Raw genomic sequence first — 131,785 nt, 5'->3', positions numbered from 1 at the left:
CTAAGCGCTGGGCGGAGGGAATCAGGGTCCCAGCGCCCCTGGCTGGGGGAGGCAGCACCACAGCCAGAGGGATCCTCCGTTTGTGCCCAGCAAGCGCCTGCCAGACTGGGCTTCCCTGGAGCTCTCCCCCAGCGTAGAGTCGTGTGGATGTGGTTTGGGGCCTTCCCCGGTGCGTTTGGGCTAGGGAGAGCACAGCCCCAGCGCAGGGGAACCAGTCCCTGAGCAGAGAGCTCCGGGCAAGTGCTCTGTGCCCAGGCCTGGAAGCCCGGTTCCCAGCACGCCGGAGAGAAGAGAGGGGTTGCGGGCCTGTTACTGGGAAGGACCGAGCGAGCTGCCAGAGCGGCGGAGCTCCAGCTCTGCGCCCAGGCGCGATAGCGCAGAGCCCCGGCCGAGAGGCTGCTCTGGCCTGGGCGAGCCTCGCCCAGCGCTTCCCAGCTTCTAGCCTTCTCGCCCGGGAAGGAGCAGGCTGCGGGAGTGTGGGGGACGTGCCTGGCGCCTGGCTGGCCTCAGCTCCGCTCTCGCCTTCCCTTTGGACCTAGGAGCCAGGCCTCTTTGCAGAAGGCTCAGGGGCCGGGGGTGTGCAAACTGCCAAAGCCTCCCGCAAGCAGAGCTCTTTGTCAGGCAAAGAGAGCGCCCAGGGCTGCATTCCCAAGCGGTTGCTTGGCCGCCCAGACTAAGCGCTGGGCGGAGGGAATCAGGGTCCCAGCGCCCCTGGCTGGGGGAGGCAGCACCACAGCCAGAGGGATCCTCCGTTTGTGCCCAGCAAGCGCCTGCCAGACTGGGCTTCCCTGGAGCTCTCCCCCAGCGTAGAGTCGTGTGGATGTGGTTTGGGGCCTTCCCCGGTGCGTTTGGGCTAGGGAGAGCACAGCCCCAGCGCAGGGGAACCGGTCCCTGAGCAGAGAGCTCCGGGCAAGTGCTCTGTGCCCAGGCCTGGAAGCCCGGTTCCCAGCACGCCCGAGAGAAGAGAGGGGTTGCGGGCCTGTTACTGGGAAGGACCGAGCGAGCTGCCAGAGCGGCGGAGCTCCAGCTCTGCGCCCAGGCGCGATAGCGCAGAGCCCCGGCCGAGAGGCTGCTCTGGCCTGGGCGAGCCTCGCCCAGCGCTTCCCAGCTTCTAGCGTTCTCGCCCGGGAAGGAGCAGGCTGCGGGAGTGTGGGGGACGTGCCTGGCGCCTGGCTGGCCTCAGCTCCGCTCTCGCCTTCCCTTTGGACCTAGGAGCCAGGCCTCTTTGCAGAAGGCTCAGGGGCCGGGGGTGTGCAAACTGCCAAAGCCTCCCGCAAGCAGAGCTCTTTGTCAGGCAAAGAGAGCGCCCAGGGCTGCATTCCCAAGCGGTTGCTTGGCCGCCCAGACTAAGCGCTGGGCGGAGGAAATCAGGGTCCCAGCGCCCCTGGCTGGGGGAGGCAGCACCACAGCCAGAGGGATCCTCCGTTTGTGCCCAGCAAGCGCCTGCCAGACTGGGCTTCCCTGGAGCTCTCCCCCAGCGTAGAGTCGTGTGGATGTGGTTTGGGGCCTTCCCCGGTGCGTTTGGGCTAGGGAGAGCACAGCCCCAGCGCAGGGGAACCAGTCCCTGAGCAGAGAGCTCCGGGCAAGTGCTCTGTGCCCAGGCCTGGAAGCCCGGTTCCCAGCACGCCCGAGAGAAGAGAGGGGTTGCGGGCCTGTTACTGGGAAGGACCGAGCGAGCTGCCAGAGCGGCGGAGCTCCAGCTCTGCGCCCAGGCGCGATAGCGCAGAGCCCCGGCCGAGAGGCTGCTCTGGCCTGGGCGAGCCTCGCCCAGCGCTTCCCAGCTTCTAGCGTTCTCGCCCGGGAAGGAGCAGGCTGCGGGAGTGTGGGGGACGTGCCTGGCGCCTGGCTGGCCTCAGCTCCGCTCTCGCCTTCCCTTTGGACCTAGGAGCCAGGCCTCTTTGCAGAAGGCTCAGGGGCCGGGGGTGTGCAAACTGCCAAAGCCTCCCGCAAGCAGAGCTCTTTGTCAGGCAAAGAGAGCGCCCAGGGCTGCATTCCCAAGCGGTTGCTTGGCCGCCCAGACTAAGCGCTGGGCGGAGGGAATCAGGGTCCCAGCGCCCCTGGCTGGGGGAGGCAGCACCACAGCCAGAGGGATCCTCCGTTTGTGCCCAGCAAGCGCCTGCCAGACTGGGCTTCCCTGGAGCTCTCCCCCAGCGTAGAGTCGTGTGGATGTGGTTTGGGGCCTTCCCCGGTGCGTTTGGGCTAGGGAGAGCACAGCCCCAGCGCAGGGGAACCAGTCCCTGAGCAGAGAGCTCCGGGCAAGTGCTCTGTGCCCAGGCCTGGAAGCCCGGTTCCCAGCACGCCCGAGAGAAGAGAGGGGTTGCGGGCCTGTTACTGGGAAGGACCGAGCGAGCTGCCAGAGCGGCGGAGCTCCAGCTCTGCGCCCAGGCGCGATAGTGCAGAGCCCCGGCCGAGAGGCTGCTCTGGCCTGGGCGAGCCTCGCCCAGCGCTTCCCAGCTTCTAGCCTTCTCGCCCGGGAAGGAGCAGGCTGCGGGAGTGTGGGGGACGTGCCTGGCGCCTGGCTGGCCTCAGCTCCGCTCTCGCCTTCCCTTTGGACCTAGGAGCCAGGCCTCTTTGCAGAAGGCTCAGGGGCCGGGGGTGTGCAAACTGCCAAAGCCTCCCGCAAGCAGAGCTCTTTGTCAGGCAAAGAGAGCGCCCAGGGCTGCATTCCCAAGCGGTTGCTTGGCCGCCCAGACTAAGCGCTGGGCGGAGGGAATCAGGGTCCCAGCGCCCCTGGCTGGGGGAGGCAGCACCGCAGCCAGAGGGATCCTCCGTTTGTGCCCAGCAAGCGCCTGCCAGACTGGGCTTCCCTGGAGCTCTCCCCCAGCGTAGAGTCGTGTGGATGTGGTTTGGGGCCTTCCCCGGTGCGTTTGGGCTAGGGAGAGCACAGCCCCAGCGCAGGGGAACCGGTCCCTGAGCAGAGAGCTCCGGGCAAGTGCTCTGTGCCCAGGCCTGGAAGCACGGTTCCCAGCACGCCCGAGAGAAGAGAGGGGTTGCGGGCCTGTTACTGGGAAGGACCGAGCGAGCTGCCAGAGCGGCCGAGCTCCAGCTCTGCGCCCAGGCGCGATAGCGCAGAGCCCCGGCCGAGAGGCTGCTCTGGCCTGGGCGAGCCTCGCCCAGCGCTTCCCAGCTTCTAGCGTTCTCGCCCGGGAAGGAGCAGGCTGCGGGAGTGTGGGGGACGTGCCTGGCGCCTGGCTGGCCTCAGCTCCGCTCTCGCCTTCCCTTTGGACCTAGGAGCCAGGCCTCTTTGCAGAAGGCTCAGGGGCCGGGGGTGTGCAAACTGCCAAAGCCTCCCGCAAGCAGAGCTCTTTGTCAGGCAAAGAGAGCGCCCAGGGCTGCATTCCCAAGCGGTTGCTTGGCCGCCCAGACTAAGCGCTGGGCGGAGGGAATCAGGGTCCCAGCGCCCCTGGCTGGGGGAGGCAGCACCACAGCCAGAGGGATCCTCCGTTTGTGCCCAGCAAGCGCCTGCCAGACTGGGCTTCCCTGGAGCTCTCCCCCAGCGTAGAGTCGTGTGGATGTGGTTTGGGGCCTTCCCCGGTGCGTTTGGGCTAGGGAGAGCACAGCCCCAGCGCAGGGGAACCGGTCCCTGAGCAGAGAGCTCCGGGCAAGTGCTCTGTGCCCAGGCCTGGAAGCCCGGTTCCCAGCACGCCCGAGAGAAGAGAGGGGTTGCGGGCCTGTTACTGGGAAGGACCGAGCGAGCTGCCAGAGCGGCGGAGCTCCAGCTCTGCGCCCAGGCGCGATAGCGCAGGGCCCCGGCCGAGAGGCTGCTCTGGCCTGGGCGAGCCTCGCCCAGCGCTTCCCAGCTTCTAGCGTTCTCGCCCGGGAAGGAGCAGGCTGCGGGAGTGTGGGGGACGTGCCTGGCGCCTGGCTGGCCTCAGCTCCGCTCTCGCCTTCCCTTTGGACCTAGGAGCCAGGCCTCTTTGCAGAAGGCTCAGGGGCCGGGGGTGTGCAAACTGCCAAAGCCTCCCGCAAGCAGAGCTCTTTGTCAGGCAAAGAGAGTGCCCAGGGCTGCATTCCCAAGCGGTTGCTTGGCCGCCCAGACTAAGCGCTGGGCGGAGGGAATCAGGGTCCCAGCGCCCCTGGCTGGGGGAGGCAGCACCACAGCCAGAGGGATCCTCCGTTTGTGCCCAGCAAGCGCCTGCCAGACTGGGCTTCCCTGGAGCTCTCCCCCAGCGTAGAGTCGTGTGGATGTGGTTTGGGGCCTTCCCCGGTGCGTTTGGGCTAGGGAGAGCACAGCCCCAGCGCAGGGGAACCAGTCCCTGAGCAGAGAGCTCCGGGCAAGTGCTCTGTGCCCAGGCCTGGAAGCCCGGTTCCCAGCACGCACGAGAGAAGAGAGGGGTTGCGGGCCTGTTACTGGGAAGGACCGAGCGAGCTGCCAGAGCGGCGGAGCTCCAGCTCTGCGCCCAGGCGCGGTAGCGCAGAGCCCCGGCCGAGAGGCTGCTCTGGCCTGGGCGAGCCTCGCCCAGCGCTTCCCAGCTTCTAGCGTTCTCGCCCGGGCAGGAGCAGGCTGCGGGAGTGTGGGAGACGTGACTGGCGCCTGGCTGGCCTCAGGTCCGCTCTCGCCTTTGGACCTAGGAGCCAGGCCTCTTTGCAGAAGGCTCAGAGGCCGGGGGTGTGCAAACTGCCAAAGCCTCCCGCAAGCAGAGCTCTTTGTCAGGCAAAGAGAGCGCCCAGGGCTGCATTCCCAAGCGGTTGCTTGGCCGCCCAGACTAAGCGCTGGGCGGAGGGAATCAGGGTCCCAGCGCCCCTGGCTGGGGGAGGCAGCACCACAGCCAGAGGGATCCTCCGTTTGTGCCCAGCAAGCGCCTGCCAGACTGGGCTTCCCTGGAGCTCTCCCCCAGCGTAGAGTCGTGTGGATGTGGTTTGGGGCCTTCCCCGGTGCGTTTGGGCTAGGGAGAGCACAGCCCCAGCGCAGGGGAACCGGTCCCTGAGCAGAGAGCTCCGGGCAAGTGCTCTGTGCCCAGGCCTGGAAGCCCGGTTCCCAGCACGCCCGAGAGAAGAGAGGGGTTGCGGGCCTGTTACTGGGAAGGACCGAGCGAGCTGCCAGAGCGGCGGAGCTCCAGCTCTGCGCCCAGGCGCGATAGCGCAGAGCCCCGGCCGAGAGGCTGCTCTGGCCTGGGCGAGCCTCGCCCAGCGCTTCCCAGCTTGTAGCGTTCTCGCCCGGGCAGGAGCAGGCTGCGGGAGTGTGGGAGACGTGAGTGGCGCCTGGCTGGCCTCAGCTCCGCTCTCGCCTTCCCTTTGGACCTAGGGGCCAGGCCTCTTTACAGAAGGCTCAGGGGCCGGGGGTGTGCAAACTGCCAAAGCCTCCCGCAAGCAGAGCTCTTTGTCAGGCAAAGAGAGCGCCCAGGGCTGCCTTCCCAAGCGCTTGCTTGGCCACCCAGACGAAGCGCTGGGCGGAGGGAATCAGGGTCCCAGCGCCCCTGGCTGGGCGAGGCAGCACCACAGCCAGAGGGATCCTCCGTTTGTGCCCTGCAAGCGCCTGCCAGACTGGGCTTCCCTGGAGCTCTCCCCCAGCGTAGAGTCGTGTGGATGTGGTTTGGGGCCTTCCCCGGTGCGTTTGGGCTAGGGAGAGCACAGCCCCAGCGCAGGGGAACCAGTCCCTGAGCAGAGAGCTCCGGGCAAGTGCTCTGTGCCCAGGCCTGGAAGCCCAGTTCCCAGCACGCCGGAGAGAAGAGAGGGGTTGCGGGCCTGTTACTGGGAAGGACCGAGCCAGCTGCCAGAGCGGCGGAGCTCCAGCTCTGCGCCCAGGCGCGGTAGCGCAGAGCCCCGGCCGAGAGGCTGCTCTGGCCAGGGCGAGCCTCGCCCAGCGCTTCCCAGCTTCTAGCGTTCTCGCCCAGGCAGGAGCAGGCTGCGGGAGTGTGGGAGACGTGACTGTCGCCTGGCTGGCCTCAGCTCCGCTCTCGCCTTCCCTTTGGACCTAGGAGCCAGGCCTCTTTGCAGAAGGCTCAGGGGCCGGGGGTGTGCAAACTGCCAAAGCCTCCCGCAAGAAGAGCTCTTTGTCAGGCAAAGAGAGCGCCCTGGGCTGCCTTCCCAAGCGCTTGCTTGGCCGCCCAGACTAAGCGCTGGGCGGAGGGAATCAGGGTCCCAGCGCCCCTGGCTGGGCGAGGCAGCACCACAGCCAGAGGGATCCTCCGTTTGTGCCCAGCAAGCGCCTGCCAGACTGGGCTTCCCTGGAGCTCTCCCCCAGCGTAGAGTCGTGTGGATGTGGTTTGGGGCCTTCCCCGGTGCGTTTGGGCGAGGGAGAGCACAGCCCCAGCGCAGGGGAACCAGTCCCTGAGCAGAGAGCTCCGGGCAAGTGCTCTGTGCCCAGGCCTGGAAGCCCAGTTCCCAGCACGCCGGAGAGAAGAGAGGGGTTGCGGGCCTGTTACTGGGAAGGACCGAGCGAGCTGCAAGAGCGGCGGATCTGCAGCTCTGCGCCCAGGCGCGATAGCGCAGAGCCCCGGCCGAGAGGCTGCTCTGGCCTGGGCGAGCCTCGCCCAGCGCTTCCCAGCTTGTAGCGTTCTCACCCGGGCAGGAGCAGGCTGCGGGAGTGTGGGAGACGTGAGTGGCGCCTGGCTGGCCTCAGCTCCGCTCTCGCCTTCCCTTTGGACCTAGGGGCCAGGCCTCTTTACAGAAGGCTCAGAGGCCGGGGGTGTGCAAACTGCCAAAGCCTCCCGCAAGCAGAGCTCTTTGTCAGGCAAAGAGAGCGCCCCGGGCTGCCTTCCCAAGCGCTTGCTTGGCCGCCCAGACGAAGCGCTGGGCGGAGGGAATCAGGGTCCCAGCGCCCCTGGCTGGGCGAGGCAGCACCACAGCCAGAGGGATCCTCCGTTTGCGCCCAGCAAGCGCCTGCCAGACTGGGCTTCCCTGGAGCTCTCCCCCAGCGTAGAGTCGTGTGGATGTGGTTTGGGGCCTTCCCCGGTGCGTTTGGGCGAGGGAGAGCACAGCCCCAGCGCAGGGGAACCAGTCCCTGAGCAGAGAGCTCCGGGCAAGTGCTCTGTGCCCAGGCCTGGAAGCCCAGTTCCCAGCACGCCGGAGAGAAGAGAGGGGTTGCGGGCCTGTTACTGGGAAGGACCGAGCGAGCTGCCAGAGCGGCGGAGCTCCAGCTCTGCGCCCAGGCGCGGTAGCGCAGAGCCCCGGCCGAGAGGCTGCTCTGGCCTGGGCGAGCCTCGCCCAGCGCTTCCCAGCTGCTAGCGTTCTCGCCCGGGCAGGAGCAGGCTGCGGGAGTGTGGGAGACGTGACTGGCGCCTGGCTGGCCTCAGCTCCGCTCTCGCCTTCCCTTTGGACCTAGGAGCCAGGCCTCTTTGCAGAAGGCTCAGGGGCCGGGGGTGTGCAAACTGCCAAAGCCTCCCGCAAGCAGAGCTCTTTGTCAGGCAAAGAGAGCGCCCAGGGCTGCATTCCCAAGCCCTTGCTTGGCCGCCCAGACTAAGCGCTGGGCGGAGGGAATCAGGGTCCCAGTGCCCCTGGCTGGGCGAGGCAGCACCACAGCCAGAGGGATCCTCCGTTTGTGCCCAGCAAGCGCCTGCCAGACTGGGCTTCCCTGGAGCTCTCCCCCAGCGTAGAGTCGTGTGGATGTGGTTTGGGGCCTTCCCCGGTGCGTTTGGGCTAGGGAGAGCACAGCCCCAGCGCAGGGGAACCAGTCCCTGAGCAGAGAGCTCCGGGCAAGTGCTCTGTGCCCAGGCCTGGAAGCCCGGTTCCCAGCACGCCGGAGAGAAGAGAGGGGTTGCGGGCCTGTTACTGGGAAGGACCGAGCGAGCTGCCAGAGCTGCGGAGCTCCAGCTGTGCGCCCAGGCGCGGTAGCGCAGAGCCCCGGCCGAGAGGCTGCTCTGGCCTGGGCGAGCCTCGCCCAGCGCTTCCCAGCTTCTAGCGTTCTCGCCCGGGCAGGAGCAGGCTGCGGGAGTGTGGGAGACGTGACTGGCGCCTGGCTGGCCTCAGCTCCGCTCTCGCCTTCCCTTTGGACCTAGGAGCCAGGCCTCTTTGCAGAAGGCTCAGGGGCCGGGGGTGTGCAAACTGCCAAAGCCTCCCGCAAGCAGAGCTCTTTGTCAGGCAAAGAGAGGGCCCAGGGCTGCATTCCCCAGCAGTTGCTTGGCCGCCCAGACGAAGCGCTGGGCGGAGGGAATCAGGGTCCCAGCGCCCCTGGCTGGGCGAGGCAGCACCACAGCCAGAGGGATCCTCCGTTTGTGCCCAGCAAGCGCCTGCCAGACTGGGCTTCCCTGGAGCTCTCCCCCAGCGTAGAGTCGTGTGGATGTGGTTTGGGGCCTTCCCCGGTGCGTTTGGGCTAGGGAGAGCACAGCCCCAGCGCAGGGGAACCAGTCCCTGAGCAGAGAGCTCCGGGCAAGTGCTCTGTGCCCAGGCCTGGAAGCCCAGTTCCCAGCACGCCGGAGAGAAGAGAGGGGTTGCGGGCCTGTTACTGGGAAGGACCGAGCCAGCTGCCAGAGCGGCGGAGCTCCAGCTCTGCGCCCAGGCGCGGTAGCGCAGAGCCCCGGCCGAGAGGCTGCTCTGGCCTGGGCGAGCCTCGCCCAGCGCTTCCCAGCTTCTAGGGTTCTCGCCCGGGAAGGAGCAGGCTGCGGGAGTGTGGGAGACGTGACTGGCGCCTGGTTGGCCTCAGCTCCGCTCTCGCCTTCCCTTTGGACCTAGGAGCCAGGCCTCTTTGCAGAAGGCTCAGGGGCCGGGGGTGTGCAAACTGCCAAAGCCTCCCGCAAGCAGAGCTCTTTGTCAGGCAAAGAGAGCGCTCAGGGCTGCATTCCCAAGCCCTTGCTTGGCCGCCCAGACGAAGCGCTGGGCGGAGGGAATCAGGGTCCCAGCGCCCCTGGCTGGGCGAGGCAGCACCACAGCCAGAGGGATCCTCCGTTTGTGCCCAGCAAGCGCCTGCCAGACTGGGCTTCCCTGGAGCTCTCCCCCAGCGTAGAGTCGTGTGGATGTGGTTTGGGGCCTTCCCCGGTGCGTTTGGGCTAGGGAGAGCACAGCCCCAGCGCAGGGGAACCAGTCCCTGAGCAGAGAGCTCCGGGCAAGTGCTCTGTGCCCAGGCCTGGAAGCCCGGTTCCCAGCACGCCGGAGAGAAGAGAGGGGTTGCGGGCCTGTTACTGGGAAGGACCGAGCGAGCTGCCAGAGCGGCGGAGCTCCAGCTCTGCGCCCAGGCGCGATAGCGCAGGGCCCCGGCCGAGAGGCTGCTCTGGCCTGGGCGAGCCTCGCCCAGCGCTTCCCAGCTTCTAGCGTTCTCGCCCGGGAAGGAGCAGGCTGCGGGAGTGTGGGGGACGTGCCTGGCGCCTGGCTGGCCTCAGCTCCGCTCTCGCCTTCCCTTTGGACCTAGGAGCCAGGCCTCTTTGCAGAAGGCTCAGGGGCCGGGGGTGTGCAAACTGCCAAAGCCTCCCGCAAGCAGAGCTCTTTGTCAGGCAAAGAGAGTGCCCAGGGCTGCATTCCCAAGCGGTTGCTTGGCCGCCCAGACTAAGCGCTGGGCGGAGGGAATCAGGGTCCCAGCGCCCCTGGCTGGGGGAGGCAGCACCACAGCCAGAGGGATCCTCCGTTTGTGCCCAGCAAGCGCCTGCCAGACTGGGCTTCCCTGGAGCTCTCCCCCAGCGTAGAGTCGTGTGGATGTGGTTTGGGGCCTTCCCCGGTGCGTTTGGGCTAGGGAGAGCACAGCCCCAGCGCAGGGGAACCAGTCCCTGAGCAGAGAGCTCCGGGCAAGTGCTCTGTGCCCAGGCCTGGAAGCCCGGTTCCCAGCACGCACGAGAGAAGAGAGGGGTTGCGGGCCTGTTACTGGGAAGGACCGAGCGAGCTGCCAGAGCGGCGGAGCTCCAGCTCTGCGCCCAGGCGCGGTAGCGCAGAGCCCCGGCCGAGAGGCTGCTCTGGCCTGGGCGAGCCTCGCCCAGCGCTTCCCAGCTTCTAGCGTTCTCGCCCGGGCAGGAGCAGGCTGCGGGAGTGTGGGAGACGTGACTGGCGCCTGGCTGGCCTCAGGTCCGCTCTCGCCTTTGGACCTAGGAGCCAGGCCTCTTTGCAGAAGGCTCAGAGGCCGGGGGTGTGCAAACTGCCAAAGCCTCCCGCAAGCAGAGCTCTTTGTCAGGCAAAGAGAGCGCCCAGGGCTGCATTCCCAAGCGGTTGCTTGGCCGCCCAGACTAAGCGCTGGGCGGAGGGAATCAGGGTCCCAGCGCCCCTGGCTGGGGGAGGCAGCACCACAGCCAGAGGGATCCTCCGTTTGTGCCCAGCAAGCGCCTGCCAGACTGGGCTTCCCTGGAGCTCTCCCCCAGCGTAGAGTCGTGTGGATGTGGTTTGGGGCCTTCCCCGGTGCGTTTGGGCTAGGGAGAGCACAGCCCCAGCGCAGGGGAACCGGTCCCTGAGCAGAGAGCTCCGGGCAAGTGCTCTGTGCCCAGGCCTGGAAGCCCGGTTCCCAGCACGCCCGAGAGAAGAGAGGGGTTGCGGGCCTGTTACTGGGAAGGACCGAGCGAGCTGCCAGAGCGGCGGAGCTCCAGCTCTGCGCCCAGGCGCGATAGCGCAGAGCCCCGGCCGAGAGGCTGCTCTGGCCTGGGCGAGCCTCGCCCAGCGCTTCCCAGCTTGTAGCGTTCTCGCCCGGGCAGGAGCAGGCTGCGGGAGTGTGGGAGACGTGAGTGGCGCCTGGCTGGCCTCAGCTCCGCTCTCGCCTTCCCTTTGGACCTAGGGGCCAGGCCTCTTTACAGAAGGCTCAGGGGCCGGGGGTGTGCAAACTGCCAAAGCCTCCCGCAAGCAGAGCTCTTTGTCAGGCAAAGAGAGCGCCCAGGGCTGCCTTCCCAAGCGCTTGCTTGGCCACCCAGACGAAGCGCTGGGCGGAGGGAATCAGGGTCCCAGCGCCCCTGGCTGGGCGAGGCAGCACCACAGCCAGAGGGATCCTCCGTTTGTGCCCTGCAAGCGCCTGCCAGACTGGGCTTCCCTGGAGCTCTCCCCCAGCGTAGAGTCGTGTGGATGTGGTTTGGGGCCTTCCCCGGTGCGTTTGGGCTAGGGAGAGCACAGCCCCAGCGCAGGGGAACCAGTCCCTGAGCAGAGAGCTCCGGGCAAGTGCTCTGTGCCCAGGCCTGGAAGCCCAGTTCCCAGCACGCCGGAGAGAAGAGAGGGGTTGCGGGCCTGTTACTGGGAAGGACCGAGCCAGCTGCCAGAGCGGCGGAGCTCCAGCTCTGCGCCCAGGCGCGGTAGCGCAGAGCCCCGGCCGAGAGGCTGCTCTGGCCAGGGCGAGCCTCGCCCAGCGCTTCCCAGCTTCTAGCGTTCTCGCCCAGGCAGGAGCAGGCTGCGGGAGTGTGGGAGACGTGACTGTCGCCTGGCTGGCCTCAGCTCCGCTCTCGCCTTCCCTTTGGACCTAGGAGCCAGGCCTCTTTGCAGAAGGCTCAGGGGCCGGGGGTGTGCAAACTGCCAAAGCCTCCCGCAAGAAGAGCTCTTTGTCAGGCAAAGAGAGCGCCCTGGGCTGCCTTCCCAAGCGCTTGCTTGGCCGCCCAGACTAAGCGCTGGGCGGAGGGAATCAGGGTCCCAGCGCCCCTGGCTGGGCGAGGCAGCACCACAGCCAGAGGGATCCTCCGTTTGTGCCCAGCAAGCGCCTGCCAGACTGGGCTTCCCTGGAGCTCTCCCCCAGCGTAGAGTCGTGTGGATGTGGTTTGGGGCCTTCCCCGGTGCGTTTGGGCGAGGGAGAGCACAGCCCCAGCGCAGGGGAACCAGTCCCTGAGCAGAGAGCTCCGGGCAAGTGCTCTGTGCCCAGGCCTGGAAGCCCAGTTCCCAGCACGCCGGAGAGAAGAGAGGGGTTGCGGGCCTGTTACTGGGAAGGACCGAGCGAGCTGCAAGAGCGGCGGATCTGCAGCTCTGCGCCCAGGCGCGATAGCGCAGAGCCCCGGCCGAGAGGCTGCTCTGGCCTGGGCGAGCCTCGCCCAGCGCTTCCCAGCTTGTAGCGTTCTCACCCGGGCAGGAGCAGGCTGCGGGAGTGTGGGAGACGTGAGTGGCGCCTGGCTGGCCTCAGCTCCGCTCTCGCCTTCCCTTTGGACCTAGGGGCCAGGCCTCTTTACAGAAGGCTCAGAGGCCGGGGGTGTGCAAACTGCCAAAGCCTCCCGCAAGCAGAGCTCTTTGTCAGGCAAAGAGAGCGCCCCGGGCTGCCTTCCCAAGCGCTTGCTTGGCCGCCCAGACGAAGCGCTGGGCGGAGGGAATCAGGGTCCCAGCGCCCCTGGCTGGGCGAGGCAGCACCACAGCCAGAGGGATCCTCCGTTTGCGCCCAGCAAGCGCCTGCCAGACTGGGCTTCCCTGGAGCTCTCCCCCAGCGTAGAGTCGTGTGGATGTGGTTTGGGGCCTTCCCCGGTGCGTTTGGGCGAGGGAGAGCACAGCCCCAGCGCAGGGGAACCAGTCCCTGAGCAGAGAGCTCCGGGCAAGTGCTCTGTGCCCAGGCCTGGAAGCCCAGTTCCCAGCACGCCGGAGAGAAGAGAGGGGTTGCGGGCCTGTTACTGGGAAGGACCGAGCGAGCTGCCAGAGCGGCGGAGCTCCAGCTCTGCGCCCAGGCGCGGTAGCGCAGAGCCCCGGCCGAGAGGCTGCTCTGGCCTGGGCGAGCCTCGCCCAGCGCTTCCCAGCTGCTAGCGTTCTCGCCCGGGCAGGAGCAGGCTGCGGGAGTGTGGGAGACGTGACTGGCGCCTGGCTGGCCTCAGCTCCGCTCTCGCCTTCCCTTTGGACCTAGGAGCCAGGCCTCTTTGCAGAAGGCTCAGGGGCCGGGGGTGTGCAAACTGCCAAAGCCTCCCGCAAGCAGAGCTCTTTGTCAGGCAAAGAGAGCGCCCAGGGCTGCATTCCCAAGCCCTTGCTTGGCCGCCCAGACTAAGCGCTGGGCGGAGGGAATCAGGGTCCCAGTGCCCCTGGCTGGGCGAGGCAGCACCACAGCCAGAGGGATCCTCCGTTTGTGCCCAGCAAGCGCCTGCCAGACTGGGCTTCCCTGGAGCTCTCCCCCAGCGTAGAGTCGTGTGGATGTGGTTTGGGGCCTTCCCCGGTGCGTTTGGGCTAGGGAGAGCACAGCCCCAGCGCAGGGGAACCAGTCCCTGAGCAGAGAGCTCCGGGCAAGTGCTCTGTGCCCAGGCCTGGAAGCCCGGTTCCCAGCACGCCGGAGAGAAGAGAGGGGTTGCGGGCCTGTTACTGGGAAGGACCGAGCGAGCTGCCAGAGCTGCGGAGCTCCAGCTGTGCGCCCAGGCGCGGTAGCGCAGAGCCCCGGCCGAGAGGCTGCTCTGGCCTGGGCGAGCCTCGCCCAGCGCTTCCCAGCTTCTAGCGTTCTCGCCCGGGCAGGAGCAGGCTGCGGGAGTGTGGGAGACGTGACTGGCGCCTGGCTGGCCTCAGCTCCGCTCTCGCCTTCCCTTTGGACCTAGGAGCCAGGCCTCTTTGCAGAAGGCTCAGGGGCCGGGGGTGTGCAAACTGCCAAAGCCTCCCGCAAGCAGAGCTCTTTGTCAGGCAAAGAGAGGGCCCAGGGCTGCATTCCCCAGCAGTTGCTTGGCCGCCCAGACGAAGCGCTGGGCGGAGGGAATCAGGGTCCCAGCGCCCCTGGCTGGGCGAGGCAGCACCACAGCCAGAGGGATCCTCCGTTTGTGCCCAGCAAGCGCCTGCCAGACTGGGCTTCCCTGGAGCTCTCCCCCAGCGTAGAGTCGTGTGGATGTGGTTTGGGGCCTTCCCCGGTGCGTTTGGGCTAGGGAGAGCACAGCCCCAGCGCAGGGGAACCAGTCCCTGAGCAGAGAGCTCCGGGCAAGTGCTCTGTGCCCAGGCCTGGAAGCCCAGTTCCCAGCACGCCGGAGAGAAGAGAGGGGTTGCGGGCCTGTTACTGGGAAGGACCGAGCCAGCTGCCAGAGCGGCGGAGCTCCAGCTCTGCGCCCAGGCGCGGTAGCGCAGAGCCCCGGCCGAGAGGCTGCTCTGGCCTGGGCGAGCCTCGCCCAGCGCTTCCCAGCTTCTAGGGTTCTCGCCCGGGAAGGAGCAGGCTGCGGGAGTGTGGGAGACGTGACTGGCGCCTGGTTGGCCTCAGCTCCGCTCTCGCCTTCCCTTTGGACCTAGGAGCCAGGCCTCTTTGCAGAAGGCTCAGGGGCCGGGGGTGTGCAAACTGCCAAAGCCTCCCGCAAGCAGAGCTCTTTGTCAGGCAAAGAGAGCGCTCAGGGCTGCATTCCCAAGCCCTTGCTTGGCCGCCCAGACGAAGCGCTGGGCGGAGGGAATCAGGGTCCCAGCGCCCCTGGCTGGGCGAGGCAGCACCACAGCCAGAGGGATCCTCCGTTTGTGCCCAGCAAGCGCCTGCCAGACTGGGCTTCCCTGGAGCTCTCCCCCAGCGTAGAGTCGTGTGGATGTGGTTTGGGGCCTTCCCCGGTGCGTTTGGGCTAGGGAGAGCACAGCCCCAGCGCAGGGGAACCAGTCCCTGAGCAGAGAGCTCCGGGCAAGTGCTCTGTGCCCAGGCCTGGAAGCCCGGTTCCCAGCACGCCGGGGAGAAGAGAGGGGTTGCGGGCCTGTTACTGGGAAGGACCGAGCGAGCTGCCAGAGCGGCGGAGCTCCAGCTGTGCGCCCAGGCGCGGTAGCGCAGAGCCCCGGCCGAGAGGCTGCTCTGGCCTGGGCGAGCCTCGCCCAGCGCTTCCCAGCTTCTAGCGTTCTCGCCCGGGCAGGAGCAGGCTGCGGGAGTGTGGGAGACGTGACTGGCGCCTGGCTGGCCTCAGCTCCGCTCTCGCCTTCCCTTTGGACCTAGGAGCCAGGCCTCTTTGCAGAAGGCTCAGGGGCCGGGGGTGTGCAAACTGCCAAAGCCTCCCGCAAGCAGAGCTCTTTGTCAGGCAAAGAGAGCGCCCAGGGCTGCATTCCCAAGCGCTTGCTTGGCCGCCCAGACGAAGCGCTGGGCGGAGGGAATCAGGGTCCCAGCGCCCCTGGCTGGGCGAGGCAGCACCACAGCCAGAGGGATCCTCCGTTTGTGCCCAGCAAGCGCCTGCCAGACTGGGCTTCCCTGGAGCTCTCCCCCAGTGTAGAGTCGTGTGGATGTGGTTTGGGGCCTTCCCCGGTGCGTTTGGGCTAGGGAGAGCACAGCCCCAGCGCAGGGGAACCAGTCCCTGAGCAGAGAGCTCTGGGCAAGTGCTCTGTGCCCAGGCCTGGAAGCCCGGTTCCCAGCACGCCGGAGAGAAGAGAGGGGTTGCGGGCCTGTTACTGGGAAGGACCGAGCGAGCTGCCAGAGCTGCGGAGCTCCAGCTGTGCGCCCAGGCGCGGTAGCGCAGAGCCCCGGCCGAGAGGTTGCTCTGGCCTGGGCGAGCCTCGCCCAGCGCTTCCCAGCTTCTAGCGTTCTCGCCCGGGCAGGAGCAGGCTGCGGGAGTGTGGGAGACGTGACTGGCGCCTGGCTGGCCTCAGCTCCGCTCTCGCCTTCCCTTTGGACCTAGGAGCCAGGCCTCTTTGCAGAAGGCTCAGGGGCCGGGGGTGTGCAAACTGCCAAAGCCTCCCGCAAGCAGAGCTCTTTGTCAGGCAAAGAGAGCGCCCAGGGCTGCCTTCCCAAGCGCTTGCTTGGCCGCCCAGACTAAGCGCTGGGCGGAGGGAATCAGGGTCCCAGCGCCCCTGGCTGGGCGAGGCAGCACCACAGCCAGAGGGATCCTCCGTTTGTGCCCAGCAAGCGCCTGCCAGACTGGGCTTCCCTGGAGCTCTCCCCCAGCGTAGAGTCGTGTGGATGTGGTTTGGGGCCTTCCCCGGTGCGTTTGGGCTAGGGAGAGCACAGCCCCAGCGCAGGGGAACCAGTCCCTGAGCAGAGAGCTCCGGGCAAGTGCTCTGTGCCCAGGCCTGGAAGCCCAGTTCCCAGCACGCCGGAGAGAAGAGAGGGGTTGCGGGCCTGTTACTGGGAAGGACCGAGCGAGCTGCCAGAGCGGCGGAGCTCCAGCTCTGCGCCCAGGCGCGGTAGCGCAGAGCCCCGGCCGAGAGGCTGCTCTGGCCTGGGCGAGCCTCGCCCAGCGCTTCCCAGCTTCGAGCGTTCTCGCCCGGGCAGGAGCAGGCTGCGGGAGTGTGGGAGACGTGACTGGCGCCTGGCTGGCCTCAGCTCCGCTCTCGCCTTCCCTTTGGACCTAGGAGCCAGGCCTCTTTGCAGAAGGCTCAGGGGCCGGGGGTGTGCAAACTGCCAAAGCCTCCCGCAAGCAGAGATCTTTGTCAGGCAAAGAGAGCGCCCAGGGCTGCATTCCCAAGGGCTTGCTTGGCCGCCCAGACTAAGCGCTGGGCGGAGGGAATCAGGGTCCCCGCGCCCCTGGCTGGGCGAGGCAGCACCACAGCCAGAGGGATCCTCCGTTTGCGCCCAGCAAGCGCCTGCCAGACTGGGCTTCCCTGGAGCTCTCCCCCAGCGTAGAGTCGTGTGGATGTGGTTTGGGGCCTTCCCCGGTGCGTTTGGGCGAGGGAGAGCACAGCTCCAGCGCAGGGGAACCAGTCCCTGAGCAGAGAGCTCCGGGCAAGTGCTCTGTGCCCAGGCCTGGAAGCCCAGTTCCCAGCACGCCGGAGAGAAGAGAGGGGTTGCGGGCCTGTTACTGGGAAGGACCGAGCGAGCTGCAAGAGTGGCGGATCTGCAGCTCTGCGCCCAGGCGCGATAGCGCAGAGCCCCGGCCGAGAGGCTGCTCTGGCCTGGGCGAGCCTCGCCCAGCGCTTCCCAGCTTGTAGCGTTCTCGCCCGGGCAGGAGCAGGCTGCGGGAGTGTGGGAGACGTGAGTGGCGCCTGGCTGGCCTCAGCTCCGCTCTCGCCTTCCCTTTGGACCTAGGGGCCAGGCCTCTTTACAGAAGGCTCAGGGGCCGGGGGTGTGCAAACTGCCAAAGCCTCCCGCAAGCAGAGCTCTTTGTCAGGCAAAGAGAGGGCCCAGGGCTGCCTTCCCAAGCGCTTGCTTGGCCGCCCAGACGAAGCGCTGGGCGGAGGGAATCAGGGTCCCAGCGCCCCTGGCTGGGCGAGGCAGCACCACAGCCAGAGGGATTCTCCGTTTGTGCCCAGCAAGCGCCTGCCAGACTGGGCTTCCCTGGAGCTCTCCCCCAGCGTAGAGTCGTGTGGATGTGGTTTGGGGCCTTCCCCGGTGCGTTTGGGCGAGGGAGAGCACAGCCCCAGCGCAGGGGAACCAGTCCCTGAGCAGAGAGCTCCGGGCAAGTGCTCTGTGCCCAGGCCTGGAAGCCCAGTTCCCAGCACGCCGGAGAGAAGAGAGGGGTTGCGGGCCTGTTACTGGGAAGGACCGAGCGAGCTGCCAGAGCGGCGGAGCTCCAGCTGTGCGCCCAGGCGCGGTAGCGCAGAGCCCCGGCCGAGAGGCTGCTCTGGCCTGGGCGAGCCTCGCCCAGCGCTTCCCAGCTTCTAGCGTTCTCGCCCGGGCAGGAGCAGGCTGCGGGAGTGTGGGAGACGTGACTGGCGCCTGGCTGGCCTCAGGTCCGCTCTCGCCTTCCCTTTGGACCTAGGAGCCAGGCCTCTTTGCAGAAGGCTCAGAGGCCGGGGATGTGCAAACTGCCAAAGCCTCCCGCAAGCAGAGCTCTTTGTCAGGCAAAGAGAGCGCCCCGGGCTGCCTTCCCAAACGCTTGCTTGGCCGCCCAGACGAAGCGCTGGGCGGAGGGAATCAGGGTCCCAGCGCCCCTGGCTGGGCGAGGCAGCACCACAGCCAGAGGGATCCTCCGTTTGTGCCCAGCAAGCGCCTGCCAGACTGGGCTTCCCTGGAGCTCTCCCCCAGCGTAGAGTCGTGTGGATGTGGTTTGGGGCCTTCCCCGGTGCGTTTGGGCTAGGGAGAGCACAGCCCCAGCGCAGGGGAACCAGCCCCTGAGCAGAGAGCTCCGGGCAAGTGCTCTGTGCCCAGGCCTGGAAGCCCAGTTCCCAGCACGCCGGAGAGAAGAGAGGGGTTGCGGGCCTGTTACTGGGAAGGACCGAGCCAGCTGCCAGAGCGGCGGAGCTCCAGCTCTGCGCCCAGGCGCGGTAGCGCAGAGCCCCGGCCGAGATTCTGCTCTGGCCTGGGCGAGCCTCGCCCAGCGCTTCCCAGCTTCTAGCGTTCTCGCCCGGGAAGGAGCAGGCTGCGGGAGTGTGGGAGACGTGCCTGGCGCCTGGCTGGCCTCAGCTCCGCTCTCGCCTTCCCTTTGGACCTAGGAGCCAGGCCTCTTTGCAGAAGGCTCAGGGGCCGGGGGTGTGCAAACTGCCAAAGCCTCCCGCAAGCAGAGCTCTTTGTCAGGCAAAGAGAGCGCCCTGGGCTGCCTTCCCAAGCGCTTGCTTGGCCGCCCAGACTAAGCGCTGGGCGGAGGGAATCAGGGTCCCAGCGCCCCTGGCTGGGCGAGGCAGCACCACAGCCAGAGGGATCCTCCGTTTGTGCCCAGCAAGCGCCTGCCAGACTGGGCTTCCCTGGAGCTCTCCCCCAGCGTAGAGTCGTGTGGATGTGGTTTGGGGCCTTCCCCGGTGCGTTTGGGCGAGGGAGAGCACAGCCCCAGCGCAGGGGAACCAGTCCCTGAGCAGAGAGCTCCGGGCAAGTGCTCTGTGCCCAGGCCTGGAAGCCCAGTTCCCAGCACGCCGGAGAGAAGAGAGGGGTTGCGGGCCTGTTACTGGGAAGGACCGAGCGAGCTGCCAGAGCGGCGGAGCTCCAGCTCTGCGCCCAGGCGCGGTAGCGCAGAGCCCTGGCCGAGAGGCTGCTCTGGCCTGGGCGAGCCTCGCCCAGCGCTTCCCAGCTTCTAGCGTTCTCGCCCGGCAGGAGCAGGCTGCGGGAGTGTGGGAGACGTGACTGGCGCCTGGCTGGCCTCAGCTCCGCTCTCGCCTTCCATTTGGACCTAGGAGCCAGGCCTCTTTGCAGAAGGCTCAGGGGCCGGGGGTGTGCAAACTGCCAAAGCCTCCCGCAAGCAGAGCTCTTTGTCAGGCAAAGAGAGCGCCCCGGGCTGCCTTCCCAAGCGCTTGCTTGGCCGCCCAGACTAAGCGCTGGGCGGAGGGAATCAGGGTCCCAGCGCCCCTGGCTGGGCGAGGCAGCACCACAGCCAGAGGGATCCTCCGTTTGTGCCCAGCAAGCGCCTGCCAGACTGGGCTTCCCTGGAGCTCTCCGCCAGCGTAGAGTCGTGTGGATGTGGTTTGGGGCCTTCCCCGGTGCGTTTGGGCGAGGGAGAGCACAGCCCCAGCGCAGGGGAACCAGTCCCTGAGCAGAGAGCTCCGGGCAAGTGCTCTGTGCCCAGGCCTGGAAGCCCAGTTCCCAGCACGACGGAGATAAGAGAGGGGTTGCGGGCCTGTTACTGGGAAGGACCGAGCGAGCTGCCAGAGCGGCGGAGCTCCAGCTGTGCGCCCAGGCGCGGTAGCGCAGAGCCCCGGCCGAGAGGCTGCTCTGGCCTGGGCGAGCCTCGCCCAGCGCTTCCCAGCTTCTAGCGTTCTCGCCCGGGCAGGAGCAGGCTGCGGGAGTGTGGGAGACGTGACTGGCGCCTGGCTGGCCTCAGCTCCGCTCTCGCCTTCCCTTTGGACCTAGGAGCCAGGCCTCTTTGCAGAAGGCTCAGGGGCCGGGGGCGTGCAAACTGCCAAAGCCTCCCGCAAGCAGAGCTCTTTGTCAGGCAAAGAGAGCGCCCAGGGCTGCCTTCCCAAGCGCTTGCTTGGACTCCCAGACGAAGCGCTGGGCGGAGGGAATCAGGGTCCCAGCGCCCCTGGCTGGGCGAGGCAGCACCACAGCCAGAGGGATCCTCCGTTTGTGCCCAGCAAGCGCCTGCCAGACTGGGCTTCCCTGGAGCTCTCCCCCAGCGTAGAGTCGTGTGGATGTGGTTTGGGGCCTTCCCCGGTGCGTTTGGGCTAGGGAGAGCACAGCCCCAGCGCAGGGGAACCAGTCCCTGAGCAGAGAGCTCCGGGCAAGTGCTCTGTGCCCAGGCCTGGAAGCCCAGTTCCCAGCACGCCGGAGAGAAGAGAGGGGTTGCGGGCCTGTTACTGGGAAGGACCGAGCGAGCTGCCAGAGCGGCGGAGCTCCAGCTCTGCGCCCAGGCGCGGTAGCGCAGAGCCCCGGCCGAGAGGCTGCTCTGGCCTGGGCGAGCCTCGCCCAGCGCTTCCCAGCTTCTAGCGTTCTCGCCCGGGCAGGAGCAGGCTGCCGGAGTGTGGGAGACGTGACTGGCGCCTGGCTGGCCTCAGGTCCGCTCTCGCCTTTGGACCTAGGAGCCAGGCCTCTTTGCAGAAGGCTCAGAGGCCGGGGGTGTGCAAACTGCCAAAGCCTCCCGCAAGCAGAGCTCTTTGTCAGGCAAAGAGAGCGCCCAGGGCTGCATTCCCAAGCGGTTGCTTGGCCGCCCAGACTAAGCGCTGGGCGGAGGGAATCAGGGTCCCAGCGCCCCTGGCTGGGGGAGGCAGCACCACAGCCAGAGGGATCCTCCGTTTGTGCCCAGCAAGCGCCTGCCAGACTGGGCTTCCCTGGAGCTCTCCCCCAGCGTAGAGTCGTGTGGATGTGGTTTGGGGCCTTCCCCGGTGCGTTTGGGCTAGGGAGAGCACAGCCCCAGCGCAGGGGAACCGGTCCCTGAGCAGAGAGCTCCGGGCAAGTGCTCTGTGCCCAGGCCTGGAAGCCCGGTTCCCAGCACGCCCGAGAGAAGAGAGGGGTTGCGGGCCTGTTACTGGGAAGGACCGAGCGAGCTGCCAGAGCGGCGGAGCTCCAGCTCTGCGCCCAGGCGCGATAGCGCAGAGCCCCGGCCGAGAGGCTGCTCTGGCCTGGGCGAGCCTCGCCCAGCGCTTCCCAGCTTCTAGCGTTCTCGCCCGGGAAGGAGCAGGCTGCGGGAGTGTGGGGGACGTGCCTGGCGCCTGGCTGGCCTCAGCTCCGCTCTCGCCTTCCCTTTGGACCTAGGAGCCAGGCCTCTTTGCAGAAGGCTCAGGGGCCGGGGGTGTGCAAACTGCCAAAGCCTCCCGCAAGCAGAGCTCTTTGTCAGGCAAAGAGAGCGCCCAGGGCTGCATTCCCAAGCGGTTGCTTGGCCGCCCAGACTAAGCGCTGGGCGGAGGAAATCAGGGTCCCAGCGCCCCTGGCTGGGGGAGGCAGCACCACAGCCAGAGGGATCCTCCGTTTGTGCCCAGCAAGCGCCTGCCAGACTGGGCTTCCCTGGAGCTCTCCCCCAGCGTAGAGTCGTGTGGATGTGGTTTGGGGCCTTCCCCGGTGCGTTTGGGCTAGGGAGAGCACAGCCCCAGCGCAGGGGAACCAGTCCCTGAGCAGAGAGCTCCGGGCAAGTGCTCTGTGCCCAGGCCTGGAAGCCCGGTTCCCAGCACGCCCGAGAGAAGAGAGGGGTTGCGGGCCTGTTACTGGGAAGGACCGAGCGAGCTGCCAGAGCGGCGGAGCTCCAGCTCTGCGCCCAGGCGCGATAGCGCAGAGCCCCGGCCGAGAGGCTGCTCTGGCCTGGGCGAGCCTCGCCCAGCGCTTCCCAGCTTCTAGCGTTCTCGCCCGGGAAGGAGCAGGCTGCGGGAGTGTGGGGGACGTGCCTGGCGCCTGGCTGGCCTCAGCTCCGCTCTCGCCTTCCCTTTGGACCTAGGAGCCAGGCCTCTTTGCAGAAGGCTCAGGGGCCGGGGGTGTGCAAACTGCCAAAGCCTCCCGCAAGCAGAGCTCTTTGTCAGGCAAAGAGAGCGCCCAGGGCTGCATTCCCAAGCGGTTGCTTGGCCGCCCAGACTAAGCGCTGGGCGGAGGGAATCAGGGTCCCAGCGCCCCTGGCTGGGGGAGGCAGCACCACAGCCAGAGGGATCCTCCGTTTGTGCCCAGCAAGCGCCTGCCAGACTGGGCTTCCCTGGAGCTCTCCCCCAGCGTAGAGTCGTGTGGATGTGGTTTGGGGCCTTCCCCGGTGCGTTTGGGCTAGGGAGAGCACAGCCCCAGCGCAGGGGAACCAGTCCCTGAGCAGAGAGCTCCGGGCAAGTGCTCTGTGCCCAGGCCTGGAAGCCCGGTTCCCAGCACGCCCGAGAGAAGAGAGGGGTTGCGGGCCTGTTACTGGGAAGGACCGAGCGAGCTGCCAGAGCGGCGGAGCTCCAGCTCTGCGCCCAGGCGCGATAGTGCAGAGCCCCGGCCGAGAGGCTGCTCTGGCCTGGGCGAGCCTCGCCCAGCGCTTCCCAGCTTCTAGCCTTCTCGCCCGGGAAGGAGCAGGCTGCGGGAGTGTGGGGGACGTGCCTGGCGCCTGGCTGGCCTCAGCTCCGCTCTCGCCTTCCCTTTGGACCTAGGAGCCAGGCCTCTTTGCAGAAGGCTCAGGGGCCGGGGGTGTGCAAACTGCCAAAGCCTCCCGCAAGCAGAGCTCTTTGTCAGGCAAAGAGAGCGCCCAGGGCTGCATTCCCAAGCGGTTGCTTGGCCGCCCAGACTAAGCGCTGGGCGGAGGGAATCAGGGTCCCAGCGCCCCTGGCTGGGGGAGGCAGCACCGCAGCCAGAGGGATCCTCCGTTTGTGCCCAGCAAGCGCCTGCCAGACTGGGCTTCCCTGGAGCTCTCCCCCAGCGTAGAGTCGTGTGGATGTGGTTTGGGGCCTTCCCCGGTGCGTTTGGGCTAGGGAGAGCACAGCCCCAGCGCAGGGGAACCGGTCCCTGAGCAGAGAGCTCCGGGCAAGTGCTCTGTGCCCAGGCCTGGAAGCCCGGTTCCCAGCACGCCCGAGAGAAGAGAGGGGTTGCGGGCCTGTTACTGGGAAGGACCGAGCGAGCTGCCAGAGCGGCGGAGCTCCAGCTCTGCGCCCAGGCGCGATAGCGCAGAGCCCCGGCCGAGAGGCTGCTCTGGCCTGGGCGAGCCTCGCCCAGCGCTTCCCAGCTTCTAGCGTTCTCGCCCGGGAAGGAGCAGGCTGCGGGAGTGTGGGGGACGTGCCTGGCGCCTGGCTGGCCTCAGCTCCGCTCTCGCCTTCCCTTTGGACCTAGGAGCCAGGCCTCTTTGCAGAAGGCTCAGGGGCCGGGGGTGTGCAAACTGCCAAAGCCTCCCGCAAGCAGAGCTCTTTGTCAGGCAAAGAGAGCGCCCAGGGCTGCATTCCCAAGCGGTTGCTTGGCCGCCCAGACTAAGCGCTGGGCGGAGGGAATCAGGGTCCCAGCGCCCCTGGCTGGGGGAGGCAGCACCACAGCCAGAGGGATCCTCCGTTTGTGCCCAGCAAGCGCCTGCCAGACTGGGCTTCCCTGGAGCTCTCCCCCAGCGTAGAGTCGTGTGGATGTGGTTTGGGGCCTTCCCCGGTGCGTTTGGGCTAGGGAGAGCACAGCCCCAGCGCAGGGGAACCGGTCCCTGAGCAGAGAGCTCCGGGCAAGGGCTCTGTGCCCAGGCCTGGAAGCCCGGTTCCCAGCACGCCCGAGAGAAGAGAGGGGTTGCGGGCCTGTTACTGGGAAGGACCGAGCGAGCTGCCAGAGCGGCGGAGCTCCAGCTCTGCGCCCAGGCGCGATAGCGCAGGGCCCCGGCCGAGAGGCTGCTCTGGCCTGGGCGAGCCTCGCCCAGCGCTTCCCAGCTTCTAGCGTTCTCGCCCGGGAAGGAGCAGGCTGCGGGAGTGTGGGGGACGTGCCTGGCGCCTGGCTGGCCTCAGCTCCGCTCTCGCCTTCCCTTTGGACCTAGGAGCCAGGCCTCTTTGCAGAAGGCTCAGGGGCCGGGGGTGTGCAAACTGCCAAAGCCTCCCGCAAGCAGAGCTCTTTGTCAGGCAAAGAGAGCGCCCAGGGCTGCATTCCCAAGCGGTTGCTTGGCCGCCCAGACTAAGCTGGGCGGAGGGAATCAGGGTCCCAGCGCCCCTGGCTGGGGGAGGCAGCACCACAGCCAGAGGGATCCTCCGTTTGTGCCCAGCAAGCGCCTGCCAGACTGGGCTTCCCTGGAGCTCTCCCCCAGCGTAGAGTCGTGTGGATGTGGTTTGGGGCCTTCCCCGGTGCGTTTGGGCTAGGGAGAGCACAGCCCCAGCGCAGGGGAACCAGTCCCTGAGCAGAGAGCTCCGGGCAAGTGCTCTGTGCCCAGGCCTGGAAGCCCGGTTCCCAGCACGCCCGAGAGAAGAGAGGGGTTGCGGGCCTGTTACTGGGAAGGACCGAGCGAGCTGCCAGAGCGGCGGAGCTCCAGCTCTGCGCCCAGGCGCGATAGCGCAGAGCCCCGGCCGAGAGGCTGCTCTGGCCTGGGCGAGCCTCGCCCAGCGCTTCCCAGCTTCTAGCGTTCTCGCCCGGGAAGGAGCAGGCTGCGGGAGTGTGGGGGACGTGCCTGGCGCCTGGCTGGCCTCAGCTCCGCTCTCGCCTTCCCTTTGGACCTAGGAGCCAGGCCTCTTTGCAGAAGGCTCAGGGGCCGGGGGTGTGCAAACTGCCAAAGCCTCCCGCAAGCAGAGCTCTTTGTCAGGCAAAGAGAGCGCCCAGGGCTGCATTCCCAAGCGGTTGCTTGGCCGCCCAGACTAAGCGCTGGGCGGAGGGAATCAGGGTCCCAGCGCCCCTGGCTGGGGGAGGCAGCACCACAGCCAGAGGGATCCTCCGTTTGTGCCCAGCAAGCGCCTGCCAGACTGGGCTTCCCTGGAGCTCTCCCCCAGCGTAGAGTCGTGTGGATGTGGTTTGGGGCCTTCCCCGGTGCGTTTGGGCTAGGGAGAGCACAGCCCCAGCGCAGGGGAACCGGTCCCTGAGCAGAGAGCTCCGGGCAAGTGCTCTGTGCCCAGGCCTGGAAGCCCGGTTCCCAGCACGCCCGAGAGAAGAGAGGGGTTGCGGGCCTGTTACTGGGATGGACCGAGCGAGCTGCCAGAGCGGCGGAGCTCCAGCTCTGCGCCCAGGCGCGATAGCGCAGAGCCCCGGCCGAGAGGCTGCTCTGGCCTGGGCGAGCCTCGCCCAGCGCTTCCCAGCTTCTAGCGTTCTCGCCCGGGAAGGAGCAGGCTGCGGGAGTGTGGGGGACGTGCCTGGCGCCTGGCTGGCCTCAGCTCCGCTCTCGCCTTCCCTTTGGACCTAGGAGCCAGGCCTCTTTGCAGAAGGCTCAGGGGCCGGGGGTGTGCAAACTGCCAAAGCCTCCCGCAAGCAGAGCTCTTTGTCAGGCAAAGAGAGCGCCCAGGGCTGCATTCCCAAGCGGTTGCTTGGCCGCCCAGAATAAGCGCTGGGCGGAGGGAATCAGGGTCCCAGCGCCCCTGGCTGGGGGAGGCACCACCGCAGCCAGAGGGATCCTCCGTTTGTGCCCAGCAAGCGCCTGCCAGACTGGGCTTCCCTGGAGCTCTCCCCCAGCGTAGAGTCGTGTGGATGTGGTTTGGGGCCTTCCCCGGTGCGTTTGGGCTAGGGAGAGCACAGCCCCAGCGCAGGGGAACCAGTCCCTGAGCAGAGAGCTCCGGGCAAGTGCTCTGTGCCCAGGCCTGGAAGCCCGGTTCCCAGCACGCCCGAGAGAAGAGAGGGGTTGCGGGCCTGTTACTGGGAAGGACCGAGCGAGCTGCCAGAGCGGCGGAGCTCCAGCTCTGCGCCCAGGCGCGATAGCGCAGAGCCCCGGCCGAGAGGCTGCTCTGGCCTGGGCGAGCCTCGCCCAGCGCTTCCCAGCTTCTAGCGTTCTCGCCCGGGAAGGAGCAGGCTGCGGGAGTGTGGGGGACGTGCCTGGCGCCTGGCTGGCCTCAGCTCTGCTCTGGCCTTCCCTTTGGACCTAGGAGCCAGGCCTCTTTGCAGAAGGCTCAGGGGCCGGGGGTGTGCAAACTGCCAAAGCCTCCCGCAAGCAGAGCTCTTTGTCAGGCAAAGAGAGCGCCCAGGGCTGCATTCCCAAGCGGTTGCTTGGCCGCCCAGACTAAGCGCTGGGCGGAGGGAATCAGGGTCCCAGCGCCCCTGGCTGGGGGAGGCAGCACCACAGCCAGAGGGATCCTCCGTTTGTGCCCAGCAAGCGCCTGCCAGACTGGGCTTCCCTGGAGCTCTCCCCCAGCGTAGAGTCGTGTGGATGTGGTTTGGGGCCTTCCCCGGTGCGTTTGGGCTAGGGAGAGCACAGCCCCAGCGCAGGGGAACCAGTCCCTGAGCAGAGAGCTCCGGGCAAGTGCTCTGTGCCCAGGCCTGGAAGCCCGGTTCCCAGCACGCCGGAGAGAAGAGAGGGGTTGCGGGCCTGTTACTGGGAAGGACCGAGCGAGCTGCCAGAGCGGCGGAGCTCCAGCTCTGCGCCCAGGCGCGATAGCGCAGAGCCCCGGCCGAGAGGCTGCTCTGGCCTGGGCGAGCCTCGCCCAGCGCTTCCCAGCTTCTAGCCTTCTCGCCCGGGAAGGAGCAGGCTGCGGGAGTGTGGGGGACGTGCCTGGCGCCTGGCTGGCCTCAGCTCCGCTCTCGCCTTCCCTTTGGACCTAGGAGCCAGGCCTCTTTGCAGAAGGCTCAGGGGCCGGGGGTGTGCAAACTGCCAAAGCCTCCCGCAAGCAGAGCTCTTTGTCAGGCAAAGAGAGCGCCCAGGGCTGCATTCCCAAGCGGTTGCTTGGCCGCCCAGACTAAGCGCTGGGCGGAGGGAATCAGGGTCCCAGCGCCCCTGGCTGGGGGAGGCAGCACCACAGCCAGAGGGATCCTCCGTTTGTGCCCAGCAAGCGCCTGCCAGACTGGGCTTCCCTGGAGCTCTCCCCCAGCGTAGAGTCGTGTGGATGTGGTTTGGGGCCTTCCCCGGTGCGTTTGGGCTAGGGAGAGCACAGCCCCAGCGCAGGGGAACCAGTCCCTGAGCAGAGAGCTCCGGGCAAGTGCTCTGTGCCCAGGCCTGGAAGCCCGGTTCCCAGCACGCCCGAGAGAAGAGAGGGGTTGCGGGCCTGTTACTGGGAAGGACCGAGCGAGCTGCCAGAGCGGCGGAGCTCCAGCTCTGCGCCCAGGCGCGATAGCGCAGAGCCCCGGCCGAGAGGCTGCTCTGGCCTGGGCGAGCCTCGCCCAGCGCTTCCCAGCTTCTAGCGTTCTCGCCCGGGAAGGAGCAGGCTGCGGGAGTGTGGGGGACGTGCCTGGCGCCTGGCTGGCCTCAGCTCCGCTCTCGCCTTCCCTTTGGACCTAGGAGCCAGGCCTCTTTGCAGAAGGCTCAGGGGCCGGGGGTGTGCAAACTGCCAAAGCCTCCCGCAAGCAGAGCTCTTTGTCAGGCAAAGAGAGCGCCCAGGGCTGCCTTCCCAAGCGGTTGCTTGGCCGCCCAGACTAAGCGCTGGGCGGAGGGAATCAGGGTCCCAGCGCCCCTGGCTGGGGGAGGCAGCACCACAGCCAGAGGGATCCTCCGTTTGTGCCCAGCAAGCGCCTGCCAGACTGGGCTTCCCTGGAGCTCTCCCCCAGCGTAGAGTCGTGTGGATGTGGTTTGGGGCCTTCGCCGGTGCGTTTGGGCTAGGGAGAGCACAGCCCCAGCGCAGGGGAACCAGTCCCTGAGCAGAGAGCTCCGGGCAAGTGCTCTGTGCCCAGGCCTGGAAGCCCGGTTCCCAGCACGCCCGAGAGAAGAGAGGGGTTGCGGGCCTGTTACTGGGAAGGACCGAGCGAGCTGCCAGAGCGGCGGAGCTCCAGCTCTGCGCCCAGGCGCGATAGCGCAGAGCCCCGGCCGAGAGGCTGCTCTGGCCTGGGCGAGCCTCGCCCAGCGCTTCCCAGCTTCTAGCGTTCTCGCCCGGGAAGGAGCAGGCTGCGGGAGTGTGGGGGACGTGCCTGGCGCCTGGCTGGCCTCAGCTCCGCTCTCGCCTTCCCTTTGGACCTAGGAGCCAGGCCTCTTTGCAGAAGGCTCAGGGGCCGGGGGTGTGCAAACTGCCAAAGCCTCCCGCAAGCAGAGCTCTTTGTCAGGCAAAGAGAGCGCCCAGGGCTGCATTCCCAAGCGGTTGCTTGGCCGCCCAGACTAAGCGCTGGGCGGAGGGAATCAGGGTCCCAGCGCCCCTGGCTGGGGGAGGCAGCACCACAGCCAGAGGGAAACTCCGTTTGTGCCCAGCAAGCGCCTGCCAGACTGGGCTTCCCTGGAGCTCTCCCCCAGCGTAGAGTCGTGTGGATGTGGTTTGGGGCCTTCCCCGGTGCGTTTGGCCTAGGGAGAGCACAGCCCCAGCGCAGGGGAACCGGTCCCTGAGCAGAGAGCTCCGGGCAAGTGCTCTGTGCCCAGGCCTGGAAGCCCGGTTCCCAGCACGCCCGAGAGAAGAGAGGGGTTGCGGGCCTGTTACTGGGAAGAACCGAGCGAGCTGCCAGAGCGGCGGAGCTCCAGCTCTGCGCCCAGGCGCGATAGTGCAGAGCCCCGGCCGAGAGGCTGCTCTGGCCTGGGCGAGCCTCGCCCAGCGCTTCCCAGCTTCTAGCGTTCTCGCCCGGGAAGGAGCAGGCTGCGGGAGTGTGGGGGCCGTGCCTGGCGCCTGGCTGGCCTCAGCTCCGCTCTCGCCTTCCCTTTGGACCTAGGAGCCAGGCCTCTTTGCAGAAGGCTCAGGGGCCGGGGGTGTGCAAACTGCCAAAGCCTCCCGCAAGCAGAGCTCTTTGTCAGGCAAAGAGAGCGCCCAGGGCTGCATTCCCAAGCGGTTGCTTGGCCGCCCAGACTAAGCGCTGGGCGGAGGGAATCAGGGTCCCAGCGCCCCTGGCTGGGGGAGGCAGCACCGCAGCCAGAGGGATCCTCCGTTTGTGCCCAGCAAGCGCCTGCCAGACTGGGCTTCCCTGGAGCTCTCCCCCAGCGTAGAGTCGTGTGGATGTGGTTTGGGGCCTTCCCCGGTGCGTTTGGGCTAGGGAGAGCACAGCCCCAGCGCAGGGGAACCGGTCCCTGAGCAGAGAGCTCCGGGCAAGTGCTCTGTGCCCAGGCCTGGAAGCCCGGTTCCCAGCACGCCCGAGAGAAGAGAGGGGTTGCGGGCCTGTTACTGGGAAGGACCGAGCGAGCTGCCAGAGCGGCGGAGCTCCAGCTCTGCGCCCAGGCGCGATAGCGCAGAGCCCCGGCCGAGAGGCTGCTCTGGCCTGGGCGAGCCTCGCCCAGCGCTTCCCAGCTTCTAGCGTTCTCGCCCGGGAAGGAGCAGGCTGCGGGAGTGTGGGGGACGTGCCTGGCGCCTGGCTGGCCTCAGCTCCGCTCTCGCCTTCCCTTTGGACCTAGGAGCCAGGCCACTTTGCAGAAGGCTCAGGGGCCGGGGGTGTGCAAACTGCCAAAGCCTCCCGCAAGCAGAGCTCTTTGTCAGGCAAAGAGAGCGCCCAGGGCTGCATTCCCAAGCGGTTGCTTGGCCGCCCAGACTAAGCGCTGGGCGGAGGGAATCAGGGTCCCAGCGCCCCTGGCTGGGGGAGGCAGCACCACAGCCAGAGGGATCCTCCGTTTGTGCCCAGCAAGCGCCTGCCAGACTGGGCTTCCCTGGAGCTCTCCCCCAGCGTAGAGTCGTGTGGATGTGGTTTGGGGCCTTCCCCGGTGCGTTTGGGCTAGGGAGAGCACAGCCCCAGCGCAGGGGAACCGGTCCCTGAGCAGAGAGCTCCGGGCAAGTGCTCTGTGCCCAGGCCTGGAAGCCCGGTTCCCAGCACGCCCGAGAGAAGAGAGGGGTTGCGGGCCTGTTACTGGGAAGGACCGAGCGAGCTGCCAGAGCGGCGGAGCTCCAGCTCTGCGCCCAGGCGCGATAGTGCAGAGCCCCGGCCGAGAGGCTGCTCTGGCCTGGGCGAGCCTCGCCCAGCGCTTCCCAGCTTCTAGCGTTCTCGCCCGGGCAGGAGCAGGCTGCGGGAGTGTGGGGGACGTGCCTGGCGCCTGGCTGGCCTCAGCTCCGCTCTCGCCTTCCCTTTGGACCTAGGAGCCAGGCCTCTTTGCAGAAGGCTCAGGGGCCGGGGGTGTGCAAACTGCCAAAGCCTCCCGCAAGCAGAGCTCTTTGTCAGGCAAAGAGAGCGCCCAGGGCTGCATTCCCAAGCGGTTGCTTGGCCGCCCAGACTAAGCGCTGGGCGGAGGGAATCAGGGTCCCAGCGCCCCTGGCTGGGGGAGGCAGCACCGCAGCCAGAGGGATCCTCCGTTTGTTCCCAGCAAGCGCCTGCCAGACTGGGCTTCCCTGGAGCTCTCCCCCAGCGTAGAGTCGTGTGGATGTGGTTTGGGGCCTTCCCCGGTGCGTTTGGGCTAGGGAGAGCACAGCCCCAGCGCAGGGGAACCGGTCCCTGAGCAGAGAGCTCCGGGCAAGTGCTCTGTGCCCAGGCCTGGAAGCCCGGTTCCCAGCACGCCCGAGAGAAGAGAGGGGTTGCGGGCCTGTTACTGGGAAGGACCGAGCGAGCTGCCAGAGCGGCGGAGCTCCAGCTCTGCGCCCAGGCGCGATAGCGCAGAGCCCCGGCCGAGAGGCTGCTCTGGCCTGGGCGAGCCTCGCCCAGCGCTTCCCAGCTTCTAGCGTTCTCGCCCGGGAAGGAGCAGGCTGCGGGAGTGTGGGGGACGTGCCTGGCGCCTGGCTGGCCTCAGCTCCGCTCTCGCCTTCCCTTTGGACCTAGGAGCCAGGCCTCTTTGCAGAAGGCTCAGGGGCCGGGGGTGTGCAAACTGCCAAGGCCTCCCGCAAGCAGAGCTCTTTGTCAGGCAAAGAGAGCGCCCAGGGCTGCATTCCCAAGCGGTTGCTTGGCCGCCCAGACTAAGCGCTGGGCGGAGGGAATCAGGGTCCCAGCGCCCCTGGCTGGGGGAGGCAGCACCACAGCCAGAGGGATCCTCCGTTTGTGCCCAGCAAGCGCCTGCCAGACTGGGCTTCCCTGGAGCTCTCCCCCAGCGTAGAGTCGTGTGGATGTGGTTTGGGGCCTTCCCCGGTGCGTTTGGGCTAGGGAGAGCACAGCCCCAGCGCAGGGGAACCGGTCCCTGAGCAGAGAGCTCCGGGCAAGTGCTCTGTGCCCAGGCCTGGAAGCCCGGTTCCCAGCACGCCCGAGAGAAGAGAGGGGTTGCGGGCCTGTTACTGGGAAGGACCGAGCGAGCTGCCAGAGCGGCGGAGCTCCAGCTCTGCGCCCAGGCGCGATAGCGCAGAGCCCCGGCCGAGAGGCTGCTCTGGCCTGGGCGAGCCTCGCCCAGCGCTTCCCAGCTTCTAGCGTTCTCGCCCGGGAAGGAGCAGGCTGCGGGAGTGTGGGGGACCTGCCTGGCGCCTGGCTGGCCTCAGCTCCGCTCTCGCCTTCCCTTTGGACCTAGGAGCCAGGCCTCTTTGCAGAAGGCTCAGGGGCCGGGGGTGTGCAAACTGCCAAAGCCTCCCGCAAGCAGAGCTCTTTGTCAGGCAAAGAGAGCGCCCAGGGCTGCATTCCCAAGCGGTTGCTTGGCCGCCCAGACTAAGCGCTGGGCGGAGGGAATCAGGGTCCCAGCGCCCCTGGCTGGGGGAGGCAGCACCACAGCCAGAGGGATCCTCCGTTTGTGCCCAGCAAGCGCCTGCCAGACTGGGCTTCCCTGGAGCTCTCCCCCAGCGTAGAGTCGTGTGGATGTGGTTTGGGGCCTTCCCCGGTGCGTTTGGGCTAGGGAGAGCACAGCCCCAGCGCAGGGGAACCAGTCCCTGAGCAGAGAGCTCCGGGCAAGTGCTCTGTGCCCAGGCCTGGAAGCCCGGTTCCCAGCACGCCCGAGAGAAGAGAGGGGTTGCGGGCCTGTTACTGGGAAGGACCGAGCGAGCTGCCAGAGCGGCGGAGCTCCAGCTCTGCGCCCAGGCGCGATAGCGCAGAGCCCCGGCCGAGAGGCTGCTCTGGCCTGGGCGAGCCTCGCCCAGCGCTTCCCAGCTTCTAGCGTTCTCGCCCGGGAAGGAGCAGGCTGCGGGAGTGTGGGGGACGTGCCTGGCGCCTGGCTGGCCTCAGCTCCGCTCTCGCCTTCCCTTTGGACCTAGGAGCCAGGCCTCTTTGCAGAAGGCTCAGGGGCCGGGGGTGTGCAAACTGCCAAAGCCTCCCGCAAGCAGAGCTCTTTGTCAGGCAAAGAGAGCGCCCAGGGCTGCATTCCCAAGCGGTTGCTTGGCCGCCCAGACTAAGCGCTGGGCGGAGGGAATCAGGGTCCCAGCGCCCCTGGCTGGGGGAGGCAGCACCACAGCCAGAGGGATCCTCCGTTTGTGCCCAGCAAGCGCCTGCCAGACTGGGCTTCCCTGGAGCTCTCCCCCAGCGTAGAGTCGTGTGGATGTGGTTTGGGGCCTTCCCCGGTGCGTTTGGGCTAGGGAGAGCACAGCCCCAGCGCAGGGGAACCGGTCCCTGAGCAGAGAGCTCCGGGCAAGTGCTCTGTGCCCAGGCCTGGAAGCCCGGTTCCCAGCACGCCCGAGAGAAGAGAGGGGTTGCGGGCCTGTTACTGGGAAGGACCGAGCGAGCTGCCAGAGCGGCGGAGCTCCAGCTCTGCGCCCAGGCGCGATAGCGCAGAGCCCCGGCCGAGAGGCTGCTCTGGCCTGGGCGAGCCTCGCCCAGCGCTTCCCAGCTTCTAGCGTTCTCGCCCGGGAAGGAGCAGGCTGCGGGAGTGTGGGGGACGTGCCTGGCGCCTGGCTGGCCTCAGCTCCGCTCTCGCCTTCCCTTTGGACCTAGGAGCCAGGCCTCTTTGCAGAAGGCTCAGGGGCCGGGGGTGTGCAAACTGCCAAAGCCTCCCGCAAGCAGAGCTCTTTGTCAGGCAAAGAGAGCGCCCAGGGCTGCATTCCCAAGCGGTTGCTTGGCCGCCCAGACTAAGCGCTGGGCGGAGGGAATCAGGGTCCCAGCGCCCCTGGCTGGGGGAGGCAGCACCACAGCCAGAGGGATCCTCCGTTTGTGCCCAGCAAGCGCCTGCCAGACTGGGCTTCCCTGGAGCTCTCCCCCAGCGTAGAGTCGTGTGGATGTGGTTTGGGGCCTTCCCCGGTGCGTTTGGGCTAGGGAGAGCACAGCCCCAGCGCAGGGGAACCAGTCCCTGAGCAGAGAGCTCCGGGCAAGTGCTCTGTGCCCAGGCCTGGAAGCCCGGTTCCCAGCACGCCCGAGAGAAGAGAGGGGTTGCGGGCCTGTTACTGGGAAGGACCGAGCGAGCTGCCAGAGCGGCGGAGCTCCAGCTCTGCGCCCAGGCGCGATAGTGCAGAGCCCCGGCCGAGAGGCTGCTCTGGCCTGGGCGAGCCTCGCCCAGCGCTTCCCAGCTTCTAGCCTTCTCGCCCGGGAAGGAGCAGGCTGCGGGAGTGTGGGGGACGTGCCTGGCGCCTGGCTGGCCTCAGCTCCGCTCTCGCCTTCCCTTTGGACCTAGGAGCCAGGCCTCTTTGCAGAAGGCTCAGGGGCCGGGGGTGTGCAAACTGCCAAAGCCTCCCGCAAGCAGAGCTCTTTGTCAGGCAAAGAGAGCGCCCAGGGCTGCATTCCCAAGCGGTTGCTTGGCCGCCCAGACTAAGCGCTGGGCGGAGGGAATCAGGGTCCCAGCGCCCCTGGCTGGGGGAGGCAGCACCGCAGCCAGAGGGATCCTCCGTTTGTGCCCAGCAAGCGCCTGCCAGACTGGGCTTCCCTGGAGCTCTCCCCCAGCGTAGAGTCGTGTGGATGTGGTTTGGGGCCTTCCCCGGTGCGTTTGGGCTAGGGAGAGCACAGCCCCAGCGCAGGGGAACCGGTCCCTGAGCAGAGAGCTCCGGGCAAGTGCTCTGTGCCCAGGCCTGGAAGCCCGGTTCCCAGCACGCCCGAGAGAAGAGAGGGGTTGCGGGCCTGTTACTGGGAAGGACCGAGCGAGCTGCCAGAGCGGCGGAGCTCCAGCTCTGCGCCCAGGCGCGATAGCGCAGAGCCCCGGCCGAGAGGCTGCTCTGGCCTGGGCGAGCCTCGCCCAGCGCTTCCCAGCTTCTAGCGTTCTCGCCCGGGAAGGAGCAGGCTGCGGGAGTGTGGGGGACGTGCCTGGCGCCTGGCTGGCCTCAGCTCCGCTCTCGCCTTCCCTTTGGACCTAGGAGCCAGGCCTCTTTGCAGAAGGCTCAGGGGCCGGGGGTGTGCAAACTGCCAAAGCCTCCCGCAAGCAGAGCTCTTTGTCAGGCAAAGAGAGCGCCCAGGGCTGCATTCCCAAGCGGTTGCTTGGCCGCCCAGACTAAGCGCTGGGCGGAGGGAATCAGGGTCCCAGCGCCCCTGGCTGGGGGAGGCAGCACCACAGCCAGAGGGATCCTCCGTTTGTGCCAGGCAAGCGCCTGCCAGACTGGGCTTCCCTGGAGCTCTCCCCCAGCGTAGAGTCGTGTGGATGTGGTTTGGGGCCTTCCCCGGTGCGTTTGGGCTAGGGAGAGCACAGCCCCAGCGCAGGGGAACCGGTCCCTGAGCAGAGAGCTCCGGGCAAGTGCTCTGTGCCCAGGCCTGGAAGCCCGGTTCCCAGCACGCCCGAGAGAAGAGAGGGGTTGCGGGCCTGTTACTGGGAAGGACCGAGCGAGCTGCCAGAGCGGCGGAGCTCCAGCTCTGCGCCCAGGCGCGATAGCGCAGGGCCCCGGCCGAGAGGCTGCTCTGGCCTGGGCGAGCCTCGCCCAGTGCTTCCCAGCTTCTAGCGTTCTCGCCCGGGAAGGAGCAGGCTGCGGGAGTGTGGGGGACGTGCCTGGCGCCTGGCTGGCCTCAGCTCCGCTCTGGCCTTCCCTTTGGACCTAGGAGCCAGGCCTCTTTGCAGAAGGCTCAGGGGCCGGGGGTGTGCAAACTGCCAAAGCCTCCCGCAAGCAGAGCTCTTTGTCAGGCAAAGAGAGCGCCCAGGGCTGCATTCCCAAGCGGTTGCTTGGCCGCCCAGACTAAGCGCTGGGCGGAGGGAATCAGGGTCCCAGCGCCCCTGGCTGGGGGAGGCAGCACCACAGCCAGAGGGATCCTCCGTTTGTGCCCAGCAAGCGCCTGCCAGACTGGGCTTCCCTGGAGCTCTCCCCCAGCGTAGAGTCGTGTGGATGTGGTTTGGGGCCTTCCCCGGTGCGTTTGGGCTAGGGAGAGCACAGCCCCAGCGCAGGGGAACCAGTCCCTGAGCAGAGAGCTCCGGGCAAGTGCTCTGTGCCCAGGCATGGAAGCCCGGTTCCCAGCACGCCCGAGAGAAGAGAGGGGTTGCGGGCCTGTTACTGGGAAGGACCGAGCGAGCTGCCAGAGCGGCGGAGCTCCAGCTCTGCGCCCAGGCGCGATAGCGCAGAGCCCCGGCCGAGAGGCTGCTCTGGCCTGGGCGAGCCTCGCCCAGCGCTTCCCAGCTTCTAGCGTTCTCGCCCGGGAAGGAGCAGGCTGCGGGAGTGTGGGGGACGTGCCTGGCGCCTGGCTGGCCTCAGCTCCGCTCTCGCCTTCCCTTTGGACCTAGGAGCCAGGCCTCTTTGCAGAAGGCTCAGGGGCCGGGGGTGTGCAAACTGCCAAAGCCTCCCGCAAGCAGAGCTCTTTGTCAGGCAAAGAGAGCGCCCAGGGCTGCATTCCCAAGCGGTTGCTTGGCCGCCCAGACTAAGCGCTGGGCGGAGGGAATCAGGGTCCCAGCGCCCCTGGCTGGGGGAGGCAGCACCACAGCCAGAGGGATCCTCCGTTTGTGCCCAGCAAGCGCCTGCCAGACTGGGCTTCCCTGGAGCTCTCCCCCAGCGTAGAGTCGTGTGGATGTGGTTTGGGGCCTTCCCCGGTGCGTTTGGGCTAGGGAGAGCACAGCCCCAGCGCAGGGGAACCGGTCCCTGAGCAGAGAGCTCCGGGCAAGTGCTCTGTGCCCAGGCCTGGAAGCCCGGTTCCCAGCACGCCCGAGAGAAGAGAGGGGTTGCGGGCCTGTTACTGGGATGGACCGAGCGAGCTGCCAGAGCGGCGGAGCTCCAGCTCTGCGCCCAGGCGCGATAGCGCAGAGCCCCGGCCGAGAGGCTGCTCTGGCCTGGGCGAGCCTCGCCCAGCGCTTCCCAGCTTCTAGCCTTCTCGCCCGGGAAGGAGCAGGCTGCGGGAGTGTGGGGGACGTGCCTGGCGCCTGGCTGGCCTCAGCTCCGCTCTCGCCTTCCCTTTGGACCTAGGAGCCAGGCCTCTTTGCAGAAGGCTCAGGGGCCGGGGGTGTGCAAACTGCCAAAGCCTCCCGCAAGCAGAGCTCTTTGTCAGGCAAAGAGAGCGCCCAGGGCTGCATTCCCAAGCGGTTGCTTGGCCGCCCAGAATAAGCGCTGGGCGGAGGGAATCAGGGTCCCAGCGCCCCTGGCTGGGAGAGGCACCACCGCAGCCAGAGGGATCCTCCGTTTGTGCCCAGCAAGCGCCTGCCAGACTGGGCTTCCCTGGAGCTCTCCCCCAGCGTAGAGTCGTGTGGATGTGGTTTGGGGCCTTCCCCGGTGCGTTTGGGCTAGGGAGAGCACAGCCCCAGCGCAGGGGAACCGGTCCCTGAGCAGAGAGCTCCGGGCAAGTGCTCTGTGCCCAGGCCTGGAAGCCCGGTTCCCAGCACGCCCGAGAGAAGAGAGGGGTTGCGGGCCTGTTACTGGGAAGGACCGAGCGAGCTGCCAGAGCGGCGGAGCTCCAGCTCTGCGCCCAGGCGCGATAGCGCAGAGCCCCGGCCGAGAGGCTGCTCTGGCCTGGGCGAGCCTCGCCCAGCGCTTCCCAGCTTCTAGCGTTCTCGCCCGGGAAGGAGCAGGCTGCGGGAGTGTGGGGGACGTGCCTGGCGCCTGGCTGGCCTCAGCTCTGCTCTCGCCTTCCCTTTGGACCTAGGAGCCAGGCCTCTTTGCAGAAGGCTCAGGGGCCGGGGGTGTGCAAACTGCCAAAGCCTCCCGCAAGCAGAGCTCTTTGTCAGGCAAAGAGAGCGCCCAGGGCTGCATTCCCAAGCGGTTGCTTGGCCGCCCAGACTAAGCGCTGGGCGGAGGGAATCAGGGTCCCAGCGCCCCTGGCTGGGCGAGGCAGCACCACAGCCAGAGGGATCCTCCGTTTGTGCCCAGCAAGCGCCTGCCAGACTGGGCTTCCCTGGAGCTCTCCCCCAGCGTAGAGTCGTGTGGATGTGGTTTGGGGCCTTCCCCGGTGCGTTTGGGCTAGGGAGAGCACAGCCCCAGCGCAGGGGAACCAGTCCCTGAGCAGAGAGCTCCGGGAAAGTGCTCTGTGCCCAGGCCTGGAAGCCCGGTTCCCAGCACGCCGGAGAGAAGAGAGGGGTTGCGGGCCTGTTACTGGGAAGGACCGAGCGAGCTGCCAGAGCGGCGGAGCTCCAGCTCTGCGCCCAGGCGCGGTAGCGCAGAGCCCCGGCCGAGAGGCTGCTCTGGCCTGGGCGAGCCTCGCCCAGCGCTTCCCAGCTTCTAGCCTTCTCGCCCGGGAAGGAGCAGGCTGCGGGAGTGTGGGGGACGTGCCTGGCGCCTGGCTGGCCTCAGCTCCGCTCTCGCCTTCCCTTTGGACCTAGGAGCCAGGCCTCTTTGCAGAAGGCTCAGGGGCCGGGGGTGTGCAAACTGCCAAAGCCTCCCGCAAGCAGAGCTCTTTGTCAGGCAAAGAGAGCGCCCAGGGCTGCATTCCCAAGCGGTTGCTTGGCCGCCCAGACTAAGCGCTGGGCGGAGGGAATCAGGGTCCCAGCGCCCCTGGCTGGGGGAGGCAGCACCACAGCCAGAGGGATCCTCCGTTTGTGCCCAGCAAGCGCCTGCCAGACTGGGCTTCCCTGGAGCTCTCCCCCAGCGTAGAGTCGTGTGGATGTGGTTTGGGGCCTTCCCCGGTGCGTTTGGGCTAGGGAGAGCACAGCCCCAGCGCAGGGGAACCGGTCCCTGAGCAGAGAGCTCCGGGCAAGTGCTCTGTGCCCAGGCCTGGAGCCCGGTTCCCAGCACGCCCGAGAGAAGAGAGGGGTTGCGGGCCTGTTACTGGGAAGGACCGAGCGAGCTGCCAGAGCGGCGGAGCTCCAGCTCTGCGCCCAGGCGCGATAGCGCAGAGCCCCGGCCGAGAGGCTGCTCTGGCCTGGGCGAGCCTCGCCCAGCGCTTCCCAGCTTCTAGCGTTCTCGCCCGGGAAGGAGCAGGCTGCGGGAGTGTGGGGGACGTGCCTGGCGCCTGGCTGGCCTCAGCTCCGCTCTCGCCTTCCCTTTGGACCTAGGAGCCAGGCCTCTTTGCAGAAGGCTCAGGGGCCGGGGGTGTGCAAACTGCCAAAGCCTCCCGCAAGCAGAGCTCTTTGTCAGGCAAAGAGAGCGCCCAGGGCTGCATTCCCAAGCGGTTGCTTGGCCGCCCAGACTAAGCGCTGGGCGGAGGGAATCAGGGTCCCAGCGCCCCTGGCTGGGGGAGGCAGCACCGCAGCCAGAGGGATCCTCCGTTTGTGCCCAGCAAGCGCCTGCCAGACTGGGCTTCCCTGGAGCTCTCCCCCAGCGTAGAGTCGTGTGGATGTGGTTTGGGGCCTTCCCCGGTGCGTTTGGGCTAGGGAGAGCACAGCCCCAGCGCAGGGGAACCGGTCCCTGAGCAGAGAGCTCCGGGCAAGTGCTCTGTGCCCAGGCCTGGAAGCCCGGTTCCCAGCACGCCCGAGAGAAGAGAGGGGTTGCGGGCCTGTTACTGGGAAGGACCGAGCGAGCTGCCAGAGCGGCGGAGCTCCAGCTCTGCGCCCAGGCGCGATAGCGCAGAGCCCCGGCCGAGAGGCTGCTCTGGCCTGGGCGAGCCTCGCCCAGCGCTTCCCAGCTTCTAGCGTTCTCGCCCGGGAAGGAGCAGGCTGCGGGAGTGTGGGGGCCGTGCCTGGCGCCTGGCTGGCCTCAGCTCCGCTCTCGCCTTCCCTTTGGACCTAGGAGCCAGGCCTCTTTGCAGAAGGCTCAGGGGCCGGGGGTGTGCAAACTGCCAAAGCCTCCCGCAAGCAGAGCTCTTTGTCAGGCAAAGAGAGCGCCCAGGGCTGCATTCCCAAGCGGTTGCTTGGCCGCCCAGACTAAGCGCTGGGCGGAGGGAATCAGGGTCCCAGCGCCCCTGGCTGGGGGAGGCAGCACCACAGCCAGAGGGATCCTCCGTTTGTGCCCAGCAAGCGCCTGCCAGACTGGGCTTCCCTGGAGCTCTCCCCCAGCGTAGAGTCGTGTGGATGTGGTTTGGGGCCTTCCCCGGTGCGTTTGGGCTAGGGAGAGCACAGCCCCAGCGCAGGGGAACCGGTCCCTGAGCAGAGAGCTCCGGGCAAGTGCTCTGTGCCCAGGCCTGGAAGCCCGGTTCCCAGCACGCCGGAGAGAAGAGAGGGGTTGCGGGCCTGTTACTGGGAAGGACCGAGCGAGCTGCCAGAGCGGCGGAGCTCCAGCTCTGCGCCCAGGCGCGATAGCGCAGAGCCCCGGCCGAGAGGCTGCTCTGGCCTGGGCGAGCCTCGCCCAGCGCTTCCCAGCTTCTAGCGTTCTCGCCCGGGAAGGAGCAGGCTGCGGGAGTGTGGGGGACGTGCCTGGCGCCTGGCTGGCCTCAGCTCCGCTCTCGCCTTCCCTTTGGACCTAGGAGCCAGGCCTCTTTGCAGAAGGCTCAGGGGCCGGGGGTGTGCAAACTGCCAAAGCCTCCCGCAAGCAGAGCTCTTTGTCAGGCAAAGAGAGCGCCCAGGGCTGCATTCCCAAGCGGTTGCTTGGCCGCCCAGACTAAGCGCTGGGCGGAGGGAATCAGGGTCCCAGCGCCCCTGGCTGGGGGAGGCAGCACCACAGCCAGAGGGATCCTCCGTTTGTGCCCAGCAAGCGCCTGCCAGACTGGGCTTCCCTGGAGCTCTCCCCCAGCGTAGAGTCGTGTGGATGTGGTTTGGGGCCTTCCCCGGTGCGTTTGGGCTAGGGAGAGCACAGCCCCAGCGCAGGGGAACCGGTCCCTGAGCAGAGAGCTCCGGGCAAGTGCTCTGTGCCCAGGCCTGGAAGCCCGGTTCCCAGCACGCCCGAGAGAAGAGAGGGGTTGCGGGCCTGTTACTGGGAAGGACCGAGCGAGCTGCCAGAGCGGCGGAGCTCCAGCTCTGCGCCCAGGCGCGATAGTGCAGAGCCCCGGCCGAGAGGCTGCTCTGGCCTGGGCGAGCCTCGCCCAGCGCTTCCCAGCTTCTAGCGTTCTCGCCCGGGAAGGAGCAGGCTGCGGGAGTGTGGGGGACGTGCCTGGCGCCTGGCTGGCCTCAGCTCCGCTCTCGCCTTCCCTTTGGACCTAGGAGCCAGGCCTCTTTGCAGAAGGCTCAGGGGCCGGGGGTGTGCAAACTGCCAAAGCCTCCCGCAAGCAGAGCTCTTTGTCAGGCAAAGAGAGCGCCCAGGGCTGCATTCCCAAGCGGTTGCTTGGCCGCCCAGACTAAGCGCTGGGCGGAGGGAATCAGGGTCCCAGCGCCCCTGGCTGGGGGAGGCAGCACCGCAGCCAGAGGGATCCTCCGTTTGTGCCCAGCAAGCGCCTGCCAGACTGGGCTTCCCTGGAGCTCTCCCCCAGCGTAGAGTCGTGTGGATGTGGTTTGGGGCCTTCCCCGGTGCGTTTGGGCTAGGGAGAGCACAGCCCCAGCGCAGGGGAACCGGTCCCTGAGCAGAGAGCTCCGGGCAAGTGCTCTGTGCCCAGGCCTGGAAGCCCGGTTCCCAGCACGCCCGAGAGAAGAGAGGGGTTGCGGGCCTGTTACTGGGAAGGACCGAGCGAGCTGCCAGAGCGGCGGAGCTCCAGCTCTGCGCCCAGGCGCGATAGCGCAGAGCCCCGGCCGAGAGGCTGCTCTGGCCTGGGCGAGCCTCGCCCAGCGCTTCCCAGCTTCTAGCGTTCTCGCCCGGGAAGGAGCAGGCTGCGGGAGTGTGGGGGCCGTGCCTGGCGCCTGGCTGGCCTCAGCTCCGCTCTCGCCTTCCCTTTGGACCTAGGAGCCAGGCCTCTTTGCAGAAGGCTCAGGGGCCGGGGGTGTGCAAACTGCCAAAGCCTCCCGCAAGCAGAGCTCTTTGTCAGGCAAAGAGAGCGCCCAGGGCTGCATTCCCAAGCGGTTGCTTGGCCGCCCAGACTAAGCGCTGGGCGGAGGGAATCAGGGTCCCAGCGCCCCTGGCTGGGGGAGGCAGCACCGCAGCCAGAGGGATCCTCCGTTTGTGCCCAGCAAGCGCCTGCCAGACTGGGCTTCCCTGGAGCTCTCCCCCAGCGTAGAGTCGTGTGGATGTGGTTTGGGGCCTTCCCCGGTGCGTTTGGGCTAGGGAGAGCACAGCCCCAGCGCAGGGGAACCGGTCCCTGAGCAGAGAGCTCCGGGCAAGTGCTCTGTGCCCAGGCCTGGAAGCCCGGTTCCCAGCACGCCCGAGAGAAGAGAGGGGTTGCGGGCCTGTTACTGGGAAGGACCGAGCGAGCTGCCAGAGCGGCGGAGCTCCAGCTCTGCGCCCAGGCGCGATAGCGCAGAGCCCCGGCCGAGAGGCTGCTCTGGCCTGGGCGAGCCTCGCCCAGCGCTTCCCAGCTTCTAGCGTTCTCGCCCGGGAAGGAGCAGGCTGCGGGAGTGTGGGGGCCGTGCCTGGCGCCTGGCTGGCCTCAGCTCCGCTCTCGCCTTCCCTTTGGACCTAGGAGCCAGGCCTCTTTGCAGAAGGCTCAGGGGCCGGGGGTGTGCAAACTGCCAAAGCCTCCCGCAAGCAGAGCTCTTTGTCAGGCAAAGAGAGCGCCCAGGGCTGCATTCCCAAGCGGTTGCTTGGCCGCCCAGACTAAGCGCTGGGCGGAGGGAATCAGGGTCCCAGCGCCCCTGGCTGGGGGAGGCAGCACCACAGCCAGAGGGATCCTCCGTTTGTGCCCAGCAAGCGCCTGCCAGACTGGGCTTCCCTGGAGCTCTCCCCCAGCGTAGAGTCGTGTGGATGTGGTTTGGGGCCTTCCCCGGTGCGTTTGGGCTAGGGAGAGCACAGCCCCAGCGCAGGGGAACCGGTCCCTGAGCAGAGAGCTCCGGGCAAGTGCTCTGTGCCCAGGCCTGGAAGCCCGGTTCCCAGCACGCCCGAGAGAAGAGAGGGGTTGCGGGCCTGTTACTGGGAAGGACCGAGCGAGCTGCCAGAGCGGCGGAGCTCCAGCTCTGCGCCCAGGCGCGATAGTGCAGAGCCCCGGCCGAGAGGCTGCTCTGGCCTGGGCGAGCCTCGCCCAGCGCTTCCCAGCTTCTAGCGTTCTCGCCCGGGCAGGAGCAGGCTGCGGGAGTGTGGGGGACGTGCCTGGCGCCTGGCTGGCCTCAGCTCCGCTCTCGCCTTCCCTTTGGACCTAGGAGCCAGGCCTCTTTGCAGAAGGCTCAGGGGCCGGGGGTGTGCAAACTGCCAAAGCCTCCCGCAAGCAGAGCTCTTTGTCAGGCAAAGAGAGCGCCCAGGGCTGCATTCCCAAGCGGTTGCTTGGCCGCCCAGTCTAAGCGCTGGGCGGAGGGAATCAGGGTCCCAGCGCCCCTGGCTGGGGGAGGCAGCACCGCAGCCAGAGGGATCCTCCGTTTGTGCCCAGCAAGCGCCTGCCAGACTGGGCTTCCCTGGAGCTCTCCCCCAGCGTAGAGTCGTGTGGATGTGGTTTGGGGCCTTCCCCGGTGCGTTTGGGCTAGGGAGAGCACAGCCCCAGCGCAGGGGAACCGGTCCCTGAGCAGAGAGCTCCGGGCAAGTGCTCTGTGCCCAGGCCTGGAAGCCCGGTTCCCAGCACGCCGGAGAGAAGAGAGGGGTTGCGGGCCTGTTACTGGGAAGGACCGAGCGAGCTGCCAGAGCGGCGGAGCTCCAGCTCTGCGCCCAGGCGCGGTAGCGCAGAGCCCCGGCCGAGAGGCTGCTCTGGCCTGGGCGAGCCTCGCCCAGCGCTTCCCAGCTTCTAGCCTTCTCGCCCGGGAAGGAGCAGGCTGCGGGAGTGTGGGGGACGTGCCTGGCGCCTGGCTGGCCTCAGCTCCGCTCTCGCCTTCCCTTTGGACCTAGGAGCCAGGCCTCTTTGCAGAAGGCTCAGGGGCCGGGGGTGTGCAAACTGCCAAAGCCTCCCGCAAGCAGAGCTCTTTGTCAGGCAAAGAGAGCGCCCAGGGCTGCATTCCCAAGCGGTTGCTTGGCCGCCCAGACTAAGCGCTGGGCGGAGGGAATCAGGGTCCCAGCGCCCCTGGCTGGGGGAGGCAGCACCACAGCCAGAGGGATCCTCCGTTTGTGCCCAGCAAGCGCCTGCCAGACTGGGCTTCCCTGGAGCTCTCCCCCAGCGTAGAGTCGTGTGGATGTGGTTTGGGGCCTTCCCCGGTGCGTTTGGGCTAGGGAGAGCACAGCCCCAGCGCAGGGGAACCGGTCCCTGAGCAGAGAGCTCCGGGCAAGTGCTCTGTGCCCAGGCCTGGAGCCCGGTTCCCAGCACGCCCGAGAGAAGAGAGGGGTTGCGGGCCTGTTACTGGGAAGGACCGAGCGAGCTGCCAGAGCGGCGGAGCTCCAGCTCTGCGCCCAGGCGCGATAGCGCAGAGCCCCGGCCGAGAGGCTGCTCTGGCCTGGGCGAGCCTCGCCCAGCGCTTCCCAGCTTCTAGCGTTCTCGCCCGGGAAGGAGCAGGCTGCGGGAGTGTGGGGGACGTGCCTGGCGCCTGGCTGGCCTCAGCTCCGCTCTCGCCTTCCCTTTGGACCTAGGAGCCAGGCCTCTTTGCAGAAGGCTCAGGGGCCGGGGGTGTGCAAACTGCCAAAGCCTCCCGCAAGCAGAGCTCTTTGTCAGGCAAAGAGAGCGCCCAGGGCTGCATTCCCAAGCGGTTGCTTGGCCGCCCAGACTAAGCGCTGGGCGGAGGGAATCAGGGTCCCAGCGCCCCTGGCTGGGGGAGGCAGCACCGCAGCCAGAGGGATCCTCCGTTTGTGCCCAGCAAGCGCCTGCCAGACTGGGCTTCCCTGGAGCTCTCCCCCAGCGTAGAGTCGTGTGGATGTGGTTTGGGGCCTTCCCCGGTGCGTTTGGGCTAGGGAGAGCACAGCCCCAGCGCAGGGGAACCGGTCCCTGAGCAGAGAGCTCCGGGCAAGTGCTCTGTGCCCAGGCCTGGAAGCCCGGTTCCCAGCACGCCCGAGAGAAGAGAGGGGTTGCGGGCCTGTTACTGGGAAGGACCGAGCGAGCTGCCAGAGCGGCGGAGCTCCAGCTCTGCGCCCAGGCGCGATAGCGCAGAGCCCCGGCCGAGAGGCTGCTCTGGCCTGGGCGAGCCTCGCCCAGCGCTTCCCAGCTTCTAGCGTTCTCGCCCGGGAAGGAGCAGGCTGCGGGAGTGTGGGGGCCGTGCCTGGCGCCTGGCTGGCCTCAGCTCCGCTCTCGCCTTCCCTTTGGACCTAGGAGCCAGGCCTCTTTGCAGAAGGCTCAGGGGCCGGGGGTGTGCAAACTGCCAAAGCCTCCCGCAAGCAGAGCTCTTTGTCAGGCAAAGAGAGCGCCCAGGGCTGCATTCCCAAGCGGTTGCTTGGCCGCCCAGACTAAGCGCTGGGCGGAGGGAATCAGGGTCCCAGCGCCCCTGGCTGGGGGAGGCAGCACCACAGCCAGAGGGATCCTCCGTTTGTGCCCAGCAAGCGCCTGCCAGACTGGGCTTCCCTGGAGCTCTCCCCCAGCGTAGAGTCGTGTGGATGTGGTTTGGGGCCTTCCCCGGTGCGTTTGGGCTAGGGAGAGCACAGCCCCAGCGCAGGGGAACCGGTCCCTGAGCAGAGAGCTCCGGGCAAGTGCTCTGTGCCCAGGCCTGGAAGCCCGGTTCCCAGCACGCCGGAGAGAAGAGAGGGGTTGCGGGCCTGTTACTGGGAAGGACCGAGCGAGCTGCCAGAGCGGCGGAGCTCCAGCTCTGCGCCCAGGCGCGATAGCGCAGAGCCCCGGCCGAGAGGCTGCTCTGGCCTGGGCGAGCCTCGCCCAGCGCTTCCCAGCTTCTAGCGTTCTCGCCCGGGAAGGAGCAGGCTGCGGGAGTGTGGGGGACGTGCCTGGCGCCTGGCTGGCCTCAGCTCCGCTCTCGCCTTCCCTTTGGACCTAGGAGCCAGGCCTCTTTGCAGAAGGCTCAGGGGCCGGGGGTGTGCAAACTGCCAAAGCCTCCCGCAAGCAGAGCTCTTTGTCAGGCAAAGAGAGCGCCCAGGGCTGCATTCCCAAGCGGTTGCTTGGCCGCCCAGACTAAGCGCTGGGCGGAGGGAATCAGGGTCCCAGCGCCCCTGGCTGGGGGAGGCAGCACCACAGCCAGAGGGATCCTCCGTTTGTGCCCAGCAAGCGCCTGCCAGACTGGGCTTCCCTGGAGCTCTCCCCCAGCGTAGAGTCGTGTGGATGTGGTTTGGGGCCTTCCCCGGTGCGTTTGGGCTAGGGAGAGCACAGCCCCAGCGCAGGGGAACCGGTCCCTGAGCAGAGAGCTCCGGGCAAGTGCTCTGTGCCCAGGCCTGGAAGCCCGGTTCCCAGCACGCCCGAGAGAAGAGAGGGGTTGCGGGCCTGTTACTGGGAAGGACCGAGCGAGCTGCCAGAGCGGCGGAGCTCCAGCTCTGCGCCCAGGCGCGATAGTGCAGAGCCCCGGCCGAGAGGCTGCTCTGGCCTGGGCGAGCCTCGCCCAGCGCTTCCCAGCTTCTAGCGTTCTCGCCCGGGAAGGAGCAGGCTGCGGGAGTGTGGGGGACGTGCCTGGCGCCTGGCTGGCCTCAGCTCCGCTCTCGCCTTCCCTTTGGACCTAGGAGCCAGGCCTCTTTGCAGAAGGCTCAGGGGCCGGGGGTGTGCAAACTGCCAAAGCCTCCCGCAAGCAGAGCTCTTTGTCAGGCAAAGAGAGCGCCCAGGGCTGCATTCCCAAGCGGTTGCTTGGCCGCCCAGACTAAGCGCTGGGCGGAGGGAATCAGGGTCCCAGCGCCCCTGGCTGGGGGAGGCAGCACCGCAGCCAGAGGGATCCTCCGTTTGTGCCCAGCAAGCGCCTGCCAGACTGGGCTTCCCTGGAGCTCTCCCCCAGCGTAGAGTCGTGTGGATGTGGTTTGGGGCCTTCCCCGGTGCGTTTGGGCTAGGGAGAGCACAGCCCCAGCGCAGGGGAACCGGTCCCTGAGCAGAGAGCTCCGGGCAAGTGCTCTGTGCCCAGGCCTGGAAGCCCGGTTCCCAGCACGCCCGAGAGAAGAGAGGGGTTGCGGGCCTGTTACTGGGAAGGACCGAGCGAGCTGCCAGAGCGGCGGAGCTCCAGCTCTGCGCCCAGGCGCGATAGCGCAGAGCCCCGGCCGAGAGGCTGCTCTGGCCTGGGCGAGCCTCGCCCAGCGCTTCCCAGCTTCTAGCGTTCTCGCCCGGGAAGGAGCAGGCTGCGGGAGTGTGGGGGCCGTGCCTGGCGCCTGGCTGGCCTCAGCTCCGCTCTCGCCTTCCCTTTGGACCTAGGAGCCAGGCCTCTTTGCAGAAGGCTCAGGGGCCGGGGGTGTGCAAACTGCCAAAGCCTCCCGCAAGCAGAGCTCTTTGTCAGGCAAAGAGAGCGCCCAGGGCTGCATTCCCAAGCGGTTGCTTGGCCGCCCAGACTAAGCGCTGGGCGGAGGGAATCAGGGTCCCAGCGCCCCTGGCTGGGGGAGGCAGCACCGCAGCCAGAGGGATCCTCCGTTTGTGCCCAGCAAGCGCCTGCCAGACTGGGCTTCCCTGGAGCTCTCCCCCAGCGTAGAGTCGTGTGGATGTGGTTTGGGGCCTTCCCCGGTGCGTTTGGGCTAGGGAGAGCACAGCCCCAGCGCAGGGGAACCGGTCCCTGAGCAGAGAGCTCCGGGCAAGTGCTCTGTGCCCAGGCCTGGAAGCCCGGTTCCCAGCACGCCCGAGAGAAGAGAGGGGTTGCGGGCCTGTTACTGGGAAGGACCGAGCGAGCTGCCAGAGCGGCGGAGCTCCAGCTCTGCGCCCAGGCGCGATAGCGCAGAGCCCCGGCCGAGAGGCTGCTCTGGCCTGGGCGAGCCTCGCCCAGCGCTTCCCAGCTTCTAGCGTTCTCGCCCGGGAAGGAGCAGGCTGCGGGAGTGTGGGGGCCGTGCCTGGCGCCTGGCTGGCCTCAGCTCCGCTCTCGCCTTCCCTTTGGACCTAGGAGCCAGGCCTCTTTGCAGAAGGCTCAGGGGCCGGGGGTGTGCAAACTGCCAAAGCCTCCCGCAAGCAGAGCTCTTTGTCAGGCAAAGAGAGCGCCCAGGGCTGCATTCCCAAGCGGTTGCTTGGCCGCCCAGACTAAGCGCTGGGCGGAGGGAATCAGGGTCCCAGCGCCCCTGGCTGGGGGAGGCAGCACCACAGCCAGAGGGATCCTCCGTTTGTGCCCAGCAAGCGCCTGCCAGACTGGGCTTCCCTGGAGCTCTCCCCCAGCGTAGAGTCGTGTGGATGTGGTTTGGGGCCTTCCCCGGTGCGTTTGGGCTAGGGAGAGCACAGCCCCAGCGCAGGGGAACCGGTCCCTGAGCAGAGAGCTCCGGGCAAGTGCTCTGTGCCCAGGCCTGGAAGCCCGGTTCCCAGCACGCCCGAGAGAAGAGAGGGGTTGCGGGCCTGTTACTGGGAAGGACCGAGCGAGCTGCCAGAGCGGCGGAGCTCCAGCTCTGCGCCCAGGCGCGATAGTGCAGAGCCCCGGCCGAGAGGCTGCTCTGGCCTGGGCGAGCCTCGCCCAGCGCTTCCCAGCTTCTAGCGTTCTCGCCCGGGCAGGAGCAGGCTGCGGGAGTGTGGGGGACGTGCCTGGCGCCTGGCTGGCCTCAGCTCCGCTCTCGCCTTCCCTTTGGACCTAGGAGCCAGGCCTCTTTGCAGAAGGCTCAGGGGCCGGGGGTGTGCAAACTGCCAAAGCCTCCCGCAAGCAGAGCTCTTTGTCAGGCAAAGAGAGCGCCCAGGGCTGCATTCCCAAGCGGTTGCTTGGCCGCCCAGTCTAAGCGCTGGGCGGAGGGAATCAGGGTCCCAGCGCCCCTGGCTGGGGGAGGCAGCACCGCAGCCAGAGGGATCCTCCGTTTGTGCCCAGCAAGCGCCTGCCAGACTGGGCTTCCCTGGAGCTCTCCCCCAGCGTAGAGTCGTGTGGATGTGGTTTGGGGCCTTCCCCGGTGCGTTTGGGCTAGGGAGAGCACAGCCCCAGCGCAGGGGAACCGGTCCCTGAGCAGAGAGCTCCGGGCAAGTGCTCTGTGCCCAGGCCTGGAAGCCCGGTTCCCAGCACGCCCGAGAGAAGAGAGGGGTTGCGGGCCTGTTACTGGGAAGGACCGAGCGAGCTGCCAGAGCGGCGGAGCTCCAGCTCTGCGCCCAGGCGCGATAGCGCAGAGCCCCGGCCGAGAGGCTGCTCTGGCCTGGGCGAGCCTCGCCCAGCGCTTCCCAGCTTCTAGCGTTCTCGCCCGGGAAGGAGCAGGCTGCGGGAGTGTGGGGGACGTGCCTGGCGCCTGGCTGGCCTCAGCTCCGCTCTCGCCTTCCCTTTGGACCTAGGAGCCAGGCCTCTTTGCAGAAGGCTCAGGGGCCGGGGGTGTGCAAACTGCCAAAGCCTCCCGCAAGCAGAGCTCTTTGTCAGGCAAAGAGAGCGCCCAGGGCTGCATTCCCAAGCGGTTGCTTGGCCGCCCAGACTAAGCGCTGGGCGGAGGGAATCAGGGTCCCAGCGCCCCTGGCTGGGGGAGGCAGCACCACAGCCAGAGGGAAACTCCGTTTGTGCCCAGCAAGCGCCTGCCAGACTGGGCTTCCCTGGAGCTCTCCCCCAGCGTAGAGTCGTGTGGATGTGGTTTGGGGCCTTCCCCGGTGCGTTTGGCCTAGGGAGAGCACAGCCCCAGCGCAGGGGAACCGGTCCCTGAGCAGAGAGCTCCGGGCAAGTGCTCTGTGCCCAGGCCTGGAAGCCCGGTTCCCAGCACGCCGGAGAGAAGAGAGGGGTTGCGGGCCTGTTACTGGGAAGGACCGAGCGAGCTGCCAGAGCGGCGGAGCTCCAGCTCTGCGCCCAGGCGCGATAGCGCAGAGCCCCGGCCGAGAGGCTGCTCTGGCCTGGGCGAGCCTCGCCCAGCGCTTCCCAGCTTCTAGCGTTCTCGCCCGGGAAGGAGCAGGCTGCGGGAGTGTGGGGGACGTGCCTGGCGCCTGGCTGGCCTCAGCTCCGCTCTCGCCTTCCCTTTGGACCTAGGAGCCAGGCCTCTTTGCAGAAGGCTCAGGGGCCGGGGGTGTGCAAACTGCCAAAGCCTCCCGCAAGCAGAGCTCTTTGTCAGGCATAGAGAGCGCCCAGGGCTGCATTCCCAAGCGGTTGCTTGGCCGCCCAGACTAAGCGCTGGGCGGAGGGAATCAGGGTCCCAGCGCCCCTGGCTGGGGGAGGCAGCACCACAGCCAGAGGGATCCTCCGTTTGTGCCCAGCAAGCGCCTGCCAGACTGGGCTTCCCTGGAGCTCTCCCCCAGCGTAGAGTCGTGTGGATGTGGTTTGGGGCCTTCCCCGGTGCGTTTGGGCTAGGGAGAGCACAGCCCCAGCGCAGGGGAACCGGTCCCTGAGCAGAGAGCTCCGGGCAAGTGCTCTGTGCCCAGGCCTGGAAGCCCGGTTCCCAGCACGCCGGAGAGAAGAAAGAGGTTGCGGGCCTGTTACTGGGAAGGACCAAGCGAGCTGCCAGAGCGCCGGAGCTCCAGCTCTGCGCCCAGGCGCGATAGCGCAGAGCCCCGGCCGAGAGGCTGCTCTGGCCTGGGCGAGCCTCGCCCAGCGCTTCCCAGCTTCTAGCGTTCTCGCCCGGGAAGGAGCAGGCTGCGGGAGTGTGGGGGACGTGCCTGGCGCCTGGCTGGCCTCAGCTCCGCTCTCGCCTTCCCTTTGGACCTAGGAGCCAGGCCTCTTTGCAGAAGGCTCAGGGGCCGGGGGTGTGCAAACTGCCAAAGCCTCCCGCAAGCAGAGCTCTTTGTCAGGCAAAGAGAGCGCCCAGGGCTGCATTCCCAAGCGGTTGCTTGGCCGCCCAGACTAAGCGCTGGGCGGAGGGAATCAGGGTCCCAGCGCCCCTGGCTGGGGGAGGCAGCACCGCAGCCAGAGGGATCCTCCGTTTGTGCCCAGCAAGCGCCTGCCAGACTGGGCTTCCCTGAGCTCTCCCCAAGCGTAGAGTCGTGTGGATGTGGTTTGGGGCCTTCCCCGGTGCGTTTGGGCTAGGGAGAGCACAGCCCCAGCGCAGGGGAACCAGTCCCTGAGCAGAGAGCTCCGGGCAAGTGCTCTGTGCTCAGGCCTGGAAGCCCGGTTCCCAGCACGCCGGAGAGAAGAGAGGGGTTGCGGGCCTGTTACTGGGAAGGACCGAGCGAGCTGCCAGAGCGGCGGAGCTCCAGCTCTGCGCCCAGGCGCGGTAGCGCAGAGCCCCAGCCGAGAGGCTGCTCTGGCCTGGGCGAGCCTCGCCCAGCGCTTCCCAGCTTCTAGCGTTCTCGCCCGGGAAGGAGCAGGCTGCGGGAGTGTGGGGGACGTGCCTGGCGCCTGGCTGGCCTCAGCTCCGCTCTCGCCTTCCCTTTGGACCTAGGAGCCAGGCCTCTTTGCAGAAGGCTCAGGGGCCGGGGGTGTGCAAACTGCCAAAGCCTCCCGCAAGCAGAGCTCTTTGTCAGGCAAAGAGAGCGCCCAGGGCTGCATTCCCAAGCGGTTGCTTGGCCGCCCAGACTAAGCGCTGGGCGGAGGGAATCAGGGTCCCAGCGCCCCTGGCTGGGGGAGGCAGCACCGCAGCCAGAGGGATCCTCCGTTTGTGCCCAGCAAGCGCCTGCTAGACTGGGCTTCCCTGGAGCTCTCCCCCAGCGTAGAGTCGTGTGGATGTGGTTTGGGGCCTTCCCCGGTGCGTTTGGGCTAGGGAGAGCACAGCCCCAGCGCAGGGGAACCGGTCCCTGAGCAGAGAGCTCCGGGCAAGTGCTCTGTGCCCAGGCCTGGAAGCCCGGTTCCCAGCACGCCGGAGAGAAGAGAGGGGTTGCGGGCCTGTTACTGGGAAGGACCGAGCGAGCTGCCAGAGCGGCGGAGCTCCAGCTCTGCGCCCAGGCGCGATAGCGCAGAGCCCCGGCCGAGAGGCTGCTCTGGCCTGGGCGAGCCTCGCCCAGCGCTTCCCAGCTTCTAGCGTTCTCGCCCGGGAAGGAGCAGGCTGCGGGATTGTGGGGGACGTGCCTGGCGCCTGGCTGGCCTCAGCTCCGCTCTCGCCTTCCCTTTGGACCTAGGAGCCAGGCCTCTTTGCAGAAGGCTCAGGGGCCGGGGGTGTGCAAACTGCCAAAGCCTCCCGCAAGCAGAGCTCTTTGTCAGGCATAGAGAGCGCCCAGGGCTGCATTCCCAAGCGGTTGCTTGGCCGCCCAGACTAAGCGCTGGGCAGAGGGAATCAGGGTCCCAGCGCCCCTGGCTGGGGGAGGCAGCACCACAGCCAGAGGGATCCTCCGTTTGTGCCCAGCAAGCGCCTGCCAGACTGGGCTTCCCTGGAGCTCTCCCCCAGCGTAGAGTCGTGTGGATGTGGTTTGGGGCCTTCCCCGGTGCGTTTGGCCTAGGGAGAGCACAGCCCCAGCGCAGGGGAACCAGTCCCTGAGCAGAGAGCTCCGGGCAAGTGCTCTGTGCCCAGGCCTGGAAGCCCGGTTCCCAGCACGCCGGAGAGAAGAGAGGGGTTGCGGGCCTGTTACTGGGAAGGACCGAGCGAGCTGCCAGAGCGGCGGAGCTCCAGCTCTGCGCCCAGGCGCGGTAGCGCAGAGCCCCGGCCGAGAGGCTGCTCTGACCTGGGCGAGCCTCGCCCAGCGCTTCCCAGCTTCTAGCGTTCTCGCCCGGGAAGGAGCAGGCTGCGGGAGTGTGGGAGACGTGACTGGCGCCTGGCTGGCCTCAGCTCCGCTCTCGCCTTCCCTTTGGACCTAGGATCCAGGCCTCTTGGCAGAAGGCTCAGGGGCCGGGGGTGTGCAAACTGCCAAAGCCTCCCGCAAGCAGAGCTCTTTGTCAGGCAAAGAGAGCGCCCAGGGCTGCCTTCCCAAGCGCTTGCTTGGCCGCCCAGACTAAGCGCTGGGCGGAGGGAATCAGGGTCCCAGCACCCCTGGCTGGGCGAGGCAGCACCACAGCCAGAGGGATCCTCCGTTTGTGCCCAGCAAGCGCCTGCCAGACTGGGCTTCCCTGGAGCTCTCCCCCAGCGTAGGGTCGTGTGGATGTGGTTTGGGGCCTTCCCCGGTGCGTTTGGGCTAGGGAGAGCACAGCCCCAGCCAGGGAACCAGTCCCTGAGCATAGAGCTCCGGGCAAGTGCTCTGTGCCCAGGCCTGGAAGCCCAGTTCCCAGCACGCCGGAGAGAAGAGAGGGGTTGCGGGCCTGTTACTGGGAAGGACCGAGCGAGCTGCCAGAGCGGCGGAGCTCCAGCTCTGCGCCCAGGCGCGGTAGCGCAGAGCCCCGGCCGAGAGGCTGCTCTGACCTGGGCGAGCCTCGCCCAGCGCTTCCCAGCTTCTAGCGTTCTCGCCCGGGCAGGAGCAGGCTGCGGGAGTGTGGGAGACGTGACTGGCGCCTGGCTGGCCTCAGCTCCGCTCTCGCCTTCCCTTTGGACCTAGGAGCCAGGCCTCTTTGCAGAAGGCTCAGGGGCCGGGGGTGTGCAAACTGCCAAAGCCTCCCGCAAGCAGAGCTCTTTGTCAGGCAAAGAGAGCGCCAAGGGCTGCCTTCCCAAGCGCTTGCTTGGCCGCCCAGACTAAGCGCTGGGCGGAGGGAATCAGGGTCCCAGCGCGCTTGGCTGGGCGAGGCAGCACCACAGCCAGAGGGATCCTCCGTTTGTGCCCAGCAAGCGCCTGCCAGACTGGGCTTCCCTGGAGCTCTCCCCCAGCGTAGAGTCGTGTGGATGTGGTTTGGGGCCTTCCCCGGTGCGTTTGGGCTAGGGAGAGCACAGCCCCAGCGCAGGGGAACCAGTCCCTGAGCAGAGAGCTCCGGTCAAGTGCTCTGTGCCCAGGCCTGGAAGCCCAGTTCCCAGCACGCCGGAGAGAAGAGAGGGGTTGCGGGCCTGTTACTGGGAAGGACCGAGCGAGCTGCCAGAGCGGCGGAGCTCCAGCTCTGCGCCCAGGCGCGGTAGCGCAGAGCCCCGGCCGAGAGGCTGCTCTGACCTGGGCGAGCCTCGCCCAGCGCTTCCCAGCTTCTAGCGTTCTCGCCCGGGCAGGAGCAGGCTGCGGGAGTGTGGGAGACGTGACTGGCGCCTGGCTGGCCTCAGCTCCGCTCTCGCCTTCCCTTTGGACCTAGGAGCCAGGCCTCTTGGCAGAAGGCTCAGGGGCCGGGGGTGTGCAAACTGCCAAAGCCTCCCGCAAGCAGAGCTCTTTGTCAGGCAAAGAGAGCGCCCAGGGCTGCCTTCCCAAGCGCTTGCTTGGCCGCCCAGACTAAGCGCTGGGCGGAGGGAATCAGGGTCCCAGCGCCCCTGGCTGGGCGAGGCAGCACCACAGCCAGAGGGATCCTCCGTTTGTGCCCAGCAAGCGCCTGCCAGACTGGGCTTCCCTGGAGCTCTCCCCAAGCGTAGAGTCGTGTGGATGTGGTTTGGGGCCTTCCCCGGTGCGTTTGGCCTAGGGAGAGCACAGCCCCAGCGCAGGGGAACCAGTCCCTGAGCAGAGAGCTCCGGGCAAGTGCTCTGTGCCCAGGCCTGGAAGCCCAGTTCCCAGCACGCCGGAGAGGAGAGAGGGGTTGCGGGCCTGTTACTGGGAAGGACCGAGCGAGCTGCCAGAGCGGCGGAGCTCCAGCTCTGCGCCCAGGCGCGGTAGCGCAGAGCCCCGGCCGAGAGGCTGCTCTGACCTGGGCGAGCCTCGCCCAGCGCTTCCCAGCTTCTAGCGTTCTCGCCCGGGAAGGAGCAGGCTGCGGGAGTGTGGGAGACGTGACTGGCGCCTGGCTGGCCTCAGCTCCGCTCTCGCCTTCCCTTTGGACCTAGGAGCCAGGCCTCTTGGCAGAAGGCTCAGGGTCCGGGGGTGTGCAAACTGCCAAAGCCTCCCGCAAGCAGAGCTCTTTGTCAGGCAAAGAGAGCGCCCAGGGCTGCCTTCCCAAGCGCTTGCTTGGCCGCCCAGACTAAGCGCTGGGCGGAGGGAATCAGGGTCCCAGCGCCCCTGGCTGGGCGAGGCAGCACCACAGCCAGAGGGATCCTCCGTTTGTGCCCAGAAAGCGCCTGCCAGACTGGGCTTCCCTGGAGCTCTCCCCCAGCATAGAGTCGTGTGGATGTGGTTTGGGGCCTTCCCCGGTGCGTTTGGGCTAGGGAGAGCACAGCCCCAGCGCAGGGGAACCAGTCCCTGAGCAGAGAGCTCCGGGCAAGTGCTCTGTGCCCAGGCCTGGAAGCCCAGTTCCCAGCACGCCGGAGAGAAGAGAGGGGTTGCGGGCCTGTTACTGGGAAGGACCGAGCGAGCTGCCAGAGCGGCGGAGCTCCAGCTCTGCGCCCAGGCGCGGTAGCGCAGAGCCCCGGCCGAGAGGCTGCTCTGACCTGGGCGAGCCTCGCCCAGCGCTTCCCAGCTTCTAGCGTTCTCGCCCGGGCAGGAGCAGGCTGCGGGAGTGTGGGAGACGTGACTGGCGCCTGGCTGGCCTCAGCTCCGCTCTCGCCTTCCCTTTGGACCTAGGATCCAGGCCTCTTGGCAGAAGGCTCAGGGGCCGGGGGTGTGCAAACTGCCAAAGCCTCCCGCAAGCAGAGCTCTTTGTCAGGCAAAGAGAGCGCCCAGGGCTGCCTTCCCAAGCGCTTGCTTGGCCGCCCAGACTAAGCGCTGGGCGCAGGGAATCAGGGTCCCAGCGCCCCTGGCTGGGCGAGGCAGCACCACAGCCAGAGGGATCCTCCGTTTGTGCCCAGCAAGCGCCTGCCAGACTGGGCTTCCCTGGAGCTCTCCCCCAGCGTAGAGTCGTGTGGATGTGGTTTGGGGCCTTCCCCGGTGCGTTTGGCCTAGGGAGAGCACAGCCCCAGCGCAGGGGAACCAGTCCCTGAGCAGAGAGCTCCGGGCAAGTGCTCTGTGCCCAGGCCTGGAAGCCCAGTTCCCAGCACGCCGGAGAGAAGAGAGGGGTTGCGGGCCTGTTACTGGGAAGGACCGAGCGAGCTGCCAGAGCGGCGGAGCTCCAGCTCTGCGCCCAGGCGCGGTAGCGCAGAGCCCCGGCCGAGAGGCTGCTCTGGCCTGGGCGAGCCTCGCCCAGCTCTTCCCAGCTTCTAGCGTTCTCGCCCGGGCAGGAGCAGGCTGCGGGAGTGTGGGAGACGTGCCTGGCGCCTGGCTGGCCTCAGCTCCGCTCTCGCCTTCCCTTTGGACCTAGGAGCCAGGCCTCTTTGCAGAAGGCTCAGTGGCCGGGGGTGTGCAAACTGCCAAAGCCTCCCGCAAGCAGAGCTCTTTGTCAGGCAAACAGAGCGCCCTGGGCTGCATTCCCAAGCGCTTGCTTGGCCGCCCAGACTAAGCGTTGGGCGGAGGGAATCAGGGTCCCAGCGCCCCTGGCTGGGCGAGGCAGCACCACAGCCAGAGGGATCCTCCGTTTGTGCCCAGCAAGCGCCTGCCAGACTGGGCTTCCCTGGAGCTCTCCCCCAGCGTAGAGTCGTGTGGATGTGGTTTGGGGCCTTCCGCGGTGCGTTTGGCCTAGGGAGAGCACAGCCCCAGCGCAGGGGAACCAGTCCCTGAGCAGAGAGCTCCGGGCAAGTGCTCTGTGCCCAGGCCTGGAAGCCCTGTTCCCAGCACGCCGGAGAGAAGAGAGGGGTTGCGGGCCTGTTACTGGGAAGGACCGAGCGAGCTGCCAGAGCGGCGGAGCTCCAGCTCTGCGCCCAGGCGCGGTAGCGCAGAGCCCCGGCCGAGAGGCTGCTCTGGCCTGGGCGAGCCTCGCCCAGCGCTTCCCAGCTTCTAGCGTTCTCGCCCGGGAAGGAGCAGGCTGCGGGAGTGTGGGAGACGTGACTGGCGCCTGGCTGGCCTCAGCTCCGCTCTCGCCTTCCCTTTGGACCTAGGAGCCAGGCCTCTTTGCAGAAGGCTCAGGGGCCGGGGGTGTGCAAACTGCCAAAGCCTCCCGCAAGCAGAGCTCTTTGTCAGGCAAAGAGAGCGCCAAGGGCTGCCTTCCCAAGCGCTTGCTTGGCCGCCCAGACTAAGCGCTGGGCGGAGGGAATCAGGGTCCCAGCGCCCCTGGCTGGGCGAGGCAGCACCACAGCCAGAGGGATCCTCCGTTTGTGCCCAGCAAGCGCCTGCCAGACTGGGCTTCCCTGGAGCTCTCCCCCAGCGTAGAGTCGTGTGGATGTGGTTTGGGGCCTTCCCCGGTGCGTTTGGCCTAGGGAGAGCACAGCCCCAGCGCAGGGGAACCAGTCCCTGAGCATAGAGCTCCGGGCAAGTGCTCTGTGCCCAGGCCTGGAAGCCCAGTTCCCAGCACGCCGGAGAGAAGAGAGGGGTTGCGGGCCTGTTACTGGGAAGGACCGAGCGAGCTGCCAGAGCGGCGGAGCTCCAGCTCTGCGCCCAGGCGCGGTAGCGCAGAGCCCCGGCCGAGAGGCTGCTCTGACCTGGGCGAGCCTCGCCCAGCGCTTCCCAGCTTCTAGCGTTCTCGCCCGGGCAGGAGCAGGCTGCGGGAGTGTGGGAGACGTGACTGGCGCCTGGCTGGCCTCAGCTCCGCTCTTGCCTTCCCTTTGGACCTAGGAGCCAGGCCTCTTTGCAGAAGGCTCATGGGCCGGGGGTGTGCAAACTGCCAAAGCCTCCCGCAAGCAGAGCTCTTTGTCAGGCAAAGAGAGCGCCCAGGGCTGCCTTCCCAAGCGCTTGCTTGGCCGCCCAGACTAAGCGCTGGGAGGAGGGAATCAGGGTCCCAGGGGCCCTGGCTGGGCGAGGCAGCACCACAGCCAGAGGGATCCTCCGTTTGTGCCCAGCAAGCGCCTGCCAGACTGGGCTTCCCTGGAGCTCTCCCCCAGCGTAGAGTCGTGTGGATGTGGTTTGGGGCGTTCCCCGGTGCGTTTGGGCTAGGGAGAGCACAGCCCCAGCGCAGGGGAACCAGTCCCTGAGCAGAGAGCTCCGGGCAAGTGCTCTGTGCCCAGGCCTGGAAGCCCGGTTCCCAGCACGCCCGAGAGAAGAGAGGGGTTGCAGGCCTGTTACTGGGAAGGACCGAGCGAGCTGCCAGAGCGGCGGAGCTCCAGCTCTGCGCCCAGGCGCGGTAGCGCAGAGCCCCGGCCGAGAGGCTGCTCTGGCCTGGGCGAGCCTCGCCCAGCGCTTCCCAGCTTCTAGCGTTCTCGCCCGGGAAGGAGCGGGCTGCGGGAGTGTGGGAGACGTGACTGGTGCCTGGCTGGCCTCAGCTCCGCTCTCGCCTTCCCTTTGGACCTAGGAGCCAGGCCTCTTTGCAGAAGGCTCAGGGGCCGGTGGTGTGCAAACTGCCAAAGCCTCCCGCAAGCAGAGCTCTTTGTCAGGCAAAGAGAGCGCCCAGGGCTGCCTTCCCAAGCGCTTGCTTGGCCGCCCAGACTAAGCGCTGGGCGGAGGGAATCAGGGTCCCAGCGCCCCTGGCTGGGCGAGGCAGCACCACAGCCAGAGGGATCCTCCGTTTGTGCCCAGCAAGCGCCTGCCAGACTGGGCTTCCCTGGAGCTCTCCCCCAGCGTAGAGTCGTGTGGATGTGGTTTGGGGCCTTCCCCGGTGCGTTTGGGCTAGGGAGAGCACAGCCCCAGCGCAGGGGAACCAGTCCCTGAGCAGAGAGCTCCGGGCAAGTGCTCTGTGCCCAGGCCTGGAAGCCCAGTTCCCAGCACGCCGGAGAGAAGAGAGGGGTTGCGGACCTGTTACTGGGAAGGACCGAGCCAGCTGCCAGAGCGGCGGAGCTCCAGCTCTGCGCCCAGGCGCTGTAGCGCAGAGCCCCGGCCGAGAGGCTGCTCTGGCCTGGGCGAGCCTCGCCCAGCGCTTCCCAGCTTCTAGCGTTCTCGCCCGGGAAGGAGCAGGCTGCGGGAGTGTGGGAGACATGACTGGCGCCTGGCTGGCCTCAGCTCCGCTCTCGCCTTCCCTTTGGACCTAGGAGCCAGGCCTCTTGGCAGAAGGCTCAGGGGCCGGGGGTGTGCAAACTGCCAAAGCCTCCCGCAAGCAGAGCTCTTTGTCAGGCAAAGAGAGCGCCCAGGGCTGCCTTCCCAAGCGGTTGCTTGGCCGCCCAGACGAAGCGCTGGGCTGAGGGAATCAGGGTCCCAGCGCCCCTGGCTGGGCGAAGCAGCAACACAGCCGGAGGGATCCTCCGTTTGTGCCCAGCAAGCGCCTGCCAGACTGGGCTTCCCTGGAGCTCTCCCCCAGCGTAGAGTCGTGTGGATGTGGTTTGGGGCCTTCCCCGGTGCGTTTGGCCTAGGGAGAGCACAGCCCCAGCGCAGGGGAACCAGTCCCTGAGCATAGAGCTCCGGGCAAGTGCTCTGTGCCCAGGCCTGGAAGCCCAGTTCCCAGCACGCCGGAGAGAAGAGAGGGGTTGCGGGCCTGTTACTGGGAAGGACCGAGCGAGCTGCCAGAGCGGCGGAGCTCCAGCTCTGCGCCCAGGCGCGGTAGCGCAGAGCCCCGGCCGAGAGGCTGCTCTGACCTGGGCGAGCCTCGCCCAGCGCTTCCCAGCTTCTAGCGTTCTCGCCCGGGCAGGAGCAGGCTGCGGGAGTGTGGGAGACGTGACTGGCGCCTGGCTGGCCTCAGCTCCGCTCTTGCCTTCCCTTTGGACCTAGGAGCCAGGCCTCTTTGCAGAAGGCTCAGGGGCCGGTGGTGTGCAAACTGCCAAAGCCTCCCGCAAGCAGAGCTCTTTGTCAGGCAAAGAGAGCGCCCAGGGCTGCCTTCCCAAGCGCTTGCTTGGCCGCCCAGACTAAGCGCTGGGCGGAGGGAATCAGGGTCCCAGCGCCCCTGGCTGGGCGAGGCAGCACCACAGCCAGAGGGATCCTCCGTTTGTGCCCAGCAAGCGCCTGCCAGACTGGGCTTCCCTGGAGCTCTCCCCCAGCGTAGAGTCGTGTGGATGTGGTTTGGGGCCTTCCCCGGTGCGTTTGGGCTAGGGAGAGCACAGCCCCAGTGCAGGGGAACCAGTCCCTGAGCAGAGAGCTCCGGGCAAGTGCTCTGTGCCCAGGCCTGGAAGCCCAGTTCCCAGCACGCCGGCGAGAAGAGAGGGGTTGCGGACCTGTTACTGGGAAGGACCGAGCCAGCTGCCAGAGCGGCGGAGCTCCAGCTCTGCGCCCAGGCGCGGTAGCGCAGAGCCCCGGCCGAGAGGCTGCTCTGGCCTGGGCGAGCCTCGCCCAGCGCTTCCCAGCTTCTAGCGTTCTCGCCCGGGAAGGAGCAGGCTGCGGGAGTGTGGGAGACGTGACTGGCGCCTGGCTGGCCTCAGCTCCGCTCTCGCCTTCCCTTTGGACCTAGGAGCCAGGCCTCTTGGCAGAAGGCTCAGGGGCCGGGGGTGTGCAAACTGCCAAAGCCTCCCGCAAGCAGAGCTCTTTGTCAGGCAAAGAGAGCGCCCAGGGCTGCATTCCCAAGCGGTTGCTTGGCCGCCCAGACGAAGCGCTGGGCTGAGGGAATCAGGGTCCCAGCGCCCCTGGCTGGGCGAAGCAGCAACACAGCCGGAGGGATCCTCCGTTTGTGCCCAGCAAGCGCCTGCCAGACTGGGCTTCCCTGGAGCTCTCCCCCAGCGTAGAGTCGTGTGGATGTGGTTTGGGGCCTTCCCCGGTGCGTTTGGCCTAGGGAGAGCACAGCCCCAGCGCAGGGGAACCAGTCCCTGAGCATAGAGCTCCGGGCAAGTGCTCTGTGCCCAGGCCTGGAAGCCCAGTTCCCAGCACGCCGGAGAGAAGAGAGGGGTTGCGGGCCTGTTACTGGGAAGGACCGAGCGAGCTGCCAGAGCGGCGGAGCTCCAGCTCTGCGCCCAGGCGCGGTAGCGCAGAGCCCCGGCCGAGAGGCTGCTCTGACCTGGGCGAGCCTCGCCCAGCGCTTCCCAGCTTCTAGCGTTCTCGCCCGGGCAGGAGCAGGCTGCGGGAGTGTGGGAGACGTGACTGGCGCCTGGCTGGCCTCAGCTCCGCTCTTGCCTTCCCTTTGGACCTAGGAGCCAGGCCTCTTGGCAGAAGGCTCAGGGGCCGGGGGTGTGCAAACTGCCAAAGCCTCCCGCAAGCAGAGCTCTTTGTCAGGCAAAGAGAGCGCCCAGGGCTGCCTTCCCAAGCGCTTGCTTGGCCGCCCAGACTAAGCGCTGGGAGGAGGGAATCAGGGTCCCAGGGGCCCTGGCTGGGCGAGGCAGCACCACAGCCAGAGGGATCCTCCGTTTGTGCCCAGCAAGCGCCTGCCAGACTGGGCTTCCCTGGAGCTCTCCCCCAGCGTAGAGTCGTGTGGATGTGGTTTGGGGCCTTCCCCGGTGCGTTTGGCCTAGGGAGAGCACAGCCCCAGCGCAGGGGAACCAGTCCCTGAGCAGAGAGCTCCGGGCAAGTGCTCTGTGCCCAGGCCTGGAAGCCCGGTTCCCAGCACGCCGGAGAGAAGAGAGGGGTTGCAGGCCTGTTACTGGGAAGGACCGAGCGAGCTGCCAGAGCGGCGGAGCTCCAGCTCTGCGCCCAGGCGCGGTAGCGCAGAGCCCCGGCCGAGAGGCTGCTCTGGCCTGGGCGAGCCTCGCCCAGCGCTTCCCAGCTTCTAGCGTTCTCGCCCGGGAAGGAGCGGGCTGCGGGAGTGTGGGAGACGTGACTGGCGCCTGGCTGGCCTCAGCTCCGCTCTCGCCTTCCCTTTGGACCTAGGAGCCAGGCCTCTTTGCAGAAGGCTCAGGGGCCGGTGGTGTGCAAACTGCCAAAGCCTCCCGCAAGCAGAGCTCTTTGTCAGGCAAAGAGAGCGCCCAGGGCTGCCTTCCCAAGCGCTTGCTTGGCCGCCCAGACTAAGCGCTGGGCGGAGGGAATCAGGGTCCCAGCGCCCCTGGCTGGGCGAGGCAGCACCACAGCCAGAGGGATCCTCCGTTTGTGCCCAGCAAGCGCCTGCCAGACTGGGCTTCCCTGGAGCTCTCCCCCAGCGTAGAGTCGTGTGGATGTGGTTTGGGGCCTTCCCCGGTGCGTTTGGGCTAGGGAGAGCACAGCCCCAGCGCAGGGGAACCAGTCCCTGAGCAGAGAGCTCCGGGCAAGTGCTCTGTGCCCAGGCCTGGAAGCCCAGTTCCCAGCACGCCGGAGAGAAGAGAGGGGTTGCGGACCTGTTACTGGGAAGGACCGAGCCAGCTGCCAGAGCGGCGGAGCTCCAGCTCTGCGCCCAGGCGCTGTAGCGCAGAGCCCCGGCCGAGAGGCTGCTCTGGCCTGGGCGAGCCTCGCCCAGCGCTTCCCAGCTTCTAGCGTTCTCGCCCGGGAAGGAGCAGGCTGCGGGAGTGTGGGAGACGTGACTGGCGCCTGGCTGGCCTCAGCTCCGCTCTCGCCTTCCCTTTGGACCTAGGAGCCAGGCCTCTTGGCAGAAGGCTCAGGGGCCGGGGGTGTGCAAACTGCCAAAGCCTCCCGCAAGCAGAGCTCTTTGTCAGGCAAAGAGAGCGCCCAGGGCTGCCTTCCCAAGCGGTTGCTTGGCCGCCCAGACGAAGCGCTGGGCGGAGGGAATCAGGGTCCCAGCGCCCCTGGCTGGGCGAGGCAGCACCACAGCCAGAGGGATCCTCCGTTTGTGCCCAGCAAGCGCCTGCCAGACTGGGCTTCCCTGGAGCTCTCCCCCAGCGTAGAGTCGTGTGGATGTGGTTTGGGGCCTTCCCCGGTGCGTTTGGGCTAGGGAGAGCACAGCCCCAGCGCAGGGGAACCAGTCCCTGAGCAGAGAGCTCCGGGCAAGTGCTCTGTGCCCAGGCCTGGAAGCCCAGTTCCCAGCACGCCGGAGAGAAGAGAGGGGTTGCGGACCTGTTACTGGGAAGGACCGAGCCAGCTGCCAGAGCGGCGGAGCTCCAGCTCTGCACCCAGGCGCGGTAGCGCAGAGCCCAGGCCGAGAGGCTGCTCTGGCCTGGGCGAGCCTCGCCCAGCGCTTCCCAGCTTCTAGCGTTCTCGCCCAGGCAGGAGCAGGCTGCCGCAGTGTGGGAGACGTGACTGGCGCCTGGCTGGCCTCAGCTCTGCTCTTGCCTTCCCTTTGGACCTAGGAGCCAGGCCTCTTTGCAGAAGGCTCATGGGCCGGGGGTGTGCAAACTGCCAAAGCCTCCCGCAAGCAGAGCTCTTTGTCAGGCAAAGAGAGCGCCCAGGGCTACCTTCCCAAGCGCTTGCTTGGCCGCCCAGACTAAGCACTGGGCGGAGGGAATCAGGGTCCCAGCGCCCCTGGCTGGGCGAGGCAGCACCACAGCCAGAGGGATCCTCCGTTTGTGCCCAGCAAGCGCCTGCCAGACTGGGCTTCCCTGGAGCTCTCCCCCAGCGTAGAGTCGTGTGGATGTGGTTTGGGGCCTTCCCCGGTGCGTTTGGGCTAGGGAGAGCACAGCCCCAGCGCAGGGGAACCAGTCCCTGAGCAGAGAGCTCCGGGCAAGTGCTCTGTGCCCAGGCCTGGAAGCCCAGTTCCCAGCACGCCGGAGAGAAGAGAGGGGTTGCGGGCCTGTTACTGGGAAGGACCGAGCGAGCTGCCAGAGCGCCGGAGCTCCAGCTCTGCGCCCAGGCGCGGTAGCGCAGAGCCCCGGCCGAGAGGCTGCTCTGGCCTGGGCGAGCCTCGCCCAGCGCTCCCCAGCTTCTAGCGTTCTCGCCCGGGAAGGAGCAGGCTGCGGGAGTGTGGGAGACGTGACTGGCGCCTGGCTGGCCTCAGCTCCGCTCTGGCCTTCCCTTTGGACCTAGGAGCAGGCCTCTTTGCAGAAGGCTCAGGGGCCGGGGGTGTGCAAACTGCCAAAGCCTCCCGCAAGCAGAGCTCTTTGTCAGGCAAAGAGAGCGCCCAGGGCTGCCTTCCCAAGCGCTTGCTTGGCCGCCCAGACTAAGCGCTGGGCGGAGGGAATCAGGGTCCCAGCGCCCCTGGCTGGGCGAGGCAGCACCACAGCCAGAGGGATCCTCCGTTTGTGCCCAGCAAGCGCCTGCCAGACTGGGCTTCCCTGGAGCTCTCCCCCAGCGTAGAGTCGTGTGGATGTGGTTTGGGGCCTTCCCCGGTGCGTTTGGGCTAGGGAGAGCACAGCCCCAGCGCAGGGGAACCAGTCCCTGAGCAGAGAGCTCCGGGCAAGTGCTCTGTGCCCAGGCCTGGAAGCCCAGTTCCCAGCACGCCGGAGAGAAGAGAGGGGTTGCGGACCTGTTACTGGGAAGGACCGAGCCAGCTGCCAGAGCGGCGGAGCTCCAGCTCTGCGCCCAGGCGCTGTAGCGCAGAGCCCCGGCCGAGAGGCTGCTCTGGCCTGGGCGAGCCTCGCCCAGCGCTTCCCAGCTTCTAGCGTTCTCGCCCGGGAAGGAGCAGGCTGCGGGAGTGTGGGAGACGTGACTGGCGCCTGGCTGGCCTCAGCTCCGCTCTCGCCTTCCCTTTGGACCTAGGAGCCAGTCCTCTTTGCAGAAGGCTCAGGGGCCGGGGGTGTGCAAACTGCCAAAGCCTCCCGCAAGCAGAGCTCTTTGTCAGGCAAAGAGAGCGCCCAGGGCTGCCTTCCCAAGCGGTTGCTTGGCCGCCCAGATGAAGCGCTGGGCTGAGGGAATCAGGGTCCCAGCGCCCCTGGCTGGGCGAGGCAGCAACACAGCCGGAGGGATCCTCCGTTTGTGCCCAGCAAGCGCCTGCCAGACTGGGCTTCCCTGGAGCTCTCCCCCAGCGTAGAGTCGTGTGGATGTGGTTTGGGGCCTTCCCCGGTGCGTTTGGGCTAGGGAGAGCACAGCCCCAGCGCAGGGGAACCAGTCCCTGAGCAGAGAGCTCCGGGCAAGTGCTCTGTGCCCAGGCCTGGAAGCCCAGTTCCCAGCACGCCGGAGAGAAGAGAGGGGTTGCGGGCCTGTTACTGGGAAGGACCGAGCGAGCTGCCAGAGCGGCGGAGCTCCAGCTCTGCGCCCAGGCGCGGTAGCGCAGAGCCCCGGCCGAGAGGCTGCTCTGGCCTGGGCGAGCCTCGCCCAGCGCTTCCCAGCTTCTAGCGTTCTCGCCTGGGAAGGAGCAGGCTGCGGGATTGTGGGAGACGTGACTGGCGCCTGGCTGGCCTCAGCTCCGCTCTCGCCTTCCCTTTGGACCTAGGAGCCAGGCCTCTTTGCAGAAGGCTCAGGGGCCGGTGGTGTGCAAAGTGCCAAAGCCTCCCGCAAGCAGAGCTCTTTGTCAGGCAAAGAGAAGGCCCAGGGCTGCCTTCCCAAGTGCTTGCTTGGCCGCCCAGACTAAGCGCTGGGCGGAGGGAATCAGGGTCCCAGCGCCCCTGGCTGGGCGAGGCAGCACCACAGCCAGAGGGATCCTCCGTTTGTGCCCAGCAAGCGCCTGCCAGACTGGGCTTCCCTGGAGCTCTCCCCCAGCGTAGAGTCGTGTGGATGTGGTTTGGGGCCTTCCCCGGTGCGTTTGGGCTAGGGAGAGCACAGCCCCAGCGCAGGGGAACCAGTCCCTGAGCAGAGAGCTCCGGGCAAGTGCTCTGTGCCCAGGCCTGGAAGCCCAGTTCCCAGCACGCCGGAGAGAAGAGAGGGGTTGCGGACCTGTTACTGGGAAGGACCGAGCGAGCTGCCAGAGCGGCGGAGCTCCAGCTCTGCACCCAGGCGCGGTAGCGCAGAGCCCAGGCCGAGAGGCTGCTCTGGCCTGGGCGAGACTCGCCCAGCGCTTCCCAGCTTCTAGCGTTCTCGCCCAGGCAGGAGCAGGCTGTCGCAGTGTGGGAGACGTGACTGGCGCCTGGCTGGCCTCAGCTCTGCTCTCGCCTTCCCTTTGGACCTAGGAGCCAGGCCTCTTTGCAGAAGGCTCATGGGCCGGGGTTGTGCAAACTGCCAAAGCCTCCCGCAAGCAGAGCTCTTTGTCAGGCAAAGAGAGCGCCCAGGGCTGCCTTCCCAAGCGCTTGCTTGGCCGCCCAGACTAAGCACTGGGCGGAGGGAATCAGGGTCCCAGCGCCCCTGGCTGGGCGAGGCAGCACCACAGCCAGAGGGATCCTCCGTTTGTGCCCAGCAAGCGCCTGCCAGACTGGGCTTCCCTGGAGCTCTCCCCCAGCGTAGAGTCGTGTGGATGTGGTTTGGGGCCTTCCCCGGTGCGTTTGGGCTAGGGAGAGCACAGCCCCAGCGCAGGGGAACCAGTCCCTGAGCAGAGAGCTCCGGGCAAGTGCTCTGTGCCCAGGCCTGGAAGCCCAGTTCCCAGCACGCCGGAGAGAAGAGAGGGGTTGCGGGCCTGTTACTGGGAAGGACCGAGCGAGCTGCCAGAGCGCCGGAGCTCCAGCTCTGCGCCCAGGCGCGGTAGCGCAGAGCCCCGGCCGAGAGGCTGCTCTGGCCTGGGCGAGCCTCGCCCAGCGCTCCCCAGCTTCTAGCGTTCTCGCCCGGGAAGGAGCAGGCTGCGGGAGTGTGGGAGACGTGACTGGCGCCTGGCTGGCCTCAGCTCCGCTCTGGCCTTCCCTTTGGACCTAGGAGCAGGCCTCTTTGCAGAAGGCTCAGGGGCCGGGGGTGTGCAAACTGCCAAAGCCTCCCGCAAGCAGAGCTCTTTGTCAGGCAAAGAGAGCGCCCAGGGCTGCATTGCCAAACGGTTGCTTGGCCGCCCAGACTAAGCGCTGGGCGGAAGGAATCAGGGTCCCAGCGCCCCTGGCTGGGCGAGGCAGCACCACATCCAGAGGGATCCTCCGTTTGTGCCCAGCAAGCGCCTGCCAGACTGGGCTTCCCTGGAGCTCTCCCCCAGCGTAGAGTCGTGTGGATGTGGTTTGGGGCCTTCCCCGGTGCGTTTGGGCTAGGGAGAGCACAGCCCCAGCGCAGGGGAACCAGTCCCTGAGCAGAGAGCTCCGGGCAAGTGCTCTGTGCCCAGGCCTGGAAGCCCGGTTCCCAGCACGCCGGAGAGAAGAGAGGGGTTGCGGGCCTGTTACTGGGAAGGACCGAGCGAGCTGCCAGAGCGGCGGAGCTCCAGCTCTGCGCCCAGGCGCGGTAGCGAAGAGCCCCGGCCGAGAGGCTGCTCTGGCCTAGGCGAGCCTCGCCCAGCGCTTCCCAGCTTCTAGCGTTCTCGCCCGGGAAGGAGCAGGCTGCGGGAGTGTGGGAGACATGACTGGCGCCTGGCTGGCCTCAGCTCCGCTCTCGCCTTCCCTTTGGACCTAGGAGCAGGCCTCTTTGCAGAAGGCTCAGGGGCCGGGGGTGTGCAAACTGCCAAAGCCTCCCGCAAGCAGAGCTCTTTGTCAGGCAAAGAGAGCGCCCAGGGCTGCCTTCCCAAGCGGTTGCTTGGCCGCCCAGACGAAGCGCTGGGCCTCCAATCAGGGTCCCAGCGCCCCCGGCTGGGCGAGGCAGCACCACAGCCAGAGGGATCCTCCGTTTGTGCCCAGCAAGCGCCTGCCAGACTGGGCTTCCCTGGAGCTCTCCCCCAGCGTAGAGTCGTGTGGATGTGGTTTGGGGCCTTCCCCGGTGCGTTTGGGCTAGGGAGAGCACAGCCCCAGCGCGGGGAACCAGTCCCTGAGCAGAGAGCTCCGGGCAAGTGCTCTGTGCCCAGGCCTGGAAGCCCAGTTCCCAGCACGCCGGAGAGAAGAGAGGGGTTGCAGGCCTGTTACTGGGAAGGACCCAGTGAGCTGCCAGAGCAGCGGAGCTCCAGCTCTGCGCCCAGGCGCGGTAGCGAAGAGCCCCGGCCGAGAGGCTGCTCTGGCCTGGGCGAGCCTCGCCCAGCGCTTCCCAGCTTCTAGCGTTCTCGCCCGGGAAGGAGCAGGCTGCGGGAGTGTGGGAAACATGACTGGCGCCTGGCTGGCCTCAGCTCCGCTCTCGCCTTCCCTTTGGACCTAGGAGCCAGGCCTCTTTGCAGAAGGCTCAGGGGCCGGGGGTGTGCAAACTGCCAAAGCCTCCCGCAAGCAGAGCTCTTTGTCAGGCAAAGAGAGCGCCCAGGGCTGCCTTCCCAAGCGGTTGCTTGGCCGCCCAGACGAAGCGCTGGGCGGAGGGAATCAGGGTCCCAGCGCCCCTGGCTGGGCGAGGCAGCACCACAGCCAGAGGGATCCTCCGTTTGTGCCCAGCAAGCGCCTGCCAGACTGGGCTTCCCTGGAGCTCTCCCCCAGCGTAGAGTCGTGTGGATGTGGTTTGGGGCCTTCCCCGGTGCGTTTGGGCTAGGGAGAGCACAGCCCCAGCGCAGGGGAACCAGTCCCTGAGCAGAGAGCTCCGGGCAAGTGCTCTGTGCCCAGGCCTGGAAGCCCAGTTCCCAGCACGCCGGAGAGAAGAGAGGGGTTGCAGGCCTGTTACTGGGAAGGACCCAGTGAACTGCCAGAGCGGCGGAGCTCCAGCTCTGCGCCCAGGCGCGGTAGCGCAGAGCCCCGGCCGAGAGGCTGCTCTGGCCTGGGCGAGCCTCGCCCAGCGCTTCCCAGCTTCTAGCGTTCTCGGCCGGGCAGGAGCAGTCTGCGGGAGTGTGGGAGACGTGACTGGCGCCTGGCTGGCCTCAGCTCCGCTCTCGCCTTCCCTTTGGACCTAGGAGCCAGGCCTCTTTGCAGAAGGCTCAGGGGCCGGGGGTGTGCAAACTGCCAAAGCCTCCCGCAAGCAGAGCTCTTTGTCAGGCAAAGAGAGCGCCCAGGGCTGCCTTCCCAAGCGCTTGCTTGGCCGCCCAGACTAAGCGCTGGGCGGAGGGAATCAGGGTCCCAGCGCCCCTGGCTGGGCGAGGCAGCACCACAGCCAGAGGGATCCTCCGTTTGTGCCCAGCAAGCGCCTGCCAGACTGGGCTTCCCTGGAGCTCTCCCCCAGCGTAGAGTCGTGTGGATGTGGTTTGGGGCCTTCCCCGGTGCGTTTGGCCTAGGGAGAGCACAGCCCCAGCGCAGGGGAACCAGTCCCTGAGCAGAGAGCTCCGGGCAAGTGCTCTGTGCCCAGGCCTGGAAGCCCAGTTCCCAGCACGACGGAGAGAAGAGAGGGGTTGCGGGCCTGTTACTGGGAAGGACCGAGCGAGCTGCCAGAGCGGCGGAGCTCCAGCTCTGCGCCCAGGCGCGGTAGCGCAGAGCCCCGGCCGAGAGGCTGCTCTGGCCTGGGCGAGCCTCGCCCAGCTCTTCCCAGCTTCTAGCGTTCTCGCCCGGGAAGGAGCAGGCTGCGGGAGTGTGGGAGACGTGCCTGGCGCCTGGCTGGCCTCAGCTCCGCTCTCGCCTTCCCTTTGGACCTAGGAGCCAGGCCTCTTTGCAGAAGGCTCAGTGGCCGGGGGTGTGCAAACTGCCAAAGCCTCCCGCAAGCAGAGCTCTTTGTCAGGCAAACAGAGCGCCCTGGGCTGCATTCCTAAGCACTTGATTGGCCGCCCAGACTAAGCGTTGGGCGGAGGGAATCAGGGTCCCAGCGCCCCTGGCTGGGCGAGGCAGCACCACAGCCAGAGGGATCCTCCGTTTGTGCCCAGCAAGCGCCTGCCAGACTGGGCTTCCCTGGAGCTCTCCCCCAGCGTAGAGTCGTGTGGATGTGGTTTGGGGCCTTCCCCGGTGCGTTTGGGCTAGGGAGAGCACAGCCCCAGCGCAGGGGAACCAGTCCCTGAGCAGAGAGCTCCGGGCAAGTGCTCTGTGCCCAGGCCTGGAAGCCCGGTTCCCAGCACGCCGGAGAGAAGAGAGGGGTTGCGGGCCTGTTACTGGGAAGGACCGAGCGAGCTGCCAGAGCGGCGGAGCTCCAGCTCTGCGCCCAGGCGCGGTAGCGAAGAGCCCCGGCCGAGAGGCTGCTCTGGCCTGGGCGAGCCTCGCCCAGCGCTTCCCAGCTTCTAGCGTTCTCGCCCGGGAAGGAGCAGGCTGCGGGAGTGTGGGAGACGTGACTGGCGCCTGGCTGGCCTCAGCTCCGCTCTCGCCTTCCCTTTGGACCTAGGAGCCAGGCCTCTTGGCAGAAGGCTCAGGGGCCGGGGGTGTGCAAACTGCCAAAGCCTCCCGCAAGCAGAGCTCTTTGTCAGGCAAAGAGAGCGCCCAGGGCTGCCTTCCCAAGCGGTTGCTTGGCCGCCCAGACGAAGCGCTGGGCTGAGGGAATCAGGGTCCCAGCGCCCCTGGCTGGGCGAAGCAGCAACACAGCCGGAGGGATCCTCCGTTTGTGCCCAGCAAGCGCCTGCCAGACTGGGCTTCCCTGGAGCTCTCCCCCAGCGTAGAGTCGTGTGGATGTGGTTTGGGGCCTTCCCCGGTGCGTTTGGGCTAGGGAGAGCACAGCCCCAGCGCAGGGGAACCAGTCCCTGAGCAGAGAGCTCCGGGCAAGTGCTCTGTGCCCAGGCCTGGAAGCCCAGTTCCCAGCACGCCGGAGAGAAGAGAGGGGTTGCGGACCTGTTACTGGGAAGGACCGAGCCAGCTGCCAGAGCGGCGGAGCTCCAGCTCTGCACCCAGGCGCGGTAGCGCAGAGCCCAGGCCGAGAGGCTGCTCTGGCCTGGGCGAGCCTCGCCCAGCGCTTCCCAGCTTCTAGCGTTCTCGCCCAGGCAGGAGCAGGCTGCCGCAGTGTGGGAGACGTGACTGGCGCCTGGCTGGCCTCAGCTCTGCTCTTGCCTTCCCTTTGGACCTAGGAGCCAGGCCTCTTTGCAGAAGGCTCATGGGCCGGGGGTGTGCAAACTGCCAAAGCCTCCCGCAAGCAGAGCTCTTTGTCAGGCAAAGTGAGCGCCCAGGGCTGCATTCCCAAGCGCTTGCTTGGCCGCCCAGACTAAGCACTGGGCGGAGGGAATCAGGGTCCCAGCGCCCCTGGCTGGGCGAGGCAGCACCACAGCCAGAGGGATCCTCCGTTTGTGCCCAGCAAGCGCCTGCCAGACTGGGCTTCCCTGGAGCTCTCCCCCAGCGTAGAGTCGTGTGGATGTGGTTTGGGGCCTTCCCCGGTGCGTTTGGGCTAGGGAGAGCACAGCCCCAGCGCAGGGGAACCAGTCCCTGAGCAGAGAGCTCCGGGCAAGTGCTCTGTGCCCAGGCCTGGAAGCCCAGTTCCCAGCACGCCGGAGAGAAGAGAGGGGTTGCGGGCCTGTTACTGGGAAGGACCGAGCGAGCTGCCAGAGCGCCGGAGCTCCAGCTCTGCGCCCAGGCGCGGTAGCGCAGAGCCCCGGCCGAGAGGCTGCTCTGGCCTGGGCGAGCCTCGCCCAGCGCTCCCCAGCTTCTAGCGTTCTCGCCCGGGAAGGAGCAGGCTGCGGGAGTGTGGGAGACGTGACTGGCGCCTGGCTGGCCTCAGCTCCGCTCTGGCCTTCCCTTTGGACCTAGGAGCAGGCCTCTTTGCAGAAGGCTCAGGGGCCGGGGGTGTGCAAACTGCCAAAGCCTCCCGCAAGCAGAGCTCTTTGTCAGGCAAAGAGAGCGCCCAGGGCTGCCTTCCCAAGCGCTTGCTTGGCCGCCCAGACTAAGCGCTGGGCGGAGGGAATCAGGGTCCCAGCGCCCCTGGCTGGGCGAGGCAGCACCACAGCCAGAGGGATCCTCCGTTTGTGCCCAGCAAGCGCCTGCCAGACTGGGCTTCCCTGGAGCTCTCCCCCAGCGTAGAGTCGTGTGGATGTGGTTTGGGGCCTTCCCCGGTGCGTTTGGGCTAGGGAGAGCACAGCACCAGCGCAGGGGAACCAGTCCCTGAGCAGAGAGCTCCGGGCAAGTGCTCTGTGCCCAGGCCTGGAAGCCCAGTTCCCAGCACGCCGGAGAGAAGAGAGGGGTTGCGGACCTGTTACTGGGAAGGACCGAGCCAGCTGCCAGAGCGGCGGAGCTCCAGCTCTGCGCCCAGGCGCTGTAGCGCAGAGCCCCGGCCGAGAGGCTGCTCTGGCCTGGGCGAGCCTCGCCCAGCGCTTCCCAGCTTCTAGCGTTCTCGCCCGGGAAGGAGCAGGCTGCGGGAGTGTGGGAGACGTGACTGGCGCCTGGCTGGCCTCAGCTCCGCTCTCGCCTTCCCTTTGGACCTAGGAGCCAGTCCTCTTTGCAGAAGGCTCAGGGGCCGGGGGTGTGCAAACTGCCAAAGCCTCCCGCAAGCAGAGCTCTTTGTCAGGCAAAGAGAGCGCCCAGGGCTGCCTTCCCAAGCGGTTGCTTGGCCGCCCAGACGAAGCGCTGGGCTGAGGGAATCAGGGTCCCAGCGCCCCTGGCTGGGCGAGGCAGCAACACAGCCGGAGGGATCCTCCGTTTGTGCCCAGCAAGCGCCTGCCAGACTGGGCTTCCCTGGAGCTCTCCCCCAGCGTAGAGTCGTGTGGATGTGGTTTGGGGCCTTCCCCGGTGCGTTTGGGCTAGGGAGAGCACAGCCCCAGCGCAGGGGAACCAGTCCCTGAGCAGAGAGCTCCGGGCAAGTGCTCTGTGCCCAGGCCTGGAAGCCCAGTTCCCAGCACGCCGGAGAGAAGAGAGGGGTTGCGGGCCTGTTACTGGGAAGGACCGAGCGAGCTGCCAGAGCGGCGGAGCTCCAGCTCTGCGCCCAGGCGCGGTAGCGCAGAGCCCCGGCCGAGAGGCTGCTCTGGCCTGGGCGAGCCTCGCCCAGCGCTTCCCAGCTTCTAGCGTTCTCGGCCGGGAAGGAGCAGGCTGCGGGAGTGTGGGAGACGTGACTGGCGCCTGGCTGGCCTCAGCTCCGCTCTCGCCTTCCCTTTGGACCTAGGAGCCAGGCCTCTTTGCAGAAGGCTCAGGGGCCGGGGGTGTGCAAACTGCCAAAGCCTCCCGCAAGCAGAGCTCTTTGTCAGGCAAAGAGAGCGCCCAGGGCTGCCTTCCCAAGCGCTTGCTTGGCCGCCCAGACTAAGCGCTGGGCGGAGGGAATCAGGGTCCCAGCGCCCCTGGCTGGGCGAGGCAGCACCACAGCCAGAGGGATCCTCCGTTTGTGCCCAGCAAGCGCCTGCCAGACTGGGCTTCCCTGGAGCTCTCCCCCAGCGTAGAGTCGTGTGGATGTGGTTTGGGGCCTTCCCCGGTGCGTTTGGGCTAGGGAGAGCACAGCCCCAGCGCAGGGGAACCAGTCCCTGAGCAGAGAGCTCCGGGCAAGTGCTCTGTGCCCAGGCCTGGAAGCCCGGTTCCCAGCACGCCGGAGAGAAGAGAGGGGTTGCGGGCCTGTTACTGGGAAGGACCGAGCGAGCTGCCAGAGCGGCGGAGCTCCAGCTCTGCGCCCAGGCGCGGTAGCGCAGAGCCCCGGCCGAGAGGCTGCTCTGACCTGGGCGAGCCTCGCCCAGCGCTTCCCAGCTTCTAGCGTTCTCGCCCGGGCAGGAGCAGGCTGCGGGAGTGTGGGAGACGTGACTGGCGCCTGGCTGGCCTCAGCTCCGCTCTCGCCTTCCCTTTGGACCTAGGATCCAGGCCTCTTGGCAGAAGGCTCAGGGGCCGGGGGTGTGCAAACTGCCAAAGCCTCCCGCAAGCAGAGCTCTTTGTCAGGCAAAGAGAGCGCCCAGGGCTGCCTTCCCAAGCGCTTGCTTGGCCGCCCAGACTAAGCGCTGGGCGGAGGGAATCAGGGTCCCAGCGCCCCTGGCTGGGCGAGGCAGCACCACAGCCAGAGGGATCCTCCGTTTGTGCCCAGCAAGCGCCTGCCAGACTGGGCTTCCCTGGAGCTCTCCCCCAGCGTAGAGTCGTGTGGATGTGGTTTGGGGCCTTCCCCGGTGCGTTTGGCCTAGGGAGAGCACAGCCCCAGCGCAGGGGAACCAGTCCCTGAGCAGAGAGCTCCGGGCAAGTGCTCTGTGCCCAGGCCTGGAAGCCCAGTTCCCAGCACGACGGAGAGAAGAGAGGGGTTGCGGGCCTGTTACTGGGAAGGACCGAGCGAGCTGCCAGAGCGGCGGAGCTCCAGCTCTGCGCCCAGGCGCGGTAGCGCAGAGCCCCGGCCGAGAGGCTGCTCTGGCCTGGGCGAGCCTCGCCCAGCTCTTCCCAGCTTCTAGCGTTCTCGCCCGGGAAGGAGCAGGCTGCGGGAGTGTGGGAGACGTGCCTGGCGCCTGGCTGGCCTCAGCTCCGCTCTCGCCTTCCCTTTGGACCTAGGAGCCAGGCCTCTTTGCAGAAGGCTCAGTGGCCGGGGGTGTGCAAACTGCCAAAGCCTCCCGCAAGCAGAGCTCTTTGTCAGGCAAACAGAGCGCCCTGGGCTGCATTCCTAAGCGCTTGATTGGCCGCCCAGACTAAGCGTTGGGCGGAGGGAATCAGGGTCCCAGCGCCCCTGGCTGGGCGAGGCAGCACCACAGCCAGAGGGATCCTCCGTTTGTGCCCAGCAAGCGCCTGCCAGACTGGGCTTCCCTGGAGCTCTCCCCCAGCGTAGAGTCGTGTGGATGTGGTTTGGGGCCTTCCCCGGTGCGTTTGGGCTAGGGAGAGCACAGCCCCAGCGCAGGGGAACCAGTCCCTGAGCAGAGAGCTCCGGGCAAGTGCTCTGTGCCCAGGCCTGGAAGCCCGGTTCCCAGCACGCCGGAGAGAAGAGAGGGGTTGCGGGCCTGTTACTGGGAAGGACCGAGCGAGCTGCCAGAGCGGCGGAGCTCCAGCTCTGCGCCCAGGCGCGGTAGCGAAGAGCCCCGGCCGAGAGGCTGCTCTGGCCTGGGCGAGCCTCGCCCAGCGCTTCCCAGCTTCTAGCGTTCTCGCCCGGGAAGGAGCAGGCTGCGGGAGTGTGGGAGACATGACTGGCGCCTGGCTGGCCTCAGCTCCGCTCTCGCCTTCCCTTTGGACCTAGGAGCCAGGCCTCTTTGCAGAAGGCTCAGGGGCCGGGGGTGTGCAAACTGCCAAAGCCTCCCGCAAGCAGAGCTCTTTGTCAGGCAAAGAGAGCGCCCAGGGCTGCCTTCCCAAGCGGTTGCTTGGCCGCCCAGACGAAGCGCTGGGCGGAGGGAATCAGGGTCCCAGCGCCCCTGGCTGGGCGAGGCAGCACCACAGCCAGAGGGATCCTCCGTTTGTGCCCAGCAAGCGCCTGCCAGACTGGGCTTCCCTGGAGCTCTCCCCCAGCGTAGAGTCGTGTGGATGTGGTTTGGGGCCTTCCCCGGTGCGTTTGGGCTAGGGAGAGCACAGCCCCAGCGCAGGGGAACCAGTCCCTGAGCAGAGAGCTCCGGGCAAGTGCTCTGTGCCCAGGCCTGGAAGCCCAGTTCCCAGCACGCCGGAGAGAAGAGAGGGGTTGCAGGCCTGTTACTGGGAAGGACCCAGTGAACTGCCAGAGCGGCGGAGCTCCAGCTCTGCGCCCAGGCGCGGTAGCGCAGAGCCCCGGCCGAGAGGCTGCTCTGGCCTGGGCGAGCCTCGCCCAGCGCTTCCCAGCTTCTAGCGTTCTCGGCCGGGAAGGAGCAGGCTGCGGGAGTGTGGGAGACGTGACTGGCGCCTGGCTGGCCTCAGCTCCGCTCTCGCCTTCCCTTTGGACCTAGGAGCCAGGCCTCTTTGCAGAAGGCTCAGGGGCCGGGGGTGTGCAAACTGCCAAAGCCTCCCGCAAGCAGAGCTCTTTGTCAGGCAAAGAGAGCGCCCAGGGCTGCCTTCCCAAGCGCTTGCTTGGCCGCCCAGACTAAGCGCTGGGCGGAGGGAATCAGGGTCCCAGCGCCCCTGGCTGGGCGAGGCAGCACCACAGCCAGAGGGATCCTCCGTTTGTGCCCAGCAAGCGCCTGCCAGACTGGGCTTCCCTGGAGCTCTCCCCCAGCGTAGAGTCGTGTGGATGTGGTTTGGGGCCTTCCCCGGTGCGTTTGGGCTAGGGAGAGCACAGCCCCAGCGCAGGGGAACCAGTCCCTGAGCAGAGAGCTCCGGGCAAGTGCTCTGTGCCCAGGCCTGGAAGCCCGGTTCCCAGCACGCCGGAGAGAAGAGAGGGGTTGCGGGCCTGTTACTGGGAAGGACCGAGCGAGCTGCCAGAGCGGCGGAGCTCCAGCTCTGCGCCCAGGCGCGGTAGCGCAGAGCCCCGGCCGAGAGGCTGCTCTGACCTGGGCGAGCCTCGCCCAGCGCTTCCCAGCTTCTAGCGTTCTCGCCCGGGCAGGAGCAGGCTGCGGGAGGGTGGGAGACGTGACTGGCGCCTGGCTGGCCTCAGCTCCGCTCTCGCCTTCCCTTTGGACCTAGGATCCAGGCCTCTTGGCAGAAGGCTCAGGGGCCGGGGGTGTGCAAACTGCCAAAGCCTCCCGCAAGCAGAGCTCTTTGTCAGGCAAAGAGAGCGCCCAGGGCTGCCTTCCCAAGCGCTTGCTTGGCCGCCCAGACTAAGCGCTGGGCGGAGGGAATCAGGGTCCCAGCGCCCCTGGCTGGGCGAGGCAGCACCACAGCCAGAGGCATCCTCCGTTTGTGCCCAGCAAGCGCCTGCCAGACTGGGCTTCCCTGGAGCTCTCCCCCAGCGTAGAGTCGTGTGGATGTGGTTTGGGGCCTTCCCCGGTGCGTTTGGGCTAGGGAGAGCACAGCCCCAGCGCAGGGGAACCAGTCCCTGAGCAGAGAGCTCCGGGCAAGTGCTCTGTGCCCAGGCCTGGAAGCCCGGTTCCCAGCACGCCGGAGAGAAGAGAGGGGTTGCGGGCCTGTTACTGGGAAGGACCGAGCGAGCTGCCAGAGCGGCGGAGCTCCAGCTCTGCGCCCAGGCGCGGTAGCGCAGAGCCCCGGCCGACAGGCTGCTCTGACCTGGGCGAGCCTCGCCCAGCGCTTCCCAGCTTCTAGCGTTCTCGCCCGGGCAGGAGCAGGCTGCGGGAGTGTGGGAGACGTGACTGGCGCCTGGCTGGCCTCAGCTCCGCTCTCGCCTTCCCTTTGGACCTAGGATCCAGGCCTCTTGGCAGAAGGCTCAGGGGCCGGGGGTGTGCAAACTGCCAAAGCCTCCCGCAAGCAGAGCTCTTTGTCAGGCAAAGAGAGCGCCCAGGGCTGCCTTCCCAAGCGCTTGCTTGGCCGCCCAGACTAAGCGCTGGGCGGAGGGAATCAGGGTCCCAGCGCCCCTGGCTGGGCGAGGCAGCACCACAGCCAGAGGGATCCTCCGTTTGTGCCCAGCAAGCGCCTGCCAGACTGGGCTTCCCTGGAGCTCTCCCCCAGCGTAGAGTCGTGTGGATGTGGTTTGGGGCCTTCCCCGGTGCGTTTGGCCTAGGGAGAGCACAGCCCCAGCGCAGGGGAACCAGTCCCTGAGCAGAGAGCTCCGGGCAAGTGCTCTGTGCCCAGGCCTGGAAGCCCAGTTCCCAGCACGACGGAGAGAAGAGAGGGGTTGCGGGCCTGTTACTGGGAAGGACCGAGCGAGCTGCCAGAGCGGCGGAGCTCCAGCTCTGCGCCCAGGCGCGGTAGCGCAGAGCCCCGGCCGAGAGGCTGCTCTGGCCTGGGCGAGCCTCGCCCAGCGCTTCCCAGCTTCTAGCGTTCTCGCCCGGGAAGGAGCAGGCTGCGGGAGTGTGGGAGACGTGACTGGCGCCTGGCTGGCCTCAGCTCCGCTCTCGCCTTCCCTTTGGACCTAGGAGCCAGGCCTCTTTGCAGAAGGCTCAGGGGCCGGGGGTGTGCAAACTGCCAAAGCCTCCCGCAAGCAGAGCTCTTTGTCAGGCAAAGAGAGCGCCAAGGGCTGCCTTCCCAAGCGCTTGCTTGGCCGCCCAGACTAAGCGCTGGGCGGAGGGAATCAGGGTCCCAGCGCCCCTGGCTGGGCGAGGCAGCACCACAGCCAGAGGGATCCTCCGTTTGTGCCCAGCAAGCGCCTGCCAGACTGGGCTTCCCTGGAGCTCTCCCCCAGCGTAGAGTCGTGTGGATGTGGTTTGGGGCCTTCCCCGGTGCGTTTGGGCTAGGGAGAGCACAGCCCCAGCGCAGGGGAACCAGTCCCTGAGCATAGAGCTCCGGGCAAGTGCTCTGTGCCCAGGCCTGGAAGCCCAGTTCCCAGCACGCCGGAGAGAAGAGAGGGGTTGCGGGCCTGTTACTGGGAAGGACCGAGCGAGCTGCCAGAGCGGCGGAGCTCCAGCTCTGCGCCCAGGCGCGGTAGCGCAGAGCCCCGGCCGAGAGGCTGCTCTGACCTGGGCGAGCCTCGCCCAGCGCTTCCCAGCTTCTAGCGTTCTCGCCCGGGCAGGAGCAGGCTGCGGGAGTGTGGGAGACGTGACTGGCGCCTGGCTGGCCTCAGCTCCGCTCTTGCCTTCCCTTTGGACCTAGGAGCCAGGCCTCTTGGCAGAAGGCTCAGGGGCCGGGGGTGTGCAAACTGCCAAAGCCTCCCGCAAGCAGAGCTCTTTGTCAGGCAAAGAGAGCGCCCAGGGCTGCCTTCCCAAGCGCTTGCTTGGCCGCCCAGACTAAGCGCTGGGAGGAGGGAATCAGGGTCCCAGCGGCCCTGGCTGGGCGAGGCAGCACCACAGCCAGAGGGATCCTCCGTTTGTGCCCAGCAAGCGCCTGCCAGACTGGGCTTCCCTGGAGCTCTCCCCCAGCGTAGAGTCGTGTGGATGTGGTTTGGGGCCTTCCCCGATGCGTTTGGCCTAGGGAGAGCACAGCCCCAGCGCAGGGGAACCAGTCCCTGAGCAGAGAGCTCCGGGCAAGTGCTCTGTGCCCAGGCCTGGAAGCCCGGTTCCCAGCACGCCGGAGAGAAGAGAGGGGTTGCAGGCCTGTTACTGGGAAGGACCGAGCGAGCTGCCAGAGCGGCGGAGCTCCAGCTCTGCGCCCAGGCGCGGTAGCGCAGAGCCCCGGCCGAGAGGCTGCTCTGGCCTGGGCGAGCCTCGCCCAGCGCTTCCCAGCTTCTAGCGTTCTCGCCCGGGAAGGAGCAGGCTGCGGGAGTGTGGGAGACGTGACTGGCGCCTGGCTGGCCTCAGCTCCGCTCTCGCCTTCCCTTTGGACCTAGGAGCCAGGCCTCTTTGCAGAAGGCTTAGGGGCCGGGGGTGTGCAAACTGCCAAAGCCTCCCGCAAGCAGAGCTCTTTGTCAGGCAAAGAGAGCGCCCAGGGCTGCATTCCCAAGCGGTTGCTTGGCCGCCAGACGAAGCGCTGGGCGGAGGGAATCAGGGTCCCAGCGCCCCTGGCTGGGCGAGGCAGCAACACAGCCGGAGGGATCCTCCGTTTGTGCCCAGCAAGCGCCTGCCAGACTGGGCTTCCCTGGAGCTCTCCCCCAGCGTAGAGTCGTGTGGATGTGGTTTGGGGCCTTCCCCGGTGCGTTTGGGCTAGGGAGAGCACAGCCCCAGCGGAGGGGAACCAGTCCCTGAGCAGAGAGCTCCGGGCAAGTGCTCTGTGCCCAGGCCTGGAAGCCCAGTTCCCAGCACGCCGGAGAGAAGAGAGGGGTTGCGGGCCTGTTACTGGGAAGGACCGAGCGAGCTGCCAGAGCGGCGGAGCTCCAGCTCTGCGCCCAGGCGCGGTAGCGCAGAGCCCCGGCCGAGAGGCTGCTCTGGCCTGGGCGAGCCTCGCCCAGCGCTTCCCAGCTTCTAGCGTTCTCGCCCGGGAAGGAGCGGGCTGCGGGAGTGTGGGAGACGTGACTGGCGCCTGGCTGGCCTCAGCTCCGCTCTCGCCTTCCCTTTGGACCTAGGAGCCAGGCCTCTTTGCCGAAGGCTCAGGGGCCGGTGGTGTGCAAACTGCCAAAGCCTCCCGCAAGCAGAGCTCTTTGTCAGGCAAAGAGAGCGCCCAGGGCTGCCTTCCCAAGCGCTTGCTTGGCCGCCCAGACTAAGCGCTGGGCGGAGGGAATCAGGGTCCCAGCGCCCCTGGCTGGGCGAGGCAGCACCACAGCCAGAGGGATCCTCCGTTTGTGCCCAGCAAGCGCCTGCCAGACTGGGCTTCCCTGGAGCTCTCCCCCAGCGTAGAGTCGTGTGGATGTGGTTTGGGGCCTTCCCCGGTGCGTTTGGGCTAGGGAGAGCACAGCCCCAGCGCAGGGGAACCAGTCCCTGAGCAGAGAGCTCCGGGCAAGTGCTCTGTGCCCAGGCCTGGAAGCCCAGTTCCCAGCACGCCGGAGAGAAGAGAGGGGTTGCGGGCCTGTTACTGGGAAGGACCGAGCGAGCTGCCAGAGCGGCGGAGCTCCAGCTCTGCGCCCAGGCGCGGTAGCGCAGAGCCCCGGCCGAGAGGCTGCTCTGGCCTGGGCGAGCCTCGCCCAGCGCTTCCCAGCTTCTAGCGTTCTCGCCCGGGAAGGAGCAGGCTGCGGGAGTGTGGGAGACGTGACTGGCGCCTGGCTGGCCTCAGCTCCGCTCTCGCCTTCCCTTTGGACCTAGGAGCCAGGCCTCTTTGCAGAAGGCTCAGGGGCCGGGGGTGTGCAAACTGCCAAAGCCTCCCGCAAGCAGAGCTCTTTGTCAGGCAAAGAGAGCGCCAAGGGCTGCCTTCCCAAGCGCTTGCTTGGCCGCCCAGACTAAGCGCTGGGCGGAGGGAATCAGGGTCCCAGCGCCCCTGGCTGGGCGAGGCAGCACCACAGCCAGAGGGATCCTCCGTTTGTGCCCAGCAAGCGCCTGCCAGACTGGGCTTCCCTGGAGCTCTCCCCCAGCGTAGAGTCGTGTGGATGTGGTTTGGGGCCTTCCCCGGTGCGTTTGGGCTAGGGAGAGCACAGCCCCAGCGCAGGGGAACCAGTCCCTGAGCATAGAGCTCCGGGCAAGTGCTCTGTGCCCAGGCCTGGAAGCCCAGTTCCCAGCACGCCGGAGAGAAGAGAGGGGTTGCGGGCCTGTTACTGGGAAGGACCGAGCGAGCTGCCAGAGCGGCGGAGCTCCAGCTCTGCGCCCAGGCGCGGTAGCGCAGAGCCCCGGCCGAGAGGCTGCTCTGACCTGGGCGAGCCTCGCCCAGCGCTTCCCAGCTTCTAGCGTTCTCGCCCGGGCAGGAGCAGGCTGCGGGAGTGTGGGAGACGTGACTGGCGCCTGGCTGGCCTCAGCTCCGCTCTTGCCTTCCCTTTGGACCTAGGAGCCAGGCCTCTTGGCAGAAGGCTCAGGGGCCGGGGGTGTGCAAACTGCCAAAGCCTCCCGCAAGCAGAGCTCTTTGTCAGGCAAAGAGAGCGCCCAGGGCTGCCTTCCCAAGCGCTTGCTTGGCCGCCCAGACTAAGCGCTGGGAGGAGGGAATCAGGGTCCCAGCGGCCCTGGCTGGGCGAGGCAGCACCACAGCCAGAGGGATCCTCCGTTTGTGCCCAGCAAGCGCCTGCCAGACTGGGCTTCCCTGGAGCTCTCCCCCAGCGTAGAGTCGTGTGGATGTGGTTTGGGGCCTTCCCCGATGCGTTTGGCCTAGGGAGAGCACAGCCCCAGCGCAGGGGAACCAGTCCCTGAGCAGAGAGCTCCGGGCAAGTGCTCTGTGCCCAGGCCTGGAAGCCCGGTTCCCAGCACGCCGGAGAGAAGAGAGGGGTTGCAGGCCTGTTACTGGGAAGGACCGAGCGAGCTGCCAGAGCGGCGGAGCTCCAGCTCTGCGCCCAGGCGCGGTAGCGCAGAGCCCCGGCCGAGAGGCTGCTCTGGCCTGGGCGAGCCTCGCCCAGCGCTTCCCAGCTTCTAGCGTTCTCGCCCGGGAAGGAGCAGGCTGCGGGAGTGTGGGAGACGTGACTGGCGCCTGGCTGGCCTCAGCTCCGCTCTCGCCTTCCCTTTGGACCTAGGAGCCAGGCCTCTTTGCAGAAGGCTTAGGGGCCGGGGGTGTGCAAACTGCCAAAGCCTCCCGCAAGCAGAGCTCTTTGTCAGGCAAAGAGAGCGCCCAGGGCTGCATTCCCAAGCGGTTGCTTGGCCGCCAGACGAAGCGCTGGGCGGAGGGAATCAGGGTCCCAGCGCCCCTGGCTGGGCGAGGCAGCAACACAGCCGGAGGGATCCTCCGTTTGTGCCCAGCAAGCGCCTGCCAGACTGGGCTTCCCTGGAGCTCTCCCCCAGCGTAGAGTCGTGTGGATGTGGTTTGGGGCCTTCCCCGGTGCGTTTGGGCTAGGGAGAGCACAGCCCCAGCGGAGGGGAACCAGTCCCTGAGCAGAGAGCTCCGGGCAAGTGCTCTGTGCCCAGGCCTGGAAGCCCAGTTCCCAGCACGCCGGAGAGAAGAGAGGGGTTGCGGGCCTGTTACTGGGAAGGACCGAGCGAGCTGCCAGAGCGGCGGAGCTCCAGCTCTGCGCCCAGGCGCGGTAGCGCAGAGCCCCGGCCGAGAGGCTGCTCTGGCCTGGGCGAGCCTCGCCCAGCGCTTCCCAGCTTCTAGCGTTCTCGCCCGGGAAGGAGCGGGCTGCGGGAGTGTGGGAGACGTGACTGGCGCCTGGCTGGCCTCAGCTCCGCTCTCGCCTTCCCTTTGGACCTAGGAGCCAGGCCTCTTTGCCGAAGGCTCAGGGGCCGGTGGTGTGCAAACTGCCAAAGCCTCCCGCAAGCAGAGCTCTTTGTCAGGCAAAGAGAGCGCCCAGGGCTGCCTTCCCAAGCGCTTGCTTGGCCGCCCAGACTAAGCGCTGGGCGGAGGGAATCAGGGTCCCAGCGCCCCTGGCTGGGCGAGGCAGCACCACAGCCAGAGGGATCCTCCGTTTGTGCCCAGCAAGCGCCTGCCAGACTGGGCTTCCCTGGAGCTCTCCCCCAGCGTAGAGTCGTGTGGATGTGGTTTGGGGCCTTCCCCGGTGCGTTTGGGCTAGGGAGAGCACAGCCCCAGCGCAGGGGAACCAGTCCCTGAGCAGAGAGCTCCGGGCAAGTGCTCTGTGCCCAGGCCTGGAAGCCCAGTTCCCAGCACGCCGGAGAGAAGAGAGGGGTTGCGGGCCTGTTACTGGGAAGGACCAAGCGAGCTGCCAGAGGGGCGGAGCTCCAGCTCTGCGCCCAGGCGCGGTAGCGCAGAGCCCCGGCCGAGAGGCTGCTCTGGCCTGGGCGAGCCTCGCCCAGCGCTTCCCAGCTTCTAGCGTTCTCGCCCGGGAAGGAGCGGGCTGCGGGAGTGTGGGAGACGTGACTGGCGCCTGGCTGGCCTCAGCTCCGCTCTCGCCTTCCCTTTGGACCTAGGAGCCAGGCCTCTTTGCAGAAGGCTCAGGGGCCGGTGGTGTGCAAACTGCCAAAGCCTCCCGCAAGCAGAGCTCTTTGTCAGGCAAAGAGAGCGCCCAGGGCTGCCTTCCCAAGCGCTTGCTTGGCCGCCCAGACTAAGCGCTGGGCGGAGGGAATCAGGGTCCCAGCGCCCCTGGCTGGGCGAGGCAGCACCACAGCCAGAGGGATCCTCCGTTTGTGCCCAGCAAGCGCCTGCCAGACTGGGCTTCCCTGGAGCTCTCCCCCAGCGTAGAGTCGTGTGGATGTGGTTTGGGGCCTTCCCCGGTGCGTTTGGGCTAGGGAGAGCACAGCCCCAGCGCAGGGGAACCAGTCCCTGAGCAGAGAGCTCCGGGCAAGTGCTCTGTGCCCAGGCCTGGAAGCCCAGTTCCCAGCACGCCGGAGAGAAGAGAGGGGTTGCGGACCTGTTACTGGGAAAGACCGAGCCAGCTGCCAGAGCGGCGGAGCTCCAGCTCTGCGCCCAGGCGCGGTAGCGCAGAGCCCCGGCCGAGAGGCTGCTCTGGCCTGGGCGAGCCTCGCCCAGCGCTTCCCAGCTTCTAGCGTTCTCGCCCGGGAAGGAGCAGGCTGCGGGAGTGTGGGAGACGTGACTGGCGCCTGGCTGGCCTCAGCTCCGCTCTCGCCTTCCCTTTGGACCTAGGAGCCAGGCCTCTTTGCAGAAGGCTCAGGGGCCGGGGGTGTGCAAACTGCCAAAGCCTCCCGCAAGCAGAGCTCTTTGTCAGGCAAAGAGAGCGCCCAGGGCTGCATTCCCAACCGGTTGCTTGGCCGCCCAGACGAAGCGCTGGGCGGAGGGAATCAGGGTCCCAGCGCCCCTGGCTGGGCGAGGCAGCAACACAGCCGGAGGGATCCTCCGTTTGTGCCCAGCAAGCGCCTGCCAGACTGGGCTTCCCTGGAGCTCTCCCCCAGCGTAGAGTCGTGTGGATGTGGTTTGGGGCCTTCCCCGGTGCGTTTGGGCTAGGGAGAGCACAGCCCCAGCGCAGGGGAACCAGTCCCTGAGCAGAGAGCTCCGGGCAAGTGCTCTGTGCCCAGGCCTGGAAGCCCAGTTCCCAGCACGCCGGAGAGAAGAGAGGGGTTGCGGGCCTGTTACTGGGAAGGACCGAGCGAGCTGCCAGAGCGCCGGAGCTCCAGCTCTGCGCCCAGGCGCGGTAGCTCAGAGCCCCGGCCGAGAGGCTGCTCTGGATTGGGCGAGCCTCGCCCAGCGCTCCCCAGCTTCTAGCGTTCTCGCCCGGGAAGGAGCAGGCTGCGGGAGTGTGGGAGAGGTGACTGGCGCCTGGCTGGCCTCAGCTCCGCTCTGGCCTTCCCTTTGGACCTAGGAGCAGGCCTCTTTGCAGAAGGCTCAGGGGCCGGGGGTGTGCAAACTGCCAAAGCCTCCCGCAAGCAGAGCTCTTTGTCAGGCAAAGAGAGCGCCCAGGGCTGCATTCCCAAGCGGTTGCTTGGCCGCCCAGACGAAGCGCTGGGCGGAGGGAATCAGGGTCCCAGCGCCCCTGGCTGGGCGAGGCAGCAACACAGCCGGAGGGATCCTCCGTTTGTGCCCAGCAAGCGCCTGCCAGACTGGGCTTCCCTGGAGCTCTCCCCCAGCGTAGAGTCGTGTGGATGTGGTTTGGGGCCTTCCCCGGTGCGTTTGGGCTAGGGAGAGCACAGCCCCAGCGCAGGGGAACCAGTCCCTGAGCAGAGAGCTCCGGGCAAGTGCTCTGTGCCCAGGCCTGGAAGCCCAGTTCCCAGCACGCCGGAGAGAAGAGAGGGGTTGCGGGCCTGTTACTGGGAAGGACCGAGCGAGCTGCCAGAGCGGCGGAGCTCCAGCTCTGCGCCCAGGCGCGGTAGCGCAGAGCCACGGCCGAGAGGCTGCTCTGGCCTGGGCGAGCCTCGCCCAGCGCTTCCCAGCTTCTAGCGTTCTCGCCCAGGCAGGAGCAGGCTGCCGCAGTGTGGGAGACGTGACTGGCGCCTGGCTGGCCTCAGCTCTGCTCTCGCCTTCCCTTTGGACCTAGGAGCCAGGCCTCTTTGCAGAAGGCTCATGGGCCGGGGTTGTGCAAACTGCCAAAGCCTCCCGCAAGCAGAGCTCTTTGTCAGGCAAAGAGAGCGCCCAGGGCTGCATTCCCAAGCGCTTGCTTGGCCGCCCAGACTAAGCACTGGGCGGAGGGAATCAGGGTCCCAGCGCCCCTGGCTGGGCGAGGCAGCACCACAGCCAGAGGGATCCTCCGTTTGTGCCCAGCAAGCGCCTGCCAGACTGGGCTTCCCTGGAGCTCTCCCCCAGCGTAGAGTCGTGTGGATGTGGTTTGGGGCCTTCCCCGGTGCGTTTGGGCTAGGGAGAGCACAGCCCCAGCGCAGGGGAACCAGTCCCTGAGCAGAGAGCTCCGGGCAAGTGCTCTGTGCCCAGGCCTGGAAGCCCAGTTCCCAGCACGCCGGAGAGAAGAGAGGGGTTGCGGGCCTGTTACTGGGAAGGACCGAGCGAGCTGCCAGAGCGCCGGAGCTCCAGCTCTGCGCCCAGGCGCGGTAGCGCAGAGCCCCGGCCGAGAGGCTGCTCTGGCCTGGGCGAGCCTCGCCCAGCGCTCCCCAGCTTCTAGCGTTCTCGCCCGGGAAGGAGCAGGCTGCGGGAGTGTGGGAGACGTGACTGGCGCCTGGCTGGCCTCAGCTCCGCTCTGGCCTTCCCTTTGGACCTAGGAGCAGGCCTCTTTGCAGAAGGCTCAGGGGCCGGGGGTGTGCAAACTGCCAAAGCCTCCCGCAAGCAGAGCTCTTTGTCAGGCAAAGAGAGCGCCCAGGGCTGCATTGCCAAACGGTTGCTTGGCCGCCCAGACTAAGCGCTGGGCGGAAGGAATCAGGGTCCCAGCGCCCCTGGCTGGGCGAGGCAGCACCACATCCAGAGGGATCCTCCGTTTGTGCCCAGCAAGCGCCTGCCAGACTGGGCTTCCCTGGAGCTCTCCCCCAGCGTAGAGTCGTGTGGATGTGGTTTGGGGCCTTCCCCGGTGCGTTTGGGCTAGGGAGAGCACAGCCCCAGCGCAGGGGAACCAGTCCCTGAGCAGAGAGCTCCGGGCAAGTGCTCTGTGCCCAGGCCTGGAAGCCCGGTTCCCAGCACGCCGGAGAGAAGAGAGGGGTTGCGGGCCTGTTACTGGGAAGGACCGAGCGAGCTGCCAGAGCGGCGGAGCTCCAGCTCTGCGCCCAGGCGCGGTAGCGAAGAGCCCCGGCCGAGAGGCTGCTCTGGCCTGGGCGAGCCTCGCCCAGCGCTTCCCAGCTTCTAGCGTTCTCGCCCGGGAAGGAGCAGGCTGCGGGAGTGTGGGAGACATGACTGGCGCCTGGCTGGCCTCAGCTCCGCTCTCGCCTTCCCTTTGGACCTAGGAGCCAGGCCTCTTTGCAGAAGGCTCAGGGGCCGGGGGTGTGCAAACTGCCAAAGCCTCCCGCAAGCAGAGCTCTTTGTCAGGCAAAGAGAGCGCCCAGGGCTGCCTTCCCAAGCGGTTGCTTGGCCGCCCAGACGAAGCGCTGGGCCTCCAATCAGGGTCCCAGCGCCCCCGGCTGGGCGAGGCAGCACCACAGCCAGAGGGATCCTCCGTTTGTGCCCAGCAAGCGCCTGCCAGACTGGGCTTCCCTGGAGCTCTCCCCCAGCGTAGAGTCGTGTGGATGTGGTTTGGGGCCTTCCCCGGTGCGTTTGGGCTAGGGAGAGCACAGCCCCAGCGCGGGGAACCAGTCCCTGAGCAGAGAGCTCCGGGCAAGTGCTCTGTGCCCAGGCCTGGAAGCCCAGTTCCCAGCACGCCGGAGAGAAGAGAGGGGTTGCAGGCCTGTTACTGGGAAGGACCCAGTGAGCTGCCAGAGCAGCGGAGCTCCAGCTCTGCGCCCAGGCGCGGTAGCGAAGAGCCCCGGCCGAGAGGCTGCTCTGGCCTGGGCGAGCCTCGCCCAGCGCTTCCCAGCTTCTAGCGTTCTCGCCCGGGAAGGAGCAGGCTGCGGGAGTGTGGGAAACATGACTGGCGCCTGGCTGGCCTCAGCTCCGCTCTCGCCTTCCCTTTGGACCTAGGAGCCAGGCCTCTTTGCAGAAGGCTCAGGGGCCGGGGGTGTGCAAACTGCCAAAGCCTCCCGCAAGCAGAGCTCTTTGTCAGGCAAAGAGAGCGCCCAGGGCTGCCTTCCCAAGCGGTTGCTTGGCCGCCCAGACGAAGCGCTGGGCGGAGGGAATCAGGGTCCCAGCGCCCCTGGCTGGGCGAGGCAGCACCACAGCCAGAGGGATCCTCCGTTTGTGCCCAGCAAGCGCCTGCCAGACTGGGCTTCCCTGGAGCTCTCCCCCAGCGTAGAGTCGTGTGGATGTGGTTTGGGGCCTTCCCCGGTGCGTTTGGGCTAGGGAGAGCACAGCCCCAGCGCAGGGGAACCAGTCCCTGAGCAGAGAGCTCCGGGCAAGTGCTCTGTGCCCAGGCCTGGAAGCCCAGTTCCCAGCACGCCGGAGAGAAGAGAGGGGTTGCAGGCCTGTTACTGGGAAGGACCCAGTGAACTGCCAGAGCGGCGGAGCTCCAGCTCTGCGCCCAGGCGCGGTAGCGCAGAGCCCCGGCCGAGAGGCTGCTCTGGCCTGGGCGAGCCTCGCCCAGCGCTTCCCAGCTTCTAGCGTTCTCGGCCGGGAAGGAGCAGGCTGCGGGAGTGTGGGAGACGTGACTGGCGCCTGGCTGGCCTCAGCTCCGCTCTCGCCTTCCCTTTGGACCTAGGAGCCAGGCCTCTTTGCAGAAGGCTCAGGGGCCGGGGGTGTGCAAACTGCCAAAGCCTCCCGCAAGCAGAGCTCTTTGTCAGGCAAAGAGAGCGCCCAGGGCTGCCTTCCCAAGCGCTTGCTTGGCCGCCCAGACTAAGCGCTGGGCGGAGGGAATCAGGGTCCCAGCGCCCCTGGCTGGGCGAGGCAGCACCACAGCCAGAGGGATCCTCCGTTTGTGCCCAGCAAGCGCCTGCCAGACTGGGCTTCCCTGGAGCTCTCCCCCAGCGTAGAGTCGTGTGGATGTGGTTTGGGGCCTTCCCCGGTGCGTTTGGGCTAGGGAGAGCACAGCCCCAGCGCAGGGGAACCAGTCCCTGAGCAGAGAGCTCCGGGCAAGTGCTCTGTGCCCAGGCCTGGAAGCCCGGTTCCCAGCACGCCGGAGAGAAGAGAGGGGTTGCGGGCCTGTTACTGGGAAGGACCGAGCGAGCTGCCAGAGCGGCGGAGCTCCAGCTCTGCGCCCAGGCGCGGTAGCGCAGAGCCCCGGCCGAGAGGCTGCTCTGACCTGGGCGAGCCTCGCCCAGCGCTTCCCAGCTTCTAGCGTTCTCGCCCGGGCAGGAGCAGGCTGCGGGAGTGTGGGAGACGTGACTGGCGCCTGGCTGGCCTCAGCTCCGCTCTCGCCTTCCCTTTGGACCTAGGATCCAGGCCTCTTGGCAGAAGGCTCAGGGGCCGGGGGTGTGCAAACTGCCAAAGCCTCCCGCAAGCAGAGCTCTTTGTCAGGCAAAGAGAGCGCCCAGGGCTGCCTTCCCAAGCGCTTGCTTGGCCGCCCAGACTAAGCGCTGGGCGGAGGGAATCAGGGTCCCAGCGCCCCTGGCTGGGCGAGGCAGCACCACAGCCAGAGGCATCCTCCGTTTGTGCCCAGCAAGCGCCTGCCAGACTGGGCTTCCCTGGAGCTCTCCCCCAGCGTAGAGTCGTGTGGATGTGGTTTGGGGCCTTCCCCGGTGCGTTTGGGCTAGGGAGAGCACAGCCCCAGCGCAGGGGAACCAGTCCCTGAGCAGAGAGCTCCGGGCAAGTGCTCTGTGCCCAGGCCTGGAAGCCCGGTTCCCAGCACGCCGGAGAGAAGAGAGGGGTTGCGGGCCTGTTACTGGGAAGGACCGAGCGAGCTGCCAGAGCGGCGGAGCTCCAGCTCTGCGCCCAGGCGCGGTAGCGCAGAGCCCCGGCCGACAGGCTGCTCTGACCTGGGCGAGCCTCGCCCAGCGCTTCCCAGCTTCTAGCGTTCTCGCCCGGGCAGGAGCAGGCTGCGGGAGTGTGGGAGACGTGACTGGCGCCTGGCTGGCCTCAGCTCCGCTCTCGCCTTCCCTTTGGACCTAGGATCCAGGCCTCTTGGCAGAAGGCTCAGGGGCCGGGGGTGTGCAAACTGCCAAAGCCTCGCGCAAGCAGAGCTCTTTGTCAGGCAAAGAGAGCGCCCAGGGCTGCCTTCCCAAGCGCTTGCTTGGCCGCCCAGACTAAGCGCTGGGCGGAGGGAATCAGGGTCCCAGCGCCCCTGGCTGGGCGAGGCAGCACCACAGCCAGAGGGATCCTCCGTTTGTGCCCAGCAAGCGCCTGCCAGACTGGGCTTCCCTGGAGCTCTCCCCCAGCGTAGAGTCGTGTGGATGTGGTTTGGGGCCTTCCCCGGTGCGTTTGGCCTAGGGAGAGCACAGCCCCAGCGCAGGGGAACCAGTCCCTGAGCAGAGAGCTCCGGGCAAGTGCTCTGTGCCCAGGCCTGGAAGCCCAGTTCCCAGCACGACGGAGAGAAGAGAGGGGTTGCGGGCCTGTTACTGGGAAGGACCGAGCGAGCTGCCAGAGCGGCGGAGCTCCAGCTCTGCGCCCAGGCGCGGTAGCGCAGAGCCCCGGCCGAGAGGCTGCTCTGGCCTGGGCGAGCCTCGCCCAGCTCTTCCCAGCTTCTAGCGTTCTCGCCCGGGAAGGAGCAGGCTGCGGGAATGTGGGAGACGTGCCTGGCGCCTGGCTGGCCTCAGCTCCGCTCTCGCCTTCCCTTTGGACCTAGGAGCCAGGCCTCTTTGCAGAAGGCTCAGTGGCCGGGGGTGTGCAAACTGCCAAAGCCTCCCGCAAGCAGAGCTCTTTGTCAGGCAAACAGAGCGCCCTGGGCTGCATTCCCAAGCGCTTGCTTGGCCGCCCAGACTAAGCGTTGGGCGGAGGGAATCAGGGTCCCAGCGCCCCTGGCTGGGCGAGGCAGCACCACAGCCAGAGGGATCCTCCGTTTGTGCCCAGCAAGCGCCTGCCAGACTGGGCTTCCCTGGAGCTCTCCCCCAGCGTAGAGTCGTGTGGATGTGGTTTGGGGCCTTCCCCGGTGCGTTTGGGCTAGGGAGAGCACAGCCCCAGCGCAGGGGAACCAGTCCCTGAGCAGAGAGCTCCGGGCAAGTGCTCTGTGCCCAGGCCTGGAAGCCCAGTTCCCAGCACGCCGGAGAGAAGAGAGGGGTTGCGGGCCTGTTACTGGGAAGGACCGAGCGAGCTGCCAGAGCGGCGGAGCTCCAGCTCTGCGCCCAGGCGCGGTAGCGCAGAGCCCCGGCCGAGAGGCTGCTCTGGCCTGGGCGAGCCTCGCCCAGCGCTTCCCAGCTTCTAGCGTTCTCGCCCGGGAAGGAGCAGGCTGCGGGAGTGTGGGAGACGTGACTGGCGCCTGGCTGGCCTCAGCTCCGCTCTCGCCTTCCCTTTGGACCTAGGAGCCAGGCCTCTTTGCAGAAGGCTCAGGGGCCGGGGGTGTGCAAACTGCCAAAGCCTCCCGCAAGCAGAGCTCTTTGTCAGGCAAAGAGAGCGCCAAGGGCTGCCTTCCCAAGCGCTTGCTTGGCCGCCCAGACTAAGCGCTGGGCGGAGGGAATCAGGGTCCCAGCGCCCCTGGCTGGGCGAGGCAGCACCACAGCCAGAGGGATCCTCCGTTTGTGCCCAGCAAGCGCCTGCCAGACTGGGCTTCCCTGGAGCTCTCCCCCAGCGTAGAGTCGTGTGGATGTGGTTTGGGGCCTTCCCCGGTGCGTTTGGGCTAGGGAGAGCACAGCCCCAGCGCAGGGGAACCAGTCCCTGAGCATAGAGCTCCGGGCAAGTGCTCTGTGCCCAGGCCTGGAAGCCCAGTTCCCAGCACGCCGGAGAGAAGAGAGGGGTTGCGGGCCTGTTACTGGGAAGGACCGAGCGAGCTGCCAGAGCGGCGGAGCTCCAGCTCTGCGCCCAGGCGCGGTAGCGCAGAGCCCCGGCCGAGAGGCTGCTCTGACCTGGGCGAGCCTCGCCCAGCGCTTCCCAGCTTCTAGCGTTCTCGCCCGGGCAGGAGCAGGCTGCGGGAGTGTGGGAGACGTGACTGGCGCCTGGCTGGCCTCAGCTCCGCTCTGGCCTTCCCTTTGGACCTAGGAGCCAGGCCTCTTGGCAGAAGGCTCAGGGGCCGGGGGTGTGCAAACTGCCAAAGCCTCCCGCAAGCAGAGCTCTTTGTCAGGCAAAGAGAGCGCCCAGGGCTGCCTTCCCAAGCGCTTGCTTGGCCGCCCAGACTAAGCGCTGGGAGGAGGGAATCAGGGTCCCAGCGGCCCTGGCTGGGCGAGGCAGCACCACAGCCAGAGGGATCCTCCGTTTGTGCCCAGCAAGCGCCTGCCAGACTGGGCTTCCCTGGAGCTCTCCCCCAGCGTAGAGTCGTGTGGATGTGGTTTGGGGCCTTCCCCGATGCGTTTGGCCTAGGGAGAGCACAGCCCCAGCGCAGGGGAACCAGTCCCTGAGCAGAGAGCTCCGGGCAAGTGCTCTGTGCCCAGGCCTGGAAGCCCGGTTCCCAGCACGCCGGAGAGAAGAGAGGGGTTGCAGGCCTGTTACTGGGAAGGACCGAGCGAGCTGCCAGAGCGGCGGAGCTCCAGCTCTGCGCCCAGGCGCGGTAGCGCAGAGCCCCGGCCGAGAGGCTGCTCTGGCCTGGGCGAGCCTCGCCCAGCGCTTCCCAGCTTCTAGCGTTCTCGCCCGGGAAGGAGCAGGCTGCGGGAGTGTGGGAGACGTGACTGGCGCCTGGCTGGCCTCAGCTCCGCTCTCGCCTTCCCTTTGGACCTAGGAGCCAGGCCTCTTTGCAGAAGGCTTAGGGGCCGGGGGTGTGCAAACTGCCAAAGCCTCCCGCAAGCAGAGCTCTTTGTCAGGCAAAGAGAGCGCCCAGGGCTGCATTCCCAAGCGGTTGCTTGGCCGCCAGACGAAGCGCTGGGCGGAGGGAATCAGGGTCCCAGCGCCCCTGGCTGGGCGAGGCAGCAACACAGCCGGAGGGATCCTCCGTTTGTGCCCAGCAAGCGCCTGCCAGACTGGGCTTCCCTGGAGCTCTCCCCCAGCGTAGAGTCGTGTGGATGTGGTTTCGGGCCTTCCCCGGTGCGTTTGGGCTAGGGAGAGCACAGCCCCAGCGCAGGGGAACCAGTCCCTGAGCAGAGAGCTCCGGGCAAGTGCTCTGTGCCCAGGCCTGGAAGCCCGGTTCCCAGCACGCCGGAGAGAAGAGAGGGGTTGCGGGCCTGTTACTGGGAAGGACCGAGCGAGCTGCCAGAGCGGCGGAGCTCCAGCTCTGCGCCCAGGCGCGGTAGCGAAGAGCCCCGGCCGAGAGGCTGCTCTGGCCTGGGCGAGCCTCGCCCAGCGCTTCCCAGCTTCTAGCGTTCTCGCCCGGGAAGGAGCAGGCTGCGGGAGTGTGGGAGACATGACTGGCGCCTGGCTGGCCTCAGCTCCGCTCTCGCCTTCCCTTTGGACCTAGGAGCCAGGCCTCTTTGCAGAAGGCTCAGGGGCCGGGGGTGTGCAAACTGCCAAAGCCTCCCGCAAGCAGAGCTCTTTGTCAGGCAAAGAGAGCGCCCAGGGCTGCATTCCCAAGCGGTTGCTTGGCCGCCCAGACGAAGCGCTGGGCCTCCAATCAGGGTCCCAGCGCCCCCGGCTGGGCGAGGCAGCACCACAGCCAGAGGGATCCTCCGTTTGTGCCCAGCAAGCGCCTGCCAGACTGGGCTTCCCTGGAGCTCTCCCCCAGCGTAGAGTCGTGTGGATGTGGTTTGGGGCCTTCCCCGGTGCGTTTGGGCTGGGGAGAGCACAGCCCCAGCGCGGGGAACCAGTCCCTGAGCAGAGATCTCCGGGCAAGTGCTCTGTGCCCAGGCCTGGAAGCCCAGTTCCCAGCACGCCGGAGAGAAGAGAGGGGTTGCAGGCCTGTTACTGGGAAGGACCCAGTGAGCTGCCAGAGCAGCGGAGCTCCAGCTCTGCGCCCAGGCGCGGTAGCGAAGAGCCCCGGCCGAGAGGCTGCTCTGGCCTGGGCGAGCCTCGCCCAGCGCTTCCCAGCTTCTAGCGTTCTCGCCCGGGAAGGAGCAGGCTGCGGGAGTGTGGGAAACATGACTGGCGCCTGGCTGGCCTCAGCTCCGCTCTCGCCTTCCCTTTGGACCTAGGAGCCAGGCCTCTTTGCAGAAGGCTCAGGGGCCGGGGGTGTGCAAACTGCCAAAGCCTCCCGCAAGCAGAGCTCTTTGTCAGGCAAAGAGAGCGCCCAGGGCTGCCTTCCCAAGCGGTTGCTTGGCCGCCCACACGAAGCGCTGGGCGGAGGGAATCAGGGTCCCAGCGCCCCTGGCTGGGCGAGGCAGCACCACAGCCAGAGGGATCCTCCGTTTGTGCCCAGCAAGCGCCTGCCAGACTGGGCTTCCCTGGAGCTCTCCCCCAGCGTAGAGTCGTGTGGATGTGGTTTGGGGCCTTCCCCGGTGCGTTTGGGCTAGGGAGAGCACAGCCCCAGCGCAGGGGAACCAGTCCCTGAGCAGAGAGCTCCGGGCAAGTGCTCTGTGCCCAGGCCTGGAAGCCCAGTTCCCAGCACGCCGGAGAGAAGAGAGGGGTTGCAGGCCTGTTACTGGGAAGGACCCAGTGAACTGCCAGAGCGGCGGAGCTCCAGCTCTGCGCCCAGGCGCGGTAGCGCAGAGCCCCGGCCGAGAGGCTGCTCTGGCCTGGGCGAGCCTCGCCCAGCGCTTCCCAGCTTCTAGCGTTCTCGCCCGGGAAGGAGCGGGCTGCGGGAGTGTGGGAGACGTGACTGGCGCCTGGCTGGCCTCAGCTCCGCTCTCGCCTTCCCTTTGGACCTAGGAGCCAGGCCTCTTTGCAGAAGGCTCAGGGGCCGGTGGTGTGCAAACTGCCAAAGCCTCCCGCAAGCAGAGCTCTTTGTCAGGCAAAGAGAGCGCCCAGGGCTGCCTTCCCAAGCGCTTGCTTGGCCGCCCAGACTAAGCGCTGGGCGGAGGGAATCAGGGTCCCAGCGCCCCTGGCTGGGCGAGGCAGCACCACAGCCAGAGGGATCCTCCGTTTGTGCCCAGCAAGCGCCTGCCAGACTGGGCTTCCCTGGAGCTCTCCCCCAGCGTAGAGTCGTGTGGATGTGGTTTGGGGCCTTCCCCGGTGCGTTTGGGCTAGGGAGAGCACAGCCCCAGCGCAGGGGAACCAGTCCCTGAGCAGAGAGCTCCGGGCAAGTGCTCTGTGCCCAGGCCTGGAAGCCCAGTTCCCAGCACGCCGGAGAGAAGAGAGGGGTTGCGGACCTGTTACTGGGAAAGACCGAGCCAGCTGCCAGAGCGGCGGAGCTCCAGCTCTGCGCCCAGGCGCGGTAGCGCAGAGCCCCGGCCGAGAGGCTGCTCTGGCCTGGGCGAGCCTCGCCCAGCGCTTCCCAGCTTCTAGCGTTCTCGCCCGGGAAGGAGCAGGCTGCGGGAGTGTGGGAGACGTGACTGGCGCCTGGCTGGCCTCAGCTCCGCTCTCGCCTTCCCTTTGGACCTAGGAGCCAGGCCTCTTTGCAGAAGGCTCAGGGGCCGGGGGTGTGCAAACTGCCAAAGCCTCCCGCAAGCAGAGCTCTTTGTCAGGCAAAGAGAGCGCCCAGGGCTGCATTCCCAACCGGTTGCTTGGCCGCCCAGACGAAGCGCTGGGCGGAGGGAATCAGGGTCCCAGCGCCCCTGGCTGGGCGAGGCAGCAACACAGCCAGAGGGATCCTCCGTTTGTGCCCAGCAAGCGCCTGCCAGACTGGGCTTCCCTGGAGCTCTCCCCCAGCGTAGAGTCGTGTGGATGTGGTTTGGGGCCTTCCCCGGTGCGTTTGGGCTAGGGAGAGCACAGCCCCAGCGCAGGGGAACCAGTCCCTGAGCAGAGAGCTCCGGGCAAGTGCTCTGTGCCCAGGCCTGGAAGCCCAGTTCCCAGCACGCCGGAGAGAAGAGAGGGGTTGCGGGCCTGTTACTGGGAAGGACCGAGCGAGCTGCCAGAGCGCCGGAGCTCCAGCTCTGCGCCCAGGCGCGGTAGCGCAGAGCCCCGGCCGAGAGGCTGCTCTGGATTGGGCGAGCCTCGCCCAGCGCTCCCCAGCTTCTAGCGTTCTCGCCCGGGAAGGAGCAGGCTGCGGGAGTGTGGGAGAGGTGACTGGCGCCTGGCTGGCCTCAGCTCCGCTCTGGCCTTCCCTTTGGACCTAGGAGCAGGCCTCTTTGCAGAAGGCTCAGGGGCCGGGGGTGTGCAAACTGCCAAAGCCTCCCGCAAGCAGAGCTCTTTGTCAGGCAAAGAGAGCGCCCAGGGCTGCATTCCCAAGCGGTTGCTTGGCCGCCCAGACGAAGCGCTGGGCAGAGGGAATCAGGGTCCCAGCGCCCCTGGCTGGGCGAGGCAGCAACACAGCCGGAGGGATCCTCCGTTTGTGCCCAGCAAGCGCCTGCCAGACTGGGCTTCCCTGGAGCTCTCCCCCAGCGTAGAGTCGTGTGGATGTGGTTTGGGGCCTTCCCCGGTGCGTTTGGGCTAGGGAGAGCACAGCCCCAGCGCAGGGGAACCAGTCCCTGAGCAGAGAGCTCCGGGCAAGTGCTCTGTGCCCAGGCCTGGAAGCCCAGTTCCCAGCACGCCGGAGAGAAGAGAGGGGTTGCGGGCCTGTTACTGGGAAGGACCGAGCGAGCTGCCAGAGCGGCGGAGCTCCAGCTCTGCGCCCAGGCGCGGTAGCGCAGAGCCACGGCCGAGAGGCTGCTCTGGCCTGGGCGAGCCTCGCCCAGCGCTTCCCAGCTTCTAGCGTTCTCGCCCAGGCAGGAGCAGGCTGCCGCAGTGTGGGAGACGTGACTGGCGCCTGGCTGGCCTCAGCTCTGCTCTCGCCTTCCCTTTGGACCTAGGAGCCAGGCCTCTTTGCAGAAGGCTCATGGGCCGGGGTTGTGCAAACTGCCAAAGCCTCCCGCAAGCAGAGCTCTTTGTCAGGCAAAGAGAGCGCCCAGGGCTGCATTCCCAAGCGCTTGCTTGGCCGCCCAGACTAAGCACTGGGCGGAGGGAATCAGGGTCCCAGCGCCCCTGGCTGGGCGAGGCAGCACCACAGCCAGAGGGATCCTCCGTTTGTGCCCAGCAAGCGCCTGCCAGACTGGGCTTCCCTGGAGCTCTCCCCCAGCGTAGAGTCGTGTGGATGTGGTTTGGGGCCTTCCCCGGTGCGTTTGGGCTAGGGAGAGCACAGCCCCAGCGCAGGGGAACCAGTCCCTGAGCAGAGAGCTCCGGGCAAGTGCTCTGTGCCCAGGCCTGGAAGCCCAGTTCCCAGCACGCCGGAGAGAAGAGAGGGGTTGCGGGCCTGTTACTGGGAAGGACCGAGCGAGCTGCCAGAGCGCCGGAGCTCCAGCTCTGCGCCCAGGCGCGGTAGCGCAGAGCCCCGGCCGAGAGGCTGCTCTGGCCTGGGCGAGCCTCGCCCAGCGCTCCCCAGCTTCTAGCGTTCTCGCCCGGGAAGGAGCAGGCTGCGGGAGTGTGGGAGACGTGACTGGCGCCTGGCTGGCCTCAGCTCCGCTCTGGCCTTCCCTTTGGACCTAGGAGCAGGCCTCTTTGCAGAAGGCTCAGGGGCCGGGGGTGTGCAAACTGCCAAAGCCTCCCGCAAGCAGAGCTCTTTGTCAGGCAAAGAGAGCGCCCAGGGCTGCATTGCCAAACGGTTGCTTGGCCGCCCAGACTAAGCGCTGGGCGGAAGGAATCAGGGTCCCAGCGCCCCTGGCTGGGCGAGGCAGCACCACATCCAGAGGGATCCTCCGTTTGTGCCCAGCAAGCGCCTGCCAGACTGGGCTTCCCTGGAGCTCTCCCCCAGCGTAGAGTCGTGTGGATGTGGTTTGGGGCCTTCCCCGGTGCGTTTGGGCTAGGGAGAGCACAGCCCCAGCGCAGGGGAACCAGTCCCTGAGCAGACAGCTCCGGGCAAGTGCTCTGTGCCCAGGCCTGGAAGCCCGGTTCCCAGCACGCCGGAGAGAAGAGAGGGGTTGCGGGCCTGTTACTGGGAAGGACCGAGCGAGCTGCCAGAGCGGCGGAGCTCCAGCTCTGCGCCCAGGCGCGGTAGCGAAGAGCCCCGGCCGAGAGGCTGCTCTGGCCTGGGCGAGCCTCGCCCAGCGCTTCCCAGCTTCTAGCGTTCTCGCCCGGGAAGGAGCAGGCTGCGGGAGTGTGGGAGACGTGACTGGCGCCTGGCTGGCCTCAGCTCCGCTCTCGCCTTCCCTTTGGACCTAGGAGCCAGGCCTCTTTGCAGAAGGCTCAGGGGCCGGGGGTGTGCAAACTGCCAAAGCCTCCCGCAAGCAGAGCTCTTTGTCAGGCAAAGAGAGCGCCCAGGGCTGCCTTCCCAAGCGGTTGCTTGGCCGCCCAGACGAAGCGCTGGGCCTCCAATCAGGGTCCCAGCGCCCCCGGCTGGGCGAGGCAGCACCACAGCCAGAGGGATCCTCCGTTTGTGCCCAGCAAGCGCCTGCCAGACTGGGCTTCCCTGGAGCTCTCCCCCAGCGTAGAGTCGTGTGGATGTGCTTTGGGGCCTTCCCCGGTGCGTTTGGGCTAGGGAGAGCACAGCCCCAGCGCGGGGAACCAGTCCCTGAGCAGAGAGCTCCGGGCAAGTGCTCTGTGCCCAGGCCTGGAAGCCCAGTTCCCAGCACGCCGGAGAGAAGAGAGGGGTTGCAGGCCTGTTACTGGGAAGGACCCAGTGAGCTGCCAGAGCAGCGGAGCTCCAGCTCTGCGCCCAGGCGCGGTAGCGAAGAGCCCCGGCCGAGAGGCTGCTCTGGCCTGGGCGAGCCTCGCCCAGCGCTTCCCAGCTTCTAGCGTTCTCGCCCGGGAAGGAGCAGGCTGCGGGAGTGTGGGAAACATGACTGGCGCCTGGCTGGCCTCAGCTCCGCTCTCGCCTTCCCTTTGGACCTAGGAGCCAGGCCTCTTTGCAGAAGGCTCAGGGGCCGGGGGTGTGCAAACTGCCAAAGCCTCCCGCAAGCAGAGCTCTTTGTCAGGCAAAGAGAGCGCCCAGGGCTGCCTTGCCAAGCGGTTGCTTGGCCGCCCACACGAAGCGCTGGGCGGAGGGAATCAGGGTCCCAGCGCCCCTGGCTGGGCGAGGCAGCACCACAGCCAGAGGGATCCTCCGTTTGTGCCCAGCAAGCGCCTGCCAGACTGGGCTTCCCTGGAGCTCTCCCCCAGCGTAGAGTCGTGTGGATGTGGTTTGGGGCCTTCCCCGGTGCGTTTGGGCTAGGGAGAGCACAGCCCCAGCGCAGGGGAACCAGTCCCTGAGCAGAGAGCTCCGGGCAAGTGCTCTGTGCCCAGGCCTGGAAGCCCAGTTCCCAGCACGCCGGAGAGAAGAGAGGGGTTGCAGGCCTGTTACTGGGAAGGACCCAGTGAGCTGCCAGAGCGGCGGAGCTCCAGCTCTGCGCCCAGGCGCGGTAGCGCAGAGCCCCGGCCGAGAGGCTGCTCTGGCCTGGGCGAGCCTCGCCCAGCGCTTCCCAGCTTCTAGCGTTCTCGCCCGGGAAGGAGCAGGCTGCGGGAGTGTGGGAGACGTGACTGGCGCCTGGCTGGCCTCAGCTCCGCTCTCGCCTTCCCTTTGGACCTAGGAGCCAGGCCTCTTTGCAGAAGGCTCAGGGGCCGGGGGTGTGCAAACTGCCAAAGCCTCCCGCAAGCAGAGCTCTTTGTCAGGCAAAGAGAGCGCCCAGGGCTGCCTTCCCAAGCGATTGCTTGGCCGCCCAGACGAAGCGCTGGGCGGAGGGAATCAGGGTCCCAGCGCCCCTGGCTGGGCGAGGCAGCACCACAGCCAGAGGGATCCTCCGTTTGTGCCCAGCAAGCGCCTGCCAGACTGGGCTTCCCTGGAGCTCTCCCCCAGCGTAGAGTCGTGTGGATGTGGTTTGGGGCCTTCCCCGGTGCGTTTGGGCTAGGGAGAGCACAGCCCCAGCGCAGGGGAACCAGTCCCTGAGCAGAGAGCTCCGGGCAAGTGCTCTGTGCCCAGGCCTGGAAGCCCGGTTCCCAGCACGCCGGAGAGAAGAGAGGGGTTGCGGGCCTGTTACTGGGAAGGACCGAGCGAGCTGCCAGAGCGGCGGAGCTCCAGCTCTGCGCCCAGGCGCGGTAGCGAAGAGCCCCGGCCGAGAGGCTGCTCTGGCCTGGGCGAGCCTCGCCCAGTGCTTCCCAGCTTCTAGCGTTCTCGCCCGGGAAGGAGCAGGCTGCGGGAGTGTGGGAGACATGACTGGCGCCTGGCTGGCCTCAGCTCCGCTCTCGCCTTCCCTTTGGACCTAGGAGCCAGGCCTCTTTGCAGAAGGCTCAGGGGCCGGGGGTGTGCAAACTGCCAAAGCCTCCCGCAAGCAGAGCTCTTTGTCAGGCAAAGAGAGCGCCCAGGGCTGCCTTCCCAAGCGGTTGCTTGGCCGCCCAGACGAAGCGCTGGGCCTCCAATCAGGGTCCCAGCGCCCCCGGCTGGGCGAGGCAGCACCACAGCCAGAGGGATCCTCCGTTTGTGCCCAGCAAGCGCCTGCCAGACTGGGCTTCCCTGGAGCTCTCCCCCAGCGTAGAGTCGTGTGGATGTGGTTTGGGGCCTTCCCCGGTGCGTTTGGGCTAGGGAGAGCACAGCCCCAGCGCGGGGAACCAGTCCCTGAGCAGAGAGCTCCGGGCAAGTGCTCTGTGCCCAGGCCTGGAAGCCCAGTTCCCAGCACGCCGGAGAGAAGAGAGGGGTTGCAGGCCTGTTACTGGGAAGGACCCAGTGAGCTGCCAGAGCAGCGGAGCTCCAGCTCTGCGCCCAGGCGCGGTAGCGAAGAGCCCCGGCCGAGAGGCTGCTCTGGCCTGGGCGAGCCTCGCCCAGCGCTTCCCAGCTTCTAGCGTTCTCGCCCGGGAAGGAGCAGGCTGCGGGAGTGTGGGAAACATGACTGGCGCCTGGCTGGCCTCAGCTCCGCTCTCGCCTTCCCTTTGGACCTAGGAGCCAGGCCTCTTTGCAGAAGGCTCAGGGGCCGGGGGTGTGCAAACTGCCAAAGCCTCCCGCAAGCAGAGCTCTTTGTCAGGCAAAGAGAGCGCCCAGGGCTGCCTTCCCAAGCGGTTGCTTGGCCGCCCAGACGAAGCGCTGGGCGGAGGGAATCAGGGTCCCAGCGCCCCTGGCTGGGCGAGGCAGCACCACAGCCAGAGGGATCCTCCGTTTGTGCCCAGCAAGCGCCTGCCAGACTGGGCTTCCCTGGAGCTCTCCCCCAGCGTAGAGTCGTGTGGATGTGGTTTGGGGCCTTCCCCGGTGCGTTTGGGCTAGGGAGAGCACAGCCCCAGCGCAGGGGAACCAGTCCCTGAGCAGAGAGCTCCGGGCAAGTGCTCTGTGCCCAGGCCTGGAAGCCCAGTTCCCAGCACGCCGGAGAGAAGAGAGGGGTTGCAGGCCTGTTACTGGGAAGGACCCAGTGAACTGCCAGAGCGGCGGAGCTCCAGCTCTGCGCCCAGGCGCGGTAGCGCAGAGCCCCGGCCGAGAGGCTGCTCTGGCCTGGGCGAGCCTCGCCCAGCGCTTCCCAGCTTCTAGCGTTCTCGCCCGGGAAGGAGCAGGCTGCGGGAGTGTGGGAGACGTGACTGGCGCCTGGCTGGCCTCAGCTCCGCTCTCGCCTTCCCTTTGGACCTAGGAGCCAGGCCTCTTTGCAGAAGGCTCAGGGGCCGGGGGTGTGCAAACTGCCAAAGCCTCCCGCAAGCAGAGCTCTTTGTCAGGCAAAGAGAGCGCCCAGGGCTGCCTTCCCAAGCGCTTGCTTGGCCGCCCAGACTAAGCGCTGGGCGGAGGGAATCAGGGTCCCAGCGCCCCTGGCTGGGCGAGGCAGCACCACAGCCAGAGGGATCCTCCGTTTGTGCCCAGCAAGCGCCTGCCAGACTGGGCTTCCCTGGAGCTCTCCCCCAGCGTAGAGTCGTGTGGATGTGGTTTGGGGCCTTCCCCGGTGCGTTTGGGCTAGGGAGAGCACAGCCCCAGCGCAGGGGAACCAGTCCCTGAGCAGAGAGCTCCGGGCAAGTGCTCTGTGCCCAGGCCTGGAAGCCCGGTTCCCAGCACGCCGGAGAGAAGAGAGGGGTTGCGGGCCTGTTACTGGGAAGGACCGAGCGAGCTGCCAGAGCGGCGGAGCTCCAGCTCTGCGCCCAGGCGCGGTAGCGCAGAGCCCCGGCCGAGAGGCTGCTCTGACCTGGGCGAGCCTCGCCCAGCGCTTCCCAGCTTCTAGCGTTCTCGCCCGGGCAGGAGCAGGCTGCGGGAGTGTGGGAGACGTGACTGGCGCCTGGCTGGCCTCAGCTCCGCTCTCGCCTTCCCTTTGGACCTAGGATCCAGGCCTCTTGGCAGAAGGCTCAGGGGCCGGGGGTGTGCAAACTGCCAAAGCCTCCCGCAAGCAGAGCTCTTTGTCAGGCAAAGAGATCGCCCAGGGCTGCCTTCCCAAGCGCTTGCTTGGCCGCCCAGACTAAGCGCTGGGCGGAGGGAATCAGGGTCCCAGCGCCCCTGGCTGGGCGAGGCAGCACCACAGCCAGAGGCATCCTCCGTTTGTGCCCAGCAAGCGCCTGCCAGACTGGGCTTCCCTGGAGCTCTCCCCCAGCGTAGAGTCGTGTGGATGTGGTTTGGGGCCTTCCCCGGTGCGTTTGGGCTAGGGAGAGCACAGCCCCAGCGCAGGGGAACCAGTCCCTGAGCAGAGAGCTCCGGGCAAGTGCTCTGTGCCCAGGCCTGGAAGCCCGGTTCCCAGCACGCCGGAGAGAAGAGAGGGGTTGCGGGCCTGTTACTGGGAAGGACCGAGCGAGCTGCCAGAGCGGCGGAGCTCCAGCTCTGCGCCCAGGCGCGGTAGCGCAGAGCCCCAGCCGACAGGCTGCTCTTACCTGGGCGAGCCTCGCCCAGCGCTTCCCAGCTTCTAGCGTTCTCGCCCGGGCAGGAGCAGGCTGCGGGAGTGTGGGAGACGTGACTGGCGCCTGGCTGGCCTCAGCTCCGCTCTCGCCTTCCCTTTGGACCTAGGATCCAGGCCTCTTGGCAGAAGGCTCAGGGGCCGGGGGTGTGCAAACTGCCAAAGCCTCGCGCAAGCAGAGCTCTTTGTCAGGCAAAGAGAGCGCCCAGGGCTGCCTTCCCAAGCGCTTGCTTGGCCGCCCAGACTAAGCGCTGGGCGGAGGGAATCAGGGTCCCAGCGCCCCTGGCTGGGCGAGGCAGCACCACAGCCAGAGGGATCCTCCGTTTGTGCCCAGCAAGCGCCTGCCAGACTGGGCTTCCCTGGAGCTCTCCCCCAGCGTAGAGTCGTGTGGATGTGGTTTGGGGCCTTCCCCGGTGCGTTTGGCCTAGGGAGAGCACAGCCCCAGCGCAGGGGAACCAGTCCCTGAGCAGAGAGCTCCGGGCAAGTGCTCTGTGCCCAGGCCTGGAAGCCCAGTTCCCAGCACGACGGAGAGAAGAGAGGGGTTGCGGGCCTGTTACTGGGAAGGACCGAGCGAGCTGCCAGAGCGGCGGAGCTCCAGCTCTGCGCCCAGGCGCGGTAGCGCAGAGCCCCGGCCGAGAGGCTGCTCTGGCCTGGGCGAGCCTCGCCCAGCTCTTCCCAGCTTCTAGCGTTCTCGCCCGGGAAGGAGCAGGCTGCGGGAGTGTGGGAGACGTGCCTGGCGCCTGGCTGGCCTCAGCTCCGCTCTCGCCTTCCCTTTGGACCTAGGAGCCAGGCCTCTTTGCAGAAGGCTCAGTGGCCGGGGGTGTGCAAACTGCCAAAGCCTCCCGCAAGCAGAGCTCTTTGTCAGGCAAACAGAGCGCCCTGGGCTGCATTCCCAAGCGCTTGCTTGGCCGCCCAGACTAAGCGTTGGGCGGAGGGAATCAGGGTCCCAGCGCCCCTGGCTGGGCGAGGCAGCACCACAGCCAGAGGGATCCTCCGTTTGTGCCCAGCAAGCGCCTGCCAGACTGGGCTTCCCTGGAGCTCTCCCCCAGCGTAGAGTCGTGTGGATGTGGTTTGGGGCCTTCCCCGGTGCGTTTGGGCTAGGGAGAGCACAGCCCCAGCGCAGGGGAACCAGTCCCTGAGCAGAGAGCTCCGGGCAAGTGCTCTGTGCCCAGGCCTGGAAGCCCAGTTCCCAGCACGCCGGAGAGAAGAGAGGGGTTGCGGGCCTGTTACTGGGAAGGACCGAGCGAGCTGCCAGAGCGGCGGAGCTCCAGCTCTGCGCCCAGGCGCGGTAGCGCAGAGCCCCGGCCGAGAGGCTGCTCTGGCCTGGGCGAGCCTCGCCCAGCGCTTCCCAGCTTCTAGCGTTCTCGCCCGGGAAGGAGCAGGCTGCGGGAGTGTGGGAGACGTGACTGGCGCCTGGCTGGCCTCAGCTCCGCTCTCGCCTTCCCTTTGGACCTAGGAGCCAGGCCTCTTTGCAGAAGGCTCAGGGGCCGGGGGTGTGCAAACTGCCAAAGCCTCCCGCAAGCAGAGCTCTTTGTCAGGCAAAGAGAGCGCCAAGGGCTGCCTTCCCAAGCGCTTGCTTGGCCGCCCAGACTAAGCGCTGGGCGGAGGGAATCAGGGTCCCAGCGCCCCTGGCTGGGCGAGGCAGCACCACAGCCAGAGGGATCCTCCGTTTGTGCCCAGCAAGCGCCTGCCAGACTGGGCTTCCCTGGAGCTCTCCCCCAGCGTAGAGTCGTGTGGATGTGGTTTGGGGCCTTCCCCGGTGCGTTTGGGCTAGGGAGAGCACAGCCCCAGCGCAGGGGAACCAGTCCCTGAGCATAGAGCTCCGGGCAAGTGCTCTGTGCCCAGGCCTGGAAGCCCAGTTCCCAGCACGCCGGAGAGAAGAGAGGGGTTGCGGGCCTGTTACTGGGAAGGACCGAGCGAGCTGCCAGAGCGGCGGAGCTCCAGCTCTGCGCCCAGGCGCGGTAGCGCAGAGCCCCGGCCGAGAGGCTGCTCTGACCTGGGCGAGCCTCGCCCAGCGCTTCCCAGCTTCTAGCGTTCTCGCCCGGGCAGGAGCAGGCTGCGGGAGTGTGGGAGACGTGACTGGCGCCTGGCTGGCCTCAGCTCCGCTCTTGCCTTCCCTTTGGACCTAGGAGCCAGGCCTCTTGGCAGAAGGCTCAGGGGCCGGGGGTGTGCAAACTGCCAAAGCCTCCCGCAAGCAGAGCTCTTTGTCAGGCAAAGAGAGCGCCCAGGGCTGCCTTCCCAAGCGCTTGCTTGGCCGCCCAGACTAAGCGCTGGGAGGAGGGAATCAGGGTCCCAGCGGCCCTGGCTGGGCGAGGCAGCACCACAGCCAGAGGGATCCTCCGTTTGTGCCCAGCAAGCGCCTGCCAGACTGGGCTTCCCTGGAGCTCTCCCCCAGCGTAGAGTCGTGTGGATGTGGTTTGGGGCCTTCCCCGATGCGTTTGGCCTAGGGAGAGCACAGCCCCAGCGCAGGGGAACCAGTCCCTGAGCAGAGAGCTCCGGGCAAGTGCTCTGTGCCCAGGCCTGGAAGCCCGGTTCCCAGCACGCCGGAGAGAAGAGAGGGGTTGCAGGCCTGTTACTGGGAAGGACCGAGCGAGCTGCCAGAGCGGCGGAGCTCCAGCTCTGCGCCCAGGCGCGGTAGCGCAGAGCCCCGGCCGAGAGGCTGCTCTGGCCTGGGCGAGCCTCGCCCAGCGCTTCCCAGCTTCTAGCGTTCTCGCCCGGGAAGGAGCAGGCTGCGGGAGTGTGGGAGACGTGACTGGCGCCTGGCTGGCCTCAGCTCCGCTCTCGCCTTCCCTTTGGACCTAGGAGCCAGGCCTCTTTGCAGAAGGCTTAGGGGCCGGGGGTGTGCAAACTGCCAAAGCCTCCCGCAAGCAGAGCTCTTTGTCAGGCAAAGAGAGCGCCCAGGGCTGCATTCCCAAGCGGTTGCTTGGCCGCCAGACGAAGCGCTGGGCGGAGGGAATCAGGGTCCCAGCGCCCCTGGCTGGGCGAGGCAGCAACACAGCCGGAGGGATCCTCCGTTTGTGCCCAGCAAGCGCCTGCCAGACTGGGCTTCCCTGGAGCTCTCCCCCAGCGTAGAGTCGTGTGGATGTGGTTTGGGGCCTTCCCCGGTGCGTTTGGGCTAGGGAGAGCACAGCCCCAGCGGAGGGGAACCAGTCCCTGAGCAGAGAGCTCCGGGCAAGTGCTCTGTGCCCAGGCCTGGAAGCCCAGTTCCCAGCACGCCGGAGAGAAGAGAGGGGTTGCGGGCCTGTTACTGGGAAGGACCGAGCGAGCTGCCAGAGCGGCGGAGCTCCAGCTCTGCGCCCAGGCGCGGTAGCGCAGAGCCCCGGCCGAGAGGCTGCTCTGGCCTGGGCGAGCCTCGCCCAGCGCTTCCCAGCTTCTAGCGTTCTCGCCCGGGAAGGAGCGGGCTGCGGGAGTGTGGGAGACGTGACTGGCGCCTGGCTGGCCTCAGCTCCGCTCTCGCCTTCCCTTTGGACCTAGGAGCCAGGCCTCTTTGCCGAAGGCTCAGGGGCCGGTGGTGTGCAAACTGCCAAAGCCTCCCGCAAGCAGAGCTCTTTGTCAGGCAAAGAGAGCGCCCAGGGCTGCCTTCCCAAGCGCTTGCTTGGCCGCCCAGACTAAGCGCTGGGCGGAGGGAATCAGGGTCCCAGCGCCCCTGGCTGGGCGAGGCAGCACCACAGCCAGAGGGATCCTCCGTTTGTGCCCAGCAAGCGCCTGCCAGACTGGGCTTCCCTGGAGCTCTCCCCCAGCGTAGAGTCGTGTGGATGTGGTTTGGGGCCTTCCCCGGTGCGTTTGGGCTAGGGAGAGCACAGCCCCAGCGCAGGGGAACCAGTCCCTGAGCAGAGAGCTCCGGGCAAGTGCTCTGTGCCCAGGCCTGGAAGCCCAGTTCCCAGCACGCCGGAGAGAAGAGAGGGGTTGCGGGCCTGTTACTGGGAAGGACCAAGCGAGCTGCCAGAGGGGCGGAGCTCCAGCTCTGCGCCCAGGCGCGGTAGCGCAGAGCCCCGGCCGAGAGGCTGCTCTGGCCTGGGCGAGCCTCGCCCAGCGCTTCCCAGCTTCTAGCGTTCTCGCCCGGGAAGGAGCGGGCTGCGGGAGTGTGGGAGACGTGACTGGCGCCTGGCTGGCCTCAGCTCCGCTCTCGCCTTCCCTTTGGACCTAGGAGCCAGGCCTCTTTGCAGAAGGCTCAGGGGCCGGTGGTGTGCAAACTGCCAAAGCCTCCCGCAAGCAGAGCTCTTTGTCAGGCAAAGAGAGCGCCCAGGGCTGCCTTCCCAAGCGCTTGCTTGGCCGCCCAGACTAAGCGCTGGGCGGAGGGAATCAGGGTCCCAGCGCCCCTGGCTGGGCGAGGCAGCACCACAGCCAGAGGGATCCTCCGTTTGTGCCCAGCAAGCGCCTGCCAGACTGGGCTTCCCTGGAGCTCTCCCCCAGCGTAGAGTCGTGTGGATGTGGTTTGGGGCCTTCCCCGGTGCGTTTGGGCTAGGGAGAGCACAGCCCCAGCGCAGGGGAACCAGTCCCTGAGCAGAGAGCTCCGGGCAAGTGCTCTGTGCCCAGGCCTGGAAGCCCAGTTCCCAGCACGCCGGAGAGAAGAGAGGGGTTGCGGACCTGTTACTGGGAAAGACCGAGCCAGCTGCCAGAGCGGCGGAGCTCCAGCTCTGCGCCCAGGCGCGGTAGCGCAGAGCCCCGGCCGAGAGGCTGCTCTGGCCTGGGCGAGCCTCGCCCAGCGCTTCCCAGCTTCTAGCGTTCTCGCCCGGGAAGGAGCAGGCTGCGGGAGTGTGGGAGACGTGACTGGCGCCTGGCTGGCCTCAGCTCCGCTCTCGCCTTCCCTTTGGACCTAGGAGCCAGGCCTCTTTGCAGAAGGCTCAGGGGCCGGGGGTGTGCAAACTGCCAAAGCCTCCCGCAAGCAGAGCTCTTTGTCAGGCAAAGAGAGCGCCCAGGGCTGCATTCCCAACCGGTTGCTTGGCCGCCCAGACGAAGCGCTGGGCGGAGGGAATCAGGGTCCCAGCGCCCCTGGCTGGGCGAGGCAGCAACACAGCCGGAGGGATCCTCCGTTTGTGCCCAGCAAGCGCCTGCCAGACTGGGCTTCCCTGGAGCTCTCCCCCAGCGTAGAGTCGTGTGGATGTGGTTTGGGGCCTTCCCCGGTGCGTTTGGGCTAGGGAGAGCACAGCCCCAGCGCAGGGGAACCAGTCCCTGAGCAGAGAGCTCCGGGCAAGTGCTCTGTGCCCAGGCCTGGAAGCCCAGTTCCCAGCACGCCGGAGAGAAGAGAGGGGTTGCGGGCCTGTTACTGGGAAGGACCGAGCGAGCTGCCAGAGCGCCGGAGCTCCAGCTCTGCGCCCAGGCGCGGTAGCTCAGAGCCCCGGCCGAGAGGCTGCTCTGGATTGGGCGAGCCTCGCCCAGCGCTCCCCAGCTTCTAGCGTTCTCGCCCGGGAAGGAGCAGGCTGCGGGAGTGTGGGAGACGTGACTGGCGCCTGGCTGGCCTCAGCTCCGCTCTGGCCTTCCCTTTGGACCTAGGAGCAGGCCTCTTTGCAGAAGGCTCAGGGGCCGGGGGTGTGCAAACTGCCAAAGCCTCCCGCAAGCAGAGCTCTTTGTCAGGCAAAGAGAGCGCCCAGGGCTGCATTCCCAAGCGGTTGCTTGGCCGCCCAGACGAAGCGCTGGGCGGAGGGAATCAGGGTCCCAGCGCCCCTGGCTGGGCGAGGCAGCAACACAGCCGGAGGGATCCTCCGTTTGTGCCCAGCAAGCGCCTGCCAGACTGGGCTTCCCTGGAGCTCTCCCCCAGCGTAGAGTCGTGTGGATGTGGTTTGGGGCCTTCCCCGGTGCGTTTGGGCTAGGGAGAGCACAGCCCCAGCGCAGGGGAACCAGTCCCTGAGCAGAGAGCTCCGGGCAAGTGCTCTGTGCCCAGGCCTGGAAGCCCAGTTCCCAGCACGCCGGAGAGAAGAGAGGGGTTGCGGGCCTGTTACTGGGAAGGACCGAGCGAGCTGCCAGAGCGGCGGAGCTCCAGCTCTGCGCCCAGGCGCGGTAGCGCAGAGCCACGGCCGAGAGGCTGCTCTGGCCTGGGCGAGCCTCGCCCAGCGCTTCCCAGCTTCTAGCGTTCTCGCCCAGGCAGGAGCAGGCTGCCGCAGTGTGGGAGACGTGACTGGCGCCTGGCTGGCCTCAGCTCTGCTCTCGCCTTCCCTTTGGACCTAGGAGCCAGGCCTCTTTGCAGAAGGCTCATGGGCCGGGGTTGTGCAAACTGCCAAAGCCTCCCGCAAGCAGAGCTCTTTGTCAGGCAAAGAGAGCGCCCAGGGCTGCATTCCCAAGCGCTTGCTTGGCCGCCCAGACTAAGCACTGGGCGGAGGGAATCAGGGTCCCAGCGCCCCTGGCTGGGCGAGGCAGCACCACAGCCAGAGGGATCCTCCGTTTGTGCCCAGCAAGCGCCTGCCAGACTGGGCTTCCCTGGAGCTCTCCCCCAGCGTAGAGTCGTGTGGATGTGGTTTGGGGCCTTCCCCGGTGCGTTTGGGCTAGGGAGAGCACAGCCCCAGCGCAGGGGAACCAGTCCCTGAGCAGAGAGCTCCGGGCAAGTGCTCTGTGCCCAGGCCTGGAAGCCCAGTTCCCAGCACGCCGGAGAGAAGAGAGGGGTTGCGGGCCTGTTACTGGGAAGGACCGAGCGAGCTGCCAGAGCGCCGGAGCTCCAGCTCTGCGCCCAGGCGCGGTAGCGCAGAGCCCCGGCCGAGAGGCTGCTCTGGCCTGGGCGAGCCTCGCCCAGCGCTCCCCAGCTTCTAGCGTTCTCGCCCGGGAAGGAGCAGGCTGCGGGAGTGTGGGAGACGTGACTGGCGCCTGGCTGGCCTCAGCTCCGCTCTGGCCTTCCCTTTGGACCTAGGAGCAGGCCTCTTTGCAGAAGGCTCAGGGGCCGGGGGTGTGCAAACTGCCAAAGCCTCCCGCAAGCAGAGCTCTTTGTCAGGCAAAGAGAGCGCCCAGGGCTGCATTGCCAAACGGTTGCTTGGCCGCCCAGACGAAGCGCTGGGCGGAGGGAATCAGGGTCCCAGCGCCCCTGGCTGGGCGAGGCAGCACCACAGCCAGAGGGATCCTCCGTTTGTGCCCAGCAAGCGCCTGCCAGACTGGGCTTCCCTGGAGCTCTCCCCCAGCGTAGAGTCGTGTGGATGTGGTTTGGGGCCTTCCCCGGTGCGTTTGGGCTAGGGAGAGCACAGCCCCAGCGCAGGGGAACCAGTCCCTGAGCAGAGAGCTCCGGGCAAGTGCTCTGTGCCCAGGCCTGGAAGCCCAGTTCCCAGCACGCCGGAGAGAAGAGAGGGGTTGCAGGCCTGTTACTGGGAAGGACCCAGTGAACTGCCAGAGCGGCGGAGCTCCAGCTCTGCGCCCAGGCGCGGTAGCGCAGAGCCCCGGCCGAGAGGCTGCTCTGGCCTGGGCGAGCCTCGCCCAGCGCTTCCCAGCTTCTAGCGTTCTCGGCCGGGAAGGAGCAGGCTGCGGGAGTGTGGGAGACGTGACTGGCGCCTGGCTGGCCTCAGCTCCGCTCTCGCCTTCCCTTTGGACCTAGGAGCCAGGCCTCTTTGCAGAAGGCTCAGGGGCCGGGGGTGTGCAAACTGCCAAAGCCTCCCGCAAGCAGAGCTCTTTGTCAGGCAAAGAGAGCGCCCAGGGCTGCCTTCCCAAGCGCTTGCTTGGCCGCCCAGACTAAGCGCTGGGCGGAGGGAATCAGGGTCCCAGCGCCCCTGGCTGGGCGAGGCAGCACCACAGCCAGAGGGATCCTCCGTTTGTGCCCAGCAAGCGCCTGCCAGACTGGGCTTCCCTGGAGCTCTCCCCCAGCGTAGAGTCGTGTGGATGTGGTTTGGGGCCTTCCCCGGTGCGTTTGGGCTAGGGAGAGCACAGCCCCAGCGCAGGGGAACCAGTCCCTGAGCAGAGAGCTCCGGGCAAGTGCTCTGTGCCCAGGCCTGGAAGCCCGGTTCCCAGCACGCCGGAGAGAAGAGAGGGGTTGCGGGCCTGTTACTGGGAAGGACCGAGCGAGCTGCCAGAGCGGCGGAGCTCCAGCTCTGCGCCCAGGCGCGGTAGCGCAGAGCCCCGGCCGAGAGGCTGCTCTGACCTGGGCGAGCCTCGCCCAGCGCTTCCCAGCTTCTAGCGTTCTCGCCCGGGCAGGAGCAGGCTGCGGGAGTGTGGGAGACGTGACTGGCGCCTGGCTGGCCTCAGCTCCGCTCTCGCCTTCCCTTTGGACCTAGGATCCAGGCCTCTTGGCAGAAGGCTCAGGGGCCGGGGGTGTGCAAACTGCCAAAGCCTCCCGCAAGCAGAGCTCTTTGTCAGGCAAAGAGAGCGCCCAGGGCTGCCTTCCCAAGCGCTTGCTTGGCCGCCCAGACTAAGCGCTGGGCGGAGGGAATCAGGGTCCCAGCGCCCCTGGCTGGGCGAGGCAGCACCACAGCCAGAGGCATCCTCCGTTTGTGCCCAGCAAGCGCCTGCCAGACTGGGCTTCCCTGGAGCTCTCCCCCAGCGTAGAGTCGTGTGGATGTGGTTTGGGGCCTTCCCCGGTGCGTTTGGGCTAGGGAGAGCACAGCCCCAGCGCAGGGGAACCAGTCCCTGAGCAGAGAGCTCCGGGCAAGTGCTCTGTGCCCAGGCCTGGAAGCCCGGTTCCCAGCACGCCGGAGAGAAGAGAGGGGTTGCGGGCCTGTTACTGGGAAGGACCGAGCGAGCTGCCAGAGCGGCGGAGCTCCAGCTCTGCGCCCAGGCGCGGTAGCGCAGAGCCCCGGCCGACAGGCTGCTCTGACCTGGGCGAGCCTCGCCCAGCGCTTCCCAGCTTCTAGCGTTCTCGCCCGGGCAGGAGCAGGCTGCGGGAGTGTGGGAGACGTGACTGGCGCCTGGCTGGCCTCAGCTCCGCTCTCGCCTTCCCTTTGGACCTAGGATCCAGGCCTCTTGGCAGAAGGCTCAGGGGCCGGGGGTGTGCAAACTGCCAAAGCCTCGCGCAAGCAGAGCTCTTTGTCAGGCAAAGAGAGCGCCCAGGGCTGCCTTCCCAAGCGCTTGCTTGGCCGCCCAGACTAAGCGCTGGGCGGAGGGAATCAGGGTCCCAGCGCCCCTGGCTGGGCGAGGCAGCACCACAGCCAGAGGGATCCTCCGTTTGTGCCCAGCAAGCGCCTGCCAGACTGGGCTTCCCTGGAGCTCTCCCCCAGCGTAGAGTCGTGTGGATGTGGTTTGGGGCCTTCCCCGGTGCGTTTGGCCTAGGGAGAGCACAGCCCCAGCGCAGGGGAACCAGTCCCTGAGCAGAGAGCTCCGGGCAAGTGCTCTGTGCCCAGGCCTGGAATCCCAGTTCCCAGCACGACGGAGAGAAGAGAGGGGTTGCGGGCCTGTTACTGGGAAGGACCGAGCGAGCTGCCAGAGCGGCGGAGCTCCAGCTCTGCGCCCAGGCGCGGTAGCGCAGAGCCCCGGCCGAGAGGCTGCTCTGGCCTGGGCGAGCCTCGCCCAGCTCTTCCCAGCTTCTAGCGTTCTCGCCCGGGAAGGAGCAGGCTGCGGGAGTGTGGGAGACGTGCCTGGCGCCTGGCTGGCCTCAGCTCCGCTCTCGCCTTCCCTTTGGACCTAGGAGCCAGGCCTCTTTGCAGAAGGCTCAGTGGCCGGGGGTGTGCAAACTGCCAAAGCCTCCCGCAAGCAGAGCTCTTTGTCAGGCAAACAGAGCGCCCTGGGCTGCATTCCCAAGCGCTTGCTTGGCCGCCCAGACTAAGCGTTGGGCGGAGGGAATCAGGGTCCCAGCGCCCCTGGCTGGGCGAGGCAGCACCACAGCCAGAGGGATCCTCCGTTTGTGCCCAGCAAGCGCCTGCCAGACTGGGCTTCCCTGGAGCTCTCCCCCAGCGTAGAGTCGTGTGGATGTGGTTTGGGGCCTTCCCCGGTGCGTTTGGGCTAGGGAGAGCACAGCCCCAGCGCAGGGGAACCAGTCCCTGAGCAGAGAGCTCCGGGCAAGTGCTCTGTGCCCAGGCCTGGAAGCCCAGTTCCCAGCACGCCGGAGAGAAGAGAGGGGTTGCGGGCCTGTTACTGGGAAGGACCGAGCGAGCTGCCAGAGCGGCGGAGCTCCAGCTCTGCGCCCAGGCGCGGTAGCGCAGAGCCCCGGCCGAGAGGCTGCTCTGGCCTGGGCGAGCCTCGCCCAGCGCTTCCCAGCTTCTAGCGTTCTCGCCCGGGAAGGAGCAGGCTGCGGGAGTGTGGGAGACGTGACTGGCGCCTGGCTGGCCTCAGCTCCGCTCTCGCCTTCCCTTTGGACCTAGGAGCCAGGCCTCTTTGCAGAAGGCTCAGGGGCCGGGGGTGTGCAAACTGCCAAAGCCTCCCGCAAGCAGAGCTCTTTGTCAGGCAAAGAGAGCGCCAAGGGCTGCCTTCCCAAGCGCTTGCTTGGCCGCCCAGACTAAGCGCTGGGCGGAGGGAATCAGGGTCCCAGCGCCCCTGGCTGGGCGAGGCAGCACCACAGCCAGAGGGATCCTCCGTTTGTGCCCAGCAAGCGCCTGCCAGACTGGGCTTCCCTGGAGCTCTCCCCCAGCGTAGAGTCGTGTGGATGTGGTTTGGGGCCTTCCCCGGTGCGTTTGGGCTAGGGAGAGCACAGCCCCAGCGCAGGGGAACCAGTCCCTGAGCATAGAGCTCCGGGCAAGTGCTCTGTGCCCAGGCCTGGAAGCCCAGTTCCCAGCACGCCGGAGAGAAGAGAGGGGTTGCGGGCCTGTTACTGGGAAGGACCGAGCGAGCTGCCAGAGCGGCGGAGCTCCAGCTCTGCGCCCAGGCGCGGTAGCGCAGAGCCCCGGCCGAGAGGCTGCTCTGACCTGGGCGAGCCTCGCCCAGCGCTTCCCAGCTTCTAGCGTTCTCGCCCGGGCAGGAGCAGGCTGCGGGAGTGTGGGAGACGTGACTGGCGCCTGGCTGGCCTCAGCTCCGCTCTTGCCTTCCCTTTGGACCTAGGAGCCAGGCCTCTTGGCAGAAGGCTCAGGGGCCGGGGGTGTGCAAACTGCCAAAGCCTCCCGCAAGCAGAGCTCTTTGTCAGGCAAAGAGAGCGCCCAGGGCTGCCTTCCCAAGCGCTTGCTTGGCCGCCCAGACTAAGCGCTGGGAGGAGGGAATCAGGGTCCCAGCGGCCCTGGCTGGGCGAGGCAGCACCACAGCCAGAGGGATCCTCCGTTTGTGCCCAGCAAGCGCCTGCCAGACTGGGCTTCCCTGGAGCTCTCCCCCAGCGTAGAGTCGTGTGGATGTGGTTTGGGGCCTTCCCCGATGCGTTTGGCCTAGGGAGAGCACAGCCCCAGCGCAGGGGAACCAGTCCCTGAGCAGAGAGCTCCGGGCAAGTGCTCTGTGCCCAGGCCTGGAAGCCCGGTTCCCAGCACGCCGGAGAGAAGAGAGGGGTTGCAGGCCTGTTACTGGGAAGGACCGAGCGAGCTGCCAGAGCGGCGGAGCTCCAGCTCTGCGCCCAGGCGCGGTAGCGCAGAGCCCCGGCCGAGAGGCTGCTCTGGCCTGGGCGAGCCTCGCCCAGCGCTTCCCAGCTTCTAGCGTTCTCGCCCGGGAAGGAGCAGGCTGCGGGAGTGTGGGAGACGTGACTGGCGCCTGGCTGGCCTCAGCTCCGCTCTCGCCTTCCCTTTGGACCTAGGAGCCAGGCCTCTTTGCAGAAGGCTTAGGGGCCGGGGGTGTGCAAACTGCCAAAGCCTCCCGCAAGCAGAGCTCTTTGTCAGGCAAAGAGAGCGCCCAGGGCTGCATTCCCAAGCGGTTGCTTGGCCGCCAGACGAAGCGCTGGGCGGAGGGAATCAGGGTCCCAGCGCCCCTGGCTGGGCGAGGCAGCAACACAGCCGGAGGGATCCTCCGTTTGTGCCCAGCAAGCGCCTGCCAGACTGGGCTTCCCTGGAGCTCTCCCCCAGCGTAGAGTCGTGTGGATGTGGTTTGGGGCCTTCCCCGGTGCGTTTGGGCTAGGGAGAGCACAGCCCCAGCGCAGGGGAACCAGTCCCTGAGCAGAGAGCTCCGGGCAAGTGCTCTGTGCCCAGGCCTGGAAGCCCAGTTCCCAGCACGCCGGAGAGAAGAGAGGGGTTGCGGGCCTGTTACTGGGAAGGACCGAGCGAGCTGCCAGAGCGGCGGAGCTCCAGCTCTGCGCCCAGGCGCGGTAGCGCAGAGCCCCGGCCGAGAGGCTGCTCTGGCCTGGGCGAGCCTCGCCCAGCGCTTCCCAGCTTCTAGCGTTCTCGCCCGGGAAGGAGCGGGCTGCGGGAGTGTGGGAGACGTGACTGGCGCCTGGCTGGCCTCAGCTCCGCTCTCGCCTTCCCTTTGGACCTAGGAGCCAGGCCTCTTTGCCGAAGGCTCAGGGGCCGGTGGTGTGCAAACTGCCAAAGCCTCCCGCAAGCAGAGCTCTTTGTCAGGCAAAGAGAGCGCCCAGGGCTGCCTTCCCAAGCGCTTGCTTGGCCGCCCAGACTAAGCGCTGGGCGGAGGGAATCAGGGTCCCAGCGCCCCTGGCTGGGCGAGGCAGCACCACAGCCAGAGGGATCCTCCGTTTGTGCCCAGCAAGCGCCTGCCAGACTGGGCTTCCCTGGAGCTCTCCCCCAGCGTAGAGTCGTGTGGATGTGGTTTGGGGCCTTCCCCGGTGCGTTTGGGCTAGGGAGAGCACAGCCCCAGCGCAGGGGAACCAGTCCCTGAGCAGAGAGCTCCGGGCAAGTGCTCTGTGCCCAGGCCTGGAAGCCCAGTTCCCAGCACGCCGGAGAGAAGAGAGGGGTTGCGGGCCTGTTACTGGGAAGGACCAAGCGAGCTGCCAGAGGGGCGGAGCTCCAGCTCTGCGCCCAGGCGCGGTAGCGCAGAGCCCCGGCCGAGAGGCTGCTCTGGCCTGGGCGAGCCTCGCCCAGCGCTTCCCAGCTTCTAGCGTTCTCGCCCGGGAAGGAGCGGGCTGCGGGAGTGTGGGAGACGTGACTGGCGCCTGGCTGGCCTCAGCTCCGCTCTCGCCTTCCCTTTGGACCTAGGAGCCAGGCCTCTTTGCAGAAGGCTCAGGGGCCGGTGGTGTGCAAACTGCCAAAGCCTCCCGCAAGCAGAGCTCTTTGTCAGGCAAAGAGAGCGCCCAGGGCTGCCTTCCCAAGCGCTTGCTTGGCCGCCCAGACTAAGCGCTGGGCGGAGGGAATCAGGGTCCCAGCGCCCCTGGCTGGGCGAGGCAGCACCACAGCCAGAGGGATCCTCCGTTTGTGCCCAGCAAGCGCCTGCCAGACTGGGCTTCCCTGGAGCTCTCCCCCAGCGTAGAGTCGTGTGGATGTGGTTTGGGGCCTTCCCCGGTGCGTTTGGGCTAGGGAGAGCACAGCCCCAGCGCAGGGGAACCAGTCCCTGAGCAGAGAGCTCCGGGCAAGTGCTCTGTGCCCAGGCCTGGAAGCCCAGTTCCCAGCACGCCGGAGAGAAGAGAGGGGTTGCAGGCCTGTTACTGGGAAGGACCCAGTGAACTGCCAGAGCGGCGGAGCTCCAGCTCTGCGCCCAGGCGCGGTAGCGCAGAGCCCCGGCCGAGAGGCTGCTCTGGCCTGGGCGAGCCTCGCCCAGCGCTTCCCAGCTTCTAGCGTTCTCGGCCGGGAAGGAGCAGGCTGCGGGAGTGTGGGAGACGTGACTGGCGCCTGGCTGGCCTCAGCTCCGCTCTCGCCTTCCCTTTGGACCTAGGAGCCAGGCCTCTTTGCAGAAGGCTCAGGGGCCGGGGGTGTGCAAACTGCCAAAGCCTCCCGCAAGCAGAGCTCTTTGTCAGGCAAAGAGAGCGCCCAGGGCTGCCTTCCCAAGCGCTTGCTTGGCCGCCCAGACTAAGCGCTGGGCGGAGGGAATCAGGGTCCCAGCGCCCCTGGCTGGGCGAGGCAGCACCACAGCCAGAGGGATCCTCCGTTTGTGCCCAGCAAGCGCCTGCCAGACTGGGCTTCCCTGGAGCTCTCCCCCAGCGTAGAGTCGTGTGGATGTGGTTTGGGGCCTTCCCCGGTGCGTTTGGGCTAGGGAGAGCACAGCCCCAGCGCAGGGGAACCAGTCCCTGAGCAGAGAGCTCCGGGCAAGTGCTCTGTGCCCAGGCCTGGAAGCCCGGTTCCCAGCACGCCGGAGAGAAGAGAGGGGTTGCGGGCCTGTTACTGGGAAGGACCGAGCGAGCTGCCAGAGCGGCGGAGCTCCAGCTCTGCGCCCAGGCGCGGTAGCGCAGAGCCCCGGCCGAGAGGCTGCTCTGACCTGGGCGAGCCTCGCCCAGCGCTTCCCAGCTTCTAGCGTTCTCGCCCGGGCAGGAGCAGGCTGCGGGAGTGTGGGAGACGTGACTGGCGCCTGGCTGGCCTCAGCTCCGCTCTCGCCTTCCCTTTGGACCTAGGATCCAGGCCTCTTGGCAGAAGGCTCAGGGGCCGGGGGTGTGCAAACTGCCAAAGCCTCCCGCAAGCAGAGCTCTTTGTCAGGCAAAGAGAGCGCCCAGGGCTGCCTTCCCAAGCGCTTGCTTGGCCGCCCAGACTAAGCGCTGGGCGGAGGGAATCAGGGTCCCAGCGCCCCTGGCTGGGCGAGGCAGCACCACAGCCAGAGGCATCCTCCGTTTGTGCCCAGCAAGCGCCTGCCAGACTGGGCTTCCCTGGAGCTCTCCCCCAGCGTAGAGTCGTGTGGATGTGGTTTGGGGCCTTCCCCGGTGCGTTTGGGCTAGGGAGAGCACAGCCCCAGCGCAGGGGAACCAGTCCCTGAGCAGAGAGCTCCGGGCAAGTGCTCTGTGCCCAGGCCTGGAAGCCCGGTTCCCAGCACGCCGGAGAGAAGAGAGGGGTTGCGGGCCTGTTACTGGGAAGGACCGAGCGAGCTGCCAGAGCGGCGGAGCTCCAGCTCTGCGCCCAGGCGCGGTAGCGCAGAGCCCCGGCCGACAGGCTGCTCTGACCTGGGCGAGCCTCGCCCAGCGCTTCCCAGCTTCTAGCGTTCTCGCCCGGGCAGGAGCAGGCTGCGGGAGTGTGGGAGACGTGACTGGCGCCTGGCTGGCCTCAGCTCCGCTCTCGCCTTCCCTTTGGACCTAGGATCCAGGCCTCTTGGCAGAAGGCTCAGGGGCCGGGGGTGTGCAAACTGCCAAAGCCTCGCGCAAGCAGAGCTCTTTGTCAGGCAAAGAGAGCGCCCAGGGCTGCCTTCCCAAGCGCTTGCTTGGCCGCCCAGACTAAGCGCTGGGCGGAGGGAATCAGGGTCCCAGCGCCCCTGGCTGGGCGAGGCAGCACCACAGCCAGAGGGATCCTCCGTTTGTGCCCAGCAAGCGCCTGCCAGACTGGGCTTCCCTGGAGCTCTCCCCCAGCGTAGAGTCGTGTGGATGTGGTTTGGGGCCTTCCCCGGTGCGTTTGGCCTAGGGAGAGCACAGCCCCAGCGCAGGGGAACCAGTCCCTGAGCAGAGAGCTCCGGGCAAGTGCTCTGTGCCCAGGCCTGGAATCCCAGTTCCCAGCACGCCGGAGAGAAGAGAGGGGTTGCGGGCCTGTTACTGGGAAGGACCGAGCGAGCTGCCAGAGCGGCAGAGCTCCAGCTCTGCGCCCAGGCGCGGTAGCGCAGAGCCCCGGCCGAGAGGCTGCTCTGGCCTGGGCGAGACTCGCCCAGCGCTTCCCAGCTTCTAGCTTTCTCGCCCGGGAAGGAGCGGGCTGCGGGAGTGTGGGAGACGTGAGCTGGCCTCAGCTCCGCTCTCGCCTTCCCTTTGGACCTAGGAGCCAGGCCTCTTTGCAGAAGGCTCAGGGGCCGGGGGTGTGCAAACTGCCAAAGCCTCCCGCAAGCAGAGCTCTTTGTCAGGCAAAGAGAGCGCCCAGGGCTGCCTTCCCAAGCGGTTGCTTGGCCGCCCAGACGAAGCGCTGGGTGGAGGGAATCAGGGTCCCAGCGCCCCTGGCTGGGCGAGGCAGCACCACAGCCAGAGGGATCCTCCGTTTGTGCCCAGCAAGCGCCTGCCAGACTGGGCTTCCCTGGAGCTCTCCCCCAGCGTAGAGTCGTGTGGATGTGGTTTGGGGCGTTCCCCGGTGCTTTTGGGCTAGGGAGAGCACAGCCCCAGCGCAGGGGAACCAGTCCCTGAGCAGAGAGCTCCGGGCAAGTGCTCTGTGCCCAGGCCTGGAATCCCAGTTCCCAGCACGCCGGAGAGAAGAGAGGGGTTGCAGGCCTGTTACTGGGAAGGACCCAGTGAACTGCCAGAGCGGTGGAGCTCCAGCTCTGCGCCCAGGCGCGGTAGCGCAGAGCCCCGGCCGAGAGGCTGCTCTGGCCTGGGCGAGCCTCGCCCAGCGCTTCACAGCTTCTAGCGTTCTCGCCCGGGAAGGAGCAGGCTGCGGGAGTGTGGGAGACGTGACTGGCGCCTGGCTGGCCTCAGCTCCGCTCTCGCCTTCCCTTTAGACCTAGGAGCCAGGCCTCTTTACAGAAGGCTCAGAGGCCGGGGGTGTGCAAACTGCCAAAGCCTCCCGCAAGCAGAGCTCTTTGTCAGGCAAAGAGAGCGCCCAGGGCTGCATTCCCAAGCGCTTGCTTGCCCGCCCAGACGAAGCGCTGGGCGGAGGGAAACAGGGTCCCAGCGCCCCTGGCTGGGCGAGGCAGCACCACAGCCAGAGGGATCCTCCGTTTGTGCCCAGCAAGCGCCTGCCAGACTGGGCTTCCCTGGAGCTCTCCCCCAGCGTAGAGTCGTGTGGATGTGGTTTGGGGCCTTCCCCGGTGCGTTTGGGCTAGGGAGAGCACAGCCCTAGCGCAGGGTAACCAGTCCCTGAGCAGAGAGCTCCGGGCAAGTGCTCTGTGCCCAGGCCTGGAAGCCCAGTTCCCAGCACGCCGGAGAGAAGAGAGGGGTTGCATGCCTGTTACTGGGAAGGACCCAGTGAGCTGCCAGAGCGGCGGAGCTCCAGCTCTGCGCCCAGGCGCGGTAGCGCAGAGCCCCGGCCGAGAGGCTGCTCTGGCCTGGGCGAGCCTCGCCCAGCGCTTCCCAGCTTCTAGCGTTCTCGCCCGGGAAGGAGCAGGCTGCGGGAGTGTGGGAGACGTGCCTGGCGCCTGGCTGGCCTCAGCTCCGCTCTCGCCTTCCCTTTGGACCTAGGAGCCAGGCCTCTTTGCAGAAGGCTCAGGGGCCGGGGGTGTGCAAACTGCCAAAGCCTCCCGCAAGCAGAGCTCTTTGTCAGGCAAAGAGAGCGCCCAGGGCTGCCTTCCCAAGCGATTGCTTGGCCGCCCAGACGAAGCGCTGGGCGGAGGGAATCAGGGTCCCAGCGCCCCTGGCTGGGCGAGGCAGCACCACAGCCAGAGGGATCCTCCGTTTGTGCCCAGCAAGCGCCTGCCAGACTGGGCTTCCCTGGAGCTCTCCCCCAGCGTAGAGTCGTGTGGATGTGGTTTGGGGCCTTCCCCGGTGCGTTTGGGCTAGGGAGAGCACAGCCCCAGCGCAGGGGAACCAGTCCCTGAGCAGAGAGCTCCGGGCAAGTGCTCTGTGCCCAGGCCTGGAAGCCCAGTTCCCAGCACGCCGGAGAGAAGAGAGGGGTTGCGGGCCTGTTACTGGGAAGGACCGAGCGAGCTGCCAGAGCGGCGGAGCTCCAGCTCTGCGCCCAGGCGCGGTAGCGCAGAGCCCCGGCCGAGAGGCTGCTCTGGCCTGGGCGAGCCTCGCCCAGCGCTTCCCAGCTTCTAGCGTTCTCGCCCGGGAAGGAGCAGGCTGCGGGAGTGTGGGAGACGTGACTGGCGCCTGGCTGGCCTCAGCTCCGCTCTCGCCTTCCCTTTGGACCTAGGAGCCAGGCCTCTTTGCAGAAGGCTCAGGGGCCGGGGGTGTGCAAACTGCCAAAGCCTCCCGCAAGCAGAGCTCTTTGTCAGGCAAAGAGAGCGCCAAGGGCTGCCTTCCCAAGCGCTTGCTTGGCCGCCCAGACTAAGCGCTGGGCGGAGGGAATCAGGGTCCCAGCGCCCCTGGCTGGGCGAGGCAGCACCACAGCCAGAGGGATCCTCCGTTTGTGCCCAGCAAGCGCCTGCCAGACTGGGCTTCCCTGGAGCTCTCCCCCAGCGTAGAGTCGTGTGGATGTGGTTTGGGGCCTTCCCCTGTGCGTTTGGCCTAGGGAGAGCACAGCCCCAGCGCAGGGGAACCAGTCCCTGAGAAGAGAGCTCCGGGCAAGTGCTCTGTGCCCAGGCCTGGAAGCCCAGTTCCCAGCACGCCGGAGAGAAGAGAGGGGTTGCGGGCCTGTTACTGGGAAGGACCGAGCGAGCTGCCAGAGCGGCGGAGCTCCAGCTCTGCGCCCAGGCGCGGTAGCGCAGAGCCCCGGCCGAGAGGCTGCTCTGGCCTGGGCGAGCCTCGCCCAGCGCTTCCTAGCTTCTAGCGTTCTCGCCCGGGAAGGAGCAGGCTGCGGGAGTGTGGGAGACGTGACTGGCACCTGGCTGGCCTCAGCTCCGCTCTCGCCTTCCCTTTGGACCTAGGAGCCAGGCCTCTTTGCAGAAGGCTCAGGGGCCGGGGGTGTGCAAACTGCCAAACCTCCCGCAAGCAGAGCTCTTTGACAGGCAAAGAGAGCGCCCAGGGCTGCCTTCCCAAGGCTTGCTTGGCCGCCCAGACTAAGCGCTGGGCGGAGGGAATCAGGGTCCCAGCGCCCCCGGCTGGCCGAGGCAGCACAACAGCCAGAGGGATCCTCCGTTTGTGCCCAGCAAGCGCCTGCCAGACTGGGCTTCCCTGGAGCTCTCCCCCAGCGTAGAGTCGTGTGGATGTGGTTTGGGGCCTTCCCCGGTGCGTTTGGCCTAGGGAGAGCACAGCCCCAGCGCAGGGGAACCAGTCCCTGAGCAGAGAGCTCCGGGCAAGTGCTCTGTGCCCAGGCCTGGAAGCCCAGTTCCCAGCACGCCGGAGAAAAGAGAGGGGTTGCGGGCCTGTTACTGGGAAGGACCGAGCGAGCTGCCAGAGCGGCGGAGCTCCAGCTCTGCGCCCTGGCGCGGTAGCGCAGAGCCCCGGCCGAGAGGCTGCTCTGGCCTGGGCGAGCCTCGCCCAGCGCTTCCCAGCTTCTAGCGTTCTCGCCCGGGAAGGAGCAGGCTGCGGGAGTGTGGGAGACGTGACTGGCGCCTGGATGGCCTCAGCTCCGCTCTCGCCTTCCCTTTGGACCTAGGAGCCAGGCCTCTTTGCAGAAGGCTCAGGGGCCGGGGGTGTGCCAACTGCCAAAGCCTCCCGCAAGCAGAGCTCTTTGTCAGGCAAAGAGAGCGCCCAGGGCTGCATTCCCAAGCGCTTGCTTGGCCGCCCAGACGAAGCGCTGGGCGGAGGGAATCAGGGTCCCAGCGCCCCTGGCTGGGCGAGGCAGCACCACAGCCAGAGGGATCCTCCGTTTGTGCCCAGCAAGCGCCTGCCAGACTGGGCTTCCCTGGAGCTCTCCCCCAGCGTAGAGTCGTGTGGATGTGGTTTGGGGCCTTCCCCGGTGCGTTTGGCCTAGGGAGAGCACAGCCCCAGCGCAGGGGAACCAGTCCCTGAGCAGAGAGCTCCGGGCAAGTGCTCTGTGCCCAGGCCTGGAAGCCCAGTTCCCAGCACGCCGGAGAGAAGAGAGGGGTTGCGGGCCTGTTACTGGGAAGGACCGAGCGAGCTGCCAGAGCGGCGGAGCTCCAGCTCTGCGCCCAGGCGCGGTAGCGCAGAGCCCCGGCCGAGAGGCTGCTCTGGCCTGGGCGAGCCTCGCCCAGCGCTTCCCAGCTTCTAGCGTTCTCGCCCGGGAAGGAGCAGGCTGCGGGAGTGTGGGAGACGTGACTGGCGCCTGGCTGGCCTCAGCTCCGCTCTCGCCTTCCCTTTGGACCTAGGAGCCAGGCCTCTTTGCAGAAGGCTCAGGGGCCGGGGGTGTGCAAACTGCCAAAACCTCCCGCAAGCAGAGCTCTTTGTCAGGCAAAGAGAGCGCCCAGGGCTGCATTCCCAAGCGCTTGCTTGGCCGCCCAGACGAAGCGCTGGGCGGAGGGAATCAGGGTCCCAGCGCCCCTGGCTGGGCGAGGCAGCACCACAGCCAGAGGGATCCTCCGTTTGTGCCCAGCAAGCGACTGCCAGACTGGGCTTCCCTGGAGCTCTCCCCCAGCGTAGAGTCGTGTGGATGTGGTTTGGGGCCTTCCCCGGTGCGTTTGGCCTAGGGAGAGCACAGCCCCAGCGCAGGGGAACCAGTCCCTGAGCAGAGAGCTCCGGGCAAGTGCTCTGTGCCCAGGCCTGGAAGCCCAGTTCCCAGCACGCCGGAGAAAAGAGAGGGGTTGCGGGCCTGTTACTGGGAAGGACCGAGCGAGCTGCCAGAGCGGCGGAGCTCCAGCTCTGCGCCCAGGCGCGGTAGCGCAGAGCCCCGGCCGAGAGGCTGCTCTGGCCTGGGCGAGCCTCGCCCAGCGCTTCCCAGCTTCTAGCGTTCTCGCCCGGGAAGGAGCAGGCTGCGGGAGTGTGGGAGACGTGACTGGCGCCTGGCTGGCCTCAGCTCCGCTCTCGCCTTCCCTTTGGACCTAGGAGCCAGGCCTCTTTGCAGAAGGCTCAGGGGCAGGGGGTGTGCAAACTGCCAAACCTCCCGCAAGCAGAGCTCTTTGACAGGCAAAGAGAGCGCCAAGGGCTGCCTTCCCAAGTGCTTGCTTGGCCGCCCAGACTAAGCGCTGGGCGGAGGGAATCAGGGTCCCAGCGCCCCCGGGTGGGCGAGGCAGCACCACAGCCAGAGGGATCCTCCGTTTGTGCCCAGCAAGCGCCTGCCAGACTGGGCTTCCCTGGAGCTCTCCCCCAGCGTAGAGTCGTGTGGATGTGGTTTGGGGCCTTCCCCGGTGCGTTTGGGCTAGGGAGAGCACAGCCCCAGCGCAGGGGAACCAGTCCCTGAGCAGAGAGCTCCGGGCAAGTGATCTGTGCCCAGGCCTGGAAGCCCAGTTCCCAGCACGCCGGAGAGAAGAGAGGGGTTGCAGGCCTGTTACTGGGAAGGACCGAGCGAGCTGCCAGAGCGGCGGAGCTCCAGCTCTGCGCCCAGGCGCGGTAGCGCAGAGCCCCGGCCGAGAGGCTGCTCTGGCCTGGGCAAGCCTCGCCCAGCGCTTCCCAGCTTCTAGCGTTCTCGCCCGGGAAGGAGCGGGCTGCGGGAGTGTGGGAGACATGAGCTGGCCTCAGCTCCGCTCTCGCCTTCCCTTTGGACTTAGGAGCCAGGCCTCTTTGCAGAAGGCTCAGGGGCCGGGGGTGTGCAAACTGGCAAACCTCCCGCAAGCAGAGCTCTTTGACAGGCAAAGAGAGCGCCCAGGGCTGCCTTCCCAAGGGCTTGCTTGGCCGCCCAGACTAAGCGCTGGGCGGAGGGAATCAGGGTCCCAGCGCCCCCAGCTGGCCGAGGCAGCACAACAGCCAGAGGGATCCTCCGTTTGTGCCCAGCAAGCGCCTGCCAGACTGGGCTTCCCTGGAGCTCTCCCCCAGCGTAGAGTCATGTGGATGTGGTTTGGGGCGTTCCCCGGTGCGTTTGGGCTAGGGAGAGCACAGCCCCAGCGCAGGGGAACCAGTCCCTGAGCAGAGAGCTCCGGGCAAGTGCTCTGTGCACAGGCCTGGAAGCCCAGTTCCCAGCACGCCGGAGAGAAGAGAGGGGTTGCGGGCCTGTTACTGGGAAGGACCGAGCGAGCTGCCAGAGCGGCGGAGCTCCAGCTCTGCGCCCAGGCGCGGTAGCGCAGAGCCCCGGCCGAGAGGCTGCTCTGGCCTGGGCGAGCCTCGCCCAGCGCTTCCCAGCTTCTAGCGTTCTCGCCCGGGAAGGAGCAGGCTGCGGGAGTGTGGGAGACGTGACTGGCGCCTGGCTGGCCTCAGCTCCGCTCTCGCCTTCCCTTTGGACCTAGGAGCCAGGCCTCTTTGCAGAAGGCTCAGGGGCCGGGGGTGTGCAAACTGCCAAAGCCTCCCGCAAGCAGAGCTCTTTGTCAGGCAAAGAGAGCGCCCAGGGCTGCCTTCCCAAGGGCTTGCTTGGCCGCCCAGACTAAGCGCTGGGCGGAGGGAATCAGGGTCCCAGCGCCCCCGGCTGGCCGAGGCAGCACAACAGCCAGAGGGATCCTCCGTTTGTGCCCAGCAAGCGCCTGCCAGACTGGGCTTCCCTGGAGCTCTCCCCCAGCGTAGAGTCGTGTGGATGTGGTTTGGGGCGTTCCCCGGTGCGTTTGGGCTAGGGAGAGCACAGCCCCAGCGCAGGGGAACCAGTCCCTGAGCAGAGAGCTCCGGGCAAGTGCTCTGTGCACAGGCCTGGAAGCCCAGTTCCCAGCACGCCGGAGAGAAGAGAGGGGTTGCGGGCCTGTTACTGGGAAGGACCGAGCGAGCTGCCAGAGCGGCGGAGCTCCAGCTCTGCGCCCAGGCGCGGTAGCGCAGAGCCCCGGCCGAGAGGCTGCTCTGGCCTGGGCGAGCCTCGCCCAGTGCTTCCCAGCTTCTAGCGTTCTCGCCCGGGAAGGAGCAGGCTGCGGGAGTGTGGGAGACGTGACTGGCGCCTGGCTGGCCTCAGCTCCGCTCTCGCCTTCCCTTTGGACCTAGGAGCCAGGCCTCTTTGCAGAAGGCTCAGTGGCCGGGGGTGTGCAAACTGCCAAAGCCTCCCGCAAGCAGAGCTCTTTGTCAGGCAAAGAGAGCGCCCAGGGCTGCCTTCCCAAGCGCTTGCTTGCCCGCCCAGACTAAGCGCTGGGCGGAGGGAATCAGGGTCCCAGCGCCCCCGGGTGGGCGAGGCAGCACCACAGCCAGAGGGATCCTCCGTTTGTGCCCAGCAAGCGCCTGTAAGACTGGGCTTCCCTGGAGCTCTCCCCCAGGGTAGAGTCGTGTGGATGTGGTTTGGGGCCTTCCCCGGTGCGTTTGGGCTAGGGAGAGCACAGCCCCAGCGCAGGGGAACCAGTCCCTGAGCAGAGAGCTCCGGGCAAGTGCTCTGTGCCCAGGCCTGGAAGCCAAGTTCCCAGTACGCCGGAGAGAAGAGAGGGGTTGCAGGCCTGTTACTGGGAAGGACCGAGCGAGCTGCCAGAGCGGCGGATCTCCAGCTCTGCGCCCAGGCGCGGTAGCGCAGAGCCCCGGCCGAGAGGCTGCTCTGGCCTGGGCGAGCCTCGCCCAGCGCTTCCCAGCTTCTAGCGTTCTCGCCCGTGAAGGAGCAGGCTGCGGGAGTGTGGGAGGCGTGAGCTGGCCTCAGCTCCGCTCTCGCCTTCCCTTTGGACCTAGGAGCCAGGCCTCTTTGCAGAAGGCTCAGGGGCCGGGGGTGTGCAAACTGCCAAAGCCTCCCGCAAGCAGAGCTCTTTGTCAGGCAAAGAGAGCGCCCAGGGCTGCCTTCCCAAGCGCTTGCTTGGCCGCCCAGACTAAGCGCTGGGCGGAGGGAATCAGGGTCCCAGCGCCCCTGGCTGGGCGAGGCAGCACCACAGCCTGAGGGATCCTCCGTTTGTGCCCAGCAACCGCCTGCCAGACTGGGCTTCCCTGGAGCTCTCCCCCAGCGTAGAGTCGTGTGGATGTGGTTTGGGGCCTTCCCCGGTGCGTTTGGGCTAGGGAGAGCACAGCCCCAGCGCAGGGGAACCAGTCCCTGAGCAGAGAGCTCCGGGCAAGTGCTCTGTGCCCAGGCCTGGAAGCCCGGTTCCCAGCACGCCGGAGAGAAGAGAGGGGTTGCGGGCCTGTTACTGGGAAGGACCGAGCGAGCTGCCAGAGCGGCGGAGCTCCAGCTCTGCGCCCAGGCGCGGTAGCGCAGAGCCCCGGCCGAGAGGCTGCTCTGGCCTGGGCGAGCCTCGCCCAGCGCTTCCCAGCTTCTAGCGTTCTCGCCCAGGAAGGAGCAGGCTGCGGGAGTGTGGGAGACGTGACTGGCGCCTGGGTGGCCTCAGCACCGCTCTCGCCTTCCCTTTGGACCTAGGAGCCAGGCCTCTTTGCAGAAGGCTCAGGGGCCGGGGGTGTGCAAACTGCCAAAACCTCCCGCAAGCAGAGCTCTTTGTCAGGCAAAGAGAGCGCCCAGGGCTGCCTTCCCAAGCGCTTGCTTGGCTGCCCAGACTAAGCGCTGGGCGGAGGGAATCAGGGTCCCAGCGCCCCTGGCTGGGCGAGGCAGCACCACAGCCAGAGGGATCCTCCGTTTGTGCCCAGCAAGCGCCTGCCAGACTGGGCTTCCCTGGAGCTCTCCCCCAGCGTAGAGTCGTGTGGATGTGGTTTGGGGCCTTCCCCGGTGCGTTTGGGCTAGGGAGAGCACAGCCCCAGCGCAGGGGAACCAGTCCCTGAGCAGAGAGCTCCGGGCAAGTGCTCTGTGCCCAGGCCTGGAAGCCCGGTTCCCAGCACGACGGAGAGAAGAGAGGGGTTGCGGGCCTGTTACTGGGAAGGACCGAGCGAGCTGCCAGAGCGGCGGAGCTCCAGCTCTGCGCCCAGCCGCGGTAGCGCAGAGCCCCGGCCGAGAGGCTGCTCTGGCCTGGGCGAGCCTCGCCCAGCGCTTCCCAGCTTCTAGCGTTCTCGCCCGGGAAGGAGCAGGCTGCGGGAATGTGGGAGACGTGACTGGCGCCTGGCTGGCCTCAGCTCCGCTCTCGCCTTCCCTTTGGACCTAGGAGCCAGGCCTCTTTGCAGAAGGCTCAGGGGCCGGGGGTGTGCAAACTGCCAAAGCCTTCCGCAAGCAGAGCTCTTTGTCAGGCAAAGAGAGCGCCCAGGGCTGCCTTCCCAAGCGGTTGCTTGGCCGCCCAGACTAAGCGCTGGGCGGAGGGAATCAGGGTCCCAGCGCCCCTGGCTGGGCGAGGCAGCACCACAGCCAGAGGGATCCTCCGTTTGTGCCCAGCAAGCGCCTGCCAGACTGGGCTTCCCTGGAGCTCTCCCCCAGCGTAGAGTCGTGTGGATGTGGTTTGGGGCCTTCCCCGGTGCGTTTGGGCTAGGGAGAGCACAGCCCCAGCGCAGGGGAACCAGTCCCTGAGCAGAGAGCTCCGGGGAAGTGCTCTGTGCCCAGGCCTGGAAGCCCAGTTCCCAGCACGCCGGAGAGAAGAGAGGGGTTGCAGGCCTGTTACTGGGAAGGACCCAGTGAACTGCCAGAGCGGCAGAGCTCCAGCTCTGCGCCCAGGCGCGGTAGCGCAGAGCCCCGGCCGAGAGGCTGCTCTGGCCTGGGCGAGCCTCGCCCAGCGCTTCCCAGCTTCTAGCGTTCTCGCCCGGGAAGGAGCAGGCTGCGGGAGTGTGGGAGACGTGACTGGCGCCTGGCTGGCCTCAGCTCCGCTCTCGCCTTCCCTTGGGACCTAGGAGCCAGGCCTCTTTGCAGAAGGCTCAGGGGCCGGGGGTGTGCAAACTGCCAAAGCCTCCCGCAAGCAGAGCTCTTTGTCAGGCAAAGAGAGCGCCCAGGGCTGCCTTCCCAAGCAGTTGCCTGGCCGCCCAGACTAAGCGCTGGGCGGAGGGAATCAGGGTCCCAGCGCCCCTGGCTGGGCGAGGCAGCACCACAGCCAGAGGGATCCTCCGTTTGTGCCCAGCAAGCGCCTGCCAGACTGGGCTTCCCTGGAGCTCTCCCCCAGCGTAGAGTCGTGTGGATGTGGTTTGGGGCCTTCCCCGGTGCGTTTGGCCTAGGGAGAGCACAGCCCCAGCGCAGGGGAACCAGTCCCTGAGCAGAGAGCTCCGGGCAAGTGCTCTGTGCCCAGGCCTGGAAGCCCAGTTCCCAGCACACCGGAGAGAAGAGAGGGGTTGCGGGCCTGTTACTGGGAAGGACCGAGCGAGCTGCCAGAGCGGCGGAGCTCCAGCTCTGCGCCCAGGCGCGGTAGCGCAGAGCCCCGGCCGAGAGGCTGCTCTGGCCTGGGCGAGCCTCGCCCAGCGCTTCCCAGCTTCTAGCGTTCTCGCCCGGGCAGGAGCAGGCTGCGGGAGTGTGGGAGACGTGACTGGCGCCTGGCTGGCCTCAGCTCCGCTCTCGCCTTCCCTTTGGACCTAGGAGCCAGGCCTCTTTGCAGAAGGCTCAGGGGCCGGGGGTGTGCAAACTGCCAAAGCCTTCCGCAAGCAGAGCTCTTTGTCAGGCAAAGAGAGCGCCCAGGGCTGCCTTCCCAAGCGGTTGCTTGGCCGCCCAGACTAAGCGCTGGGCGGAGGGAAACAGGGTCCCAGCGCCCCTGGCTGGGCGAGGCAGCACCACAGCCAGAGGGATCCTCCGTTTGTGCCCAGAAAGCGCCTGCCAGACTGGGCTTCCCTGGAGCTCTCCCCCAGCGTAGAGTCGTGTGGATGTGGTTTGGGGCCTTCCCCGGTGCGTTTGGGCTAGGGAGAGCACAGCCCCAGCGCAGGGGAACCAGTCCCTGAGCAGAGAGCTCCGGGGAAGTGCTCTGTGCCCAGGCCTGGAAGCCCAGTTCCCAGCACGCCGGAGAGAAGAGAGGGGTTGCAGGCCTGTTACTGGGAAGGACCCAGTGAACTGCCAGAGCGGCAGAGCTCCAGCTCTGCGCCCAGGCGCGGTAGCGCAGAGCCCCGGCCGAGAGGCTGCTCTGGCCTGGGCGAGCCTCGCCCAGCGCTTCCCAGCTTCTAGCGTTCTCGCCCGGGAAGGAGCAGGCTGCGGGAGTGTGGGAGACGTGACTGGCGCCTGGCTGGCCTCAGCTCCGCTCTCGCCTTCCCTTGGGACCTAGGAGCCAGGCCTCTTTGCAGAAGGCTCAGGGGCCGGGGGTGTGCAAACTGCCAAAGCCTCCCGCAAGCAGAGCTCTTTGTCAGGCAAAGAGAGCGCCCAGGGCTGCCTTCCCAAGCAGTTGCCTGGCCGCCCAGACTAAGCGCTGGGCGGAGGGAATCAGGGTCCCAGCGCCCCTGGCTGGGCGAGGCAGCACCACAGCCAGAGGGATCCTCCGTTTGTGCCCAGCAAGCGCCTGCCTGACTGGGCTTCCCTGGAGCTCTCCCCCAGCGTAGAGTCGTGTGGATGTGGTTTGGGGCCTTCCCCGGTGCGTTTGGCCTAGGGAGAGCACAGCCCCAGCGCAGGGGAACCAGTCCCTGAGCAGAGAGCTCCGGGCAAGTGCTCTGTGCCCAGGCCTGGAAGCCCAGTTCCCAGCACACCGGAGAGAAGAGAGGGGTTGCGGGCCTGTTACTGGGAAGGACCGAGCGAGCTGCCAGAGCGGCGGAGCTCCAGCTCTGCGCCCAGGCGCGGTAGCGCAGAGCCCCGGCCGAGAGGCTGCTCTGGCCTGGGCGAGCCTCGCCCAGCGCTTCCCAGCTTCTAGCGTTCTCGCCCGGGCAGGAGCAGGCTGCGGGAGTGTGGGAGACGTGCCTGGCGCCTGGCTGGCCTCAGCTCCGCTCTCGCCTTCCCTTTGGACCTAGGAGCCAGGCCTCTTTGCAGAAGGCTCAGTGGCCGGGGTGTGCAAACTGCCAAAGCCTCCCGCAAGCAGAGCTCTTTGTCAGGCAAAGAGAGCGCCCAGGGCTGCATTCCCAAGCGCTTGCTTGGCGGCCCAGACTAAGCGTTGGGCGGAGGGAATCAGGGTCCCAGTGCCCCTGGCTGGGCGAGGCAGCACCACAGCCAGAGGGATCCTCCGTTTGTGCCCAGCAAGCGCCTGCCAGACTGGGCTTCCCTGGAGCTCTCCCCCAGCGTAGAGTCGTGTGGATGTGGTTTGGGGCCTTCCCCGGTGCGTTTGGGCTAGGGAGAGCACAGCCCCAGCGCAGGGGAACCAGTCCCTGAGCATAGAGCTACGGGCAAGTGCTCTGTGCCCAGGCCTGGAAGCCCAGGTCCCAGCACGCTGGAGAGAAGAGAGGGGTTGCGGGGCTGTTACTGGGAAGGACCGAGCGAGCTGCCAGAGCGGCGGAGCTCCAGCTCTGCGCCCAGGCGCGGTAGCGCAGAGTTCCAGCCGAAAGGCTGCTCTGGCATGGGCGAGCCTCGCCCAGCGCTTCCCAGCTTCTAGCGTTCTCGCCCAGGAAGGAGCAGGCTGCGGGAGTGTGGGAGACGTGACTGGCGCCTGGCTGGCCTCAGCTCCGCTCTCGCCTTCCCTTTGGACCTAGGAGCCAGGCCTCTTTGCAGAAGGCTCAGGGGCCGGGGGTGTGCAAACTGCCAAAGCCTCCTGCAAGCAGAGCTCTTTGTCAGGCAAAGAGAGCGCCAAGGGCTGCCTTTCCAAGCGCTTGCTTGGCCGCCCAGACTAAGCGCTGGGCGGAGGGAATCAGGGTCCCAGCGCCCCTGGCTGGGCGAGGCAGCACCACAGCCAGAGGGATCCTCCGTTTGTGCCCAGCAAGCGCCTGCCAGACTGGGCTTCCCTGGAGCTCTCCACCAGCGTAGAGTCGTGTGGATGTGGTTTGGGGCCTTCCCCGGTGCGTTTGGGCTAGGGAGAGCACAGCCCCAGCGCAGGGGAACCAGTCCCTGAGCAGAGAGCTCCGGGCAAGTGCTCTGTGCCCAGGCCTGGAAGCCCAGTTCCCAGCACGCCGGAGAGAAGAGAGGGGTTGCGGACCTGTTACTGGGAAGGACCGAGCGAGCTGCCAGAGCGGCGGAGCTCCAGCTCTGCGCCCAGGCGCGATAGCGCAGAGCCCCGGCCGAGAGGCTGCTCTGGCCTGGGCTAGCTTCGCCCAGCGCTTTCCAGCTTCTAGCCTTCTCGCCCGGAAAGGAGCAGGCTGCGGGAGTGTGGGAGACGTGCCTGGCGCCTGGCTGGCCTCAGCTCCGCTCTCGCCTTCCCTTTGGACCTAGGAGCCAGGCCTCTTTGCAGAAGGCTCAGGGGCCGGGGGTGTGCAACTGCCAAAGCCTCCCTCAAGCAGAGCTCTTTGTCAGGCAAAGAGAGCGCCCAGGGCTGCATTCCCAAGCGGTTGCTTGGCCGCCCAGACTAAGCGCTGGGCGGAGGGAATCAGGGTCCCAGCGCCCCTGGCTGTGGGAGGCAGCACCACAGCCAGAGGGATCCTCCGTTTGTGCCCAGCAAGCGCCTGCCAGACTGGGCTTCCCTGGAGCTCTCCCCCAGCGTAGAGTCGTGTGGATGTGGTTTGGGGCCTTCCCCGGTGCGTTTGGGCGAGGGAGAGCACAGCCCCAGCGCAGGGGAACCAGTCCCTGAGCAGAGAGCTCCGGGCAAGTGCTCTGTGCCCAGGCCTGGAAGCCCGGTTCCCAGCACGCCGGAGAGAAGAGAGGGGTTGCGGGCCTGTTACTGGGAAGGACCGAGCGAGCTGCCAGAGCGGCGGAGCTCCAGCTCTGCGCCCAGGCGCGATAGCGCAGAGCCCCGGTCGAGAGGCTGCTCTGGCCTGGGCGAGCCTCGCCCAGCGCTCCCCAGCTTCTAGCGTTCTCGGCCGGGAAGGAGCAGGCTGCGGGAGTGTGGGAGACGTGCCTGGCGCCTGGCTGGCCTCAGCTCCGCTCTGGCCTTCCCTTTGGACCTAGGAGCCAGGCCTCTTTGCAGAAGGCTCAGGGGCTGGGGGTGTGCAAACTGCCAAAGCCTCCCGCAAGCAGAGCTCTTTGTCAGGCAAAGAGAGCGCCCAGGGCTGCCTTCCCAAGCGGTTGCTTGGCCGCCCAGACTAAGCGCTGGGCGGAGGGAATCAGGGTCCCAGGGCCCCTGGCTGGGGGAGGCAGCACCACAGCCAGAGGGAAACTCCGTTTGTGCCCAGCAAGCGCCTGCCAGACTGGGCTTCCCTGGAGCTCTCCCCCAGCGTAGAGTCGTGTGGATGTGGTTTGGGGCCCTCCCCGGTGCGTTTGGGCTAGGGAGAGCACAGCCCCAGCGCAGGGGAACCAGTCCCTGAGCAGAGAGCTCCGGGCAAGTGCTCTGTGCCCAGGCCTGGAAGCCCGGTTCCCAGCACGCCGGAGAGAAGAGAGGGGTTGCGGGCCTGTTACTGGGAAGGACCGAGAGAGCTGCCAGAGCGGCGGAGCTCCAGCTCTGCGCCCAGGCGCGATAGCGCAGAGCCCCGTCCGAGAGGCTGCTCTGGCCTGGGCGAGCCTCGCCCAGCGCTCCCCAGCTTCTAGCGTTCTCGCCCGGGAAGGAGCAGGCTGCGGGAGTGTGGGAGACGTGACTGGCGCCTGGCTGGCCTCAGCTCCGCTCTCGCCTTCCCTTTGGACCTAGGAGCCAGGCCTCTTTGCAGAAGGCTCAGGGGCCGGGGGTGTGCAAACTGCCAAAGCCTCCCGCAAGCAGAGCTCTTTGTCAGGCAAAGAGAGCGCCCAGGGCTGCCTTCCCAAGCGGTTGCTTGACCGTCCAGACTAAGCGCTGGGCGGAGGGAATCAGGGTCCCAGGGCCCCTGGCTGGGGGAGGCAGCACCACAGCCAGAGGGAAACTCCGTTTGTGCCCAGCAAGCGCCTGCCAGACTGGGCTTCTCTGGAGCTCTCCCCCAGCGTAGAGTCGTGTGGATGTGGTTTGGGGCCCTCCCCGGTGCGTTTGGGCTAGGGAGAGCACAGCCCCAGCGCAGGGGAACCAGTCCCTGAGCAGAGAGCTCCGGGCAAGTGCTCTGTGCCCAGGCCTGGAAGCCCGGTTCCCAGCACGCCGGACAGAAGAGAGGGGTTGCGGGCCTGTTACTGGGAAGTTCCGAGCGAGCTGCCAGAGCGGCGGAGCTCCAGCTCTGCGCCCAGGCGCGATAGCGCAGAGCCCCGGCCGAGAGGCTGCTCTGGCCTGGGCGAGCCTCGCCCAGCGCTCCCCAGCTTCTAGCGTTCTCGCCCGGGAAGGAGCAGGCTGCGGGAGTGTCGGAGACGTGACTGGCGCCTGGCTGGCCTCAGCTCCGCTCTCGCCTTCCCTTTGGACCTAGGAGCCAGGCCTCTTTGCAGAAGGCTCAGGGGCCGGGGGTGTGCAAACTGCCAAAGCCTCCCGCAAGCAGAGCTCTTTGTCAGGCAAAGAGAGCGCCCAGGGCTGCCTTCCCAAGCGGTTGCTTGGCCGCCCAGACTAAGCGCTGGGCGGAGGGAATCAGGGTCCCAGGGCCCCTGGCTGGGGGAGGCAGCACCACAGCCAGAGGGAAACTCCGTTTGTGCCCAGCAAGCGCCTGCCAGACTGGGCTTCCCTGGAGCTCTCCCCCAGCGTAGAGTCGTGTGGATGTGGTTTGGGGCCCTCCCCGGTGCGTTTGGGCTAGGGAGAGCACAGCCCCAGCGCAGGGGAACCAGTCCCTGAGCAGAGAGCTCCGGGCAAGTGCTCTGTGCCCAGGCCTGGAAGCCCGGTTCCCAGCACGCCGGAGAGAAGAGAGGGGTTGAGGGCCTGTTACTGGGAAGGACCGAGCGAGCTGCCAGAGCGGCGGAGCTCCAGCTCTGCGCCCAGGCGCGGTAGCGCAGAGCCCCGGCCGAGAGGCTGCTCTGGCCTGGGCGAGCCTCGCCCAGCGCTCCCCAGCTTCTAGCGTTCTCGCCCGGGAAGGAGCAGGCTGCGGGAGTGTGGGAGACGTGCCTGGCGCCTGGCTGGCCTCAGCTCCGCTCTCGCCTTCCCTTTGGACCTAGGAGCCAGGCCTCTTTGCAGAAGGCTCAGGGGCCGGGGGTGTGCAAACTGCCAAAGCCTCCCGCAAGCAGAGCTCTTTGTCAGGCAAAGAGAGCGCCCAGGGCTGCCTTCCCAAGCGGTTGCTTGGCCGCCCAGACTAAGCGCTGGGCGGAGGGAATCAGGGTCCCAGGGCCCCTGGCTGGGGGAGGCAGCACCACAGCCAGAGGGAAACTCCGTTTGTGCCCAGCAAGCGCCTGCCAGACTGGGCTTCCCTGGAGCTCTCCCCCAGCGTAGAGTCGTGTGGATGTGGTTTGGGGCCCTCCCCGGTGCGTTTGGGCTAGGGAGAGCACAGCCCCAGGGCAGGGGAACCAGTCCCTGAGCAGAGAGCTCTGGGCAAGTGTTCTCTGCCCAGGCCTGGAAGCCCGGTTCCCAGCACGCCGGAGAGAAGAGAGGGGTTGCGGGCCTGTTACTGGGAAGGACCGAGCGAGCTGCCAGAGCGGCGGAGCTCCAGCTCTGCGCCCAGGCGCGATAGCGCCGAGCCCCGGCCGAGAGGCTGCTCTGGCCTGGGCGAGCCTCGCCCAGCGCTCCCCAGCTTCTAGCGTTCTCGCCCGGGAAGGAGCAGGCTGCGGGAGTGTGGGAGACGTGCCTGGCGCCTGGCTGGCCTCAGCTCCGCTCTCGCCTTCCCTTTGGACCTAGGAGCCAGGCCTCTTTGCAGAAGGCTCAGGGGCCGGGGGTGTGCAAACTGCCAAAGCCTCCCGCAAGCAGAGCTCTTTGTCAGGCAAAGAGAGCGCCCAGGGCTGCCTTCCCAAGCGGTTGCTTGGCCGCCCAGACTAAGCGCTGGGCGGAGGGAATCAGGGTCCCAGGGCCCCTGGCTGGGGGAGGCAGCACCACAGCCAGAGGGAACCTCCGTTTGTGCCCAGCAAGCGCCTGCCAGACTGGGCTTCCCTGGAGCTCTCCCCCAGCGTAGAGTCGTGTGGATGTGGTTTGGGGCCTTCCCCGGTGCGTTTGCGCTAGGGAGAGCACAGCCCCAGCGCAGGGGAACCAGTCCCTGAGCAGAGAGCTCCGGGCAAGTGCTCTGTGCCCAGGCCTGGAAGCCCGGTTCCCAGCACGCCGGAGAGAAGAGAGGGGTTGCGGGCCTGTTACTGGGAAGGACCGAGCGAGCTGCCAGAGCGGCGGAGCTCCAGCTCTGCGCCCAGGCGCGATAGCGCAGAGCCCCGGCCGAGAGGCTGCTCTGGCCTGGGCGAGCCTCGCCCAGCGCTCCCCAGCTTCTAGCGTTCTCGCCCGGGAAGGAGCAGGCTGCGGGAGTGTGGGAGACGTGACTGGCGCCTGGCTGGCCTCAGCTCCGCTCTCGCCTTCCCTTTGGACCTAGGAGCCAGGCCTCTTTGCAGAAGGCTCAGGGGCCGGGGGTGTGCAAACTGCCAAAGCCTCCCGCAAGCAGAGCTCTTTGTCAGGCAAAGAGAGCGCCCAGG

Source organism: Bubalus kerabau, unplaced genomic scaffold, assembly GCF_029407905.1.
Source record: "Bubalus kerabau isolate K-KA32 ecotype Philippines breed swamp buffalo unplaced genomic scaffold, PCC_UOA_SB_1v2 scaffold_72, whole genome shotgun sequence".
Classification (NCBI taxonomy): Eukaryota; Metazoa; Chordata; class Mammalia; order Artiodactyla; family Bovidae; genus Bubalus; species Bubalus kerabau.
The sequence above is the reverse complement of the archived record's forward strand: the minus strand, read 5'-3'. Positions refer to the sequence as shown.